Source organism: Melanerpes formicivorus, unplaced genomic scaffold (genome assembly GCF_026170545.1).
Source record: "Melanerpes formicivorus ecotype bairdi unplaced genomic scaffold, bMelFor1.0.p_v2 SCAF_1, whole genome shotgun sequence".
NCBI lineage: Eukaryota > Metazoa > Chordata > Aves > Piciformes > Picidae > Melanerpes > Melanerpes formicivorus.
In genome coordinates this window covers 33,014,010-33,141,509 of record NW_027142353.1, presented here as the reverse complement: position 1 = coordinate 33,141,509, position 127,500 = coordinate 33,014,010, and the positions used below count along the sequence as shown (strand labels likewise).

The 127,500-nt window shown below is 48.4% G+C and overlaps 2 protein-coding genes across 5 annotated transcripts; both read left to right on the top strand.

Annotated features, from left to right (window-relative positions):
• Positions 1-39,362: 39,362 nt before the first annotated feature.
• Positions 39,363-89,319, top strand: WNT11 (Wnt family member 11). 3 transcript variants are annotated; one of them, XM_068139353.1, is made up of 6 exons: positions 39,363-39,417; positions 43,084-43,337; positions 61,554-61,789; positions 62,453-62,730; positions 64,079-64,371; positions 86,113-89,319. In XM_068139353.1, exons 2-6 carry the CDS (start codon positions 43,255-43,257, stop codon positions 86,285-86,287), a joined length of 1,065 nt encoding a protein of 354 aa, XP_067995454.1. In that variant the 5' UTR covers positions 39,363-39,417; positions 43,084-43,254; the 3' UTR covers positions 86,288-89,319. The 3 variants fall into 3 exon arrangements, with proteins under 3 accessions (XP_067995454.1, XP_067995437.1, XP_067995444.1); XM_068139336.1 differs by lacking the exon at positions 39,363-39,417 and adding an exon at positions 39,929-40,642; XM_068139343.1 differs by lacking the exon at positions 39,363-39,417 and having other exon boundaries at positions 43,161-43,337; positions 62,453-62,566; positions 62,651-62,730.
• Positions 89,320-102,937: 13,618 nt separating this feature from the next.
• On the top strand, positions 102,938-109,026 carry LOC137441070 (moesin-like). Of its 2 annotated transcripts, XM_068137988.1 has the most exons (6): positions 102,938-103,480; positions 104,063-104,191; positions 104,587-104,806; positions 105,350-105,427; positions 108,123-108,355; positions 108,865-109,026. In XM_068137988.1, the coding sequence occupies exons 3-6, from the start codon at positions 104,780-104,782 to the stop codon at positions 108,872-108,874; spliced, it is 348 nt and encodes a 115-aa protein (XP_067994089.1). In that variant the 5' UTR covers positions 102,938-103,480; positions 104,063-104,191; positions 104,587-104,779; the 3' UTR covers positions 108,875-109,026. The 2 variants fall into 2 exon arrangements, 1 of the variants encoding a protein (XP_067994089.1); XR_010987331.1 differs by lacking the exon at positions 108,123-108,355.
• Positions 109,027-127,500: the final 18,474 nt, after the last annotated feature.

Genomic DNA, 127,500 nt, shown 5'->3' with positions numbered 1-127,500 from the left:
GAGGCAATCTAGGCAAACACACCAGTGTGTGTGGTTACTGAAATATAACAAAATCATGGAATTAACAGTGTAATTTGAGTCAAGTAGGACCATAAAGTTCATCTAGTCCAACCTACCTGCAGTCAGCAGGGTCATCTTCAATTAGGGCAGGTTGCTCAGAGCACCATGCAACCTGACCTGGAATGGTTTCAAGGGTCATCTACAACCTCTCTGGGCAACTTGGGACAGTGTTTCACCAACCTCACTGTAAAAAATATCTTCCTTTGATCTAGTCTGAATCTGTCTCTTTTAGCTTAAAACCATCATCCCTTGTCCTGTCACAACAGGCCCTGCTAAGAAGTCCCTCCCCATCTTTCTTGTAAATGCCCTTTAAGTGCTGAGAGGCCACCAGAAGGTCTCCCTGGAGCCTTTGCTTCTCTAACCTGAACAGCCCTAGCTCTCTCAGCCTGGCCTCACAGCAGAGGGCTTCCAGGCTTTGATGATTGAAGGAATGAGGTTGTATCCAGGTGGGGGTTGGTCTCTTCTCCCAGGCAACCAGCACCAGAACAAGAGGACACAGTCTCAAGCTGTGCCAGGGGAAGTTTAGGCTCAAGGTGAGGAGGAAGCTCTTCACAGAAAGATATATTGGCCATTGGGATGTGCTGCCCAGGGAGGTGGTGGAGTCACTGTCCCTGGAGGTGTTCAAAAAAGGATTGGATGTGGCACTTGGAGCCATGGTTTAGTTGTCATGAGGTGTTAGGTAATAGGTTGTACTTGATGATCTCTGAGGTCTTTTGCAACCTGGTTGATTATGATTCTATGATTGTTGTGGCCTCCTCTGGCCTAACAACAGGTCCATGTTTCTCCTGTGCTGAGGATTCCAGAGCTAGACCCTACACTGCAGGTGGGGTCTTAGTAGAGCACAACAGAGGGGCAGACTCCCTTCCCTCCACCTGCTGCCCAGCCTTCTGGGGATCAGCCCTGGACATGGCTGGCTTCTGGGCTGAGTTAACATTGCTGGCTCATGTTAGCCCTTTCACCCACCAGCACCCCCAAGTCTTCTCTGCAGGTCTGTTCTCCATCCTTTCATTCCCAGCCAGTACGGACACTGGGCGCTGACTCCAAATTGCTGGGCTGTGAAGGCTCAGAAGTGTGAAGAAAGAGAGGAAACATTGCAGGGAGCAGAGCAAAACCTTCTTGCTTCAGATAAATGAATTGTGTACCTTCTGCCTGGGTAAACAGTACCATGTCAATATTGATGCAGTCTCCTAACTGTGGGGATGCCTGTGGCCCTGCACCACAGGCAATGACTTGTTTGATGCAACCAGCATGGTGTGGTTTGAGGATGGTAGAGAATTCAGCCACATGAAAAAGAAGCTAAAAACAGCTTTGGGATTGAGGCTGGAGACTCAAAAAAAAAGTGCAACTTAATGGCAGAAAAATTAAACCTCTAGCTCAAAAGCAGTATTTTTGAACTCAAATACACTTCAAAGTCTTCTGGGCTTGAGGTCTCAGTGCAGCTCCCAGCTCTTGGTCCTTTTCCCAAACACAGCTGAGCCTTTGTTTGATGTTTAGAGGGGAGAAAAAGAAAAAGACAGCCCATGCTGTAGGGAGAGGAGCTCTGGGATGCGCTGTACTCATGCTTGTGGGGATGCCTTCTGAACAGTACAAACTCCCCTGGGGCACATGGGTGACAAGACAAAAACACAATCAGTTGCCACACTGATTTTAGTAATTACCTTTTTATTAGCAGTTTTCTAAGGCTGTTAGCTCTGGAGAGTGGAGGTATTCCCTTAAGTGCATCAGAGGACCAGGGAAGAGGCATTTCCACCATCAGCAGTCACTGCCTTTGAGGAGGATTCATCTCATGTTTCTTGATTTCATAGTATCATAGTATCAGCCAGGGTTGGAAGGGACCACAAGGATCATCTAGTTTTAACCCCCCTGCCATGGGCAGGGACACCCCACACGAGATCAGGCTGGCCAGAGCCTCATCCAGCCTGGGCTTAAACACCTCCAGGGAAGGGACCTCAACCACCTCCCTGGACAACCCATTCCAGGGCTTCACCACTCTCATGGGGAAGAACTTCCTCCTCACCTCCAGCCTGAATCTCCCCACCTCCAGCTTCATTCCATTCCCCCTAGTCCTATCACTACCTGAGATCCTGAGAAGTCCTTCCCCAGCCTTCTTGTAGGCCCCGTTCAGATACTGAAAGGCCACAATGAGGTCACCTGGGAGCCTTCTCTTCTCCAGACTGAACAGCCCCAACTCCTTCAGTCTGTCCCTTTCAGCCTCTTCCCTTGCTCTGTATCTGTAGAATCATGGAAACATTTCAGTTGGAAAAGATCTTTGAGGACATCAAGTCAAACTGTTGACCCAACACTGCCAGGTCACCACTAAAATGTGTCTCACGGCACCACATCTCCAAGGATTTTCAATAACCCCAGGGATGGGGACTCCACGATTTCCCAGGGCAGCCCGTTCCAGGCCATGATAAGCCTCTCAGGGAGGAAATTTTTCCTAGTGTCCAGTCTACTTGAAGCCATTTCCTCTTTTCCTATTGCTTTATACTTTGGAGAACAGACTGATCCCCACCTCCATACAACCTCCATACAAATTTAACACATCCAAATGCCGGGTTCTGCACATTGGCCACAACAACCCCATGCAGTGCTACAGGCTGGGGTCAGAGTGGCTAGAGAGCAGCCAGGCAGAGAGGGACCTGGGGGTGCTGGTTGATGGTAGGCTTAACATGAGCCTGCAGTGTGCCCAGGCAGCCAAGAGGGCCAATGGCATCCTGGCCTGCATCAAGAACAGTGTGGCCAGCAGGAGCAGGGAGGTCATTCTGCCCCTGTACACTGCACTGGTTAGGCCACACCTCGAGTACTGTGTCCAGTTCTGGGCCCCTCAGTTTAGGAAGGATGTTGACTTGCTGGAACGAGTCCAGAGAAGAGCAACAAAGTTGGTGAGGGGTTTGGAACACAAGCCCTATGAGGAGAGGCTGAGGGAGCTGGGGCTGCTTAGCCTGGAGAAGAGGAGACTTAGGGGTGACCTTATCACTCTCTACAACTACCTGAAGGGAGGTTGTAGACAGGCTGATGATGGTCTCTTCTCCCAGGCACCCAGTACCAGAACAAGAGGACACAGTCTCAAGCTGCGCCAGGGGAGGTTCAGGTTGGATGTTAGGAAGAAGTTCTATACAGAAAGAGTGATTGCACTATGGAATGGGTTGCCCGGGGAGGTGGTGGAGTCGCCGTCATTGAAGGTGTTCAGAAGGAGACTTGATGGGGTGCTTGGTGCCATGGGTTAGCTGTTTGGGTGGGTTGGATTGGTTGATGGGTTGGACACGATGATCTTGAAGGTCTCTTCCAACCTGGTTTGGTTTATTCTAATAAAGTTTATTCTAATAAAGTTATTCTAACCTCCTTTCAGGTAGCTGTAGAGACAGAGATTCACAGAATCATGGAATCATAGAATGGGTTGGGTTGAGAGGGACCTTAAAGGTCATCTAGTTCCAAACCTCCCACAAGCAGGGAAACCTTCCACTAGACCAGGTTGCTCAAAGCCCTGTTCACCCTGACCTCAGACACTTCCAGGGACTGGGCATCCACAACTCCTTATAGTTTCATAGTTTCATTCAGGGTTGGAAGGGACCACAAGGATCATCTAGTTCCAACCCCCCTGCCACGGGCAGGGACACCCCACACTAGATCAGGCTGGCCAGAGCCTCATCCAGCCTGCTCTTAAACACCCCCAGGGACGGGGCCTCGACCACCTCCCTGGACAACACATGCCAGGGTTTCACCACTCTCATGGGGAAGAACCTCCTCCTCACATCTAGCCTGAATCTCCCCACCTCCAGCTTCATTCCATTCCCCCTAGTCCTATCACTACCTGAGATCTTAGGAAGTCCTTCCCCAGCCTTCCTGTAGGCCCCCTTCAGATACTGGAAGGCCACAATTAGGTCACCTGGGAGCCTTCTCTTCTGCAGACTGAACAGTCCCAACTCCTTCAGTCTGTCCTCATAGGACTGACAATGTGTTCTGGTGTCTGACCCCCTTCACAGCGGGGAGTTTCATCCAAATATCTAATCTAAAATCCACCTTCTTTCAGTTTAAATCCATTATCCCTTGTCTTACCACTTCATGCCCTGTGAAAAATCCCTTTTCAGCTTTCTTGCAGGAAAGGTCTAAGATCTACCCTGAGCCTCCTTTTCTCCAGACTGAACAACCCCAGTTCCCTCAATTGTTCTTCACAAGACTTGTTCTCCAGACCCTTCAACAGCCTTGTTGCCCTTTTTTTGAACATGTTCCAGCACCTCAATGCCCTTCTCATAATCAGAAGGTTTCCCAGCAAAAACCAACTACTCCAGCATCCAGTCACATTTTGGGGGGAACACAGGAGATTGAGTTAAAATAGCAATGTTGGGCTTTGGTCCCCATTAAAAATCTCACTGGGCAAATGCTTTTCTCTCCTTGGCTGATAGGTTTGCTCTCTGCAAGCTCAGGTAGATACATACCTGGCAGCAAAGCAGGGTTAGACCTTCCTTTACATAAACTTACAATCATAGAATCATAGAATGGCTTGGGTTGGAAGGGACCTTAAAAGATCATCTAGTTCAAATCCACCTGCCATGGCCAGGGAATCCTTCCACCAGACCCTGTCTAACCTGACCTTGAACACCTCCAGGGAGGGGGCACCCATATCCTCCCTAAGCAACCTGATCCAATGTCTCATCACCCTCGCTGGAAAGAATTTCTTCCTGATCTTCAGTCTAAATCTGCTCACCTCGAACTTAAATCCATTCACTCTCATCCTGTCTCAACAAACCCTTTTAAAAGTCCCTCCAACATTAACTTTCCCCTGAGGTGGAGGCTTTTCCAGCTTTTTCAATCACACCAGCCTTGTTTTGTCTCTCCTGCCTTTATCCTTTCTTCAGCAAATCATCCATCTGTCCATCTCCTCCATGCTGCTGTTCACTGTCATGGGTATCCAGCGAGCCATGGGAAATAACCACCCCTGGGCAACCCCTCCAAATGCAATCATGGGGTATAATTCCCTAGTATCAGGTGAGAGGATTGAGAGGAAATGATCTGAAATTGGTCCAGGGGGGTTTAGGTTGGGTATTAGGAAACATTTAATGACTGAAAGAGTGGTCAGGCATTGAAATAGGTTGCCCAGAGAGGTGGTGGAGTCACCATCCATGGAGGTGTTCAAGAAACCTGTGGACATGGCACTTTGAGATATGGTTTAGTGGCCATGGTGGTGTTAGGTTGATGGCTGAACTAGACAAGGTCTTTTCCAACCAAAACAATTCCGATTCTATGCTTCTTCAGAGCCTGGAGGCTTGTTGTGGTAGAGCTTTGATTCTTCTGCCACCAAGCACTTTGCAGCCATTTGTTGATGGGGACCACAGCATTGTGAGACCTTCCATGAACCCAAGGATAGAGTTACTTAGGTGTCGAGTAGGCAGAGCATCCTGTAACAGGACAAAAGAAAACATCCTCAAATTGTGTCAATGACATTTAGGTTGGACATTATGAAAGGTTTCTTCTCTGAAGGGGTTGTTGAGCCCTGCAACAGGCTGCGCAGGGCAGTGGTGGAGTCCTGATCACTGGAGGGGTTTAAGACATGTGTAGATGTGGTGATGAGGGTCAAGAGTGTTCGAGCAACGTGTGGATGCAGCCCTTTGGGAAGTGATTTAATGGCCATGGTGATCTTAGGTTGATAGTTCAGCTCAATAATCTCAGAGGTCTTTTCCAACTGAACCAGTTCTGTGACCATAGGTCCTCCTTCCCCAGCTCTCCCCCAGCACACCACGTTTTGTGATGTGGATTTCTGTCGACGGAGCGAGACGCCCAGCCCTCTCCTCCTGATGAACACGTCCCGCGAGGACAATGATGGAGTTCCTGCGAAATTTTTACTGCTGACCTTTTTCTCCGCCGTGGAGCAGGAATGCGTCTCCCAGCGATGGCTGGGGACAGTAGAGAGCATGTTAGAATGCTGGAAAATGTGACTCTGTCTTTGTGGAATGCCATTCCGCGGCCCGCCCCCCCCCCCCCCCCCCCAAACTTTCATTCCCTTTTCTTCTCCCCTCCCCTTCAGAAAAATGCAGCACTGAAAACCTGAAAATTTAAGGTAAAAAATTGCTGTCTGCTTCCCCCCCCTTTTTCCCCCCCTCTCCCCAGCTCTGTCTGAACAAGCAGCCAAGCTGTTAAATGCTTTTACCTGCTGTGTCCAAGTCAAAAGTTAAATAATGTGTGAACGAATGTGGAAGGAAAACAAGAGGCAGGGAGGGAGCGCGGGAGAGAGCCCGTCTTGCAGCATGATAATTGTTACATTATGAGAAACAAATAAGGCACTGCTCCTCCCCACCTCTGCCTCCCTGACATCTTGACAGGTACATCTGAAGTTAATTAGGTGCCTCTCGTTGTGTTTCACTCCACCGCTGGAGATGGATCCCACAAACACACAGCTCTGTGTGCCCTGGCAGCCAGCGCTGGTGTTTTGAAGGTCAATAGTTTTGCAGCACGGTCAGTTTGATTTCTGTGCTCCATCAGAGCTAGAAGAGAAGGACATTGGACTGCTAGAATGGATCCAGAGGAGAGTCACAAAGATAATCAGAGGGCTGATCAGAACCTTCCCTATGGGAACAGGCTTCAAGAGTTGGGGTTGTTCAGCCTGGAGAAAAGAAGGCTCTGGGGAGACCTTAGAGCAGCCTTCCAGTACCTGAAGGGGACCTACAAGAAAGCTTGGGGAGGGCCTTTTGACAAGGGCTTGTAGTGACAGGACAAGAGGGAATGGATTGAAGCTTGAGGAGGGGAGATTTGGACTGGAGATTAGGAAGAAAATCTTTACAGTGAGGGTGGGGAGACATAGGAACATGTAGTCCAGACAAGTTGTGGGTGTCCCCTTCCTGGAGATGTTCAAGGCCAGGTTGGATGGGGCCTTAAGCAATCTGGTCCAGTGGAAGGTGTCTCTGCCAATAGTGGGGGAATTGGAACTAGATGGTCTTTAAGGTCCTTTCCAACCCAAACAATTCTATGATCCTTCCATAAAAACGCCTTTGCTAAGAGGCTAGGACATCTCAACCAGATGTATGTGATGGGCTGTGTGCTGGTGTCATGGGACTGGTCTTTCACCCATGCCCTTGAAGCTCCTGGCAGCAGGAGAAAGGTAGTACTATTCTGCTAACTAAATAGTATAGTTGCCACATCTTTTCTTCTTGAGGCTTGTTTGCTGCTCCTTGTTGCTGGAAAGCTTTGCCTGTCTAAGCTGATGCATTCCTGTTTGCATAGAGATGCTGGTTTAACCTTCCACATTTCCACCACTGGTAAATGTCCTTCACCACATAGAATCACAGAATTCTATCAGTTGGAAAAGACCCCAGATTAGGATCATCAAGTCCAACAGTCAACCCAATACCACTGTGGCTATTAAACTATCTCCCAAAGTGCCATGTCTGCATGTTTTTTGAACACCTCAGGGTGTGGTGATGCTACCACCTCTCTGGGCAGCCTGTTCCAATTCCTGACCACTCTTCCAAAAAAGATATTTTTCCTAATGTCCAACCTAAGCCTCCCCTGGCACAACTTGAGGCTATTTCCTCTCTTTTTATCACCTGATACTAGGGAGAAGAGACAACACCCACCTCACTTCAACCTCCTTTCAGGGAGTTGTAGAGAGCAAGAAGTTCTCCACTCAGCCTCCTTTACTCCCCAGTTCCTTCACCTACTCCTCACCAGACTTATTCTCCAGACCCTTCACCAGCTTTGTTGCCCTCCTCTGGACAAGCTTCAGCATCTCAATGTCGTTCTTGGAGTGAGGGGCCCAAAATTGAACTCATTTTGGAGGTGTGGCTTCACCAGTGCAGGTGATCATACAGTAGCCAGGAGCACGATTACTTCCCTGCTCCTACTGGCCACACTACTGCTGACATCTTCAGTCTGGCACTTCCTCCTTCTGTAAACCCTGAACCAGATCACCCATCCCATCTTCATTGCTATGGTGAGGTGTCCTAAGTGTCTATGAATTATTTGTAAGTGCTAGTAGTTGGATCAGTATGGTAATCTAAAGGGCTCTTAATCACTTCTTGTTTCAGCAATCAGATGTCTTTGGTTGCCCTGAGCTGCCTCTGTAGAGAGCAGTCTTCTCCCATGGATGCATTAGAAGATGTGTGTCAAAAATGTCCCTTGCATTGTGTTGACTGTAAGGGAAGTTGGACATGACTGCCTCAGATGAAGGGGACATTCAATCAGGTGTCTCTTGCCCCATGCACAGGGATGTATGGTGCAGTATTAAAGTTGATAATTTATTCTTCCCTTTGTTTTGTTGCTTTAAGACATGAGGAATTTGATGAGTATAGATGTGATGTGGGTTTCCCTTCAAACTTTTTCCCCAGACCTGCATTTGTCATGCTGGGTCTGAGTTTCTTTAAGGGTAGGAGCAAAGACAGGAGTAGGCTGTACATGCATGATACGAAAGGGACAACGTCTCTTTCCCCGCCTACATTAGGTGGGATGGAGCCAGGGCCATGAAGGCTGACCTAAAAAAATGAGTTTGTGCTGCTGACCAGGAGGACATCAGAAGACAAGCTTGAAGCCATTCCACACTGCTCCTGCCCCATGCCCAGCCTAGAGTAAGCTTACTCAAGTGTCCTCATGGGCAGGGAGTGTGTGTGACCCTGCTTTGGCCCCTTTTGTCCCACGCATGGACCTATAGCACCATCCCAGCAGGCTTCACACCCTCAAGCACTGATTTCATGCTAGAAAACACCACTCTGGTGGTCTTCAGCCCAGCCCACATATTATTTCAGACAGTTTAACTTGGCCAAAACACACAAAACAGTTATTATGTCTTGGAGCCAGAGGGGCAACATGTGAGCTGAGGGAAGGCCAGTGTTGTGTGCACTTTAGGGGGATGTGCTCCAGGAAAGGACACCACAGAGTGGGGTGGACACCCACTGGTCCATACCCCTTGGCCTCTGGGCCAGGGATGCTTGCTAGGCCTCTGTTGTTTGGCAGTATAGACATGACTTATGAAACTCCCTGCTGGGAGCTTCTGCATGATCTTCATCCATACACCAGCATTAACCACAGCTCCTTGGGTGAAGATGTCTAGCTATGTCCACACCACTAGGCTATGCAGAGTGAATAAGTGCTGAAGACTTGACATCCACACTTCAAAAAGGTGGGTTTTTTTTAATGGACCAGCAACAGCCTGGTAACATGGACCCCTCTCTTGCTTGGCATGTGGAAGGTGCTCTCCTGAAGTGGGTCTTTGGTTTAGGCTTATTGTGAGCTAAAACATCAATACAAATCCTCCCCTAGAAGAGATGCAATGGTGAGGAAGACCATGAAAAGCTTTTACTCCACAAGCCCATAGTCTTTGAATTTTTGCTTCAAGTTTGAAGTTCAAATAAAACCAGAAACTTGAAAGAAAACCTCATTCCACAGCTTCCCAGAGGCAACTTCCCCCTTGCAGCCATAGCAAGGCCACAAGGTATTTGCTCAGGGTGGCCCTACCTTGCCTTGCTCTTTCAATGGTGGTCAGCAGAGCCCCACCTCCATTTCAAACCCCAAGCCCAGATAATGTTTTTCTGCCCAGAGTTTTGCTTTTTATTTGCACCCCACTAATAATGCCATTCATCAAGAAGATGACCAGGGAATGAGAGACCCCAGAGAACAGAAGGCTCTGGGAAAGTCTTATAATGGTCTTTTAGTACCTGAAGGGAACCTACAAGAAAGCTGGGGAAGGCCTTTTTTACAAGGGCTTGTAATGACAGGACAAAGGTAAGGGAGACCCCACCTGGAGTACTGCATCCAGTTCTGGAGCCCCTATTACAGGAAGGATCTGGAGGTGCTGGAAGGTGTCCAGAGAAGGGCCACGAGGATGAGCAGAGGGCTGGAGCACCTCTCCTGTGGTGAGAGACTGAGAGAGTTGGGGTTGTTCAGTCTGGAGAAGAGAAGGCTCCAAGGAGACCTTATTGTGGCATCTGAAGAGGGCTACAGGAAAGCTGGGGAGGGGCTTTTTAGGGTGTCAGGGAATGATAGGACTAGGGGGAAATGGAACAAAACTAGAAATACATAGATTCAGATTGGGTATTAGGAAGAAGTTCTTCCCCATGAGGGTGGTGAGACACTGGCACAGGTTGCCCAGGCATGTGGTGGAAGCCTCATCCCTGAAGGTTTTTAAGGCCAGGCTGGATGTGGTTCTGAGCAACCTGGTGTAGTGTGAGGTGTCCCTGCCCATGGCAGGGTGATTGGAACTGGATGAATCTTGAGGTCCCTTCCAACCCTGACACTTCTATGATTCTATGATTATGAATTTAAACTGGAAGAGGAGAGATTTTAGAAGGGAATTTTTTCCAGTGAGGGTGGTAAGACCCTGGAACAGGTTGTCCAGAGAAGCTGTGGATGTCTCCTCCCTGGAGGCATTCAAGACCAGGCTGGACAAGGCCTTGAGCAACCTGGCCCAGGGAAAGCTGGGTAGGGGCTTTTTACAATGGCTTGTAGTGATAGGACAAGGGTAAAGGGATTGAAGCTGGAAGAGGGGATATTTAAATGGGATATTAGGAAGAAATTCTTTCGAGTGAGGGTGGTGAGACACTGGAGCAGGTTGCCCAGGGAGGTTGTGGAGGCTTACTCCTTGGAGGCATTCAACCTGATCCAGTGGAGGTGTCCCTGCCCATGGCATAGGGGTTGAAACTAGAGGATCCTTAAGGTCCCTTTCAACCCAACCCATTTTACGATCAATACAAATGAATATCTCCTGTGTCTGCCTCTTGAGGATGAATTTTGAACAGTCCCTTCAGCTATAACTTTAAGTTTCATTATTTATTAACTACGATCAGTGCTTTCTGACTTTCTAACTTGGTTGAAAAACTCCCACAAAGAAAATCAATCGTGACTAAATAAGCATTGCCACACTCTCCACAACAAATTTATGATCTGGATACCCTCAGACTTCTAAGCAAATACCAAATGTTTGGGGTTTTGTTCAAACATTTTATTTGGCAGGTGTTCCTGGAAGACCAGGGCTGAGCGGTGGGGTTGGGAGCTGAGTGAATGAGACCTGGAGCCATGTTTATGAGATTGCAAGTATTTTTAAAGCTCTTGGAGAAAACACCAAACAAAATGGTTTGCAATCAGGCTGAAGATACTCTCTCAAGACTATTTTTTTTTGTAACCCAGAGGCAGAATATATCACACAAGCCTCTTGTCTTTCTATCACTCACAGATCTCATTTGATCTTCGCTTCTCTCAGCAGACCTGCCTCTGGCCTACCATGTATGTTTAATATTAGTCCTAAAGCCATTCCAGGTATAGTTCTAGATGCTGGATGGATTTCAGAAATGCTTTTGTGCTGCATGCCAAGCTGCTAAAAGCAGGGCTAGATTGTGTCATCAGTTTTCAATCAAGCCTCTCTGTGCCTCTTTTTGTAAGCTGCTAAAAACTTAAAATGGTGAGCAAAGACTTTCCACAGAGCTTAAAAAAACGAGGCTTCTCATCACAACTGCTGTAGGTGGACTGCTGGGGTGTTCTACTGAAGGACCTGGTCCTGTCTGAGGTCATGTGGCAGTGGTGAGAAGAGGGGAATACTTTTCCTTGGCTTAGTTTCCACATTTGCTCTGTTTTGCACCAAATTTGATCATCGTGTTTTACAATTCCACCCCAAGCAGGAAATCTAGAGTATGGATCAGTGGCTGCCCTAATTTTTATTGGCAAATCATGATCTTTATTGGTGAAATTATGAGCTAGCTGGACTTTACAGTCTTTGTGTAATGGAGCCAATATACTACTACCAGCATGATGTTTTAAATTTAATGTAGCAAAGAACAAAGGTAGCTTTCTTCTTGCTTTCCTTCTCCTTCTTTCCTTTTCTCTCTCTCATTCTTTCCTCTTTTCTTTGGTTCTTCTCTTTTCCTTCCTCCCTTCCTTCTTTTCCTTCCTCCCTTCCTTCTTTTCCTTCCTCCCTTCCTTCCTTCCAGGTTGAAAAAAACTCCACCAAGTCCCACCATTAATCCAACACTGCCAAGTCCACCATCAAACCACATCTCCTCTGTGTAGAGAGTATATCAGTCACTCCAACATGGACACAGTTTGATAGAAAAGCTGGTATCAGAAGAAGGAAAGAACCAATACTAGCAAGATGAAGTGTCTTTGCTGGTACAGCTGTGGTGAGAACTGCATCTCTGCCCAGCTTGGTCCCACTGCTATGTGAGATGGAGCCCTAAATGCAGATGACAGATACAAAAGTCATTCTGGTCTTTTGTTTTGTTTTGTTTTGATTTCCCCCCCCCCCCCCAAAACACATTTCCAAATGAACATGAGCCAGCAGTGTGCCCACGTAGCCAAGAAGGCCAATGGCATCCTGGCCTGGATCAGGAATAGAGTGGCCAGCAGGACTAGGGAAGTCATTCTGCTCCTGTGCTCAGCACTGGTTAGGCCACACCTTGAGTACTGTGTCCAGTTCTGGACTCCTTAATTTAAGAAGGAGACACATTAAGACACTTGAACATGTCCAGAGAAGGGTGAAAAGGCTGGTGAGAGGTCTGGAGCACAGCCCTGTGAGGGGAGGCTGAGGGAGCTGGGGTTGTTTAGCCTGGAGAAGAGAAGGCTCAGGGGAGACCTTATTGCCATCTACAACTACCTGAAAGGAGGTTGTATCCAGGTGGGGGTTGGTCTCTTCTCCCAGGCAACCAGCACCAGGACAAGAGGACACAGTCTCAAGCTGTGCCAGGGGAAGTTTAGGTTTGAGGTGAGGAGAAAATTCTTCCCAGAAAGAGTGATTGGCCATTGAGATGTGCTGCCCAGGGAGGTGGTGGAGTCACTGTCCCTGGAGGTGTTCAAGAAAGGATTTGACATGGCAATTGGAGCCATGGTTTAGTTGTCAGATGGTGTTAGGTGATAGATTGGATTTGATGATCTCTGAGTTCTTTTCCAATCTGGTTGATTCTGTGATTCTACGAAAAGCATCTTGCAGCACTGTTAGTTGTGCTGGCCTGAAATGGGAAAGGTTTACTCACTGCCTGAGGAGCAGTATTTGGTAGAGACAGCACCACCTGTCATCTTTGGAGGAACCAGAACCTGCTGGGTTAGATACCCACCTTCAGGAGGGCTGAAGAAGGCTGAGATGACTCAAAACTCTTGTAGATAAGGTTTTGTGGTTATGGTTGGGTGGTACTAGCCATCACCTGAATCACAGCAGCTCCCAAAGAAAATGCCAGCTCTGACCTCACCTGCAGGGCTCCCGAATGCCCTTTTGAGCATTCTCTCTCCCTCTAGTGACAATGGAAGATGCAAAGGATCTCAGACAGCTACCATAAGTGCTTAAAATTATCTGGTGTGAAAACCTCCTTCCCTTCATCTCCCCCCAGGCTCTGCCTCAAAGAGAGGGAATCAGGATGGGAAGGTCAAGAAAAGGAGCAGGGATATGGGATGAAGTCATGGGCTTGGCAACACTCCCCAATCACTGCTGAAGCAGGGAATGTAGTCCTCTGGTTTTTAAACCAGGATGAAACCCACCAAATTGTTCAGCAGTGATAAATTCCAGCAGGACTGTGTTTCACTTCCAAAAAAAAGTTTAAAAAAACCCAAACCTAAACTCCTAAACCAAACACCTAAACGAAACACCTAAACCAAGCACCTGCCCTTTTTGGGTTGGGTTGGGTTTGGTTTGGTTTGGTTTGGTTTGGTTTGGTTTGGTTGGGGGGCTTTTATTCAGGATGGGAGTGATCACAGTGGTGATGTGACGGATGAGAAGGATCAGGCCTTTGGTGCTGCAAAAGGTGGTGCTGGAGCAGGGGAACACATCTGGCTTCTCAGATCCTGGGATGAATTGGCAGCAGGAGTGACAAGAGTTAAATAAACCACGCAGAGTTACAAAGGTGTCACCACAGCACAATAAACATCAACTCCCACCGTACCAGTTTTACAGTTTCCATCCCCACCAAAGTCTTGCTTTCATATTGCTTGCACATCATCTTCAGTTTGAAACATTTACCTAATTCCTTATTGTTAAAAACCCCAGAGGAAGAACAGGCTGCTCCTAACCTCTCCTGGACTGCAGTTCTGAGCTATTAATCTGTCATGTCAGTGTATTTTATTAATGCTGTTTTCCTGCGGACGAGAGGTGGAATACATCATAAGTCACTTACCATCTGCTATGGAAGTGCCTTGTAAAGTATCTTTCTTCCATAGATTATTGCTTTGATAGATTAGGGGTTTGTACAGCCGTGATACCTCATCCCATCAATTTTCAGCTCCCAGAAGAGCCTCCATGGCTGAAGCGTGTGATCAGTGCAAAAGTCTTTATGGGCATCTCGCTGTGCCTCTGCAGACTGGGAAAGTGCTATTACAGCAGCTTTCCAGATGAGGACACAATGTCCTGGTTTTCATGGAATCACAGAATCCTAGCCTCACAGAATTAGGGAATGGTTTGAAGTTACTGAATCCTTCCTTCAGTACACACTCCTGCTCTTCAGTAATTTCCAGAATATTGGAATCATAGAAGGAATCATAGAATGGTTTGGATCGTCACTTAAGGATCATCTGGTTCCAATCTCTTTGACGTGGGCAGGGACACCTTCCATTAAATCAAGTTGCTTAAAGCCCTGTCCAACCGGAGCTTGAATGTTTCCATTGTGCTTCTTTGGAACACTTACAGAGATTGGGAATCCATGGGCAGCTGACAGTGGTTCCCATTTCTGGTGCAATGTGCCCTGCTGGTGGCTTTGTTTTTTTTTTTCTTCCAGTAAATCCTTGTCCATGATGTAGTTGTGTCTATGCTATGCTCATCTTTATTGAGTACTCATCTTGGTTTCATTTTGAGGAGACAACTGAAAAGCTTTCTGAGCTGGTGGTACATCTGAGCCGGTGGTACATCTGAGCCAGTGAATTTTGCCTCAGGAACAGGTGGAAAAATGTCTTCTCTGAAAGAGTTGTCAAGCACTGCACAGGCTGCCCAGGGAAGTAGAGGAGTCACTGTCTTTGGAAGGATTTCAAAGATGTATAGATGAGGTGTGGAAGGAGATGGTCTAGTGGTAATCTGGCTGTGCTGGGTTAGCAGTTGGACTTACTGATCTTTAAGGTCTTCTCCAGCCTAAATGATTCTGTGGTTCTATAATTCTATGGTTGAATGCATGAAGAAATTCGGCATGAAGAGCTAAGGAACAGTTCAAACTGAGACACCCATGAGGATAGGGAATAAAGAAGTCACTCAAAGGACTAAGGCATATCAGTCTGTAGAACAAGAGATGCTGAGGAGATCAGGACAGTTGCCCATCTGGACTGCTTGTGCTCAGCTTGAGCACTGTGTTCAGTTTCAGGTGCTGAAGTATGAGGGGCATTGAGGTGCTGGAGGGGGTCCAGAAAAGGGCAAAAAAGCTGTTGAAGGGTCTGGAGAATAAGTTGTGAGGAGCAGCTGAATGAGCTGGGATTGTTTAGTCTGGAGAAGAGCAGGCTGTGGGGAAACTTCATTGCTCTCTACCAATTCCCTGAAAGGAGGTTGTAATGAGGTCTCTTGCCCCAAGTAACAAGCAGTAGGTCAAGAAGAAACAGCCTTATGTTGTGCCACTGGGCATTTAGGTTGGACACTAGGAAAAATTTCTTTACTGAAAGGGTGGTCATGCATTGGAACAGGGTGCCTAGGGAGGTGGTAGAGTCACCATTCCTGGAAGTGTTAAACATGTAGACAGGGCACTTTGGGACATAGTTTAGTGGTCATGTTAGTGTTGGGTTGACAGTTGGACTTGATGATCCTAGAGGTCTTTTTTCCAATCTGAATGATTCTGTGATTCTCTAATTATCCCTGCATCTTTGTCCCCAGCTACTCCAAACCACTCCTTCCTGCCCCTAAGGACTTGTCTCCCATGCTTTGGCTTGCTTAGCACCCCAAAGCCCTCTTGTGCCTGAAAGTAGTTCAGCATTCTCAGGGTTAAATCAGATTTGGTATCTAACCAAGACCTGGCAGCTGAATTTCAGCCCAGCATGAGTTTTTACGATCGAGTTATAGACCCCAGAATAGGTAAAAAAAAAAGCCCAAAAAATCCAGTCTGAGGTTTATAATGGAAATCATGACAGAGCCATGATTGTAGTAGCAGGAATAGCATCACTGTAATATGGTCATAAACTGGGACTGTCCTGTGGGGTATTATAAAAGGGGGAAAAAAGCATCTACAGTGCACTTGGTACCCTAAAAGGTCTGAGGAGGTGGGTGCCGTGGCAGGATGCAAAAAGGGCTCCTTGCCAAGATGAATTTTAAAGAATTAAATGCCCCCCTGGTGCAAAACAGCATCAGCAGTGTCTCCACAGGCCTGTGCTGAGGGAGGTGAGGTACTGAACTGGGCCCTCGGTAAGGCCTCTTTGCACCCCTGAGATGAGGAAAACGAAGCATCTCCATTTCCAGGGTGGACGGCTGTCTGAGCGTGGGTCAGCTCCAATTTGATTGAGCAAAGCAGTGCTATTTTTCACAACATGGTTCTGACAAGGTGAAGGTGCAGCCTTTTCCAGTGTTTAAGTAAGAAAAAGCCATGTAATAAAGCTTCTGGACCTCATCTTTATTATTATCTGGCCATAAAGGGAGGCAAAGCATTTGTGAGCTGCTTGCAAATCCCAGCTTCTGAACTCCTGCTCTAGGTTCTGGGTTTGCAATGAGTTTGGTCCATCGTCTCCAGGAGCTCTTAAAAAGACAGAACAGAAATGATGTTTGGCTCCAGCAGAGATTGAAAGCCAAGAATGATACCATAAAGAAACACTGGTCACGTTTTATTGCTTTACTCACCCATGGTTTCTTGTGTATGACTTATGGAAGCTTTGATTTACGCTGGTGCGAGCTTTATCTGCTGCTGTCTTGGCCAGCTCATTCTTAATACCGAGACCTATGGGCCTCTGCTGACTTTTCTTGGTTAAATAAATTAAAGCAAATATAAACGTTAATGGGAGCCACTTTATATATGGCTAGATTGGAGCACTGTCTCTTACACCATGGGTCCAATCCAAGACCCATTAATCCAAAGCCTACTGACATCCCTGCATCAAGCCCTATCTTTTGGGCTTGTCCTTCTCACTATGAGAAGGGCAGTTTGGGTGAAAAAAATGATAGTTTGAAGGAGATTACATTTCTGCACAAAACTTCCAACCCTTGGCACCTCCAAGGAGGCAGAGCGTTTGGGATGTTTTAGTGGCTGTTGTTTGAAGTTTAAAGATACTCCTCCTGCAGTGATGTCTCCCCCTCACTTCTTCTCTCCATGCCAACCATCCCACCCTCTAAATATCTTCCCCTGAAGCGTTTTGCAATGCATCACACACTGTTTGTGGCCAAACACATTTTTTGGCTCTTGTATGTGACACAGAACCTACTCCCAACTCTCTAGACACTTTCTCAGATTGTTCCTTGCCAAGTCTTTGTTTTTTTGGATGGGAGAGAGCTTTCTTGTCTTTTTATTTTTATTGTTATTGTTATTTTACTATTTTTGTTTATCCAGAGATGCTTTCTGCCTCATGTACTTGGATAGCTCCTGGCTTGCCATTCCAGTGTCTGCCTTAATGCATTCTGGTTTGCTCCTTGTCCTTGCCCTTATAGGTCACATTCTCCAGTTCAAAAAATATCCCAAGCCAAGATAAAAGCAAGAAAACAAAACAACACCCCAACAACCAAAGAACAGTTGTATACTCTTTTTTTTCTTTTGTGCTGAACAGTATCATAGAACTGTTGAGGTTGGAAGAGGCCTCTAAGATCATCAAATCCAGCCACTCACCTAGCGCTCACAATCCCACCACTACTGCTAAGTTGCTACCACTAAACCATGTCCCTCAGCACTACATCCACACATCTTTTAGATGCCTTCAGGGATGGTGACTCTACCACCTCCCTGGGCAGCCTGTTCCAATGCCTGAGAACCCTTTCTGTGAAGTTTTCCTAATATCCAACCTGAATGTTCCCTGATGCAATTTCAGGTCATTTCCTCTTGTCCTGTCACTTGCTTATATGTGAGAAGAGACCCCCACCTCACTTCAACCTCCTTTCATGGAGTTATAGAGAGTGAGAAGGTTTCCCCTGAGCCTCTTTTTCTCCAGAACAAAGAACCCTAAGTTCCCTCAGCCATTCCTCCTGTGTTCAAGGCCCTTCACCTGCTTAGTTGCTCTTCTTTGGACATGCTCCAGCACCCCAATATCCTTCTTGAAGTGAGGACCCCAACCTGAACACAGAAGACTAGGAAGCAACACAATGGCCCAACAACCAAAGAACAGTTGCATGCTCTTTTTGTGCTGAAAAGAAGGCGGCCAGAAGAAAGGAATGGCACAAAATGTCCAAGAAATGGAAAAATGCAGAAATTATCCCACAGGCTATTAGGGTGAGTCAGGAATTGAAGCTGTTGTGTTTTCAGATTCAAGTAGCAAGTTCTTGGTTATTCTCTTAGCATGAAGTCTCACTGTTTTCATGGCTGTGGGAGGGATAAAAAGAGCAGAAGAAGGAGGATCAGCTCCTCAGGGAATATGAATTAATTATAGTTTAGTAAGGCTGCAGCTTTTCCACCATGTCAGGTGGAGACTGGATTCAGAAGCTTAAAGGCAGGAAGAAAGCATTCAGTTAGCCCTCCAGTGTGTAGGGAAATGGGGAATCTTCTCAAAATGGTTACAGCATCAACCCCCCAACCTCTGTGTGAGCACAAGTGCATCCTTTGGGATGGCATACAGACTTGTTTGGTTTATAGATAGGATGCTGTGCAACCTGCTCTAGGTGAACCTACTTCCTACACACCCCTACTTCCAACCTTCTCTAGGTGAACCTGCTCTAACGGAAGGGTTGGACTAGATGATCTTTAGAGGTCCCATCACACCCCTGCTTCAAACCTGCTCTAGGTGAACCTGCTCTAACAGAAGGGTTGGACTAGATGATCTTCAGAGGTTCCTTCATACCCCTACCATTCTGTCATTCTGGGGTCCTTCCCAACTGTGACTCTTAAAGCACCTGCACATCTAAAAGTGGCATCCATGGTTCTACAGGATTAGGAAGCTGCCAGTCTAGTAGATGAGGAATAATTCAAGGAAGCCTCATGTCCCTATATGTGTCTTTAAAAATAAAGAATAACATTTGTGTTGCAGACTTGGTGTTTGGAAACCTTGGCTCACTTTGTACCAGGCATCTTGTGTGCATGGAACAACAAGGACTTTGTGCCCATGACAGTCTATTGTCCCCAGGAAAAGGACGTGAGAGGAGACAAGAGCAAGGAAACTACACACAAACAAGTGAAGAATTGGGTAAACTACAGATTAACTCATCCATTTCTCACCAACATCTGTCATCTCAACCATTTCTGAGACAACATGCCAATGCTAACTCTCAGTACCACCTCCTCACCAATACATTCTTCCAGCAGCTGATCTGGTGGTGGCTTGGTGAACCTCATGGGGTGTCAAAGGAGCTTTCTACCAAGTTAGTGAACCACAGACCTGTAACCTGTAGCCAGATTTGGGTACCACTTGCAGTTCAGTTGCTCTATTTCTTACTGAATTTAGGATAAGTACCCTCCAGGGAAAATGACATGTCAGCAGGTGGAGTGGGATGTCTCCTGTAGGCCACAGGCTCCCAAGCCTCTGTGAGCTGATGAACATGTCCAGAGACGGGCAACAAAGCTGGTGAGGGGTCTGGAGCACAAACCCTATGAGGAGAGGCTGAGGGAGCTGGGGTTGTTAAGTCTGGAGAATAGGAGGCTCAGGGGAAATATTATTGCTCTCTACAACTACCTGAAGGGAGTTTGTAGCCAGCTGGGGGTTGGTCTCTTCTCCCAGGCAGCCAGTGACAGAACAAGAGGACACAGTCTCAAGATGTGCCAGGGAAGGTTTAGGCTGGGTGTTAGGAAGAAATTCTTCCCAGAAAGAGAGATTGGCCATTGGAATGAACTGCCCAGGGAGGTGGTGGAGTCACCATCACTGGAGGTGTTTAAGAAGAGACTGGATAAGGAACTTGGTGCCATGGTTTAGTTGATGAGGTGGTGTTGGGTGATAGGTTGGACTTGATGATCTTGAAGGTCTTTTCCCCCCTGGTTAATTCTGTATTCTGCATAATCCCAGCTAGATCATGCCAGCTTGGCCACCCTCTGCCAGGCACGTTCTCTAGAGACATCCAGAATTCTTAAACCTATCTCAGAGGACTTCATGGGACCAGGGATGGGATGAGAAGAGGGAATTTTGCATGCTATCTTCAGACTTTTGTGTCTGCTCCACATGCAACTCGGTATAGGACAGTTGTGCTGGTATTCTGCCTTCTTTTTTCTTGCACATCATCACTGGTGGGCCTTAGGAATGTGCCCAGGAGAAGGTGACTCAAACAAGACCCCATTTCTCTTCCCTATTACTTCACCTTAACAAACTGCCTATAGTCACTCTGCCAAGCCTTCAACTTTAGGAGCAAAGTGACAAATGGCTTTCAAACCTGCCTTGCCTGTTGCTGAGGAGAGGACAAGCTTTGTGAATATTTACCCTGCAGATTTCCTCAATTAAAACAGCTCTGTGTGAATAGTTGTTCTGTAGGTTCCATGCAATCAAGTGAACAAGTGATAGGTAACAACCCATGTTCTCCAAGAGCAGGATGGTGTCCAAACGATAGCACAGCAATGTAACAAGAAGGCAAAAGGAACAAATTCTTGCCTGTTCTGGAATAAAATTCAAGTAACTTGGTGCTAAATTAAGCCCTGAATTCATACAGAATCACAAAACCAAATAACCACAGAATGATAGGGGGTGGGAGGGATCTCTACAGACCATCGCATCCTAACCAGAGCAGGTTCACCATAGCATGTTGCACAGATGGGTTTGGAATGATTCCAGAAATGGAGACTCCACCACTTCTCTGGGCAGCCTGCTCCAATGCTCCACCACCATCAAAGAAGTTCCTCCTCGTATTTAGATGGAACTTCCCTTGCTCAAGTTTGTGCCTTTTACCTCCTATCCCAGTACTGGGCACCACAGAAAAAAAGCTTGGTCCCATTTGCCTGACACCCACCCTCTAAGTATTGATAAGATCTCCCCTCTGTCTTTCCTTCCTCAGGCTAGAAAGCCCCAAGTCCCTCAGCCTTTCTTCATAAGACAGATGTTCTAGTCCCTAATCATCTTTCTAGCCCTTTTCTGCACATTCTCAAGCAGTTCCCTATCCTTGAAATGGGGAGCTCAGAACTGAACACACTATTCCAGATGAGGCCTCACCAGGGCCAACCATTAACCCAGGACTGTCAGGTCACCACTAAAACATATCCCTAAGGACCACATCTACATGGCTTTTAAATCCCTCCAGGGATGGTGACTCCCAACACTTCCCTAGGCAGCCTAATTCAGGGCTTGACAGACTTTTTTTTTTTTTCCTTTGAGGAAACTTTTCCTAATAATCAACCTAAACCTCCTGACACCATTTGAGACCATTTCTTTTTGTCCTACTGCTAGAAAGCCATGTCTGAATCTTCAGGAATGTTCAACCTCTTTGGTCACGGTTGGGTTTGCAGAGGTGTTCGGCACCCATTTAGGAAATAGAAATCCTATCCCAGGCACAGATCTAGGCTGGGTGCAGTGTGGGATGAGAGTAGCTCTGAAGAAAGAGGCTTGGGTGTATTGATTGATGAGAAGCTCACCATGAGCCAGAGGTGCCCTCATGCAGCTCAGAAGGCATCTGTGTGCTGGGCTGCAGCAAAAGGAGTGTGGCCAGCAGGGCAAGAGAGTGGATTCTGCTCCTTTACTCTGCTGTGCTGAGACCCCACCTCAAATATTGCATCTAGTTCTGGTATCCCCATCATAAGAAGGACACAGAGCTGTTGGAGTGTGTCCACAAAGATGATCCAATGCTGGAGCACCTCTCCTGTGAGGATAGGCTGAGGAACCTGGGGTTGTTCAGTCTGGAGAAGAGAAGATTCCAGGGGGATCTGAGAGCTGCCTTCCAATGCCTGAAGGGATCCTACAGGAAGGCTGCAGAGGGACTTTTCATAAGGGTGTCTAGAGGGAGGTTGAGGGGGAATGGTTTGAAGCTATGGGAGAGCACGGTTAGACTGTATCTTAGGAAGAAGTTCTTCAGTTCAAAGGTGGACTCTGGAATAAGCTGCCCAGGGAGGTTGTGGATGCCTCCTCCCTGGGGGTGTTCAAGGCTAGGTTGGATGAGGCCTTAAGCAGCTGTGTCTAGTTTAGAGGCATCCCTGCCCATGGCAGGGGGGTTGAAGTAGGTGATTTCTAAGGTCCCCTCCAACCTAAGCTATCCTATAGTTCTATGATTCTGTTTTTGAAGGATGGTCACACAAACAGTGTTGGAATATCTGCCCAGGAGGTGTGTCAATAAGGATGGCTGCCTTAAGCCCCACCAAAAAAAAGTCCATTTTCCTTTCTGCAAGCCAATTTTGTCCCAAAACCTCTCTAAAAGCCCTCTGGATAAACTGGCCCTAGTGCTGCTTTGCGTGAGGTGGGCCCAAGATCCACTGAGTCAGAGCAAAAGCTGGCACAGCTGTCTTCTGGTCCCCATTTCCCATCACTGAATCAGAATGAATGTTGGGATCAGGGAGTGGATTAACACTGGGCAGAAATAGGGGTGGCTAACAAATGTCTTGCTCACAGATGAGGTGTTTTCACTCTCAGCCAGCATTTGCAAATCCAAGACCATAGTGGCAGACATTCCCCTGAATTTTTTACATTATTCCTCCTACTCCAAAAAGCCTACTCAGCCATTTTATCATTTCCAGTTGGTCTCCCTCTCTCTGCTCTTGTAAATTGCTGTTATTAATTATGCACCCACTGCTAAGCCTCCCTGTCAGGAGGATTGCAGCTCTGGCCCCACAACCAAGGAGGGGTTACTGGACTTCTTCGTAAGGAAGAGAAAGTGCTACCCCACCCTGAAGGGATTGTTCAGCTTTGGAGAGAAGAGCAGGCAGCTGGTTTTTATTAGGATGGGGGCCTTCAGAAGGCAGTGTTGGGGTAGGGCTGGGACCTTTGGTCTGGAGGAGAAGCATGTTCTGCTCAGCCCCTGGGTTGGAGAAGGTCAGGCTTGCATAGTCTCTGGCCAAATGGCACAAGGGCAAAGAAGCTCTGCTTTGATTTTTCTCTGGCTGGTGATGGGAGCTGGGCGGGTACAATGAGACAAGAGTTGGCCACTTCTGTGGCTTGAACTGGGCACAGGCTGGGCACTCCTACAGCATAGGTGAGGAGTGATGATATTAAAGACAAGGGGAGGAAGACAAACACCGCTGAAATATTGGGAAAATGAGCTGTTACTCCAGATCTGAATCCTGCCCTTTTGCAGCCAAGTAAGCAGGATATTAGTGCCCAAAAATCTGTGCTTTAAGGGCAAAGTAGAGGAAGAAAAGAGGCAGAATAGCACTGAGCTGAGAGGCTTAAGGCTTGCATTTCACCTCTAACCTTGTACAAGATGTCTGATGGTAGAGAAATCTCAAGTTCCTGCAGTCTTCCTGCTTGACAGGGTTGTCCTCATGCTAGAGGAAGGACAACCAGCTACTTCATTCCCTTTTAAACCCATCCATGTACAGGTCCAAGAGAGCCTGTGTGTGCATTGTCCTCTTCCTCTTCCATTTCTTCTTCCTCTTCTTCTTCATTTTTCTTCTTCTGTTATGTCATCATTTTTGAAGGAGGGACCTTGACCAACTGGACAGATGGGCAGAGTCCAACATGATGTCATTCAACAAGTCCAAGTGCCGGGTGCTGCACTTTGGCCATAACAATGCCATGCAGTGCTACAGGCTGGGGTCAGAGTGTCTGGTAGTGGATGATAGTTGGCTGAACATGAGCCAGCAGTGTGTCCAGGTGGCCAAGAAGACCAATGGCATCCTGGCCTGTATCAGGAATAGTGTGGCCAGCAGGAGCAGGGAAGTCATTGTGCCCTATACTCAGCAGTGGTTAGGCCACACCTTGATTCCTGTGTCCAGTTCAGGGCCCCTCAATTTAAGAAGGACACTGAGACTCTTGAATGTGTCCAGAGAAGGGCAACGAGGCTGGGGAGAGGCCTCCAGCACAAGCCCTGTGAGGAGCGGCTGAGGGAGCTGGGGTTGCTTAGCCTGGAGAAGAGGAGGCTCAGGGGAGACCTCATTGCTCTCTACAACTACCTGAGGGGAGGTTATATCCAGGAGGGGGTTTGTTTCTTCTCCCAGGCAACCAGCACCAGAACAAGGGGACACAGTCTTAAGCTGTGCCAGGGGAAGTTTAGGTTTGAGGTGAGGAGAAAGTTCTTCACTGAGAGAGTCGTTCGCCATTGGAATGTGCTGCCCAGGGAGGTGGTGGAGTCACCATCCCTGGAGGCGTTCAAGAGGGGATTGGATGTGGCACTTGGTGCCATGGTCTAGTCATGGGGTCTGTGTTTATAGGTTGGACTCGATGATCCTCGAGGTCTCTTCCAACCTTAGTTATACTGTGATACTGTGATAAAGCAGCACAAATCCAAAGGAAAAGGTACCCGCCAAAATCAAAGTGTCTGTAGTCACAGCTGCCACGAGGCAAGATTCACGGAGCAGCACTGTCAGAGCAGTGCAAATGAAGCCATACTGCCAGCCCATTCCTGTGAGCAGCCACAGTTTTAGGGCAGGCAAGGGTCACTCCAGCAGCAGGCAGGGAGCAGGAACCCAGTGGGGTAGGCAGGTCCAGAGAGAAGCCAGGTCTGAGTGCTGATCTCTCCAATCTCACTGCGAATCCAGAACAAGAGCAGAGCGAGTCCAAAATGAGTGTCAAAACTCTTCCAAACATGAGAGCCAAAATGAGAGCCCAGACCGCTTTCTGCTCACTCTGTTTAAGATTTTCTTAGACAGTGTGTTCAGTGCCAATATATACCGGGTGCAAAGAACCCAGCCCATCGCAGCTCCTAATCCCAGCACGGGCTTCCCCCCCATGAGTGAATACACGTGAGGGGCTCCAGCTCCTGGCAGGAAGAATGAAGCCTTTTTACCTCTCCCCCATGGGGAGGGGAAGGGAAGGCAATTTGGCAACTTTGTTTTCCCCCATCAAACCTCCGCTGTGGGGGAGAGGGGGTTTTGGAACACCTTGTAACACACCTTTACAAAGATAACTTGGTACGTGCCGCTGCAGCTGCTAGGAAGTAAGGTCACACCTATGGAGTCCTTTGCTGAGTTAGCTTGCAATCATGATGGTGCAAGAAGAATTGAAAACAGATAACAGACCTGCCTGCACAACACATAGTAATAGGCAATCATTTTACAGGACAAGCATTCCCTAAGCCATCATAGCACAGGCAACAGTCACATGTGCTTCTGCTGCACTGGCACCCCTGCCTTTTAAAAACAAAAGGGGAATTCTCCAGAGACGTCACACAGGGGGATCCAGCCTAGGAAGAGCCAGTAGATTTGTTAGTGTAGGGAAGGGATATGTTTGTTTCTTGTCACCCACAGGTTGTCAGTGATACAGAAGGAAAAGTCAAGACATATTAAGAGCTGGAGAGACCAGATCCTTAACCTGGTACCACAAGTATCTCTGGTGATGATGCAGAAATAGACCTCCAAACTGTGTGAGAAAAGGATGGGAGTGCTGCATCTTTGAAATGGATGGGAAGGTAACTGGGGAGAAAGGCATCTGTTAAAATTATGATAAATCAGTGAGCTTTACAGCTGCAGGAAAGTGGAACTGTAACATTCACATACATTTCAATCAATAGACCCCAGCTCTGCCAGACTGTGCCACTTTGCCCACCCTGTGACCAGTTTTCACCTCCTCTCAGTCTGTATCTTAGCTCATTGTGGTGGAACCGACTGGACCGGGAACACTATCTCTCAGAATGTGGTGGTAACACCACATTTTGTCATCAATAACCATGGGGAATTTATGGAAGCCCCTAAAGCAAAGCCTTTTGTCTCTCTGAACCAGTAATAGATACAACCATGTACCAAACAGGTCAAAGGATAAACCCCTATCCCATATAGAGGTGGGCCAACATGTGCAGTTTAAGCTGACATCCACTGGCATTGTGGCCATGAAACTGGTGAAACCCAGAGGCTTATACACCTATGAGGCTTTGGTTGTGAATGGGAAGACACATCACATCAGTGCACAGTGGATAGTCCCTGATTATTAACTGCCCAGCCTGTTTTTTTTCACATTGTGACCAGTTTTGTCTCCTTACAGGATCAAGACTGTATTAAAGACATGGCTCCAGTGAAGGAACTTGCACCCAGAAGAATGAACACACACTAATGGGGTGGCGATAGATCCTGGACATAATTCTCCATATGTACCCAAAATAGGTCACTTCAGGAAAAAGATGCTCTCAACTCAGAGCAACTGATGCTCTATTACCAGACTCAGTTTAGACCAACTGATGTTCTGTGCCTGAAAAGGACTCCAAGCAATTGATGCTCTATTTGTGGAAAGGACTCAGAGCAAGTGATGCTCTATACGGAAAAGGACTCCAAGCAATTGATGCTCTATACTGAAAAGGACTCAGAGCAATTGATGCTCTATAGCAAAAAGGTCTCAGAGCAATTGATGCTCTACTTCTGAAAAGGACTCCAAGCAATTGATGCTCTGCTTCTGAAAAGGACTCCAAGCAATTGATGCTCTATACCGAAAAGGACTCCAAGCAATTGATGCTCTGCTTCTGAAAAGGACTCCAAGCAATTGATGCTCTGGTTCTGAAAAGGACTCCAAGCAATTGATGCTCTATACCAAAAAGGATTCCAAGCAATTGATGCTCTGCTTCTGAAAAGGACTCCAAGCAATTGATGCTCTGGTTCTGAAAAGGACTCCAAGCAATTGATGCTCTATACGGAAAAGGATTCCAAGCAATTGATGCTCTATACCGAAAAGGATTCCAACCAATTGATGCTCTATACCAAAAAGGACTCCAAGCAATTGATGCTCTGCTTCTGAAAAGGACTCCAAGCAACTGATGCTCTATACTGAAAAGGACTCCAAGCAGTTGATACTCTGGTTCTGAAAAGGACTCCAAGCAATTGATGCTCTATACTGAAAAGGACTCCAAGCAATTGATGCTCTATACTGAAAAGGACTCCAAGCAATTGATGCTCTGCTTCTGAAAAGGACTCCAAGCAACTGATGCTCTATACTGAAAATGACTCCTAGCAGTTGATGCTCTGCTTCTGAAAAGGACTCCAAGCAATTGATGCTCTATACTGAAAAGGATTCCAGGCAATTGATGCTCTGCTTCTGAAAAGGACTCCAAGCAATTGATGCTCTATACTGAAAAGGACTCCAAGCAATTGATGCTCTGCTTCTGAAAAGGACTCCAAGCAACTGATGCTCTATACTGAAAATGACTCCTAGCAGTTGATGCTCTATACCAAAAAGGACTCCAAGCAGTTGATGCTCTATACCGAAAAGGACTCCAAGCAGTTGATGCTCTATACCGAAAAGGACTCCAAGCAGTTGATTCTATACTTCTGAAAAGGACTCCAAGCAATTGATGCTCTATACCAAAAAGGACTCCAAGCAATTGATGCTCTATACCAAAAAGGACTCCAAGCAATTGATGCTCTGCTTCTGAAAAGGACTCCAAGCAATTGGTGCTTTATACTGAAAAGGACTCCAAGCAGTTGATTCTATACTTCTGAAAAGGACTCCAAGCAATTGATGCTCTATACCAAAAAGGACTCCAAGCAGTTGATGCTCTATACCAAAAAGGACTCCAAGCAATTGATGCTCTATACTGAAAAGAACTCCAAGCAATTGATGCTCTGCTTCTGAAAAGGACTCCAAGCAATTGGTGCTTTATACTGAAAAGGACTCCAAGCAGTTGATGCTCTACTTCTGAAAAGGACTCCAAGCAGTTGATGCTCTATACCAAAAAGGACTCCAAGCAATTGATGCTCTATACTGAAAAGAACTCCAAGCAATTGATGCTCTGCTTCTGAAAAGGACTCCAAGCAATTGGTGCTTTATACTGAAAAGGACTCCAAGCAGTTGATGCTCTACTTCTGAAAAGGACTCCAAGCAATTGATGCTCTATACCAAAAAGGACTCCAAGCAATTGATGCTCTATACTGAAAAGAACTCCAAGCAATTGATGCTCTGGTTCTGAAAAGGACTCCAAGCAATTGGTGCTTTATACTGAAAAGGACTCCAAGCAGTTGATGCTCTACTTCTGAAAAGGACTCCAAGCAGTTGATGCTCTGTACTGAAAAGGACTCCAAGCAATTGGTGCTCTGTGCTGAAAAGGACTCCAAGCAGTTGATGCTCTATACCGAAAAGGATTCCAATCAGTTGATGCTCTACTTCTGAAAAGGACTCCAAGCAATTGATGCTCTGCTTCTGAAAAGGACTCAGAGCAACTGATGCTCTATACCAAAAAGGACTCAGAGCAATTGATGCTCTATACTGAAAAGGACTCCAAGCAGTTGATTCTCTACTTCTGAAAAGGATTCCAAGCAATTGATGCTCTATTACTGAGAAGGACTCCTGGAATGTTTTCAGGGATGGGCATCTATCATCTCTCTGAGAAACCTGGGCCAGTGACTCACCACCCCCATTATAAATCATTTCTTCCTTCTCTCTAGTCTAAATATTCTATTTTTTTTTTTCTCTGAAGCCATCACTCCTTGTCCTGCTAAAAGTCTTTCCCCATCTTTCTTTAGGCCCCTGTAAGTACAGAAAGGCTATAATAAGGTGTCCCTGGAACAGAAGGGTTCCCGGCCCCCCATCACTGTTGTGCCCTCTTTTGACTCTACTCCAACAGGTATCACAGTATCACAGTATCGCTAAGGTTGGAAGAGACCTCAAAGATCCAAGTCCAACCTGTCACCACAGATCTCATGACTAGACCATGGCACCAAGTGCCATGTCCAATCCCCTGTTGAACACCTCCAGGGATGATGACTCCACCACCTCCCTGGGCAGCACATTCCAATGGCTAACAACTCTTTCTGTGAGGAAGGGTCGTGTTCCTGCGTGCCTGCTCCAGAGGGACGTCAGCCGCAGCAAATTTCAATGAGGCAGACCTGAGCCGCGCGATGCCACTTGGCTGCTCAACTGCAGCTAGTGGCACGTGCCGTGGCAGTGCTTTCACCAGAGGGAAGGAGGTGCTGAGTCTCCTGGGCTCGTTCCTGAATTGTTCTCCAGTTGGTCAGTGGCCAGGGCTAGGGATGGTGGCAACTCGCCACAAAGCTGTTTTCAAAAGATCTGTGTCTACCCAGGCTGAGGTTGAACTTAAGCAGGCAGGTGTCCAGGAAACTGGCATCTGAAATGGAGGGTAGTGGAGATAACACCTGCATTAGGTGTGAGCTGCTCGATTATCTGCTTAATCCAGTGCCTGAACTGAAGGAAGAAGTTGACTAGACTTAGGACTGTAAGGGAACGTGAAAGGGAGTTGGATTTGAGGAACCAGGCTCTGCAGGCTCCCCTAGCAGAGGAAGGTGACCCAAGAAGCAGCGAAATGGATACAGGTCCCTGTTAGGAGACACAAAGTAAAACCCCCACGGCTCCCCTCACCTTCCCAGCTGCCCTTGCAAAACAGGTATGGAGCACTGGAAGCTGAGTGTGAGGTGAATGAGAAGACAGAAGAGACACCATCTGAGGTGTTGCCTAAAGCCAGACAGCCTGGCCCCCACATCAGGACTTGTTCCCTCAAAAAACCCCAGGAGGGTTATTGTTATTGATGATTCCCTCCTGAGGGGAACAGAGGGCCCCATATGCCAGCCAGATCCTTCCCACAGGGAAGTCTGCTGCCTCCCTGGGGCCTGGGTGAGAGATGTCACCAGAAGGCTGCCTAGTCTGGTACAGTCCTCTGATTACTGTCCCTTGGTAGTTATGCAGGTAGGGAGCGATGAGGTTGAAACCAGAGGTCCCAAGGCAATCAAAAAGGACTTCAAGGCTCTGGGAAAACTGGTTGAGGGGTCAGGGGCACAGGTGATTTTTCCATCAATCCCCTTAGTTGCAGGAAGCAATACTGAAAGGAACAGGACAGCAGCAGTAATTAACAAGTGGCTCAGAGGCTGGTGCCACCAACAGAATTGTGGAGACCTTGGGGGAACTTTCTATGGCACCAGGTCAGCTAGCAACAGATGGAGTACATCCTGCTCAGCCACTTGGATCCCCACAAGTCCATGGGACCAGATGGGATCCACCCTAGGGTGCTGAGAGAGCTGGCAGATGAGCTGGCCAAGCCACTCTCCGTCATTTTTCAACACTCCTGGCTCACTGGAGAGGTCCCAGATGACTGGAAGCTGGCCAACGTGGTGCCCATCCACAAGAATGGTTGGATGAGCCAGGGAATTCCAGACCTGTCAGCCTGACCTCAGTGGCAGGCAAGGTTATGGAACAGGTCATCTTGAGTGCAATCACACAGCATTTACAGGATGGCCAAGGCATCAGGCCCAGCCAGCATGGATCTAGGAAGGGCAGGTCCTGCCTGATCAACCTGATCTCCTTCTATGATCAGGTGATCCGTCTGGTGGATGTGGGGCAGGCTGTTGATGTAGTCTACCTGGACTTCAGCAAGGCCTTTGACACCATCCCCCACAGCAAACTCCTGGCCAAGCTGTCAGCCCGTGGCTTGGACAGCAGCACTCTGCAATGGGTTAGGAACTGACTGGAGGGCCAGGCCCAGAGAGTGGTGGTGAATGGTGTCACATCCAGCTGGCAGCCAGGCACTAGTGGTGTCCCCCAGGGATCAGTGCTGGGCCCCATCCTATTCAATATCTTTATTGATGATCTGGACAAGGGGATTGAGTCCATCATCAGTAAATTTGCAGATGACACCAAGCTGGGGGCAGATGTTAAACTGTTACAGCATAGGAGAGCTCTGCAGAGGGACCTTGACAGGCTAGACAGATGGGCAGAGTCCAACATGATGGCATTCAACAAGTCCAAGTGCCAGGTTCTACACACTGGCCACAGCAACCCCATGCAGTGCTACAGGCTGGGAACAGAGTGTCTGGAGAGCAGCCTTGCAGAAAGGGACCTGGGGTAGTGGTCGATAGTAGGCTGAACATGAGCCAGCAGTGAGGCCAGGTGGCCAAGAAGGCCAATGGCATCCTGGCCTGCATCAGGAACAGTGTGGCCAGCAGGAGCAGGAAAGTCATTGTGCCCTGTGCTCAGCACTGGATAGGCCACACCTTGAGTCCTGTGTCCAGTTCTGGGCCCCTCAGTTTGGGAAAGATGTTGAGTTGCTGGAACATGTCCAGAGAAGGGCAACAAAATTGGTGAGGGGTTTAGAGCACAGCCCTGTGAGGAGAGGCTGAGGGAGCTGGGGTTGCTTAGCCTGGAGAAGAGGAGGCTCAGAGGAGACCTTATTGCTGTCCACAGCTTCCTGAAGGGAGGTTGTAGCCAGGAGGGAGTTCGTCTCTTCTCCCATGCAACCAGCAACAGAACAAGAGAACAGAGTATCAAGTTGTGCCAGGAGAGGTTTAGTCTGGATGTTAGGAAGAAGTTCTTTGCAGAAAGAGAGCTTGGCCATTGGAATGGGCTGCCCAGGGAGGTGGTGGAGTCACCATCACTGGAAGTGTTTAAGGAGAGCCTGGATGAGGCACTTGGTGCCATGGTTTAGTTGATTAGATGGTGTTGGCTGATAGGTTGGACTTGATCTCGATGGTCTTTTCCAGACTGGTCTATTCTATTCTATTCTATTCTATTCTATTCTATTCTATTCTATTCTATTCTATTCTATTCTATTCTATTCTATTCTATTCTATTCTATAGTCCAACTGTTAACCGAACACTGCCTGATCTAAACCGTATCACTCAGCACCAGATCTATGCATCTCTCAAATATCTCCAGGGATGGTGACTCCATCACCTTCCTGGGCAGCCTGTCCCAATGCCTGACCACTCATTCAGGGAAGATTTTTTGCCTAAATCTCCCCAGGTTGCAAACTGAGGCCATTTCCTGTGCTTGGGAGAAGAAGCCAACCCCCACCTGGCTCCAACCTCCTTTCAGGTAGATGTAGAAAGGCAGAAGGTCTCCCCTCAGACTTCTTTTCTTCAGGATAAAGAACCTCACTTCCTTCAGCCACTCCACACAAGACTTCTGCTCTAGACCTTTCAACAACTTCATTGCCTTACTCTGGACCTGTTCCAGCACCTCAGTGTCCTTCTTGGAGTGAGTAGCCCAAAACTATGAATACAACCTTTCTCACTAGCCTTCTGTTTTCATATTCTTTATCCTACATTTTGAGTTCTGTCTCACATATCCTTCTGCTCTGATGAGCATTGTGGACAAGCTGCAAGGTGTGCTCCCAGTGCCATCTTTTAATGATTCCCCAGCATGTTGTAAGAAACCTCAACAAAGTGTTGGGGCTCAAGACAACCACACAGACTAAGATTGTCTCCTCCTTTCCATATTTCTCATCCAAACCATCATATTTTTTGGCTATTCAACTCTTGTCACTCTTACTTAGACAGTGAAGGTCTGGTGGTAGGACCGGCCTTGCTGTGAGGTGTTTGCACAGCTCCAAGCACAGCAGGTCCCTACTGCAAGACCCCAAATATTACAGTTACTGCTACTTACTACTTCTGCTCACATTGATTAATAACAACCACATTTTCCCAATAGCCCTCTAAAAATTAAGGTAATTTTTTGGGGAAAAAAACCCAACAAAACTATTCAGACAGAAATCAGAACATTTGCACATCAAGCTGGACTGCAATAGATATTCTAGGCAATTTCCCCATGTAAATAAGTCCTCCTTGGAGAACCCTGATGGAACCTCCTCCTTGGAGGTACACATTTCTGAGGGGTGGGAAATGAGAGTCTTGAGCAGTTTGAGAGCATATGGGCAACTGCCCTGCAAAGAAAAATGGACCTACTGTGCAAAGCTGGTGGCAAAACTGGGTCTTAACCAAATAATGAGGTGGCTTTGGGAATTTGGGGGCTGTGTCTTTCAGGGGTCTTTGCAGTTCACATCAGAAAGGCCATTAGTGACCTGCATACACAAACGAAATCTTTCCGGCACAGGGATACAGCCATAAAAATATGATCCTGTATAAATAGCTGTGCCTGAAATAGACCTCTAGGAAATGTATTCTGAGGCTCTGTGGTCCTTGAGGCTAAAGCAGTTGTACTCTTCTTCCCTTTCACCTGAAACCCACAGTTAAACTCAGTGATCAAAGTGACACCAGTACTTTTGGGACCAGCTGCCACTTGGTCACAGGCCACAGGGGACTTGTGAGGCTTCAGGCTGTTGAGGTTGGAGGTTGAGAAGCTGGTGGTGCTTTTCTTGCTTAAGGGCTTTTTCCTTTTTCTCTTTTATTTTCTTTTCTCTTTTCTTTTCTTTTCTTTTCTTTTCTTTTCTTTTCTTTTCTTTTCTTTTCTTTTCTTTTCTTTTCTTTTCTTTTCTTTTCTTTTCTTTTCTTTTCTTTTTTCTTTTCTTTTCTTTTCTTTTCTTTTCTTTTCTTTTCTTTTCTTTTCTTTTCTTTTCTTTTCTTTTCTTTTCTTTTCTTTTCTTTTCTTTTCTTTTCTTTTCTTTTTTTCTTTTATTTTCTTTTCTTCTTTTCCCTTCTTTTCCCTTATTTTCTTTTCCCTTCTTTTATTTTCTTTTCTTTTATTTTACCTTTCCTTTCCTTTCCTTTCCTTTCCTTTCCTTTCCTTTCCTTTCCTTTCCTTTCCTTTCCTTTCCTTTCCTTTCCTTTCCTTTCCTTTCCTTTCCTTTCCTTTCCTTTCCTTTCCTTTCCTTTCCTTTCCTTTCCTTTCCTTTCCTTTCCTTTCCTTTCCTTTCCTTTCCTTTCCTTTCCTTTCCTTTCCTTTCCTTTCCTTTCCTTTCCTTTCCTTTCCTTTCCTTTCCTTTCCCTTCCTTTCCTTTCCTTTCCTTCCCTTCCCAGATCTTCTCTTCCCAAACCTTCCCAAACCCTCCCTTCCCTTCCCTTCCCTTCCCTTCCCTTCCCTTCCCTTCCCTTCCCTTCCCTTCCCTTCCCTTCCCTTCCCTTCCCTTCCCTTCCCTTCCCTTCCCTTCCCTTCCCTTCCCTTCCCTTCTGTGGCCGGTTGACGTTGCCCCCCTTAAGAAAGGGAATATGGTGGACGGAAGTTGGTAAACGGAAGGAATAGTCTAAACAATTTCATTGGCTGTTCACACTGTCCATCCAATCCAAAACGATTTTTACAGTTCGTGAGTAAAGTTCATAGTCCATTCCGGCTATGCTCAGATGTAGATGATTCAAAAGTCCAAGAAAATCAGAAAATGAGAAAAATGGAAAACAGTTCATTTCTTCACCGACGAAGCGAAGAAAAGGGAAACAGGGAATCTCAGGGTCTCTTAGTTGACTCAGGGCTCTCAGGGATCTCAGGGTTCATGCACCGTAGATTTCCTCGTTGATTCTTCCTCTGGACACGATGTAGCTGTACAACAGTTCGAAATTAACCTCTTTCAGCTAAAGTTAGATTTCTTTGTGGAATACACTGAATTTCACCATTCTCTTGCATTACCCAATAAGTGTGACCCGGACCTTCAGCTGAAACCACCCCTCGGACAGGTTTAGCCTCTCCTGAGGGTGAAAATACCCAAACAGTTTTACCTAACAGGTTCTTTTCTCTAACAACAGGAACTCTATCACCTTCTACTTTCCGTAGCAAATCTGATTGTGCAGGTCCGGCTCGGTTCACTGAACCTCTACTATTTACCAGCCAGGTTGCTTGCGCTAAATGTTTTTCCCAGTTTTTCAAAGATCCACCTCCCATGGCTTTGAGAGTGGTCTTCAACAAACCGTTGTAGCGTTCAATCTTCCCTGAAGCTGGTGCATAGTAGGGAATATGGAATATCCACTCAATACCGTGCTCTTTTGCCCAGCTCTTTACAAGGTTGTTCTTGAAATGAGTTCCGTTGTCTGACTCAATCCTCTCTGGAGTTCCGTGTCTCCACAGGATCTGTCTCTCCAGACCGAGAATGGTGTTGCGTGCAGTTGCATGTGGAACTGGATAAGTTTCCAACCATCCAGTGTTTGCCTCTACCATAGTAAGCACGTATTGCTTACCAGAACGAGAACGTGGTAGAGTGATGTAGTCAATCTGCCAAGCTTCACCATACTTGTACTTGGACCATCTGTCACCATACCACAAGGGCTTAAGTCATTTTGCCTGCTTAATAGCAGCACAAATGTCACAGTCATGGATGACTTGTGTGATAGCATCCATGGAAATGTCTATGGATCTGTCACGAGCCCATTGGTATGTTGCATCTCTGCCTTGATGTCCTGACGAATCGTGAGCCCACCGAGCTAAGAATATCTCACCTCGGTGTTTCCAGTCGAGATCAAGATTAGAGTCCATGTCTACTTGAGAAACTCTTGCAGCTAGATCTGCCTGATGGTTGTGTTGCTGTTCCTCAGTAGCTTTGCTCTTAGGAATGTGAGCATCGATGTGTCTCACTTTCACTGGAATTCTCTCGATTCGGTCAGCAATGTCCTGCCATAGGTTGGCTGCCCAAATGGGTTTTCCTTTCCTCTGCCAACCACTCTTTTTCCAGTTCTTTAGCCAACCCCATAGAGCATTGGCTACCATCCATGAGTCGGTGTAGAGATAAAGCTTTGGCCATCTCTCACGTTCAGCTACGTCGAGAGCTAGCTGGACAGCTTTTACCTCTGCAAACTGACTGGATTCTCCTTCTCCATCTTTCGCCTCTGCAACTCGGCGTGTTGGACTCCACACTGCAGACTTCCACCTTCGCTTGTTTCCAACAAGACGACAGGAACCGTCTGTGAACAGAGCATATTTCTTTTCATCATCAGAAAGGTCATTGTAAGGAGGAGCTTCCTCAGCACGAGTTACTTTCTCCTCTGGAGGTTTAGCACAGTTGATACCTTCAGGCCAACTTGAGATCACCTCCACTAGACCAGGTCTTTCAAGATTTCCCATTCGAGCTCTCTGTGTTATCAGAGCCATCCACTTGGACCAGGTTGAGTCTGTGGCATGATGTGGTGTGGAGCCTTTGCCTTTGAACATCCAATTCAAAACTGGTAATCTGGGAGCTAAGAGAAGTTGTGATTCAGTTCCAATCACTTCAGAAGATGTTTTTACTCCTTCATAGGCAGCTAAAATTTCTTTCTCTGTTGGAGTATAATTAGCCTCTGAACCTCTGTAACCTCGACTCCAGAAACCAAGAGGTCGTCCACGTGTCTCACCTGGAGCTTTTTGCCACAAGCACCAGGTTGGACCATTGTCACTCGCAGCCGTGTACAAAATGTTCTTAATGTCTGGACCATCTCGGACAGGTCCCAGACCCATTGCTTGAATTACTTCTTGCTTTATCTGGTCAAAGGCTGCTTGTTGTTCAGGTCCCCAGTGGAAATGGTTTCTCTTTCGAGTCACATCATACAGAGGTTTCACAATCTGACTGTATCCAGGAATGTGTAGTCTCCAAAATCCCACTATCCCCAAGAAACGTAGGGTCTCTTGCTTGTTTGTGGGACTTGCCATGGTAGAGACTCTATTTACCACATCCACTGGAATGTGTCGGCGTCCATCTTGCCACCGCACTCCCAGAAACTGAATCTCTGTGGTAGGTCCTTTCACCTTGTCTCGCTTGATGGCAAAACCTGCATCCAGAAGAATGTCAATGATTTTGTTACCTTTCTCGAAGACTTCCTCAGCAGTTTTGCCCCAGACGATGATGTCATCGATGAACTGGATGTGTTCTGGAGCACCGCCTTTCTCCAGAGCATCGTGGATCACTGCATGACAGATGCTTGAGCTGTGGATCCAGCCCATTGGCAGCCTGTTGAAAGTGTACTGGATTCCTCTCCAGGTGAAAGCAAACTGAGGCCTGCATTCCTCTGCTATGGGAATAGAGAAAAATGCATTAGCAATGTCTATGGTAGCATACCATTTGGCCTCTTTGGATTCCAGCTCATACTGTAGCTCCATCATGTCTGGTACTGCTGCACTCATAGATGGTGTCACTTCATTCAGGGCTCGGTAGTCTACCGTCAGACGCCAGTCTCCATTCTGCTTCCGCACAGGCCACACTGGACTGTTGAAAGGTGAATGAGTTTTGCTGACGACTTTCTGACTCTCCAACTGACGAATCAGATTCTGAATGGGCAACAAAGAGTCACGGTTGGTTCTGTATTGTCTGTGATGCACAGTCTGAGAAGCAACCGGCAATTTAATGTCCTGTATCTTATGTTGTCCCACAACTGCAGATTCATCAGAAAGTTCAGGTCTGGCAGACAGCTTCAATTTTTGTCCATCAATTTCTATTGAAGCTACTCCAAAAGCCCATTTGTAACCTCTAGGGTCTTTGAAACGCCCTTCTCTCAGAAAATCAATTCCCAAAATACAAGGTGCGTCAGGTCCAGTCACAACTGTATGCTTCCTCCATTGTTTACCAGTTAAACTTATATTAACCTCTACCTTACTTAACTCTTGAGATCCACCAGTGACTCCCAGAATAGTTATAGACTCTGATCCCTGATAATTTGATGGTATTATGGTGCACTGAGCTCCTGTGTCAACCAAGGCCCTGTACTTCCGAAATTGTGAAGTGCCAGGCCACTGGATGTACACATCCCAATAGATTCTATTATCTCTGTTATCCCTCTCCTCCCCCTGGCGGGAGGCAGGGCACCCCTAGTTATGGGGAACATCTCAGGGTCGTGGGTTCGAGCCCCACGTTGGGCGCCAATAAAAAAAAATGTCGTGGGTGGAAGGGTAAGGCCGAGAAGCCTCCTCCCTTCCCCCTTGTAAAGTAAAAGGGAAAAAAAAATTGAAGGGAAAGGAAAAAAAAACTCTCAAGCTGAATTAGCAAAGCAGTGGAGCTATATTTACAAAGCAATGTAGGGAATGCAGGGGAATATTTACAAATTTACAATATCTACAATATATACAAAGATATACAACAGAGCAACACAGAAATGAGAGTGGCCCCCCTCGGCAGAGGGGTCCCCCACCTCCGCTCTCCCCTCTCTCCCCCCCCTTTCCCCAGAGTGGGATAGAAAGAGAAAGAAAAGAGAGGAAAAAAAAGTTAGAAGCAGTTCGTGTTAATTGGAAGGGAGTTAATATACCGGCCTTTATCTATCTTCAAGGCCGAGGCCTTGGCAGAAAGCCCAGCACAGAGACAGAGAGCGGCCGCACCGTGGAAAGGCGGAAGCAAGACTGAAAATAAAATGCCGGAGTGCCCAGGATATCTTTCCTACACTCCCAGTTCAGAGGGTGCTTCCTCCCACTTTACCAATGAAATTGTTTAGACTATTCCTTCCATTTACCAACTTCCGTCCACCATATTCCCTTTCTTAAGGGGGCAACGTCAACCGGCCACAGAATCATAGAATCAATAAGGTTGGAAAAGACCTCAAAGATCATCAAGTCCAACCTGTCACCCAAGATCTCATGACCACTAAACCATGGCACCAAGTGCCACATCCAACCCCTTCTTGAACACTTCCAGGGACAGTGACTCAACCACCTCCCTGGGCAGCACATTTCAACGGCTATCAACTCTCTTTGTGAGGAACTTCCTTCTCACTTCGAGCCTTTATTCTTTCTCCTTCTCCTTTTTCCTTTTTCTTTCTCCTTCCCCCCTTTCCTTGTCTTTTTTTTTTTTTTTTTTCCTTTCTCCTTTCTCATTTTTCCTTTTATTTTTAATTTCCCTCTTACTTTTTCTCCCCTCCCTTTTTGTCTTCCCTTTTTCTTTTTCTTTCCCATTGCTTTCCCCTTTCCCCCCCCTTTCCCCTTTTCTCCTTTTCCTTTTCCCCTTAATTTACTGTTTCTTATCCCTTTTCTTTCCCCCTCCCTCTCCTTCCTCCCCTTCGTTTCCCTTTTTCCTTTCTCTCACAAGCCATCACCAAGCCTCCATTCCTGATTCTGGCAGGAAAACCAAGTTCAGATCTCAGTACCCGCACTTCCCACCGAATCAAGGCAGCTCGAATTCAGAAGGAGGCTGTGGATCCCGGAGTCTGTGAAACTGAGAGGCTGTGGAACCCGGGCGCTATGGAACCCGGAGCCTGACAGCAGGATTCCCCGCGGCAGAGCTTGCTCGTTTACGAGCTCCGGGCAGTGACTTCTCAGCCTCGCAAGAGTTAAGCAAATCCACCTGACAGCCCGGGGCATGAAAAGTATCTTTGTCCTTTAACTGGGCAGCCCAGTAAGCGCTAATCACCCTCGGGAGAGCCAACCTTTAAAAGTTTCCGGCGCAAACCCGAACGAGCTCATTTTTGTTGCTACTCATTAACCCCTCATTGAGAACAACGCCCTTTACAGTCGCGGCACCAGGTCCCCAAAGAGGGGGGGACGATACCGAGTACCCCCCACCCAGCCCCTTCCCCGGGTCCCCTGCGAGGGGCATGCTCTTGTCCCAGCCCCGGCTGCCAATGGGGGGTGTGCCGGGGGAAGGGGGATGCTGCCTGGGAGAGGGGTGTCTCTTCGTGCCCCGCGGAAGGATCCGCGGGGCGCGGAACCTTTTGTTATGCTAATGGAGGCTGACATCACGCCGCATATCAAAGTCGCGGGGGCCGCATATAAGGCGGCTCCGCGGGGCCGCCCCAGCAGAGCAGCCCCGGTCCCGGGCGGAGGTAAGTGGGGACCAGCACCGGGATTGCGATCGGGACGGGGAAAGGAGGAGGGACTATGATCTGGGAGCTGAGGGGCAGAGCCCCGAAGGGAATCTCCCGAAATAGCAAAAAGTGGCCAAGAGCAGGGATCTGGGGGCAGAATGGGGATGAGGGGAGGAGAGAAGGAAAAGGCTTGGAGGCTGCAAGGGAGAGACCCGAGGGCGTAGATGGGGAGAGGTGCCCTCGGGGGATGCAGAAAGAAAGGAGAGCTGGGGAAGATGCAGAGAGATACAAGGGGATGGAGGGAGAGTTGAGATCCTGGGGGATGGAGGAAGAGGAGAGACCCCCCTCGGGAGACCTAAGAGGAATACGGAGAGAAGACCCGGAGAGATGCAGAAAGAGACCCAAGGGGGTAGAAGGAGAGAGGACACCCGAGGGGGTGTAGTTGAAAGAGACACATAGGAAGCTGCAGTGGAGAGAGGAGACCTGGAGTGTGGGTAGGGGATGGCGGGGCGGGGTGCGTGGAGAGGGTAGACGCGAGGGGACAGCAGAGAGAGAGGAAACTTGGAGGCTGCAGAAGACTGGAGAGGATGCAGGGAGACTTAAGATCTGGTGGGGTGCAGGAGAGAGGGTAGACTTGGGACCTGCAAGCGAGAGGGGAGACTCAAAAGGTGCAAGGAGGAAGGAGACACGGAAGACGGTAGAGACCTGACACCCAGGGGCTACAGGGGAGAGTGGAGACCAAGAGCTTCAACGGGGACTGGATACCCTGGGACTGAAATGAGAGGTGAAACCCTGGGGTTAAAAGGGAGGAGAGACATGCAGAAGGATATAAGGGCAACTTCGGTCCGGGGGCTGCAAGTGAGAGGGGAGACTCGAGGCTGCAAGCGTGAAGGGAGATGCAGGGGACTGCAATGGAGAGAGGAACCTATGGGGCTGTGGAGTAGGGGGGACACCCAGGGGTTGCAACGGAGAAGGGAGATGCAGATGCCTGGAAGAAACTGCGGGGGGAGACCTGGGAGTTGCAAGTGAGAGGAGACACTGCATGGAGAGGGGAGATGTGGGGGCTGGATTCAGCCCTACCACCCTCTGTTCTATCTCCTTGCTCCCCATCCTCGCTGAAGGTCATCTGGGGATGTGCTACCCCTAAACCAGGTGACTGTGCTCCCAGTGAGAGCTGCAGGCTGGCAGCAGGGTCAGGTGGATATCTCTCCTTGGGTGGGAAAGTTGGAAAAATCTGCAACGGGTAATCTCACATTTATATATAGTTCATATTTCCCATTCCCACCCTCAGGACTGGCCTGGAGGTGTCAGATGGGAGTGTTCTCTGCATGCAGGAGTGGGGCTGGCTGCAAACAAGCCTTGGGGTGAAGAAGAGAGAAAAAAGAAAGAAAGAAAAAAAAGTTTTGAGTTAAAAATGGCTCCATTTTTTAGGAGTCCTCAGGCCACTTGTTGCTGGTTTGATCAGTGACCCAGAGCTCTCCAGACCTGTAAACATCACGTCTGCCCCAAAGAGCCTCCTGCCCCTTCCCTCCCCTCCCCTTGCAAATTCCTCTTGCAAACATAACCTGTGCTGGACTGAGTGGAAAAAGGCATTATTACCTCCCCAAATAACAAGGGTGCAATTGCAGACCAAGCTTGCAGCAATTGGGGTGGGGAATTTTGGGGGAGGTTGGGGGTTAGTTTGTTTCTGTTCCTCCCTGGAGTTGAGGGGAAAACCCCAAACTGTGACTTTTTCAAGGCAGGGGGCAAAGCAGAGGATTGCGTCGGCTGGTCTGGGGTGAGCAAAAGGGTTTAAAACCATCTGAGACATTTTATACCCGACTCTTGTGTTGTTCAGGAGTTCACAGGAGAGAGATAAGGGGTCTGAAATATCTAAATGGACACTAAAAGGCACAGGCAGGATTAAGGGCTGAAGGTTTCCAGCATGCTCACAGAGAAGGAGGAAGTAAAAAGCTTCCAAAGATGAAAAGATAGAGAAATACCCCCAAACAAGACTTAGGCCTGGATGCTCATGGGAGCACTGCCTTCAGGGGATGCCTCAAACCCAAATCTGAGTGGGCATTAAAGGAGAACAACTCGTGGAGATGAAATTCTGCCTCCCTTGTCAGGCTGAGGGTTTTTTCTCATATTTCAAGGGAGCCAGGAACTTGCCCCTAGAGGTTATTAAAATCCTTTGAAACAACAGCACTTCTCTGGTAACTCTTTACACCAGGCACTGGGATAGCCAAAAGGCAACCTGAATGGAAAAATACCCTGCAGATGGCAGAGGAAACACCCAGAAATATTCCTTCCCCACAGATCCCGTTGCTTCCCAAATGGGGTTAGCGAGGCAGAAAGCTGCAGCTGGGACACATTCAGAGCTGGGGGGCAGTTGGGATGTGTTTTATGCAGGGTAAGAGCTTCCTCAAAGCGAAGCTGCCTGCACCAGCCATTCCCAGTCCTATCCCAAACTCCTTTCAGGGGGTGACAGGCGGGGGGTGTGGGGGGTGTGTGTGTGCAGGGATGTGCTGTCACGGCTTGGGAATGACAGCATGCCATGCAATGGGCAGTGAGGCTCCAGAAACACGGAGCCCTTCAAAGCAGTGCAATGTGGTGGGCAGGTTTGGTGTTTTGGGTTTGGGTTTTTTTTTTCTTTTCTGTTTATTTTATTCTTGGCTTTCTCATGGGGTGGGAAACCACTGCAAAGACCACAAAAAGCAGCCCAAAGCTGTGTCTGAAGTGAATAAGTGAAGGGAAACCCATTCACTGCTATTAATACTGCTGCTAAAATAAGCAAGCCATGCCCTGGAGACAGAGAGGACCCCTCTAAGAATTTAGGTCCTGCACCTGGTTTGTTTATTTGTTGGGACTGGGGAAAAAAAAGGAGGAAAAAAAATAAAAGAAGCAACATCAAAAAAAAGGAAAAAGAAAAAAAGGAAAGGAAAGAAAAGGAGGAGATCCTCCAGAGCTTTTATTTTTTTTGTCTTCTGCTGGCTTCTCCCCAGAGACAGAAATGTGATTTTTATGTTTACGAAGTCACAGTCCTTTCCATAAGCTCCAGGTGCCTGAGGACTTGGAAGAAGTGAGAGGCAGAGTTAATGAAGTGAGAAGGAAAGCAGAAGGGAAAGACCAAAACACATTTGTTGTAACAGATCAGAGAGAAACATCTGCAGGGCACGGGCACCTGCGTGGCGTGGGGAAATGTGGGCTTGATAATTTGTCTTCTCTGCGCAGAAAGAGGAGGAAAGGAAAAAAGTCTGGAGAGAAGGAAGGGAGAGATGAATAGCTGAAGATTTGGGATTGTCAAAGATTTATCTTCTTTTTTTTTTTTTTCTCCTCCTTCTTCCCAAGCAGTCACACAAAAGTTTGAGAGAAGGGGAAGGGGAGAAAGGGGGGGAGGTGGGGTAAAAAAGAAGTGAAGCAGCGAATGAAGTCTTGCCATGTGCAGGATTAAATGGAAACACACAATCAGACCATAACTCAGGCTGTAATTCAAGCCATACGGTTTGTCTGTCTGTTGACTCGAAAGGTTGTATCAAGGCTGGGTGAAGGAGGGAGGGGACTGGGTGGGAGGGGGGGGATAATCCCAACTTTTTTTCCTTTCCCTGATACATAAACCACTCCTTTGCAATTTGGATAATAGATCTCTCTCTGCTTAAACCTCAGAGTTCACTGGAGCTTGTGCTCCTTTCTCTCTCCTTTCAGGTTGTTCATCTCCAAGCAGGAGCAGCACCCAAATTACAGGGAAATACCTGGTGCAGAAAAATTAGGAACAAAAAAAAACCCACACCTCCTTTTATTTTTTTTTATCATTTTCCCCCCCTTCTTCTCTGGAGAAGTTAATTTCCATCAGCAAGTGGAGGACAGCGGAGAAAAATGAAGCCGAGTCCGCAGTTTTTCTTTGCTGCTTTTCTCTCTCTGATTCTGCAGATGGGGCTTTGCTCTGGGATAAAATGGATGTAAGTACCTGATTACCTCTCTCCGAATTTCTGAAAGTCTTGGCTGGTCTCTTCCTGGGTTTGTTTGCTGTTTGTAAAGCCATTGAAAGAGCAGCGAGTGCTGCGTTTCGCCAGGCATTCACCGATTTCAAGTGTGTGTACTGGAGGCTTGTGCTAACAATATGTCTCCATCTTCTTCCCAAAATATGCATGATTTAGGCTCTCTCTTTTTTTTTCCCCCCTTTCCCCTCATTGATACCAAAGGAAAGGCACACACTTGAATGCTCACAGGAGCCACTTAATGAAGTTTCTAGCCTTAGCTCCTACCACACTGGGAAACTCTCCCACTGGGACTGCTGGTTGTGCTGAGCAGGAGCTGAGAACAGTAGGGACAGCAGCTGAGATAATGCCACCAAATCTTCAACCACAGGGGATGCTTGACAGATAACATGGAGGGGGTTTTTGGAGACCTTTTAACCTTTGGATTTCATGAAGGGTGTCAAAAATGAAGGAGGGGGTGGGAGAGGAGGAGGGTGAAGAAATCCCAGGGAGTGTGGTCAAGTCTGGATTGAGTTTCCTCAGAGGTAATGTCGCTGCAAACAAAGTGAAAACATCACTATCTCATTTCCTTGCTTAAGCAAGCAACCAATTAGTTGCTTACTGCAAAATAAACAAACAAGTCCCTCTGGCACCCATCTGGTTCCATGCCCTTGATGACTGATCTGTCGTTCCTACTCGGATTTGAAGCTGTGCACAACACAAAAAGGGCATGTGGGCTAGACTCGGAAGAGGATCTTCCTTGAAAGAAAAGGCACAATAGAATGTGGTGCCAGAAAGGAACTGTTCTGTAGAGTGTAGTGTGTTGAGTTGAGGATCTTAGGATTAGGTAGAGAAATTGAGGAAAGAAGTTCCTGGTTTCTTCCTCCTTCTGTTTATGTCTAATTCCCATTCTGCTGTTTCAGCCGTTGTCATTCGAGGCTTTTCCCTTGTCAGTCATTCGTGGCTCTTCCCTTGTCTCTCAAGGCTCTTCCCTTGTCTCTCGAGGCTCTTCCCTTGTCACTCAAAGCTCTTCCCATGCCATTTTATAAAATGGCTTTCTTAAATTTAGGCATCTTCAAGACTAATATCTTGTTGGAGCTGGTGTTCTTACTGCCCTGCATGCTGTCATGGAGAAGAGGACCTTCCAGGTGGGGTTTAACCCTCTTCTAAAGAGAGACATTGAGCCCAAAGCTAAGAATCATAGGACATTTTGAGTTGGAAGGGACTTTTGAAAGCCAAGAGATGTCATCTGGAGATGCCATGCCAGCAGGGAGCTGCTTGAGACCACACATCCACCTTTTGTATGTGTGAAAACAAACAGGGTGAGTCCCTCCATAGGGTGTTTAAATGCACACATTCAGGAGGGAGGAATAGTCACCTGCTTCAGGGAATCTTTATTCTGTTGTCTTCATGCTCTAAGGACAACCTTGGAAGCAGAGGAGAGTCAGGATCTGACTTGCTCTTCACCATCTTGGCTGTGCACCTTGTAGCAGTCACCACAGCTATTACTTTCTGCCAACTCCCATGAGTATTTAGGCTCTCAGCTCTCCAGCACCTTGCACAGCATGGGCATCTCTTCTGCAGGACCTCTAGGAACACGGCCATGGGCTGGCACAGCCTGGCCTCATTTGCAGCCTTTATTTCCATGGAGCACAGAAATGAAGCTGTTTGTAGCACCCTGATTACATAGAGACCCATAACTGACCACAGGGGCTTGCTTGTGTGACAGACATTAGGCTCCTGCTTAAGCAAGCAGCTAAATCCTGAGTGAAGGGCTTGAGTTCCTCCAAAGACAAGTGAGATGACTGTCAGAGGGAACCTGATACTGTGATGACAAGCCATAGACATGAAAAAAGGGCTGGAAGGCAGGGAAAGGTCCCTAAAAGCTTTGTTGGCTAAAGCAGCTTTTTGGCTGGTAAGTGGTTAAGCTGTGAGGGCTGATTTTGGGGCTGGGGTGCGGGGAAAGAAACAGTTAGAAGAGCCTGAGGTTGCCACTCCTCTCCTTCCCAGCAGACATATCCCTTCTATCAAAAAAAAAAACAAACCACCAAATGGGTGGGGAAGATGAAAGCTGGGATTAAAGTGGCATTTGAAGCATCAACTGCATCCAGATGCATTGCCAGGGCTGCCCTCACACCTGTTTAAAACCTGACAGAGACCTGAGCTCCCTGTCCCAGGGCACTTCCCAACTGGGATGCTGCCAGTTTGGCTTTCACAAAATCATGCTTGGGGCTTTTTTGGTGTGTGTGTGTTTCATTTTCATTTGTTGTTTCTCCTCCCTTCCCTACCCTTGTTTTACTGGGGAAAGAAAATTTCCCCCTTCACTCTTCACCTTGCTGCAGTGGTGTCATCCTTGGGGCTTAGTGGATCATCCCTGGAAATCACTTGATGAATAACGGTTTATGTCACTGAATGCTGCCCAGGGAAGTGGTGGAGCCACCATCCCTGGATATCTTTCAAAGATGTTTGGATGAGGTGCTTAGGGATGTAGTCTAACAGTCATGTACAGGGAGATGTTAGGTTATGGATAGACTCAAGGATCCAAAGGTCTTTTCCTACCAGGTGATTCTATGAACACTGAGTAATACCTTTGAGTTGCAATCCCAGCCCTGGTCTCACATGCTGGGTACTGTACAACCAAATCTTGCCCCTTAGCTCTTGTGCTTGTGGGGTGAGAAAGAGGAGGAGGAAAAGGCTGAGATGAAGAGGGAGAAAAGTACTAGGAGACATTTTTGGTTGTGGGCTTGTCTCAGCAGCCTGCCCGCTGCGCCGTTGTTGTAGGCACAGTGCCAAAGGCAAGCTTCAAAGAGGATTTGGGAGGGGAGAGGGAAGATAAGGAGGTGGGTTTTACCAGCCTGGGGAAGAGGGAGTGACAGATGTGAAAGGTGATAGGAAATTCAATTTTGATTCAGCGTGTGATGTAATTGCAGGGGGAGGGGGAGAAGAAAACCACATTTTTCAGCCATTTAGAAATTCCCTGGAACACAAATATCCCCTGCAAGTCAGTAAAAGCATGGAGGAGGTAAAAAGGAGCTATTTAGTTTGTTTTATTTGGCTTATGTTTGTGAATTCTGTAGCCCAGATCCCCAGCTGTTGTAAATCGGTGCTGTGCCCTTCCCTGCTCCGGAGCTGTGCACCACTGAGCATCCCATGCTGTGCATGGATGGGCAGCATCTCCCAAACCTGCTCTTGCTGCTGAAGAAAATTCCTATTTGAGCCTCTTTCACCTGAGCTCCAGGCCATAAAGTCAGAGTATGGACAGAGCTTTGCAGGGTCAGGGCTGTCATGGAGAATCAACCTTTCTACTCTATGCATGAGTCCCTGAGACTTATTTTTTCACCTTGCTCATTGCAAACATTTTCCATCTTTACAGCAAGAGGAATTTGCATCACTCACAGGTTGCCCAAGGGAGGTGGTAATAGACCAGACCCTGGAAGTTTTTAAGGCCAGGCTGGATGTGGCTCCGGACAACTTGATGTAGTGAGCGGTGTCCCTGCCCATGGCAGGGGGATTGGAACTGGATGATCCTTGAGGTCCCTTCCAACCCTGACAATTCTGTGATCACTTTGTGGTCCTCAGAGCTGTTCTTTGCATCATAGCATCTTGAGGTGAGGCAGACATTGCTTCCACTGTGAGATGTCTCAGGGCCAATGCACCTATGAACTCTATCTCCTTACCCATCTGCTTTTGCATCCTCTTTAGTTTTCCTAAGGAGGGCATGGGTTTGACCAAGCAGGTCTCTAAAGCAGCTTGTTTGGTTAGAGCTGCAAAAGAGATGAGCACTAGAGGGAGCTGCGGCCAGATGTGACCGCGGCAGAGCTCTGCAGATGTTGGGATGTCCAGGCACAGAGTGGCTTTTTAAGCACTTCTATTTTTCCTGGAGTTTGCATCCCCTCTGCCCACGTACCAGGACACAGGTTGGACTGTCCCTCGGTATTACACAATCACAGAATGGTGGGGGGTGGAAGGGGCCTCCAGGGATCACAGAATCATAGAATATTAGGGGCTGGAAGGGACCTCAAGAGGTCGTTCAGTCCAACCTCCCAGCCAGAGCAGCATCACCTAGAGCAGATCACACAGGAATATATCCAGGTGGGTTTTGAATATCTTCACAGAGGGAGACTCCACAACACCCCTGGGCAGCCTGTTCCAGGCTTCCATCACCCTTACAGTGGAAAAGTTTTTCCTCCTGTTCCCAAGGAACTTCCTATGCCTCAACTTCCACCCAGTGCCTCTTGTGCTGTCACTGGGCATCACCCAGCAGAGCCTGGCTCCATCCTCTGGCACTCACCCTGCACATCTTTATCAAAATGAATGAGGTCACCTCTCAGGCTCCTCTTCTCCAAGCTACAGAGCCCTCAGCTCCCTCAGGCTCTTCTCATAAGGAAGAAGTTCCACTGCCTTCATCATTTTTGTGGCTCTGTGCTGGACTCTTTCAAGCAGTTCCCTGAGGTCTTTCTTGAACTGAGGGGCCCAAAAATGGACACAATATTCCAGATGCGACCTCACCAGGGTGGAGTAGAGGGGGAGGAGAACCTCATCTAGTCCAACTCATCTTGCTAAAGCAGGACCACCTAAAGCAGGTTGCACAGGATTACAATGTCCAGGCTGGTTTGGAATCTCTCCAAAGAAGACTCCACAATTTCTCTGGGTAGCCTGATCCAGGGTTCTAAGGAAAGATGTTCCTTATATTTAGGTAGAATTCCTGTGTTCCATTTTGTGCCTATTCCCTGTAGTCTTATCACCACTGGAAAGAGTCTGGCCCCATCCTCTTGATTCCCACCCTTTAGATATTGACAAGCATTGAAAAGATCCCTCCCTCAGTCTTCTCCAGATTAAACAGACCCAGAGCTCTCAGCCTTTCCTCCTCAGAGATGCTCCAGTCCCTTCAGCATCTTTGTAACCTCTGATGGACTCTCTCCAGTATTTCTTTGTCTCTTTTGAACTGGGGAGTCCAGAACTGGATGTGGACTCACTACAACAAAGTAGAGGGGGAGGAGAACCATCCTTGAGCTGGTGGCCATGCTCTTCTTAATGCTCTTAGCATACTGGTGGTCTTCTGGGCCAGACGTGCACACTGCTGGTTCACTGCTGATATCGAGTGTCAGTTTTGGCTTGTAAAGAAGCCAAATGCAGCAAGTGTTTGCTGGTTTCTTTCTCATGCCTGGCAGGATCAGCTTGTGACAGCAGGTATTGGCATTAGGAATCCCATCCTGTTTAGATGGAGCTTGGTCTCAGAATCACAAAAACATTCAGATTGGACAAGACCCTCAGGATCGCCAAAGCCAACCCAGAACCCTACTCTACAAGGCTCACCCCTAAACCAGAGCCCCAAGCACCACATCCAAACCACCTTTAAGCACATCCAGGCTTGGGGACTCAACCACCTCCCTGACCAGCACATTCCAGTACCTGAACACTCTTGCTGGGAATATGTTTTTTCCTAATGTCCAGTCTAAACCTACCAAGGTGTAGCTTGAGGCCATTCCCTCTTCTTCTATCACTAATTACCTGTGAGAAGAGACCAGCACCAACCTCTCCACAATGTTCTTTCAGGTAGTTGTAGACAGCAATGAGGTCTCCCCTCAGCCTCTTCTTTTACAAACTAACCATCCCCAGCTCCTTCAGTTGCTCTTCATCAGATTTATTCTCCAGGCCCTTCACAGCCTTCCTGCCCTGGTCACTTAGGGAAGTCCTTCTCTGTCCCTGTTGTGGTGGCTTGGACATGCCTCATGCCCTCTGGAGCCATCCCTAGCTTAGCACCATTCCCAGTTTAGCTTTACTCCATGATTCCCTTGGTTAAATCCCATCCCTCCAGGAGCAGAAGCAGAAGCTGGCTTAGCCATGCATTTTGACGCAGCTGTGATGTCCCTCAGCTCACCAACCTCCAGCAGCCAGCAGAAAGCAAGGGGAAAATGGAAATACTCGGTGCTTTCCAACAGTGCTTGTTTCTCTCCTTCAGCCTGGAGAGGGGGCACCAGGGACACTGGGGCACGGGCGCCTGCGAGGAGACTGTCTGCCTGGCAAGGGCTCTGCTAGATGAGCTGCTGTGAAAGGACGGCAGAATGGGGACAGCAGGCGAGAAGTGGGCTTGGGCTGAGGAATGGGGGGGGGGGGGGTGGTGGAGGGGACAAGGGCTTTGAAGTTTTGCTCTTCACTCTGTAGGCAACTCGGGAAAACTTGACAAAGCTCCACGGCCTTCCTCAGCGCTGGGGGAGCCAACTTGCCACTGGCATCAACTTCAGTCGGGCTTGGCCTGGAAGTCAATGGCCTGGTGCCCACTACTGCCAGAGCTGCACTTGGCACCGCCTCTGAAAGCAGCTCTTACTTTAAGCTTTTACTTTAGGGTTGTTTTATTTTCCTCATTCCTCTCCCTCTTCCTCCTCCTTTCTTTCTCCTCCTTTCTTTCTCCTCCTTTCTTCCTCCTCCTTTCTTCCTCCTCCTTTCTTCCTCCTCCTTTCTTCCTCCTCCTTTCTTCCTCCTCCTTTCTTCCTCCTCCTTTCTTCCTCCTCCTTTCTTCCTCCTCCTTTCTTCCTCCTCCTTTCTTCCTCCTCCTTTCTTCCTCCTCCTTTCTTCCTCCTCCTTTCTTCCTCCTCCTTTCTTCCTCCTCCTTTCTTCCTCCTCCTTTCTTCCTCCTCCTTTCTTCCTCCTCCTTTCTTCCTCCTCCTTTCTTCCTCCTCCTTTCTTCCTCCTCCTTTCTTCCTCCTCCTTTCTTCCTCCTCCTTTCTTCCTCCTCCTTTCTTCCTCCTCCTTTCTTCCTCCTCCTTTCTTCCCCCTCCTTTCTTCCCCCTCCTTTCTTCCCCCTCCTTTCTTTCCCCTCCTTTCTTTCCCCTCCTTTCTTTCCCCTCCTTTCTTTCCCCTCCTTTCTTTCCCCTCCTTTCTTTCCCCTCCTTTCTTTCCCCTCCTTTCTTTCCCCTCCTTTCTTTCCCCTCCTTTCTTTCCCCTCCTTTCTTTCCCCTCCCTCCCTTTCTTCCTTTTGTTATAAATCCTGCTTCTCTCTGAAAGGGCTTTGCAGAACCAGTGGAAGCATTTACCAAGGAGATGGTGTTTTTCCTGGTGCAGAGCAGGGTGGCAGGGACATGAGCTGCCGCTGAATACCAGGAGCTTAAACATGGTTATTGTAACAGACCTGCAAGACTTTTCCAGGTGAAAAGCTGAGAAAATGAGGCTCCTGGAAATTAAAAACTTTCAATGAGGTTGAATGAAAAGAAAAGAAAAAGAAAAAAAGAAAGCCAAATTTCTGCCTCTTTATTGAAGCTAACCACACACTTCACTCTCCACAGCCATCTCATTTTCTTTAAATCATTTTGTTTCACCCAAATCCCTGTGAGATTAAGGGGGTTAAGAACAGGCATCAAAAAGAGAGTGCCTTCCCAGAAAGCAAGGTGGACAATTTGAAGCAGAAGTTCATAGTTTCATCAACATTCCTTCTGTGAGATCTCCTTAGGTTACAACACACTTGGGAGGATGGGGAGGTGTCCTCCAGAGAGAGCTCATATCAGAAAGAGGGAAGACCTCTCCAGAATCAGTGGTAGAGGTTGGAAGAGACCTCTGGAGATCATCTAGTCCAACACCCCTGCTGAATCAGGGTTACCTAAATCAGGCTGCCCAGGATCACATCCAAGTATGTCTGGAATCTCTCCAAAGGAGACACCACAACCTCTCTGGGCAGCTTCCACCCTTACAGCAAAGAAGTTTTATGTTTAGGTGGAAGTTCAGGGTCCCAATTTGGAGAATAAATCTGATGATGAGCAACTGAAGGAGCTGGAGATAGTTAGTTTAAAAAAGAGGAGGCTGAGGGGAGACCTCATTGCTCTCTACAGCTACCTGAAAGGATGTTGTGGAGAGGCTGCTGCTGGTCTCTTCTCACAGGTAATTAGTGGTAGAACCAAGAGGGAATGGCCTCAAGCTGCTACTGGGTAGGTTTAGACTGGACATGAGGAAACATTTTTTCACAGCAAGAGTGGTCAGGCAGGGAGGTAGTTGAGTCACAAACCCTGGATATGTTTCAAGATGGTTTGGATGTGGTGCTTGGGGCTAATGGTCTAGGAGTGACCCTTGCAGGGTAGGGTTCTGGGTTGGCCTTGGTGATCCTGAGGGTCTTTTCCAACCTGAATGTTTCTGTGGTTCTGTGATTTGTGCCTAGGATTCTTATTCTGGGCTATCAGCAGTTCCTTCATATCTACTGCTCTGCTTTTTCTTAGCAGCACCGGAATGTAGGTTGACTTGGAATGATTAGTGGAGGAGCATATACCAAAGGTGGCTTTAGGTTGGTGATTAAGACATTGGCCTATTTTTGTCAATGAAGTATAGATTCTGTCCATGAACTAAGGGTAATGGAGCAAAACTAGAAGTGGGGAGATTCAGATTGGATGTTAGGAAGAAGTTCTTCCCCATGAGGGTGGTAAGACACTGGAACAGGTTGCCCAGGGAGGTGGTGGAAGCCTCATGCCTGGAGGTTTTTAAGGCCAGACTGGATGTGGCTGTGAGCAACCTGATGTAGTGTGAGGTGTCTCTGGCCATGGCAGGGGGGTTGGAACTGGATGATCCTTGAGGTCCCTTCCAATCCTGACAATTCTATGATTCTAATAATAGCAGATCCAAACCTTCCTTCTGTTCCAAGAACCCATGTGATGTTTCCAGTGATTTGTCATGCTGTCTTCTCTGATTCCTTTCTCTCCTGCATTTAATCTCCTGAAATCTGACTTCACATGGTCTTATTTCATGGTAATGAAGAAGTGGTAGATCTTCATGCCCTAGATAAAGCCCAGCCCCAAAATAGCCCCCAGATTTCCTGGATGTAAAGCAGAAGAGCCCAAACCCAGCGTTTCTCCCCTTTGAGGGTGTTTTAAAGGGCACCAATGCTTCACTGCTCTGTTTGAGCAGTTTTTCTCCCTTTGGCTTGACCAGGAGCAGTGTACTACTCATAGTGGTCCTTGTAAACCAAAGAATGTGTGGCTTTCAGTGATATCTGCTCAGACCTGATGATACTCTTCCAAAGCTGCTGCTCCTATGAATAGTCTTCTCATGGAGTCCAGATCTGCAGGAGGGAGCTCACAGGAGCTCATAGCCCTCAAAGGACCTAACACTGTAGAGCATTCATGTTTTCACATGAATTTATTAACTGCCTGAGATAATTAAAAGAGTAAACAAATGTCATGATCTATCCATGCATCGTATTTCCTCTGTAATTACCTTTATGGTTTTCTGTCAGTATCCATAACTTCAATTGAAAGCCCTGCTATGCTATATATAAAGCTGGAGGTGTTTGGTTTGGGGCCTGTTTATTTAAAGGGATGGGTCAAATATGAACATATTTTAAAGGGGAAAAAAACCCAAATAAACCCACAACCACCCCTCAGCTCTCCTCAGCTTTTTGGAGAATGAAGGATGGAGCAGGAGAGTCAAGGGTGGAGAGTGTGATGTTAGCACAGTGAAGGGCAACATTTAGAGAGTGAGAGCACGTACATTCAGAGGACTACAGGATGGTGAGGGTTGGACAGGACCTCAGGGGACCATCTAGTCCAAGCCTCCTGCTAAAGCAGGGTGCCCTAGAGGAGGTGGTCCAGGATCCTGTGGAGGTGGGTTTGGAATGTCTCCAGAGAAGGAGACTCTACAAGCTCTCTGAACAACCTAGTGCAGTGCTCTGGTACCCTCACAAGAAAGAAGTTCTTTAAGATCAGATGAAACCTCCTGTGTCCCAGTTTGTGCTCATTGCCCCTTCTCCTGTCACTGGGCAATACTGAAAAAAGCCTGGCACCTTCATCTCCCCAGGGATCAGTGCTGGGCCCCATCCTCTTTAACATCTTCATTGATGATCTGGATGAGGGGATTGAGTCAGTCATCAGCAAGTTTGCAGATGACACCAAGTTAGGGGCAGATGTTGGTCAGAGGGTGGAAGGGCTCTGCAGAGGGACCTCGACTGACTGGACAGATGGGCAGAGTCCAATGGGATGGCATTCAACAAGTCCAAGTGCCAGGTGCTGCACTTTTGCCATGGCAACCCCATGCAGAGCTATAGGCTGGGGTCAGAGTGGCTGGAGAGCTGCCAAACAGAGAGGGACCTGGGGGTGCTGATTGACAGCTGCCTGAATATGAGCCAGCAGTGTGCCCAGGTGGCCAAGAGGGCCAATGGTATCCTGGCCTGCATTAGGAATAGTGTGGCCAGCAGGAGCAGGGAAGTCATTGTGCCCCTGTACTCTGCACTGGTTAGGCCACACCTTGAGTCCTGTGTGCAGTTCTGGGCCCCTCAGTTTAAGAAGGACATTGAAACACTTGAACGTGTCCAGAGAAGGGCAACAAGGCTGGGGAGAGGCCTTGAGCACAGCCCTATGAGGAGAGGCTGAGGGAGCTGGGGTTGTTTAGCCTGGAGAAGAGGAGGCTCAGGGGTGACCTCATTGCCCTCTATAACTACCTGAAAGGTGGTTGTAGCCAGGAAGAGGTTGGTCTCTTCTCCCAGGCAACCAGCACCAGAACAAGGGGACACAGTCTCAAGCTGTGCCAGGGGAGGTTTAGACTCAAGGTGAGGAGAAAGTTCTTCACTGAGGGAGTCATTCGTCATTGGAATGTGCTGCCCGGGGAAGTGGTGGAGTCACCATCCCTGGAGGCATTCAAGAGGGGATTGGATGTGGCACTTGGTGCCATGGTCTAGTCATGAGGTCTGTGGTGACAGGTTGGACTTGATGACCCTCGAGGTCTCTTCCAACCTTGGCGATACTGTGATACTGTGATCTTGACCCCCACCCTTGACACACTCTCTTTAGATATTGAGAGCAATGATCAGATCCCCTCTCAGGGTACTCTTCTCCAGACTAACCAGTCCTAGGTCTCTCAGCCTTTCCTCCTTACAGTCCTTTCATCATCTTTGTAGCCTCCACTGGACTCCCTCCAGTAGTTCCTTATCTCTCTTGAACTGAGGGGCATAGAACTGAATACACCACTTCAGATTTGTCCTCAGCAGGGCAAAGTAGGGAGGGAGGAGAACCTCCCTCAGTCATACTCTTCTTCATGTAAGCCAGGAGACCACTGGACTTCTTGACCACAAGAGCACACTGCTGGCTGGGATCTTCATGTGCTACTTCTCAGATGAGTCCCAAGAAAGATGTTTATAAAGGACTTTTTTCCCCCAGATTGAGGACTAAAGGTTGTTCTGCTAACAGCCTTGGAGGCTGCTTTAGTCATGTTTCCTCTGCCTCGTTGGCTCCAATTTCCTTCCCATTGCTGACAATCAATAAAGACTGAGTGGAGATGGGATAGGCACCCACCACCAACTCCCACCATGGGCAAGACCCTTCTGGGGGGGGGAAATATAATTTCTTATCATTGCCCCATGAATGTACTTTGTTCTCCAGCAATACCCTTTGGAAGGTGGTGTGAATTCCTGCCTGGTGCTGCCAGAATTTAGGGAGCAGGGAAGAGGAGGTTTGGAAGCAGGTGGAGATGGAGAAGACATTTCTGAATGCAGGACAGAGACTGAGCAAACCTGGACTGCCAGGGCATAGACTAGATGACCTAATAGGGCCTCTCACATTCCTGATCTGTGATTTATAAATGCACTTTTTGGTCTCGACAAGTGCCTCCAGGAACTGTGAGTTTTCTTTTCCATCTCCATTACCTTTTACTTTTCCCCTCCAATGCTTGGAGATGTTTCCAATTATAGTTTCTCACCAGCCAAGGCATGATGTTTAGGCCTGGGAGATGTTCAGAAAACACCTCCCTGTCCCTTGCACTTTTATTCGTGGCGGGCTCCCTGGAGCTCAGCTCATTGGACAAGAAACAGCCCTTGCTGCAGTTTCACAGACTCACAGAATGTTAGGGGTTGGAAGGGATCTCAAAAGATCATCCAGTCCAAGCCCCCAGACAGAGCAGCATCACCTAGACCAGACCACACAGGAATACACCCAGGTGGGTTTGGAATATGTCCAGAGGGGGAGACTCCACAACCCCCCTGGGCAGCCTGTTCCAGGGCTCTGTCACCCTCACACTGAAACAATTTTCCCTCATGTTTCTGTGGAACTTCTTGTGCCTCAACTTCCACCCAGTGCCCCTTGTCCTGTCATTGGGCATCACCCAGTAGAGCCTGGCTCCATCCCTTGGCACTCACCCTGTACATCCTTATCAACATGAATGCGGTCACCTCTCAGGCTCCTCCCCTCCAAGCTACAGACCCCTCAGCTCCCTCAGGCTCTCTTCATAAGGAAGGTGTTCCACTTCCTTCATCATTTTTTGGCTCTGTGCTGGACTCTTTCAAGCAGTTCCCTGAAGCCCTTCTTGAACTGAGGGTCCCAGAACTGGACACCATATTGCAGATGTGGCCTCAACAGGACAGAGTAGAGGGGGAGGAGAGCCTCTCTCAACCTACTAACCATTCCCCTTCTAATGCACCCCAGAATGGCATTGGCCTTCTTGGCCACAAGAGCGCATTGCTGGCTCATGGTCAACCTATTTTAACTGAGTTCTCCACAATGGGGCCATAGTCCTTCCTCTCTTGACCGTCTGGTAGATGTTTTTCCTTCTTCCATGATGCATATTTCTTTCTTGTGTCATTATAAATCAGCTTTTCTAATGTGATCATTTCAGGCCATCTATAATAAGAAGATCTCCTTGTATCACTTCCTCTTTTTTTTTCATGATGGGGATGAGTTTCAGTCTGAACTCAGCTCTCATCTCAACTTGTAGGTGGTTATTTCTGCTTGTCTCTAATGGTGAGCTGCAGGTGCTTCAATGTAGGCTTCCAGGTCCTTTAAAGATGCTGGATACTTTCAAAACCTGCTTGGACACGTTCCTGTGCAACCTGATGTAGGCATACCTGTGTTAGCCAGGGGTTTGGACTAGATCATAGAATTGTAGAATTGCCAGGGTTGGAAGGGATCCCAAGGATCATCCAGTTCCGAACCCCCTGCCATAGGCAGGGACACCTCACACTACATCAGGTTGCTCAGAGCCACATCCAGCCTGGCCTTAAAAACATCCATGGATGAGGCTTCCACTACCTCCCTGGGCAGCCTGTTCCAGTGTCTCACCACCCTCATGGTGAAGAACTTTGATGGTGATCTCCAGGGGTCCCTTCCAGCCCCCACCATTCTATAATTCTATGAAGACTTCTATGCAGGGTCAGGAAAGGTGGTGCAGGACCTAGGAGATACATGCAACCTTCTGGAGGGCCAGGTGAAACATCTCAAGGCTTCTAAAGTGTCACTTGGCACCTCTGATTAGAAAACTGATCTGCTGACCCTTGGAGAGACCTGGAGCATTCCTCATCTGCCTGAAGCTGAGGCTGTGTAGCTGCCTCACCCTGCCTGCTCATTTTGCTGCTGGGCCATACTCAGCTGGACCATTTATCATTTTTCCTCTGTTAGTGACGAGCTGCTTTGGCCTCTTGCCTGATTTGCATTTCAACTCAGTCCTAAGAGTTGCTGATAGGCTTTCTGGAATAGGTTTTCACAAGTTTCTGGTGCCAAGTGCTAGGGGTTGGACTCATCTCACCCAGCTCTGTGCTCATACAGTCCAGATCTCTGCGTCGGAGCTTGGTGCCTGGGTTACTTTCACAGGCACTGCAGAATCACAGAGTGGTAGGGGTTGGAAGGAACCTCTGGAGATCATTGAGTCCAATCCCCAATAATGAACACTTCTGGGGCATGCTGTTACCCTACTGCAGATCTCAAAAGTACATTGGGCTAATTACTCCCTAGATGAGGCTTTTTCTTCCCATGGGCCAAAGAGGGACCATGAAGGACTACCATTAAGTCCACCCTGTAAAGGTTTGCAGTCAGGTGACTTTCATACTGTCCAAAGAGCAAGGCCTCTACCTGGAATGACATTACATATCTGAGATGCCTGAGCACCCAGAATACCACCAAGAGGTTTTGTCTCCACCAAATGTGATTCACACTGAAGGCAGGGTGAAAAGACTTCTGAAGGTGCCCCTCTCCAGACAGGGAGCATTGCATTGACAACAGTGTGTAAGGAATCAAGATAGGGCATTGGACTAGATGATCTCCAGAGGTTTCTTCCAACCTTGAGCATTTTGTGATTCTGGAGATGAACTACAGGGCAGAATTTCTGACAGCTTAATGCTCCACTTTTTCCTATCCCTTGAAATTCCCTGCCCAAAACTTCTCTTTGCTGTATATTTAATGGACCTCTTTAAATACATGTATGATGTCTATATTTACATAGCTAGCAGAGTGCTGCTTTCCATTCCAAGTTTGCCACTGACCGTCTGCTGCCAGGAATGCCAAACTCCAGCAATTTGTCAGTGCAGAAGCTACTCAGCCCTAGCAAGGATCATAGCTTTTCCCTTCTGGAAGAATAGTTGGGGGTTAGCAGTTCTGCACAGCCCAGAGACAGCTCTAGCACACACAGAAACTGGTTCAAGCCAACTTTGGTGGAACACAGATGGGTTTCCCTGAAAAACAGACATCAGAGCTAAATACCCCTGATCTTGGTTAAGGCTCAGTTTTAACACTGTTTCCATCTCATTTAGCTTCTGAAGGACGTGAATGTTATAGGAATGATGCGAAATGCACCCAGGAATGTGTCTGCTAATAAGCCAAGCTGACCAGGATGGCTTAGGAAGAAACTGAAAGGCACCATATTTAACAAGGAGAGAAGGAAATGTGTTAAGGCAGTTGTGTTGCCAGGATCAGATGCCAGTTATGGAGGCAGCCAGCTAGAAAGTTGTTTTATGGGAATGAATAACATTTATGACTACCCTAAGCAGGTCATAAAAATACAAAGAGAGTTACACAGCAGGCTGCTGCTGATGGCTGGGGGTGCCTGGGGGGGATGAGCACAGCCCAGGAAGGTTTAGATTTTTTAAGGAAAAATTTCTTTACTGATAGAGTGGCCAGGTATTAGAACAGGCTGCCCAGGGAGATGGTAGAGTCACTATCCCTGGTGGTGTTTAGAAAACATCTAGACATGGCACTTTGGGACGTGGTTTAATGGCCACGGTGGTCTTAGGTCAATGGTTGGACTTGATGATCTTAGAGGTCTTTTCCAACTGGAAGGATTCCATGATTCTGTTCACAGCAGCATTTGCTGTTTTCTTTTTGACCTGGAAATGTTTGCAATTGCACACCAGAAGAACCACTGGGGTCTTTGGGGTGTTGCTGGTTTCTTCCATGGTAACAATGAGACCCTCCCATACTACTGGAAAAGTCATAAAGATGATTAGGGAACTGGAATGAAGAAAGGGTGAAAGATCTGGGGCTGTTTAGCCTGGAAAAGAGGACACATATAAAGGACTAGTGTCAAGAGGATGGGGCCAGACTGTCCTCAGTGTTGTCCAGTGACAGGACAAGAGGCAATGAACACAAACTGGAACACAGGAGGTTCCACCTAAACATATGGAAAAAATTCTTCCCTTTGAGGGTGGCAGAGCAGTGGAACAGGCTGCCCAGAGATGTTTTGGTGTCTCCATCTCTGAAGGCATTCAAAACCTGCCTGGATGTGTTTCTGGGTAATATGATCTAGGTGATCCTTCTCTGCCTAGAGATTAGACTAAATGGTCTTCAGAGGTCTCTTCCAGCCCCACCATTCTGTGATTATATATGAACACACAGGCTGGTGGTAGTGGGCCCCTCTTATTTTAATGTTGGATTAATGGTTGAATTTGATGCTCTTAAAGGCCTCTTCCAACCAAAATGATTCTATGATTCTATGGTACTCTACCTGTGCATGCTCTCATCATTCTTCTGCTCTGTTCTTGGAGACTAGAGAAACAGAGTTATCTACATGCAACAGTGATGGAATTGATGGAGGCCCTTGGTGTCAACTCCAAGGGAAAGCACGTGTCTTGCAAATTTCACACAGAATCAAATGCAGAAACACTCAGTTTGGAAAAGGTCCTCAGGATCGCCAAAGCCAACCCAGAACCCTACTCTGCAAGGTTCACCCCTAAACCATAGCCCTAAGCACCACATATAAACCACCTTGAAACACATCCAGGCTTGGGGACTCAACCACCTCCCTGCCCAGCACATTCCAGTGCCTGACCACTCTTGCTGGGAAAAAATGTTTCCTGCTGCCCAGTCTAAACCTAACCTCAAGCAGCTTGAGGCCATTCCCTCTTGATTCTATCACTAATTACCTGTGAGAAGAGACCGGCAGCAGCCACTCCACAATGTCCTTTCAGGTAGTGGTGGACATCTCAAAATAAACCATCCCCAGCTCCTTCAGTTGCTCTTCATCACATTTATTCTCAAGGCCCATCACAGCTTCCTTGCCCTCCTCTGCACTGGCTCCAGCACCTCCACATCTCTCCTGTACTGAGGTGCCCAAAACTGGACACAATACTGAAGGTGTGGCCTCAGCAGAGCTGACTACAGCTTGGTGGCTTTTCTCAAGGCCTTGCAGGGGATTTGTCTCCATAATTAATTGCATGGCATTTAGCATAATCCTTAGAGAGTGTGAGAGACAGATGTTGAATGCAAACTACTGATAACACACACTGCACTTTTTTTTTCCTCTTCTAAATACCATAGTTTTGCATGATCCAGCTTTCTGTTATCATGGAACTGAGGGGATCATTTTTCACTCAGTTGTGAGGTCCATCCTCTCCATTCTTCAGCAAAAAATCCTTTCCCATAAGGATTTACACATTCAATCAACTTGGCATACGCCTCAGGAGCTTTGTCCAGGCTGCCCTACATGACGGAGAGAAATGTGCACTTCTAGAGGGTGTTTCTTCTCATCTGCCTTAAACATCTACTTTGGATATCACTCTTCATAGCTGCCCATCTTGCTCCACAGTTTAAGCACTTAGATACAGGGAGCTAATATACACTGAGTCATAGAATCACAGCATCACAAGGGTTGGAAGTGACCTCTGGAGATCTTTGATTCCAACCCCCCCTGCCAGAGCAGGACCATAGAATCCAGTGTAGGTCACTCAGAAACACATCCAGATGGGTCTTGACAGTCTCCAGAGAAGGAGACTCCACAACCTCACTGGGCAGCCTGTTCTAGTGCTCTGTGACCCTTACATAAAGAAGTTCTTCTTGTGCTGTAGTTTACATCCATTGCCCCTTGTCCCATCACAGGGCACAAGAGAGCAGAGTCTGTCCCTTCCTTCCTGACACCCACCCCTCAGATATTTGTATGCATTTATGTTATGGGTTAGGACTGGATCCCCCAGTAATTTGGAAATTCACCCCCAGAAGCAATTTTGCCACACTCAGAATTTGGGAATAAAACGAAATTATATTTACAAGAAGCAAACTAAATATAAAAGTATAAAAGTCAATAAACATGTACAAAATATGTATTTATATGAATTTGCAGTTCAGCAACACCACAATAGCCTCTTGTACACTAAATCAGCTCTCTCCCCCTCTCTGGACACAAAGGGTCCAGAGGGCTGTATATAGCCAGGCAGCTATCTCTACCCCACTGTACCTTAGCCCAAATCATAGAATACCTTGGGTTGGAAGGGACTCTTGAAGGTCATCCATAGGGTTGTTCAGTCTGGAGAAGAGAAGACTGAGAAGAGAATTTGTGAATGTTTATAAATAGCTGATGGGTGGGTGTCAAGATGAGGCCAGGCTCTTTTCCGTGGTGTCCTGTGATAGGACAAGGAGCAATGGATACAAAGTGGAACCCAGGAAGTTCCATCTCAACATGAGGAAGAAATTCTTTACTGTGAAGATGATGGAGCACTGGAACAGGTTGCTCAGAGAGGCTGTGGAGTCTCCTTCTCTAGAGGCTTTCAAAACCTGTCTGGATATGTTCCTGTGTGACCTGCCCTAGGTGACCCTGCTTTGGCAGTGGGGTTGGACTCAATGATCTTCAGAGGTCATTTGCAACCGCTACCATTCCATGATTCTAGGATTCTATGATCTTGTCTACCCCCAGTGCAGTGAGCATGGACATCTTTAACTCAATCAGGTTGCTCAGGGCCCTGTTAAGTTTGACCTTGAATGTCTCAGGGATGGGGCCTCCACATCCTCTCTGGGCAACCTGTTCCAGTATTTCACTACCATTATCATAAAGCATTTCCTCCTAATGTTCAACCTAAATCTACCCTGCTGTAGATTAAAACTATTGTCCCTTGTCCTGTCACTGCATGCCACAGCAAGTCAGATGAACACAGGATAACACATTGACTGAGCAGGAGGTAGCACAGACAACATTGACCTGAAAAAATAATATTTCATGTGGATTTTAATGCCTTTCTACATCTGCTTGTCTCCTCAGAGCTCTGTCCAAGACACCTTCAGCTTTGGCCCTGAATCAAACCCAGCACTGCAAGCAGCTCGAGGGCTTGGTGGTGTCCCAGGTGCAGCTGTGCCGCAGCAACCTGGAGCTGATGCAGACCATCATCCAGGCAGCACGGGAGGTGATCAAGACCTGCCGTAAAACCTTCTCAGACATGAGGTGGAACTGCTCCTCCATTGAGCTGGCTCCTAACTACCTGCTGGACTTAGAGAGAGGTAAAGAGCACTGCGGGGGACATGAGTGAGTAGAGTCAGGCAGGGGGTGTGTATGTGGAGTACCTGCAGAACTGTGTCCAGTTCTGGAGGTGCTGGAAGGTGTCCAGAGAAGGGCCACGAGGATGAGCAGAGGGCTGGAGCTCCTCTCCTAAGAGGACAGACTGAGAATTCCATGGGTTCACGTGCCTCCTTGCCCTGCTAGGATGTTACTTTGTGTTCAAGACCTCACTTAGGAATCATAGAATCACAGACTTGTCAGGGTTGGAAGGGATCCCAAGGATCACCTAGTTGCAACCCCCCTGCCATGGCCAGGGACACCTCACACTACATCAGATTGCTCAGAGCCACATCCAGCCTGGCCTTAAAAACCTCCAGGCATGAGGCTTCCACCACCTCCCTGGGCAACCTGTTCCAGTGTCTCACCACCCTCACGGGGAAGAACTTCTTCCTAACATCCAATCTGAATCTCCCCACTTCTAGTTTTGTTCCTTTCCCCCTAGTCCTGTCATTACCTGACACCCTATAAAGGAGACGTTCTCCAAGCTGGTAATGCCATGGGAGGGCTCATCTGCATTAAGTTGATGTGTTTGGTGTTCTGCGAGTCTCTTTAAGGGAATGTTTAGCTGTCCCAGGAGGCTGAGCTGGAGTTCTTGTCTCTTCTAGGCACAAGAGAGTCAGCATTTGTGTATGCCCTTTCTGCTGCTGCTATCAGCCACACCATCGCCAGAGCCTGCACCACCGGGGACCTCCCTGGCTGTTCCTGTGGTCCCATCCCAGGTGAGACACCTGGACCTGGGTATCGATGGGGAGGATGTGCAGACAACCTCAACTATGGTCTTATCATGGGGTCCAAATTTTCAGATGCTCCCATGAAGATGAAAAAATCAGGATCACAAGCCAATAAACTGATGCATCTGCACAACAGTGAAGTAGGGAGACAGGTAACAAATCCACAAGAGTTGTTGTCATTGTACAAGTGGTTGGTTGCTCTGCGAGGTTCAGTGTCTCCAGCAGCTAGTGAAAGGAGCAGGTTTCTCCTAGACTGCTCCCAGCTCCTTTGGCTTGCTGAAGGCTGTGGCTATATAACTTGTGCTAGGCCTCAGGAGGTCCAGAATGGTATTGTCACTGTATGCCACCAGGGGTGGGATGTCTTACTGCCAGCCTTTCCCCAGACAAGGATGGCTCTGGCTTGCTTAGCCCAAGAGGTGTGGTGGGGATGGGTCCGTGGTGCTCTGCCAAGGGCGTTGCACAAGCTGTGGAAGCATGGAGGATTATCATCTGCCAGATGTGTCCAGCAGCAGCTGCCTCCCAGCCATCCCTGCAGCCAGGAGGGCTGAGTTTTCCCTCTCAAACTGTTTCCCTAGTGATTATTCCCATATCTGGCAGGAGCTGCTTCTAACAGCTTGCATCCAGTGAAGGGATAATGCTCACCACGTGCAAAGCTTGGTGTGCACCAAGGTGCAAATCCCTCCACACAGCCAGAGAAATGGGTGGAGGACTGTAAAGCTGAGCCCTACACCCATCTCTGGGACTGCAGTGGCTCCCTGGTCTGGTCCTACCACACAGCTTGGTCTTTCCAAGGCTGCCTGTGGAGTAGACAAACCTTGGAATGTGTGAGCTCCTTGGCAGCTTACTGTGTATCTCCAGGCTGAGCTCACCTTTGCAGAGTACAACCATGCTGAGCTTGCCTCCCCTGGGTGTGTTTCTCTACCATTCCCACTCTGGTGGTTCCTTTAATTTTCAAAATGTCCTGAGTTTTGATTTGAATTCCAATGGGCAATTTTTTTGTTCTGCTTGGGACCTATTGAAGCCATGGCTGAATCATTCATCCCTTCCTGGCAACATCCTTCTGTGTCCCACAGAAATGAGACTAGTGCAGAACCAACCTAAAAGGCTCTTTCGGCCTCGTGTGAGGAAGTAAGGCAAGGTGAGGATGCCTTGAGTTCCTCAGAGCCTTAACATCTTTATTACCCAAAGCTGCTGGAGGCAGAAACAGATGATAATCATTCCTTTATGGATTGCCCTTGATTTTCAGCTCCTTAGAGGGTGGAAGCACAACCCTACATAGATATCTGAGCAAAGTTCAATATGTTCTTTTCCCTGCTGACTTCAAAGGTGCCTTGGTGAAAGTAATCCTGGGCTGATAGTGGTCACCAAGGAGCTGTGGGATCTCATTCCCAGTAGCTGCTCTAGAAAGTGCTAAGGAAGTGCCTTCTTTAGCAAGCTTGTGTGATGTTCTGAAGTGAGACAAGGAAGGGCATTTCCTAACTCCTGCATTCCTTTTTGCAGGTCTTGAAAGCCTCTCTTGAAATGAAATGTAAGTGCCATGGAGTTTCTGGTTCATGCTCTATCAAGACCTGTTGGAAAGGCCTTCAAGAGCTAAGAGACATTGCATTGGACCTCAAAAACAAGTATCTGTCAGCCACCAAGGTGGTTCATCGGCCCATGGGCACACGGAAATACCTGGTGCCAAAGGATATTGATATCAGGCCAGTTAAGGAGACAGAGCTGATTTACCTGCAGAGCTCGCCTGATTTCTGCATGAAGAACGAAAAAGTGGGGTCACACGGCACCCAGGACAGGTGAGGGAGACTGCAGTGGCTGCTGACTGCACTCTGAGCCCCAAAGAGAGAAGGGGAAGAGGGGAACATGTGTGAGTAAGAGTCAGATAACTGGGGAAGTAGCACACACGTGCAAGTTCAGAGCAGGTTGAGAGTAGCTCTAAAGAAAGACTAGGGAGTGTTGGTTGATGAGAAGCTCACCATGAGCTGGAAGTGTCCTTATGCAACCCAGAAGACACCCATGTGCTGGGCTGCAGCAAGAGGAGTGTGGCCAGCAGGGCAAGAGAGGGGATTCTGCCCCTTGACTCTGCTCTGCTGAGACCCCATCTTGAATATTTCATCCAATTCTGGTGTCCCCAGGCAGAAGAAGGACACAGAGCTGTTGGAATGAGCCCAGAGGAGGGACACCAAGATGGACCACCTCTACTATGAGGATAGGCTGAGGGAGCTGGGGTCGTTCAGCCTGGAGAAGAGTGGAGTTCAGTAGGATCTTATAGCTGCCTGAAGGAAGGCTGCAGAAGGACCTTACCTAAGGGTTTCTAGAGACAAGACAAAGGAGAATGATTTGAAGCTGAGGGAGAGCAGGGTTAGAGTGGATCTTAGGAAGAAGTTGCTCAGTACAAGGATGGTGAGACACTGGAATAGGCTGCCCAGGAAGGCTGTGGGTGCCTCCTCCTTGGAGGTATTCAAGACCAGGTCGGATGAGGCTCTGAGCAGCTGAGTCTAGTTGAGAGGTGTCCCTGCCCATGGCAGGGAGGTTGGAGTGGATGATGTCTGAGGTCCCTTCCAACCTAAGCCATTCTATGATTCTATGATCTCTAACACACAGTATGGCCTACAGGTGCCTGAGTCTATTAGTGGAGGCTGTGGCCAAAACAGGTTGCAGATTCCTTCTAGGTTATATGAGCAGGTACAAGATACCTTCTGAAATCCCCAAGGCAGCTCATCTCTGCAGGAGCTTCAAATGATCAAACATTGACTTACTGATGTGTTGAGCCTCTCGAATTCAATTCTTGCAGTCACTGCCGATGTGATGAGTTGTGACTCTACTTTAAGGCTCCTGTAAACAAGCCAAGTGTTAACCCAGTTGGGACCAGTGCTCCCAGGCAGCCTTAAGAAAGCCCTGACAACTACAAAGTGGGAATTTTTAGGATTTTTTGTCTTCCACTGCACTTTAAAACTCCAAATGTGTTTGTATTGCTCGTGTCTCTGCAGAGGAATTTCTACTTCTCATGATCAATTAGTGATTTATGATCATCACACCCAACCTTCACCCAACCAGAATCCATTCCAACCTGACCTTAAATGCTTCCAGAGATATCCTTTGGCAACAGCCATTTAATCTGGAACCACAACTCTGTACTCAATATATCAGCATTTACCTGGTGGAGGTGATCATGAAATGATGACATCTGAGTGAAACAAGTGTGTCCTTTTCATCTTCTTCAACAAGCAACTGAATATGAGGCAGCAGGGTGCCCAGGTGGCCAAGAAAGCCAATGGCCTCCTGGCTGGGAATAGAAATGCTGTGTCCAGCAGGAGCAGGGAGGGGATTGTCCCCTGGGACTCAGCTCTGGTCAGGCCACACCTTGAGTGTTGTGTCCAGTTTTGGGCACCTCCATACATGAGAGATGTGGAGGTGCTGGAGCCAGTGCAGAGGAAGTCAAGTAAGCTGTGAAGGGCCTTGAGAATAAATGTGATGAAGAGCAACTGAAGGAGCTGGGGATGGTTAGCTGACTCCAGCTACCCAAAAGGATGTTGTGGAGAGGCTACTGCTGGTCTCTTCTCACAGGTTATTAGTGACAGAACAAGAGGAAATGGCCTCAAGCTGCTACTGGGTAAGTTTAGACTGGACACTGGGAAACATTTTTTCACAGCAAGAGTGGTCAGGCAGGGAGGCAGTTGAGTCCCCAGCCCTGGATGTGTTTCAAGGTGGTTTGGATGTGGTGCTTAGGGCTCTGGTTTAGGGGTGAGCCTTGTAATGTAGGGTTCTGGGTTGGCCTTGGTGATCCTGAGGGTCTTTTCCAACCTGAATGTTTCTGTGGTTCTGTGATTCTTATGCTTTGTGGTAGTTAACAGTTTTGTAACCTCCAAACCCAATGGCTAGACTGCTCTGCAACAGCTTTGTGGTGGGCACAGCAGGCTGACAACCATTATCAGCCTGGCCATGCACCAGTAATTAACATGTGAAGATGTTTATGAGTCAGTCAGGATTGTGGGGAAAAAGCATGTTTTGAGGTTGGTTTCTGAAGGAAAATGTCATTTGAGTGGAAGTGATGGGTTTGGTTTTTTGTGGATTTGTATAGTTTTGCACAAATTTGTGTGTTGGTTGAGTCACCAACCTTGGATGTGTTTAAAGGTCACTTGGATATGGTGCTTGGGGATATATTTTAGGGGTGAACCCTGTAGAGTAGGATTCTGGGTTGGACCAGGGCAAGGAAGCTGTGAAGGGCCTGGACAATAAATTTTATGAGGAGCAACTGAGGGAGCTGGGGCTGGTTAGTTTGGAGAAGAGGAGGCTGGGCAGGGAGGTGGTGTTTTGAGGCTGGTGTTTTGAGGTTGGTTTCTGAGGGAAAAATGTAACTTGAGTGGAAGTGATGGGTTTGGGTTTTTGTTTGCTTTTGGGGGGGTTTTTTGGTTGGTTGGTTTGGGTTTTGGTTTGGGGTTTTTTGTTTGGTTTTTGGTTTGGGTTTTTTTTGGTGGGTTTCTATAGATTTGGACAAATTTGTGTCTTGAAAAAGACCTTTTTGTTGTTCCACTCTGTTTTCATGGAATCATAGAACTGTTGAGGTTGGAAGAGACCTTACAAGTCCAACTGCTCGCCTAAAGCTTTCAATCCCACCAATGACAAAAAAATAATAAATCAAAATAAAACTGGGGAGGTTGTTTGGAAATTAGATTGTTTTTAAGGAACTGGGTGACATCAACAGGTTGCGTCAAACCCCAAGCTGAATCCATGACAGATTTGACATGCAAAACATTTCCCATGAGCTGAAATCCTTTAGAAGAGGAGAGAGGCAGGACTTCTTCTTCAGCTAATTTTGCTTTGCAGCAGATTTTTACCTTTGTTTTAATCCCTATTAGGGATGAAAAATATGTCAAGGTCTCAAAAGGTTTTATTTTGTTTTGTTCTGCTTTGTTATTCCATCTAAGGGTAGGGAAATATCTCTTGCAGGCGTCCCTTTATCCCCCAGCCGGGTGACGGCAGTGATTGTGAGCCTGCCAGGCGAGGGTCCACAGGAAGTGAGGTTGAGTGAGGATTTAGAGGACTGAGATATTAAGGCAGGAGAGGATGACTGTCAAAAGGAACCTGTCAAGAAATACTCCTTATGTGCAAGATAGTGACAGACTTGTGGGAGGGGAAGAGGGTGAGATAGGCCTGCAACTCAGCATGGGACTGTCTCAGGCTAAGTTCTGTGAAGAAATTTCTCTGAAGAAATTGTTCCCAGAAAGAGCAATTGGTCATTGGAATGTGCTGCCCAGGGAGGTGGTGGAGTTACCATCACTGGAATTGGTTAGAAAGAGCCTGGATGAGGCATTTGGTGCCATGGTTTAGTTGATGAGATGGTGTTGGGTGATAGGTTGGACTGGATGATCTTGAAAGTCTTTTCCAACCTGGTTAATTCTGTATTCTGTATTAAGGCCAGTTTCATCACAATCCATCTATCAGCTCTTCACAGGATGCCTGGTGTCTCAAAATTAGCACAAATAACACAAGCCCCAGCCCTTCAGCACTGGTTAGGCCACACCTTGAGTACTGTGTCCAGTTCTGGGCCCCTCAATTTAATAAAGATGTTGAGATGCTGGAACACGTCCAGAGAATTGCAACAAAGCTGGTGAGGGGTCTGGAGCACAGTCCTGTGAGGATAGGGCTGAGGGAGCTGAGGGTGTTTAGCTCAAAGAAGAAGAGGCTCAGGGGAGACCTTATTGCCGTCTACAACTACCTGAAGGGAGGTTGTAGCCAGGTGGGGGTTGGTGTCTTCTCCCAGGCAACCAGCAACAGAATGAGAGGACACAGTCTCAAGCTGTGCAAGGGGAAGTTTAGGCTCAATCTTAGAAAGAAGTTCTTCTCAGAAAGAGAGATTGGCCATTGGAATTGGCTGCCCAGGGAGGTGGTGTGGTTAGTGTCCTTGGAGGTGTTTAAGAGAAGCCTGGATGATGCACTTAGTGCCATGGTCTGGTTGATTGGATAGGGTTGGGTGATCAGTTGGACTTGATGATCTTGGAAGTCTCTTCCAACCTGGTTGATTCTGTGATTCTGTAACAGAGCAGAAGAAACAAGTGTGAAATGCACACAGTCTGTTTCCAGATCAGCTCTGTCTTCCCAAAGGGAGCAAGGAAAATGAGGGGAGATTCCCTCACCTCTTCCTCCTCCCAGGGATGCCTTTTTCCCTTAGCAATTTTTCTCTTGTGGAGAGAGACATCTAAATGTCTTTTAAACATGGAGGCTCTGTTCCAGCTGGCTGTTGGGGCAGCAGAGATAGTGCCTAATGACAGGGATGAGGGAGAAGGAGCAGAAAAGGGATGCTCATAGAGAGGGTGGAGAAAAATCTGCTCAGTGCTTACTCTGCAGAGATGTAAAAACACTCACCTGGAAATAACCCAAATAGTTTTTTCTTTTATAAGTCAAACCCCAGAGGGATCTTAACATTTTATCCTTGTGAACATCATTTTCTCCAAAGATATCCCACTTTTCCCTCCTAGGCTCATTTTAAGGTCTTTCATGGCAAATGTAATCAAAAAGGGACTTTTAGTGGTGGTCCCCCAGTTTTCCTCGCTTCTCCCACCACTTGCCTGGTCCCTTTTTGTTTTCCTGGCCATGAACATGGGTGCAGGGAGCAACCCATGGGATGTTACAGTGCAGACCCTTCCCACTATGCCCCAGAAAGCCTTGACCTATGTAACTTCATCACACTCTATAGAACAAATCTTATGAGGATCAGCTGACAGATATGGGATGGTTTGGTCTAGAGTAGGCTGAGGGGAGACTTTACTGCTCTGTACAACTCCCTGAAAGGAGGTTGTAGTGAAGTGGGTGTTGGTCTCTTCTTCCAAGTAGCTAGTGGTGGAGGATGAGAAGAAATGGCCTCAAGATGCATCAGGAAAGGTTTAGGTTGGATATTAGGGAACATTTCTTTCCTAAAAGAGTTGTCAGGGATTGGAACAGGCTGCCCAGGGAGGTGGTGGGGTCACCATCCCTGCAGGTGTTCTAGAAATGGGTGGACACAGCACTTGGGGACATGGTTTAGTGGGCATGGTGGTGTTTGATTGACAGTTGGACTCAATGATCTTAGAGGCTTTTCCCAAACTTAAGGATCCTAGGATTCTATCTTTCCAGCCTCACTTTCTGTCTCCAAAGGGACACAGAATGGAAGGGACCCCATTAAGAACCCCATTTCAATATGCAGTTTTCAATATGCAGGGAGATTGGGAGGAGCACCAACAGAACCTCCACCTTGGACTTCCGAAGGGCGAACTTCAGCCTATTTAAAAAATTTGTCTGCAAAGTCCCCTGGGTACCAGCCCTCATGAACCAAGGGGTTCAGGAGGGTTGGACCTACTTCAAACAGGAGCTCTTGAAGGCACAGGAATTGGCGGTTCCCATGTGCCGGAAGGCAAGCCGGCGGGGAAGGCGACCGGCCTGGATGAGCAAGCAGCTCCTGGAGGATTTAAGGGGGAAGAGGAGGCTGTATCACCTTTGGAAGGAGGGGAAGGCTTCTCGAGGTATGTTCAAGGAAGCTGTTAGATTATGTAGGAATAAAAGTAGGGAGGCTAAGGCCCAGCTGGAACTGAAGCTGGCCACCTCAGTCAAAGATAATAAAAAGCATTTTTATAAATATATTAACAATAAGAAGAAGGGCAGGAAGAACCTGAACTCCCTAGTGGACCTGGAGGGGAACACAGTTACTGAGGATGAGGATAAAGCTGAGGTCCTGAACACCTTCTTTGCCTCAATTTTTAACAGCAAGGCAGGAGTTCAGGACGAGTGGTCTCCGGAGCTGGGCGTTGGGGTCGGGGAGCAGAGTAATACCCTGGAAATCCATGAAGAGTTAGTTCGGGACCTGCTGAGCCACTTGGATATCCACAAGTCCATGGGACCAGATGGGATCCATCCTAGGGTGCTGAGAGAGCTGGCGGATGTGCTAGCTAGGCCACTCTCCATCATTTTCCTCCAGTCCTGGCTCACTGGTGAGGTCCCAGATGACTGGAAACTGGCCAACGTGGTCCCCATCCACAAGAAGGGTCGGATGGAGGAACCTGGAAACTACAGGCCGGTCAGCCTGACCTCAGTGCCAGGGAAAGTGATGGAGCAGATTATCCTGGCAGCAATAACTGCGCACCTGAAGCATGGCCAAGGGCTCAGGTCCAGCCAACATGGATTCAGGAAGGGCAGATCCTGCCTCTCCAACCTGATCTCTTTCTATGATCAGGTGACCCGCCTGGTGGATGTGGGGAGGCCTGTGGATGTGGTCTACCTAGACTTCAGCAAGGCCTTTGACACCGTCCCCCACAGCAAACTGCTGACTAAGCTGTCAGCCTGTGGATTGGACCACTACACTCTGTGCTGGGTTAGGAACTGGCTGGAGGGCCGGGCCCAGAGAGTGGTCGTGAACGGTGCCACATCCAGCTGGAGGCCAGTCACCAGTGGTGTCCCCCAGGGATCAGTGCTGGGCCCTGTCCTCTTCAACATATTCGTTGATGATCTGGATGAAGGGGTAGAGTCAGTCATCAGCAAGTTTGCAGATGACACAAAGTTAGGGGCAGATGTTAGTCAATTAGAGGGTAGAAAGGCTCTGCAGAGGGACCTCGACCGACTGGAAAGATGGGCAGAGTCCAATGGGATGGCTTTCAACAAGTCCAAGTGCCGAGTGCTGCACTTTGGCCATGGCAATCCCATGCAGAGCTATAGGCTGGGGTCGGAGTGGCTGGAGAGCTCCCAGACAGAGAGGGACCTGGGTGTGCTGATCGACAGCCACCTGAATATGAGCCAGCAGTGTGCTCAGGTGGCCAGGAGGGCCAATAGCATTCTGGCCTGCATTAGGAATAGTGTGGCCAGCAGGAGCAGGGAGGTCATAGTGCCCCTGTACTCTGCTTTGGTTAGGCTGCACCTTGAGTACTGTGTCCAGTTCTGGGCTCCTCAGTTTAAGAAGGACATTGAGACACTTGAGCGTGTCCAGAGAAGGGCAACAAGGCTGGTGAGAGGCCTTGAACACAAGCCCTATGAGGAGAGGCTGAGGGAGCTGGGATTGTTTAGCCTGGAGAAGAGGAGGCTCAGGGGTGACCTTATTGCCCTCTACAACTACCTGAAGGGTGGTTGTAGCCAGGAGGGAGTTGGCCTCTTCTCCCAGGCAACCAGCACCAGAACAAGAGGACACAGTCTCAAGCTGCGCCAGGGGAGGTTCAGACTCAAGGTGAGGAGGAAGTTCTTCACCGAGCGAGTCATTCGGCATTGGAATGGGTTGCCCAGGGAGGTGGTTGAGTCATCGACCCTGGAGGCGTTCAAGGGGAGATTGGACGTGGCACTTGGTGCCATGGTCTAGTCATGGGGTCTGTGGTGTCAGGTTGGACTCGATGATCCTCGAGGTCCTTTCCAACCTAAGTGATACTGTGATACTGTGATACTGTGTGATTTCCTGTTACTAGATTTTTAAACTATCATTTTCCTTACAAAAAAATTGAGTAGTTTTGCATCATATGGAGAAAAAGTCCTTTCCCCACTCCCTTTCCCCAAGGTCTGACACTTGCTCAGAGCACTCTGGAAGCTGGACAGAGGATGATGGCTAAATTGCAACACCTTGGATGTATTGGGTTTCAGTGTATGCTGTAGGGAACAATCTGCACCAGCAGGTGGGTGGAAGGGATAAGCTAATGGGTGGCTTCCATCTCTTCCTCTGATTATGTGGAATTATTATTTCATGAAGGAAAGGGAATCGAATTACCTTGTAGTGGAAATGTGTGAAAATGCACTCAGAAAACATGCACTCAGTTACTCAAATGCCTTTTCAGAGCTCTTTGCTGAAAGGATTTCAAAGCTTTATTTGGAACAAACCTGAAATGTTTTCTAAGACAGCTTGGCCTTTCACAGTTTGTTGGAATTAGGAATGGCTTGGAAATCTGCAGGTTTCCAAGCACTTGGGGTGTATCCAGGTATCAAAGTCAGGCAGCTGAACCTGAGATGTGAAGCCTCTTTGAAGTGCTCAAAATCTGATTATGGAACTGAGTTTTGTAACCACTGTGCCAAGGCTGCTGCAAACATAGCCCTCATCAATTCCAGCCAAGCTTCATGTGATAAAATGCCACCATCCACACTTTCAGAGCCAAGAAAAAGTGGTTTGGGGGGGGTGGGGGTGTGGAAATCTAAAGAGGCTGCTCTGTGGAGAAATGACTTGTATAACTTTCATTACAACAATTTAACCACTGGGGACACAAAAAAAATAAATGTCTGTGTTCCCATTTCAGAGCTTTCTTGGACTAAAGCACCCTATAGATCATCTTTTAATAAGGTAGTTAAATTTCTCCTGCTTGAAAAGTTCACTATCAGCTCCCAGTCAATGATAAATAGTAGCAGATTATAAAATTGAGATCACTTTTGTGAGAAAAGCAGCAAAAGTATTAACCTTCTTTATCAGTAGGATGCAAATGTATCATATTTCAAAGGCTGTTGAAGGTCCCTTAAGGAATCCAAGGAACAGGGAATTCTGCCATGCATGCAAAAGCCTCCAGCCCCTGAAGCCTTCAGAGATAACTGTTTATTACTGATCTTTCCCAGAGCAGCTTTGGAGCCAAGTGAATGCTGCTCCCTCCTTGCTGAAGATGGGGAGAAGGAGCTCGCTTGTGCTGCAGAAACTGGGCTGCAATGCTGCCCTGCAGATGAGCTGGGCTGGTCACTCACCACTCCTTAGCTGCCTCAATTTGGCAATGGATGTGGCCATTCTGTGATGGTTGCTCCTTGTTCACGTATTCATAGAATCACAGATGGCTTGGGGTGGAAGAGAGCTTTAAGCCATCTAGTCCAACCTCCCTGCAGTCAGCAGGGACACCTTCAACTACATCAGGTTGTTCAGAGCTCCAGACAACCTGATCTGGGATGTTTCCATGGATGGAGCATCTACCACCTCCCTGGGCAAACTGGAACGGGGTCTCACCATCCTCAGTGTTAAATATTTCTTCTTTCTACTTAGTCTGAATCTCTCCATCACCCCTTGTCCTGTCACAACAGGCTCTGCTAAGAGGATTGTTCCCATCTTTCTTTTAAGTTCTGAAAGGGGCCTGAAAGGTCTCCCTGGAGCCTTCTCTTCTCCAGGATGAACAATCCCAACTCTCAGCCTGGCCTCACAGCAGAGGGGTTCCACCCCTCTCACCATTGTCATGGCCGCCTCTGGACCTGCTCCAGCAGATCCATGTCTCTCCTGTGCTGAGGACTCCAGAGCTGGACGCAGCACTGCAGCTGGAGTGTCAGCAGTGTGGAGAAAAGAGTAAAAATCTCCTCCTTCTACCTGCTGTCCAGGCTGCTGGGGATGAAGCCCAGGACATGTTTGGCTTCTAGGCTGTGAGTGCCCATTTCTGGGTCACCTTCAGCTTTTTAGTTACAAAGAAATAGAAATAGAAATAATAGAAATAGAAATAGAAATAGAAATAGAAATAGAAATAGAAATAGAAATAGAAATAGAAATAGAAATAGAAATAGAAATAGAAATAGAAATAGAAATAGAAATAGAAATAGAAATAGAAATAGAAATAAATAGAAATAGAATAAACCAGGTTGGAAGAGACCTTCAAGATCACCGTGTCCAACCTATCATCTAACACCACCTAATCAACTAACCCATGCAACCAAGCACCCTAGCAAGTCTCCTCCTGAACACCTCCAATGATGGTGACTCCACCACCTTCCTGAGAAGCCCATTCCAATGGGCAATCACTCTCTCTGTGTAGAATTTCTTCCTAACCTCCAGCCTAAACCTCACCTGGCACAGCATGAGACTGTGTCCTCTTGTTCTGGTGCTGGTTGCCTGGGGGAAGAGACCAACCTCTGCCTGTCTACAACCTCCCTTCAGGTAGTTGTAGAGAGCAATATTTCTGCACTATGAAATATCAGTCTCAAGTGTCTCCCAAAGTGGCTCAGACTGCTGTGCTGTGCTTAGACTGCTGTGCTTTCCTCGATAGGAACATGCACGAAGCTGAATCTGCTTCTAAGCAGTGACTGCAAAGAGTTAGTGGTTGGTGGTTACCTCTCTGGCATCTTGATGATCCCAACAGTGAGGGCACAGGAAGCTTTGGCATTGAGTAGGTTATGAAGTATAAGATGATGCACCATTTTTTTGGAACCATTATCATTTGTAACACCCTTTTTTTTCACCCTTTTTTTTTTTTCTCATGGGATCCAACAAATGATGAATTACAAATAGCAAATAATTGTTCTGTGAGTGTCCCAGAAGTTTAAGCTGAAGGAAAAGTAGGAAAATCATAGAATCACTGAATTGTCAAGGCTGGAATGGACCTCAAGAACCATCCAGTTCCAACCCCCATGCCATGGGCAGGGACACCTCACACTATGTCAGGCTGCTCAGAGCCACCTCCAGCCTGGCCTTAAAAACCTCCAGGCATGAGGCTTCCATCACCTTCCTGGGCAACCTCTTCCAGTGTCTCACCACCCTCAAGGGGAAAAACTTCTTCCTGATACCCAATCTGAATCTATCCATTTCTAGTTTTGTTCCATTTCTCTCTAGTCCTATCACTCCCTGACACCCTAAAAAGTCCCTCCCCAGCTTTCTTGTAGCCCCTTTCAGATAATGAAAGGCCACAGCAAGGTCTCCTTGGAGCTTTCTCTTCTCCAGACTGAACAGCCCCAACTCTCTCAGCACCTTTCTGTTCCTCCAACCTGCAATACTGCTTTTACTTGCCCAAAGCAACGTGCTTGTAGCTGGTGCCCATTTTGGCAGCTGGGCCACCTGTGCTTTTTTGTGGGTTTAGTTTTTTGGTTTTTTTTCCCCCTCAGTTTATTCCCTGGGAAATTTGAATCCTTTACCCTTTGAGAGATGTGGATTTGACCACAAAGTTTCCTGAACAGATTTGTGAATAATATTTGGCCTCAGTTGTTCCAGGGGAGTCTGATGTTGGCTGTTATGAAAGATTTCTTTTTCCCTGAGAGGGTTGTCAAGCCCTGGAACAGGCTTCATGAGGAGGTGGTGGAGTCACCATTCCTGAAGCTATTTAAAAGTTGTGTAGCTGTGGTGCTGAGGGACGTGGTTTAGTGGTGGACTTGTCTGTGTTGGGATAACAGCTGGGCTTGATGATCTTAAAGGTCTCTTCCAATCAAAACAATTCTATTATTCTGTTCCATGATTCCAATATATTTATTGTAAGTTCACACAGTGAAAATTGCAGTGAATAGTGAATTCAGGAGACAAAGCTTGCACCCAGCTCTCCCAAACATCAAGACTGCATAGGAGTGACCTACTCTAGGTGATCCTGCTCCAGCAGGGGGGTTGGACTCGATGCTTTTTCAAGGTCCCTTCCAACCCCTAACATTTTGTGGTTCTGTGAATAACAGCACTGAGAATGATTTTCCATGGAGCTGGATCTTTTTGGGAGCAAGACTGAACTGAGACCACCAAGGCTGTTACTGAGGTTGTTTGTGTACTCTGGTCTTAACAACAGTTTCCCTGAACAACCCCTTCCAGGGTTTTATTAGCCTCACAGATATATTTTTTCCTTAATCTGAGTTCAAACTAATCATAATTTGAGATCAAACCACCAATTTGCTCTTTCTTCAGCATCTAAAGAACATTCTTCCTTCTCCTTTTTGCAATTACCTTTTATAGATAGGAAGAAAACTCTTGCAAACTTCTCAAAATAATTTCCTCTGTCCTTTGCTACCTTTCTGGACTGCTCCTCTGGCTCTCTGGGAACATTCACTTGCTTACCTCAGAATGACAGAACAGTGGAGGCTGGAAGAAACCTCTGGAGAGGTTCCAGTCCAACCACCCTGCTAAAGCAGGGTCACCTAAAGCAGGTTGTATAGGATACACATCCAGGTAGCTTTTGAAAGTCTCTCGAGAAAGAGACTCCATAACCTCTCCAGGCAGTCTGCTTCAACGTTCTGGCACTCTGGCAAGAAAGAAGATTTTCCTCATGTTCAAATGAAACTTTCTGTGTTCCAGTTTGTCTCCATTGCCCTGGTCCTGTTGCTGGACACCACTGGAAAGAGTCTGGCCCCATCCTCTTGACCCCCACTCTTTAGCTCTTGCTGAGCATTGATCAGATCCCCTCCCAGGCTGCTCTTCTCCAGGCTCAACAGCCCCAGGGCTCTCAGCCTTTCCTTCTCACAGAGGTGCTCCTCAATATCTTTGTAGCTTCTTCTGCTCTCTCTCCAGAAGCTCATCACCTCTCCTGAACTGGGGAGCCCAGAACTGGACACAGTACTCCAGCTGTGTCCTCACTAGAGCAGAGGTGGGGGAGAACCTCCCTCCACCTGCTGGTCACATTCTTCTTAATGTACCCCAGATGACCTTTGGCCTTCTTGGCCCCAAGAGCTCATTGCTGGCTCCTGGTGAACTTGTGCTCCAACAGTCACCAGTACTCCCACATCCTTCTATGCTGAGCTGCTTTCCAGCAGGTCACCTCTCACCTGCACTGCTGCATGGGGGTTATTCCTCCCCAGGTGCAGGACTCTCCACTTGTCCCTGTTGAACTTCATGAGGTTCCTCTCTGCTCAAGTTTCCAGCCTGTCCAGGCCATCCATTATCTGGATGTTTCTCCAAGTCTGTTGCTTGCTTTGCATTTCAATCTGCTCCCACAAGTTTTTCTCAGCATTATCTACAATTATTTTTGTTATGCTCACTCTCTACTCCTCATTAATGGAAATACAGGCTGGTTCCAGCATCTCCCTTGACATCTCCTTGCTGACATGTACTATTGATAACTCTCTTTCCTACAGTTGTTCAGTGTCAGTCTCTGGTCGTTCCTTGTGGATGAGAAAACAATTTAAAAGTCATTAAGACTCTGCCCTCAAACTCTTACATGAAGCTGTCCACTTTGATGTATTTTTAGCCATGTCCCTTGTGTTTCATACCTCTAGGGGGGACTTGAATTATTTTTGCTCTTTCTTTCTTTTATATACTGCTGTAGAACTTGACATGACTGGAGCAAGGGGCACTGAAGAAATTAATCAGTCTCTGATTTAAAAGAGAAAAAATAACTTACTTCTTCACACAGCAGTACTGTCTTCTGGGACTTACAGCTGGTGGAGTTCATGAAGGCAGATGGTTTTCCTCAAGTCAGGAAAGGATGAGACAACTGCACAACCAAGATGCCCTCAGGGGGATACTAAGATGTCCAGGCAAGAGCATACCTTCAGCATTAGGAAAAAAAAATTCACAGCAAGAGTGGTCAGGCACTGGAATGTGCTGGGCAGGGGAGGTAGTTGAGTCCCCAACCCTGGATGTGTCTAAAGGCCGTTTGGATGTGGTGCTTGGGGATGTGGTTTAGGGGTGAATCTTGTAGAGTAGGGATCTGGGTTGGATTTGGTGATCCCAAGGGTCTTTTCCAACCTGAATGTTTCTGTGATTCTGTGAAAACAAGAGCCTGGAAAACTGCATCCAGTTTTGGGCTCCCCGGTTCAAGAAAAAGAGAGAACTGCTAGAGAATATCCAACAGAGAGCCACTTAGGGGACTTGAGCATCTCCCCTGTGAAGAGAGACTGAGAGGCCTGGGGCTGATTAGTGTGGAGAAGAGAAGGCTGGGAGGGGATCTGATCAGTGTCGATCAGTCTCTGAGGGGTGGGTGTCAAGTGGAGGGGGCCAAGCTCTCTTTGGTGGTGCACAGTAGTAAAAGAAGGAGCAACAGGTTTAAGCTTGAACATAGAAGGTTTCAGCTCTACAGGAGAAGAAACGTCTTTGGTGTGAGGGTGCCAGAGCCCTGGAGCAGGCTGCCCAGAGAGGTTGTGGAGTCTCCTTCTCTGGAGACTTTCCAAACCCACCTGGATGCATTCCTGTGCAGACTACCCAGGGCGATCATGCTTTGGCAGGGGGGGTGGACCTGATGATCTCTGGAGGTCCTTTCCAACCTCTTATCTACTGTGATACTTTGAAGAGCCCAGGTGCTGGTGACATGCAAGAAAAAGGACTTCAGAAAGTGCCTGGATTTGTGTTCTTCTCCCTGAGCAGTGTCTGCCACAGACATTGGGAGATGTACTGCACCAGGCTGTGACTCAGAATGACTTTTCTCATGGGGAACTCCTCTTTGAATGGGACACCTTTTTTAGCAGGACCTGTTGTGACAGCACAAGAGGTGATGGGTTTAAACTAAAAGAGAGAGATCCAGTCTAGAGAGAAGGAAGACATTTTCCTTGAGGGTGGTGAGACCCTGGCACAAGTTGCCCAGACAGGTGGTAGATGTCCCATACCCAGAAGTATTCAAGGTCAGGTTGGACAGGATTCTGAGCACCCTGATGTAGTGCAAGATGCCCCTGCTCCCTGCAGGGGGGGTGGACCAGATGACCTTCAAAGGTCCTTTCTAACATGAAGTATTCTATGATTCTTACCTACTAATAAGCAGCTTCCATTGTCCTGTGGTCATCTTAAAGGCACCTGGGCCTCAAACCCACCACATTCATTTATTAATAGGACTGAAAGATTGATGTCCCATTGGACATTTGACTCATCAATATCATCATATATCATTACTGTGAGTACAGAGATTACTGTGAGTACAGAGCTGGCTGTGGTGCCAGTGGGACAACCAAAAACTTTATCTTTCCATCTACTTATGGAAGAGAAGTGAACTGGAATCCACAATGAAATTGTGACATCTCCCCATAGCTTTTAAAGTGGAATTCCCCCAGGAGGTAACTGTGAGATGGCTTAGCCGCTCCCTCTGTGGGGCAGACTCCGAGAATTGCTGAGATGTCCTTCACCATCTCTGCTGATAAGCTACCCTGACGATAACGCTGCATGATGTACTGTGGTGTTTCTGAATGTGAGGGCTGGAAAGGGGAGATTTTGGAAAGGAATATCAAGTGGGATTTGTCCAGTCAGCAGGGCTGACCTCCTCCCTTCTTGCATAAAGAGGGAGAAAGCACAGTGACAATGTGAGAGGTTGTTCCTGAGCCAGGACCTTGGCTGGGATTACGGCTGAAGCATCATTTTTCACCAATCTTCCAAGTGCTTCTAGAGGTTAGGGTGTTGTGTTAAGATGCAATCTCCTTGCCTTCATATTTTCTCTCTGAGGCTCAGGAGGAGGGCATTGCTCTGAGTTGCTGGAATCATGCTGGATCAGGCCCAAAATAAATGAGATTGAACTTAACCCATCAGCAGGGAGCCTGGTGAGATCGCAGCCATGGGCTCTGAAAGCAGACGCTCAGGGGCAGCTTCTGTGGGTAAACTCTGGGCTCCTTTTGTCTTCCCCTTCTTGCCTGCTTGGTGTACAGATACAGCTGAGGAATTACCTCTGTTTCACCTTATTTAAAACAAAACAAAGATGAATTCATGCAGGCCTATGCTTTAAAAGAGAAAGAAAAATCTCTGGAAGGGGGCATTGTCAGGAAAGTTTCCTAGATGCACATGCAGGTTCAGGATGGGCTCAAAAGTTTTGTTTTGAGTATTTAACCCATCCAGCCAGAATCTCCTTCTTCCTCTACCCAAAGCCGAGAGAAGCCTGGGGGACTTTTTAGTAAGATTTCAGGGTTTGCCTTTATTTCAGGCTGGGTAGGATGAAGACAGCTATGGAGAGCCAAGTTCAGAAGTGGGTGCAAGGAAAGGGAGATTGCCACATCCCAGAACTGCAGGTAGAAGAGTTTGGGTGTAAGGTAAATTTGTACTTGGGTGCTTTGTACTTTTGGGGATTGGATGTTCTCAATGGTGAACTGGAGTCCAGCAGATATAGGGAGGATTTTCTCCTCCTCTACTCTGCCCTGCTGAGACCACAGCACAAATCCTGTGTCCAGTTCTGTGCTCCCCAGTTCAAGAGAGACAGAGACCTGATGGAGACAGTCCAAGGGAGAGCCAGGAGGATGCTTAGGGGACTTGAGCATCTGCCCTGTGAAGAGAGACTGAGAACCCTGGGCTGTTTAGTCTTGAGAAGAGAAGGCTGAGAGGGGATCTGATCAAGGTCTCTCAATCTCTGAGGGGTGGGTGTCAAGTGGAGGGGGCCAAGCTCTTTTGGGTGCTGCACAGCAATAAGCCAAGGAGCAGTGGATACAAACTTGAACGCAGAAAATTTCACCTCAACATGAAGAGAAACTTCTTTGGTGTGAGGGTGCCAGAACCCTGGAGCAGGCTGCCCAAAGAAGTTGTGAAGTGTCCTTCTCTGGAGACATTCAAAACCCACCTGGATGTGTTCTTGTGTGACCTGCTCTAGGTGATGCTGCTCTGGCAGGGAGGTTGGACTGGATGATCTCTGGAGCTCCCTTCCAACCTCTAATGTTCTGTGTTTCTGTTAGTCTGTGAGTCAGAGTGGACCCTCACTATTCTGTCCCAGTGAGGCCTCAACTGGAATACTGTGTTCAGTTCTGGGCTCCTTACTTCAAGAGAGACAGGGAAGTACTAGAGAGAGTCCAACAGAGAGCTATGAGGTTGGTTAAGAGAATGGAACATCTGTCCTGTGAGGAAAGGCTGAGAGAACTTGAGGCTGTTTAGCCTGGAGAAGAAGCAGGCTGAGAGGTGATCTTCTCAATGTTTATAAATACTTTAAGGTTGGGTGTTAAGAAGAAAGGGCCAGGCTCTTTTCAATGGTGCCCAGTGGTAGAACAAAGGGCAATGGATGCAAACCAGACCAACCACAGGAACTTGCATCTCAACAGAAGGAAAGACTTTCTTCTTGTAAGGGTGACACAACACTGGAACAGGCTGCCCAGACAGATCGTGGAGTCTCCTTTTCTGGAGACTTTCAAAGCCCACCTATATGCATTCCTATGTGGCCTACCCTAGTTGAAGCTGCTTTGGCAGGGGTTTGGACTAATTGATCTCCAGAAGTTCCTTCTAAGCCTTTCCAAACCATTCAGTGTTTTCATGTCTGCACGATTCTGGAATGGACTGCCCGGGGAGGTGGTGGAGTCGCCATCACTGGAGGTGTTCAGGAGGAGGCTTGACAGGGTGCTTGGTTGCATGGGTTAGTTGATTAGGTGGTGTTGGATGATAGGTTGGACACGATGATCTTGAAGGTCTTTTCCAACCTGGTTTATTCTATTATTCTATTACTCTGTTATCATCCTGGATGTTTTAATGAGCGTGAGGTGGAATGGATGCATTTCACTAAGGGTTCTCAAGCATTGGAAGGGGCTGCCCAGGGCGGTGGTGGAGTCACCATCCCTGGAGGTATTTAAAAGATTCATGGATGTAGTACTGAGGGATGTGGTTTAGTAACTTAGCAATAGTTGTGGGATTGTGAGCTCTAAGCGAGCAGCTACTTGATGATCTAAAAGTTCCCTTCCAACCTCAACAGTTCCATGATTCTATGATCCATCACTATGCTTCTATGGCACCAAGTTGGGGTAGGAGAGCTCTGCAGAGGGACCTTGACAGACCAGGCAGATGGGCAGAGTCCAAGGGCATGAGATTGAACACATCCAAGTGCCAAGTTCTGCACATTGGCCACAGCAACCCCATGCAGTGCTACAGGCTGGGGTCAGAGTGGCTGGAGAGCAGCCAGGCAGAGAGGGACCTGGGGGTAGTGGTTGATAGTAGCTGAATAGGAGCCAGCAGTGTGCCTAGGTGGCCAAGAAGGCCAATGGCATCCTGGCCTGCATCAGGAATAGTGTGGCCAGCAGGAACAGGGAAGTTATTGTGCCCCTGTACTCAGCCCTGGTTAGGCCACACTTGAGTGCTGTGTCCAGTTCTGGATCCCTCAGTTTCAGAAAGATGTTGAGATGCTGGAATGTGTCCAGAGAAAGGCAACCAAACTGGGGAAGGGTCTGGAGCACAGCCCTGTGAGGAGAGGCTGAGGGAGCTGAGGGTGTTTAGCTCAGAGAAGAAGAGGCTCAGGAGAGACCTTATTGCCATCTACAACTACCTGAAGGGAGGTTGTAGTCAGCTGGAGGTTGGTCTTTTCTCCCAGACAACCACCAACAGAACAAGAGGACACAGTCTCAAGCTGTGCCAGGGAAGGTTTAGGCTGGAGGTTAGGAAGAAATTCTTCCCAGAAAGAGAGATTGGCCATGGGAATGTGCTGCCCAGGGAGGTGGTGGAGTCACCATCCCTGGAAGTGTTTAAAAAGAGCCTGGATGAGGCACTTGGTGCCATGGATTAGTTGATGAGATGGTGTTGGGTGATAGGTTGGACTGAATGATCTCAAAGGTCTTTTCCAACCTGGTTAATTTGGCATTCTGTATTCCTCACACTCCCTATCCTCCTTAGGTCAGCCTCCGGCCAACAACCTTTCCATCCGCCAGTAGAGCTGAGTAAGGTTGTCACATCCCCTCCCCTCTTCTACTGTCAACACACCTATATTTGAACCTTTGCTCTCAATATTTAATACATTTATGAGGAGTCATTTGGAGGTTTCCTGGTGGAGGGGCCCTAGCTCACAGGGGCAATAACAAGGCCTTTGGTTCAGCGTTAGGCAAACAGGCTGAGTGTGGCTGCAGACTTCAGCTTGGGGAGAGGCTTTGAAAGGTTTGTAAATATTTACACACACTCCTGAATGAGGGGGAGCAGGGAGGAGAAGTGGAAGGGGGGTTCTTTTGAACACTGGATCTGGAGAGGAATGCAAGTTAGGAATAATAAACAGGAGGCCTGCCCAAGTCAGAAAAAAACTAAAGGAAGAACAAGAAAAAAATCTCAACACCTCATTAATCCTCTAACTTCTCCTACAGCATTACCTCATGAGGAATTCCAATAAATCTCATGGATTTGTTTTCATCTGTTAATGGAGTGCTCAGCATAAGAGTCCCACTCATGCTCCGCTCTCCTTTCCCTGCCCCAAACCAGCCTTCTGTCCAAAACAGCCATGAAGAATAAGATTTAAGAGAGATGTCAGCAATTTCTCCACTCTCCCAACTGCCTTTCTTACAGTATTTTCAAGACTTTCTCAAGTTCACAGCCTCATGGTCATGGTGTTGAGTGTATAATGAGGTATGTTACCCTCCAGTGCTAGTGTCAAGCCAGGAATCTGACTAAACATGAACACTTCCACCCTGGGCTGTCTTTAGCCTGTGGACAAATGGCATCTCTAGGACACAGTTCACAGATTCACAGAACCAAAGAACTGTTTTGGCTGGAAGAGGGACCTTTAGGATAATCAAGGCCACCCATTTACCCTACATTGCCATGCCTACCACTAAACTATGCCCCAGTGTGCCACATCTACATCTCTTCCAAACATCTCCTCCAAACATCTCCAGGTATGGTGACTCCACAACTTCCCTGGGCAGTCTGTTCCAGGGCTTGACAACTCCTTCAGGGAAGTTTTTCCTAATGTCCAACCTAAACCTTCTCTGGTGCAACTTGAGGTTGTTTCCCCTTGTCCTATCACTTGACCAACACCCACCTCACTACAACCTCCTTTCAGGGAGTTGTAGAGAGTGAGAAAGTCTCCCCTCAGTCTTCTTTTCTCCAGGCTAAATCCTAGCTCCCTCAGCTCCTTCTCAAAAGTCTTGTGCTCTAGACCCTCCATCAGCTTCATTGTCCTTCTTTGGACACGCTCCAGCACCTCAATGTCCTTGTAGTGAGGGGCCCAAAACTGAACCTGGTACTCGAGGTGCGGCCTCCCCATTGCTTAGTACAATTAAAGAGTTTATCTCATGGATGAGTTCATCTCATCTGAAAATCAGTGCCTGTAGTGCTCTCATGGCCAGTGACCCACCCTGGAGTATTTTAGGAGAAGGAGACAGATGGTTCTTGAGAGGGGCTGTGGATCTGTGATCAATGGATCAATGAAAGAGATTCCTCAGTTCATGAGTTACTGCTGAAAGCCTCAAGCAGGCCACTTGAAGCAGACAAAGCAAGGGAACACAATAGCTGACTTATCCCGACAAGTCTGGCTTTAATTAAAGCAGGAATAAAACAAGCAGTGGAAGTCCATATGCTGTTTGGTGACTTGTCATCCTACACTCTGCTCCTGCTGTGCTGCCTGCTCCTGGAGGTCAGGAATTGGGGTGGTTTAGGTCCAAATCCCTGGCTGCTCAGGGAGGGGGAAAGTGCAGAGTCCAACCCTGCTGGTATTGGTTGTGATATCCCTGACAGGGTCAGGGCTGGAGAGCGGCTGTAACAGCCTGCTCTGGAGCTTTCCCAGCCCAAGATCATTGGCATGGAGCCTGTGCCAATATTCTGTGGTTGCAGGGTTCCTCCTTCATCTATTGCACCTTGGGTAGTGTTGGACAAACACGATGTTTGTTCTTTAGGGTATCATCATCTTCCAGCTTCTTTCAGACAGCTTTGGAGCCTGCCTGGGAATACAGGCTGGTAAGGACATAGAGGTTTTGTTTTGGTGGAGGTATCACAATAACTTTATTGTGCCTGCTAACAGGCAGGCACTGGCTGCCCTGGCTAACAGGCAGCTTGACATGTCACTGATCTCAAACTGAGAGTCAGAGTAGGAGTTTAATGCTGTTTTGGGTATCAGAGCAAGTAATGTAAGCACAATCTTGATCACAGAATCACAGAACCACAGAATGGTGGCAGTTGGAAGAGACCTCTGGAGATCATCTAGTCTGACCAACCCCTCTTCTGAAGCAGGGTCACCCAGAGCAGGTTGCCCAGGATTGTGTCCAGGTGGGTTTGGAATCTCTCCAGAGAAGCAGACAGAATCACAGAACCAATCATGTTGGAAAAGACCTTCGAGATCATCGGGTCCAACCTATCACCTACACCATCTAGTCAACTAAACCATGGCACTAAGACTCCATAGCCTCTCTGGGCAGCCAGTGCTCTGTCATCTTCACAAGAAAAGTCATTGTGTTCAGATAGAACCTCCTGGGTTCCAGTTTGTGCCCACTGACCTTTGTCTTATAACTGGACTTGAGTGAAAAGAGATTGAGCCCATCCTCTTGATCCCTACCCTTTAGATATTGATGAGCATTCTTAATATCCCCTCTTAGTCTTCTCTTTTCCAGGCTAAAAAACCCCAGGTCTTTCAGCCTTTCCTCTTTACAGGGATGCTGCAGTCTCCTCATCATCTTTGTAGTCTCTGATGGATTTTCTCGAACAGTTCCCTGTCTCTCCTGAACTGAGGACCCCAAACTGGACACAGTACTCTAGATGTGGCCTCATTATGAAAGAGTAGAGCGGGAGAAGAACATTTTTCTTAGTGTACCTAATCCATGAGCATGTGATGGGAGTGCAGCCTTGGGACTCTTCTTGCCTCCCTTGCAGATGTAGAGGGCTGCTTGGCTGGATGCTCATCCCTGTCATGTGCCTACAGCAGCTGAGGTGGGGAATGGTCTCTTCTCCCAGCCAACCAGTGACAGAACAAGATGACACAGTCTCAAGCTGTGCAGGGGAAAGTTTAGGCTCAATCTTAGAAAGAAGTCCTTCACAGAAAGAGAGATTGCCCATTGGAATGGGCTGTTGAGGGAGGTGGTGTGGTCAATGTCCCTGGAGGTGTTTCATGGTGCCATGGACTAGTTGATTAGTTTGGGTTGGGTGATCAGTTGGGCTTGACGATCTTGGAGATTTCTTCCAACCTGTTTGATTCTGTGATTCTGTCACCGTGCTGGGTTCACCCAGCACCTTAATGAACTGTCAGGCCCCAGTACCACCACAGGACAGCTGTTTGGAAAGCCCTGCAGGGATTTGCACTTAGTCACTGCATTTTTATTTCTTCTAGACAATGCAACAAGACCTCCAATGGGAGTGACAGCTGCGACTTGATGTGCTGCGGCAGAGGCTACAACCCCTACATGGACAAAGTGGTGGAGAGATGCCACTGCAAGTACCATTGGTGCTGCTATGTGACCTGCAAAAAGTGTGAGAGGACTGTCGAGAGATATGTGTGCAAATGAGAACCTTCCTCTCTCTCCACCCGGGAGCTGAGACACCGGCAGCACCCCAGCACTATCCAGAGAAGAGAAAACATTGCCCCGACCAGATGGTGTTTCTCATGTAGAGACATGGACTTCAAGAAAGGTGGTAGGAGGGAAAAGAGACTAATCACACCAGTAAAAACATAAGACACTTACAAAAACCCCAAAACAACAACCAGCAAACCCACAAATTGTTTCCCACCACCACCAATAAAATGCTCTCTGAGAGGACAAAAACTCCTTTGGGCATTTGGGATATCTTCTTCCGAAATACTTCCTATGGTTGTCAGTGACATCTGGTCAGCAAGTGCCTTGATATTTTGAGGAACAAAAGTAACAAACATTCCCTGGGGAAGAAAAAGCAGCTCTTGGTTGACAGTAACTAAGGCTTCCACCAGGCCAAAAGTACTGAATCTGCATCAGGACCATCCCGGAAGGGCAAACACTACAACTTTTCAGCAACAACCCTCTTTGTTGCCAAAGACTTCATTTTTAACAGGGAAACATTGACTCTGGATGATAAAGATGGAAAGATTTCAAGTCAACCCCCTGAAAAAAACAACTCACATTAACCTTTCTTTCATGCAGGTCTGTGACTGCTGCTGGAAAAGCTGCCCTTTGGTTTGTCCAGGCTGGATGGAGCTTCAAATTCAGTCATGCAACAAATCCCCTGGGATTCTGGAGGTAGCCAGAGTAGGACTGAGAAGGACTTCCTGAGGTCTTTGAGATAGAAGTGGAGCTGTTAGGATAAAATGAAAAAGTGAAATCAAAATCACATGGGAAAGTTAAAAACAAAACAAAACAAAAAACCCCTAACAAAACCCCAACAAAAAACAACACAACAACAAAAAAAACTAAAATACAAACCCAAACAACAGGTCCTGCTTTCTTTCTCTCTTGCCCTTTGGGTGTGATGCCCTTAGCCACCAACATTGTACCACCTTGGGCCGTCAACTCCTTAGGGAAACACGCTGCTGCCTCTTTCCCCCCTGACAAAACTATTGTGGCAGTCCCAAGAAAACTGCAGAGCATGGAGAAGGTCTGGTGCCAGCTGTAGGGAGTGCAAGCAGCAGAAAGGAATGAGAATGTGTCAGCCCTTCACGTAGCCCTTGCCCTGACACAGCAGAGAACCACTATCTGTGGCTGTAGATATTTTCTCTCGTATGCGGCCATACAGAAATATTTATAAGATATATATCTCTTGTGCTTTCCTTCTACTTTAATTCCCACATAAATATATCTTATCTGTTATAAATGAGCATTAACAATAGTATGAAATAAATGCTGAAGTTAACTGGTGCAACAACAAAATGTTAGATTACTCTGTTTCACTCTCCTACTTGGAAAGCAACCCTGATTTTCCTCCCAAGGATGGGGAGAACAGCATGGCTTGAGGCACTTGCTGGCGTGGGATCCAGAAGTTCCTTTATTCCCTGTCTCCCCAGCCTCTTCATTTTGAGCAGTTAGCCAAGATACAGCCAAGACAACGAAATGAGCACTAGGAGTAAGGAAGAGTCACTGCTCTTGGTTTGCTCTTTTATATCAGCAATCAGTCTCATCAGTAAAATATCCTGCTGGCCCCAAGGAGCTTAATAACAATCATGACTAATACCTCTCATGGGTGGTTTGTTCCTTGCTCTTGTTTGTGGAGAGGAGTTGCTGTGCTTGGAGAGGTTTTAGCTTAGGTTAGCTTCCTTTTCTAGCTCTTTTTGTTTTTTGGCAGTGGACTTTCAGCAATGTATCCCTGTTAGGAAAGGTGATGTTGAAGAGCAGAAGGCAGCAAAGCCTGTGGGTACCATATTCCACAAGTGAAGTACTGTAGCAGCCAGAAAATCACAAATGTAGGGGGACCGTGGCACCTTCCTAGGGGACTGAAGGAGCTGGGGATTGTTAGTTTGAAAAAGAGGAGGCTGAGGGGAGACCTCATTGCTCTCTACAACTACTTGAAAGGACATTGTAGAGGTGCTGGGCTCTTCTCATGGGCAAATAGTGATAAAACAAGAGGGAATGGCCTCAAGCTACGGCTGGATAGGTTTAGACGGGGCAGTAGGAAGAATTTTTTCCCAGCAAGAGTGGTCAGGCATTGAAATGTGTTGGGCAGGGAGGTTGTTGAGTCCCCAACCCTGGATGTGTTTCAAGGTGGTTTGGATGTGGTGCTTGGGGCTATGGTTTAGGGGTGAACATTGTAGAGTAGGGTTCTGGGTTGACCTTGGTGATCTTGAGGATCTTTTCCAACCTGAATGTTCTGTGAGTCTGTGCAAAAATATCCATACCACCAGAGCCTTCCTCCAAACCTTTATTTCCTTCCCACCCCCAATCTGCTCTCTAGGAGTCAATTGCCTCTGACATATTTCTGAGGAACTCTGGGAGCCAGAGGAGAAAAGCATCTCAGGCCATGGAGCAAAATGAGAGATATTTTGTTCTCCTCACCTACTTTGCTTTGCTGTGATGGGTTTTGTCTCCTCACCTCCTTCCCTTCCCCCAGCCATGAGCAGGCAGGAAAAAGAAAAAAAGAGGCCTTTGGTAGTTTGTCAGTGGTTTGTGTTATTGTCACCCCATAAAAGCTGGTGGACTAAAATGTCTCGGCAGCGTGGTGTGATGAGCGGTGGGTGTCTTTAGGCTGACATGCAGACAGGCTGGTGGCACAAATCCCATTGCTCTCCAAAGCCAGCATTTGGAGCTGTTGGCTGCATAAAGAAACAGCCTCCTTTCATTCTTTTCAGGAACTTTTAAAATTTTTATTTCCAATTGCTAAGGAAGCCAACAAAGGGCAGAGATGTTCTGACCAAAGAAAAATCTGAGCATTTCAATGCTATTCTGTAATGACTTTTTTTCTTTTCTTGCTCCCTTGTTGATGTCTGAGTCTTGCTGCTTTGTGAAAAAAGTAGTGAGATGGAAGACATCACAAAACCATGGAAACATTCAGATTGGAAAAGACCCTCAGGATCACCAAGGCCAACCCAGAACCCTACTCTACAAGGCTCACCCCTAAACCATAGCCCCAAGCACCACATCCAAACCACCCTGAAACACATCCAGGGCTGGGGACTCAACCACCTCCCTGCCCAGCACATTCCAGTGCCTGACCACTCTTTCTGTAAAAAAACTTTCCTAATGTCCAGTCTAAGCCTACCCAGTCACAGCTTGAGGCCATTCCTTCTTATTCTATTACTAATTACTTGTGAAAAGAGACCAGCAGCAGCCTTTCCACAACATCCTTTCAGGCAGTCGTAGACAGCAATGAGGTCTCCCCTCAGCCTCCTCTTCTTCAAACTAACCACCCCCAGCTCCTTCAGTTGCTCTCCATCACATTTATTCTCCAGGCCCTTCCGAGCTTCCTTGCCCTCCTCTGCACTGGCTCCAGCACCTCCACATCTCTCTTGTATTGAGGTGCCCAAAACTGGACACAATATACGTGGTGTGGCCTGATCAGAGCTGAGTCCTAGAGGGCAATCGCCTCCCTGCTTCAGCTGGACACAGCATTTCTAATGCCAGCAAGGAGGCCTTTGGCTTCTTGGCCACCTGAGCACACTGCTGGCTCATATTCAGCTGCCTGCTGATTAGAATCCCCAGGTCCCTCTCTGCCAGACTGTTTTCCAGCCACACTGCCCCATGCTCCATATGAACATTGTTTTAATCTGCATTGCATTCCTTCAGTTTCAGACCTGTGGCATTCAGCTGGTTTTCTTATGTCAGGAAAAAAAAACAATAACTTTGAAGAGTGTGAAAATAAGTAAGTAAGCCTACCAGGCATCAGGTAGGGAACGACCCCTCAGTAGACCTTTAGCCATGGTGGTACCTCACACTTTGTGTCCACTTCTGCCCACAGCTGTCTTTTATTGAAGATGCTGAACTGAAATGGCTGCAGTATTTGGATGTTTGCAGTTAAAGGCATTCAGGACCAAGATCTCTGTTGTCTCCTCTAGATAATACATCATGAGCTTCATCTGAATTTTGATTTTCTGTGATGAGGTCCCAGCCCATGTCATAGAATCACAGAGTGGTTTGGGTCAGAAAAGACCTTTAAAGAACATCTAATCCAAGTTGCCTGCAATCAGCAAGGACATCTTCAACTAGCTCAGGTTCTTCAGAGCTCCATTCAACCTGACCTGCAATGTTTCCAGAGATGGGGCATCTGTCAGCTCTCTGGTCAACCTAGGCCTATGCTTCACTACCCTCAGTGTAAAAAAATTATTCCTTCTATCTAATCTGAATCTCCCTATTTTAGTTTAAAGCCATCTCCCCTATTCTAGCACAACAAGCCCTATTGAAAGCTCTATCCCCATCATTCTCATAGCCCCCATAAAGTACTGAAAGGCCACAAGAAGGTCTCCCTGGAGCCATCTATTCTTCAGACTGAACAACCCTAACTCTCCCAGCCTTTCCTCATAGCAGAGGTACATCAGCCCTCTAATCATTACTGTGGCTTCCTCTGGCCCTGCTCCAACAGCTCCATGTCTCTCCCATGCAGAGGACTCCAGAATTGGACCCTGAACTGCAGGTGGGGTCTCAGCAGAGCAGAGCAGAGGAGCAGAATCACCTTCCTTGATCTTTGTTCTAGGCTGTTGGTCTATGAATAAACACCACTTTTTCCATAAGTCCTAAGTTTCATGGTCCTTCTCTGAAGTGGCTGCACCCTGCACTAGCAATGTGTCCAGGCTGATGTGACTTACCAAGATGAGAGTCACACATGGGGCAACGTCTGACAAACTGTAGCTTCCCTTGTTACACAGCCCTGCTTCATCCATCAAATTAGTATCACAGTGTCATAGTATCACTAAGGTTGGAAGAGACCTCAAGGATTGAGTCCAACCTGTCACTACAGACCTCATGATTAGACCACGGCACCAAGTGCCACGAAATTAGGGTCATGTCCCTCCTGATGGTCTGGCACTACTTTATTTGTCAGAAAATGGCATTCTGTGAGAGAGAGGCAGTTTTCCTTTTAATACAAGGTAGGAACAAAAAGATGGGACCATACTGGTGGAATGATTCATGCTGCATCTTGGGCCTTGAAACCTGTCTCTGATACTTTCCTCCTGGCATCAGCAGCAAACCACAGAGAAGACAAAAGAGACAAGAGGAAAGCTCAGTCCTGGGATGATGCCTGGGAAAGAACAACCCTACGGAGAAGTAGAGGTTGGGGACTGACCTGCTGGAGAGTAGTGAAAGGCAAAAGGACCTGGGGGTCCTAGTGGATGGAAGGTTGACCATGAACCAGCAATGTGCCAAGGCCATTTTGGGATGGTTCTCCTCCCTCTCTACTCTGCCCTGGTGAGGTCACATCTCGAATATGGTGTCCAATTCTGGGCCCTTCAGTTCAAGAAGAACTTCAGGGAACTGTTTGAAAGAGTCCAGCTCAGAGCCACATAGATGATTGTGGTGGGTTGAAAATTTCCACCCCTCCCCCCACAACATTAAAGGGAGTGGAACATCTCCCTTATGAGGAAAGCCTGCGGGAGCTGAGCGCTCTGTAGCTTGGAGAGGAGGAGCCTGAGGGGTGAACTCATTCATGTTGATAAAGATGTAAAGGGCTGAAAGCCAAGAGGACAGAGCCAAACTCTGCTGGCTGATGCCCAAAGACAGGACAAGGGGCAATGGGTGGAAGTTGAGGCATAGGAAGTTCTATGGAAACAAGAGGAAAAAACTTTTTCACTGTAAGGGTGACAGAAGACTGGAACAGGCTGCCCAGGGGGGTTGTGGAGTCTCCTTTTCTGGAGATATTCAAAACCCACCTGGATGCATTCCTGTGTGATCTCTTCTAGGTGATCCTCCTCCAGCAGGGGGGTTGTACTGGATGATCTTTCAAGGTCCCTTCCAACCCTTACCACTCTGTGATTCTGTCCTTGTTCTCAATTGTAATGCTCCATGCAATAGAGTAAAAATGTAGCTGCCAAATTATTTTCATGTCTGATCTGAAAGATATTCAGGAAAATATTTCACAGGGGTTGGAAGAAACACACAGGGGTTGGAAGGAACCTCTGGAGATCTAATCCAACTCCTTGCTAAATCAGAGTCACCCAGAGCAAGCTGCCCAGGATGACTTCCAGGACGGCTTTGAATCGCTCCAATGAAGGAGATTCCACAGCCTCCCCAGGCAGCCTGCTCCAGCCTGTCACCCTCTATCACCTCATTAGTAGCAAACCACTTTTTCAAGGAAAATATATCCCTAATGGCAAGGCAAGACCTTCGTGTACCAGCCTCCTTCCCTCCTCCAGCCCCAAAACAACTAGTTTTCAAAACTTTGCTTTGAAACTTGTGAGGGTGCCAGAACCCTGGAGCAGGCTGCCCAAAGAAGTTGTGAAGTGTCCTTCTCTGGAGACATTCAAAACCCACCTGGATGTGTTCTTGTGTGACCTGCTCTAGGTGATGCTGCTCTGGCAGGGAGGTTGGACTGGATGATCTCTGGAGCTCCCTTCCAACCTCTAATGTTCTGTGTTTCTGTTAGTCTGTGAGTCAGAGTGGACCCTCACTATTCTGTCCCAGTGAGGCCTCAACTGGAATACTGTGTTCAGTTCTGGGCTCCTTACTTCAAGAGAGACAGGGAAGTACTAGAGAGAGTCCAACAGAGAGCTATGAGGTTGGTTAAGAGAATGGAACATCTGTCCTGTGAGGAAAGGCTGAGAGAACTTGAGGCTGTTTAGCCTGGAGAAGAAGCAGGCTGAGAGGTGATCTTCTCAATGTTTATAAATACTTTAAGGTTGGGTGTCAAGAAGAAAGGGCCAGGCTCTTTTCAATGGTGCCCAGTGGTAGAACAAAGGGCAATGGATGCAAACCAGACCAACCACAGGAACTTGCATCTCAACTTCCTAACTTTCTTGCCTCACTAACATTGTGAGGCAATGTTGAGAATGAAGCAATGAGAAATCTTTCAGATTCTGTAGGAAATTAAATGGCTTTCTGAACCTGCTTTAGCAGGGATGTTGGACTATGATAGAATCATAGAATCAACCAGGTTGGAAAAGACCTTTGAGATCATCAAGTCCAACCTTTTACCTAACACCTCCTGACAACTAAGCCATGGCTCCCAGTGCCATGTCCAATCCTGTTTTGAACACCTCCAGGGACAGTGACTCCACCACCTCCCTGGGCAGCATATCCCAATGGCCAATTACTGTCTCTGTGAAGAACTTTCTCCTCACCTCGAGCCTAGACCTCCCCTTTACACAGCTTGAGACTGTGTCCTCTTGTTCTGGTGCTGGTTGCCTGGGAGAAGAGACCAACCCCCACCTGGATACAACCTCCTTTCAGGTAGTTGTAGATGGCAATAAGGTCTCCCTTGAGCCTCCTCTTCTCCGGGCTTAACAACCCCAGCTCCCTCAGCCTCTCCTCATAGGGCTGTGCTCCAAGCCCCTCACCAGCTTTGTTGCCCTTCTCTGTACACGTTCCAGCAACTCAACATCTTTCCCAAACTGAGGGGCCCAGAACTGAACACAGGACTCAAGGTGTGGCCTAACCAGTGCTGAGTACAGGGGCACAATGACTTCCCTGCTCCTGCTGGCCACACTATTCCTGATACAGGCCAGGATGCCATTGGCCTTCTTGGCTGCCTGGGCACACTGCTGGCTCATGTTCAGCCAACTATCATCCACTACCCCCAGGTCCCTTTCTGCCTGGCTGCTCTCCAGCTACTCTGACCCCAGCCTGTAGCACTGCATGGGGTTGCTGTGGCCAATGTGTAGAACCCAGCACTTGGATGTGTTAAATCTCATGCCCTTGGACTCTGCCCATCTGTCCAGCCTGGCAAGGTCCCTCTGCAGAGCTCTCCCACCCTCTAACAGATCAACACCTGACCCCAGTTTGGTGTCATCAGCAAACTTACTGATGATGGACTCATTCCTCTCATCCAGATCGTCAGTAAAGATATTGAATAGGATGAGGCCCAGCACTGATCCCTGGGGGACACCACTACTGACTGGCTGCCAGCTGGATGTGGCACCATTCACCACCAGTCTCTGGGCTCGGCCCTCCAGCCAGGTCCTAACCCATCACACAGTGCTGCTGTCCAAACCATGGGCTGACAGCTTGGCCAGGAGTTTGTTGTGGGGATGGTGTCAAAGGCCTCGCTGAAGTCCAGGTAGACTACATCCACACCCTGCCCCACATCTACCAGGCAGTCGCCTGATCATAGAAGGAGATCAGGTTGGTCAGGCAGGAACTGCCCTAAGTCCACACGGGCTGGGCCTGATGCCTTGGCCATCCTGTAAATGCTGTGTGATTGCACTCAAGATGACCTGTTCCATAACTTTGCCTGCCACTGAGGTCAGGCTGACAGGCCTGTAGTTTGCATGTTCCTCCATCCACTGGAACAGGCTGCCCAGAGAGGCAGTGGAGAGGCTTTCAAAATCCACCTGGACACTGAGATCCTGTGCAACCTGTTCTGGGTGAACCTGATTTAGCAGAAAGGTTGGAATAGATGAGCTTCAGAGGTGCTCTTCCAACACCCATACCTCTGTGATTCTGAGATGGCTTGCCTTTAACAACACCCTCACAGAATTTGTCTTCCCTTCATTGGGCAAAGGGTTATGAAATTTTGCTACCACATGCAGGACTTTGCCCATGTCCTGTGCCCATGGGAGACAGTGCAGAAAACAAGATTTGGGAGAGAGGGAGAAAGATCAGGAGACTTAAAATCCACCTGAGGTTAATGACTTTAACATGTACAAGATGTTTTGTTTTGATTTGTTTTCCCCTTGGGACCAGTTCCACTGGTCAGGGAGAGTTTGATTAAATATATCAGCAGAACCATGGTTTATTGTTTTCTAGTTGTAAGAGCAAAAATAACAATAAAAAATAATTATGAGGGTATTCATTGTGGATCACGTTTATTGCATGTTGTTGAGAGAAAGTGCACCGCATTTTATCTGTATGGCAAAGGTGAAAGGAGTTATTTTAAAGATCCTTTCTGGCCTGTGTGGAGTTGAGAGGTTTTTGCTCTTTTAAGTGGAATTTTTCAAGGCATTCACCAGAACCACAAGGTCTCCAAATCTCTCTTATGAAAACAAGAAGGCAGGAAAAGGAATAGGCTACACAGGGAGGTGGTTGAATCCCCATCCCAGGAGGTGTATGAAAGTCACAGAGATGTGGTGCTGAGGGACATGGTTTGTCACCACACTTGGTAGAGTTAGGGAATGGTTGGACTTGCTGAACTTTTACAACTGAAATGAATCTCTGATTCTATGGTTCTGCCTTTCACAGACAAACTCCAGAAACCAATCAAAGGAGCTGTTCAAAACCATCTGCTACCTACAACCTCAAAAATATCCCTTCCACCTGAAAAATGCAATTTATTGCTTAATGCAATGTCCAAATTTGGGGAACGGGACAGGGGAAGCCTGGGCTGAGGGTGGAGCTACCCTGCCTCTGGGGCAGGCCGCAGCTGCCCTCACGCTGTCTTCGCTGCAGGGGGAAGACAGGACATCTCAAACAGCAGATTTGCCCCCAGCAGGACTGTATTCCCTAAGAAAAGGTAGAAAAGGGGTCAAAAAAAGGCCATGAATTCCCAAGCCTAGTGGTTCAGCCACCTCTGCCAGGCACAGCCCTTGGACGCTCAACCACCTTTAAGCCCATGAGACGTCGTACATCAGGCGACATCCAGGAGGTCACCCCCACAATGTTCAGGCCTTTGAAGCCACCAGCAGTCTCCAAAGCCTTGATAACAAAACACCCAAACCAACCAGATTTGGCATCAAGGAACGCATCCGAGCTAGTGGCAATGGTCGAGGCTCTGCTTTCCTCTTCTGCAGCTGAGGAAACCCAGTTTGCACAAACCCGGTCACAGCAGTTCACCATTTCCTCTCATAACCCCCAGCAAATGCTCCCTGGCCTCCCTTCCCCTTGACCTCCCTCCACCAGTGACACAACCTCCTTTAAAGCCAAGCCTGTCCTGGGCTACAGCCCTGGATTCTGCCCTTCTGCTCTGCTCTGCTCCGCTCTGCTGAGACCCCAGCTGCAGTGCTGGCTCCTGCTCTGGGGGTCTTGGCACAGGAGCTGCTGGAGTAGGGCTGGAGTAGGCCATGAAGGTGATCAGAGGCTGTTCAATGGCAGCATTAGCCTCAGAAATCTCTTTGCCTTCCTGCAGCGCTTCCTACGTGCAGGGCAGTGGCTGCCCTGCAGCTCCAAGGGGAGACCTCCAGCTCCTTCCTTAGCAGCACCAGTGCCAAGAGCTGCAAAGTGCTCTCCATCAGGCCTGGATCTCCTCGGCTGTGACACCCCTGAGCTGGGATTAGTCAGTAACTGCTGCCACTTGTACAGGGACCTGTGGAGGCTGCTCCAGAGGAGAAGACAGGAATGAGTTGAGGACTACTGTGTGGGCAGGCTGAGAGAGTTGGGTTGTTCAGGCTGGTGAAAGCTATGGGAAAAGGCTCCTGAGGAGCCCACCCCAAAATGGCAGAACACCGACGGTGCAGGGCGTGCCGGAAGGGATGCTGAGGTGTGGGGGGATGCTCTGAGAGGCATAGGCAGGGCTCCAGGGACAGCGCAAAGGGCAGAGGAAGGAGCTGGGTTGAGCCACTGGCCTCTGCTGCTGGCCTCAGCCAGGGTCCTGCTGATGTCAGCAGCTGGGTTCCTGAATTGTGGCACCTTGGCAGCTGTCTGTGTACTCGGTACCTGGCGGTGCTGAGTGTGCTAGGCGAGTGCGTCGGTGGTGTGCTTTGGTGGTTTGGTTCTTCTGGTGTGGTTCTGGGACTGTGGTTTTGGTTGTTTGGGTTCGGTGGAGTGGTTCTGGTTCTTTGGGTTCGGTGGAGTGGTTTTGGGTCTTTGGGTTTGGTGGAGTGGTTCTGGTCTTTGGGTTCGGTGGAGTGGTTCTGGTTCTTTGGGTTTGGTGGAGTGGTTTTGGGTCTTTGGGTTTGGTGGAGTGGTTCTGGTCTTTGGGTTTGGTGGAGTGGTTCTGGTTCTTTGGGTTCGGTGGAGTGGTTTTGGTGGTGTGGGTTTGGTCTTTGGTGGTGTGGGTTTGGTGGTTTTGGTGGTTTTGGTGGTGTGGGTTTGGTGGCTTTGGTACTGTAGGTGTGGTGGTGAGTTGGTGATGGTGTGTTTTTGGTGGAGTGGTTCAGGTGTTTGGGTTTGGTTGTGTGGTTCTGGAGGTGTGGTTTGGTGGAGAGGTCCTAGTGGTGTGGTTTGGTGGAGTGGTTGTGGTTTGGTGGTGGTGGTGAGGTTTGTTCTGCGTGGGTCTGGTGGTGTGGGAGTGGGAGGAGTGGCAGTGGTGGCTGTGGTGGTGGCAGAGCCCGCAGCAAGCTGCCCGTGTGCTGCTGCCGATCACCACGCAGAGGGTCCTGAGGTTCCTGCGGCGCAGGACGGCCCGGGTGAGCCCCATGCCCTGTGGGAGCGGCAGAGATGAGCTGCAGCCTGAGGGCCAGGAGCATGCCAGCAGCAGCCAGCAGAAGCAGCGCAGGTAGTAGGGCTGGGGCAGAGGCAGGCAGGCGCTGGGTGGGAGCCTCCTGGGCTCTCGTCCTGCCCCGCGGCTTGTGGCTCCTCCGGAGCTCTGGGCCGGGCAGGTGAGAAGGGTCTGTGAGCAGGGCCGTGGTCGGGCCTACACGGGGCTGTGTTTTCTCTCTTGACAGCTCCAGAGCACGGGCTGTGGAGCCCCGGGAGCAGGGGAAGAGGGCAGAGGTTGCTCCGAGCTGGGCTCTGTGTGCAGCGGGAGCTGCTGGAGAGACGAAGGCTGCCCCTGCTGTGAGCGCAGCAGGCAGCGCTGTGCAGCCGGAAGGAGGCCGTGGGGACGAGGCTGTCAGATGCCCTCTCGGTAGGTTGCTGTGGAGCTGAGAGACCGGGAAGGGTGGTGTGGGGGTGCTGATGATGCTGGGCAAAGATGCTCTGCTAGGCACGGTCCAAGGAGAGCAGGATTCTGTAGACACTGCTTCCTTTGGGGCTGGTTCCTGAGCACCTGGCGACATCTCCCTGGCACGTGGGACAGGTCTGTGTGCTCCAGGAAACCACATTCCCAAGCTGGAAACCATCTGCGTGTTGGTAGGGGGCTGGCTGGTGTGAGAAACTGGTTATAATATTTGGTTTTCACAAGGGGAATTACTGGGGACTGTGGGGCTCGATAGTTGGCCTGGATCGTTGGGCTGGAATGTTGGGCTGATGGTCTGTATTGTTTGGGGTATCGGGGGGGAAAAAAAAGGTGAGGTGCCAACATGTCTGAAGACTGGCCAGGTCAAGAGTGCAGGTTTTGTCTCAGTCTTGATGGAGAGGGGTAGGAGTGTGTTGGGGACTATATGAATATGTATATTTTAATATATTAATATGTATGTTTGCTGTCTATTTAAGTTCACCTCGTGTTGTTAGGGTGCACCTCTAGCAAACTCGCTCTGCGCCCAGCGCTGTGTTGCCTTTATTTTATAATAAACTGGTTATAAATTTTCAGCAGTGCCGATTTCGGCGGCCCAGACGGAGGACCCTGGAAGCCTCTCAGAACACGGGTAGATGATCCAGCTGACATTATAAGATAAAGGCAAGGGAAGGAGCTCCCGGAACTAGCCTGTAATTCTAGTGCACAAAGACCCGGGCAAGAAAAGGACTGTAAGTATTGTCCGGTTGGGCGGGTATTGAGGTCAGTGAGTGTGCGTGTATTCATGAGACGTGGACTGGACAGTCCGGATTCACGAAGTGATAGTGGAGTTCTTATAACTGCGTTTCCAAGCACCCGCGAGGGACTTGGCCAGTGAAGGGACGAAGCAGTTGGTGATGGAATGCGTGGACCTCGGGAAATGGGGCAAGGGTCAGGTGTAGACCAGTCCCGGGAAACATGGGAGCAACAAGGGTACCCAGGGATATACCCCCGGACAGTCCTCTGGGGTTGCGTGTTGGAGGCACAATACGCAGGATAAGGATAAGGCAAAAAGGAAAAGTAGATTGTGGGAGAGATCTTAAGGGTTTGGTTTTTTTTTAAGCTTAGTTAGATCGGCTCCGGGCGGGCCTGGAGCCGGGGCCATTAGGGTAGGGGGCTGCACGTAGAGCAGCCGGAGCTGCAAGTCAGTGTTTGCACCAGCACCTGCGGTAGTGCGGCGGGCAGAGCAGGAGCTGCTGCGGGGAGAGCTGTAGTGGCTGAGCTGTGCCCACCAGGGACTGGTAAAGGGTCAGGCCCAGGAGGTGGCTAGGCTCAGGTTGGAAGAGGGTTACCAAGGTTCCTAGAGGGGGTGTGGAGAGCGAGTTTTAGGGAAAAAGGGGAAAGGTTTAAAGTCCCGGTAGCTAAGGATGTTAAATTGGATGAAATGGAGAAATAATTCGTGTCAATCAGGGTGCATAGGATCCAGGCCGGCCGTTCGGTGAGTTTTACCTGGGTAGGGGTCCTGGCTACGGGGTGCCGGAATTTCACTGTGGATGAGGATTCTGGCTGGTAGTCAGGTGGTCTTCACAGCCCTGGAGGATTCGGGCTGTGAAGGGGCAGCGTTGTTTCTACGGTCTGGGGGCTGTGGAGACTGGTCGTCCGTAGGGATCGGGCGACGAGCGCTGCGTCCCGGTGTCCGGCGTCCCGGTGGTGTGGGGCCCGGTCTCGGGGTTTTGGTATCCTGCGGCCCGGTTTCTGGAGGGGCCGGGGCCGTGGGGGCCCGCGCCGCGGTGGCGGTGGCGGGTTTGACGTCCTGGTTTCCGGGGTTCCGGCGGTGGGGGACCCGGGTTCAGGAGTTATCCTGCGGTCGGTTCCTTAGTGGGACTTGAACTGTGGGGGCCCGTGGCGCGGTCACGCTCGCGGGTCTGACGTCCCGGTTTTTAGGGGGGACCTCGGTTTGAGGGACCTGCTTCGGGAAGGTTTTTTTTCCGTGGTTTCAGGTCTCCGCAGGAGGGCAGGGACCTGGGCTGCGGCGGGTGAGGGTTTTTTTGCGGTTGGACTTTGCAGGGGATCGGCACAGTGAGGGGGGGTCGGTCGTTCGCAGGGAGCCGGCTAGTGGCTCGGAGCTGGCGTTTCAACTGCCGCCGCTCGGTTTTGACCCCCGGGCAGAGATTAGTGATCAGGAGAATGGGACAAAAGCAAGTCATCAGAACTCCCTCCCATTCCCATCTCAGAGAGCGCCTTAGGGATCATATTATAGTATTGGGATGATGAGTTGAGAAAAGGGAGCCAAGCGTTGAAAAATGTTTTAGTAGGGAAGAAGCTGAATATGCTGCTGTTTGGATTAGGGCTTCACACCCTACCCCTGCTCCCGTATTTAAGGACAAAGACAAGGAAAAGGCAAGACAGGCTGGCATGAGAATATGGGAGAGGTAAAATCAGAGTGGGGGGGCCACCAAGAAATCAGAAGTGGCCTAATCAAGATCCTCAGTGGGACCATCAACAGCTTCAGGGGAGACAAAACATGGGACAAGGAATTGAAGAAGCTGTGCCCAGAAATTTTGATAAAGCCTATAGTGAGTATCAGAAGAAGCCACCTATGGAGTGGATGGTAAGATTAAAGAGAAGTTTGCAGCTCTAATCTGGAATAGATCCCAGTTCTGCAGCTGGGGTGATACTTCTCAGGATGCAGTTTGTGGCAAAACCATAGGTAGATATTAGAAATTGGATTGGCAAGACAGAGGTTTAGAGGAATCACTACATGAAGCTCAGAAGGTGTTTGTAAGGAGGGATGAAGAGAAACAAGGCAAAAGCTAGAATGTTGGTAACTGCTGTAAGGGTACTGGTGATTATGGATAGAGAGGAAAAAAGAGGTAAAAGTCTTATATGATAAATTAGCCCTCAATAGTAATATTAAATGGAGTCCAGAAGATGATGAGTGATTGGATAAATAAAAAGAATGTTGATTGATGCTCTGTTTTAAATTTTCCTGACATGGGCAAATCATTTGATCTTTTTGTACATCTATATGGGGTGTTGACCCAGGACTGGACTGGAAGTAAAAATCCTGTAGGGCATTGTTCCAAGTTACTAGATTCTGTAAGTAGGTGAGGGCCAATTTGCTTATCAGCGACCTTTATTAGTAGAGGAGGCCCAGAAAGCAACTTTTTGTTTTGTTCTAGTCTCAGATCCCACCTTTAGGATTCCTGATGTATATGGGATTGAAGCTGGGGGTAAAGTGTTAATAACAACTTGGAAAGAAGAGTCACTAATTCCCCCTGGGAGGGATCTTTTCTTGGTTTTGTTAGCAACAGATACAGCTGTCCGTACTGCACAACAAGGGTGGACACATGCTTCGTGAGTAAAAGGACCACTTCAGGAATACCTCGGTTTGAAGGCTCTGGAACTAGCGAGACAAACCCACCTTTTGAAACATCTGAATCTGCATTGCAAGAAAATACCAAGGATTTCATTCTGTGTATAAAAGATCCTGGGACTTGATGTCATTGGGGATGGGTAAAGTGTAATAGTAATGGTAAACTGGTTATTTAGAAGAGCGATGGTAAATTTTTCTGCTGCACTATAATGATGTGCTGTGAGTGTGTGTGGTTATAAATGTATGCTGTTGTAGTTATAATTTGAAGTGATTAGGACAGAGGATTCATCTGTGTTCTTTGTGTTAAAGTACCAGCGGGGTCATGGCTCAGTTGGTAGCGCATCAGACCCTTAATGGGAAGGTTGTGAGTTCAAGCCTGCAGTGGGCAGTAGTCCCTGAGGAGGTCATGAGGTTTGTGGTGACAGGTTGGACTTGATGATCTTTGAGGTCCCTTCCAACCTTAGGAATACTGAATTACTGAATTAAACTGTCTTCAGCTAGTGGGACCACAGAGACTGCAATACAGACAGCCAACATGCAACCAGAGTTAAAGGACTGGTGGATCCATCCACTGAATGGACTGTGGTACCCCAAATGGAGGATATGAGGATCAGAATAGGAGTGGTAATGGTCCTTGCCTGAAAACATCACAAACTAGAAACAGGTCAGGGTTCGAAATTGGTACAACCTCCCTGGGCAAGGGAAGGAAACACTGTCCGAGCAGAGCATTGGTGGGATTGAAGGAGGCGAGGCCGGGTAGACCTCTGCAATTGCCACAAAGAAGATATAGAACCATGGCTGTGGGCAGCAACCCCATAGGCCATGTGAGTGGAGTTGCAAGTCAAACCGGACTCCTAATTCCCAGGATTAACCGCTCAGAGGGAGAAACGTGTCACCCAGATAGTACCTATTAAAGTAAAAGAGGAAGTATTTTCAGGCAAGGAACACCAGTTGTTACCGCATTCCCTTTACCAGGAAGTCGAAATTGGGAATCCTTTTGCTGGTTGTAGAGGTTATTATGGCTCAAGCCAAATGTAGTAAAAAAAGAAGGGGAGGGATTGTGAGAAACTGGTTATAATATTTGGCTTTCGCAAGGGGAATTACTGGGGACTGTGGGGCTTGATAGTTGGCCTGGATCGTTGGGCTGGAATGTTGGGCTGATGGTCTGTATTTTTTGGGGTATCTGGAAAAAAAAGGTGAGGTGCCAACATGTCTGAAGACTGGCCAGGTCAAGAGTGCAGATTTTGTCTCAGTCTTGATGGAGAGGGGTGAGAGTGTGTTGGGGACTATATGAATATGTATATTTTAATATATTAATATGTATGTTTGCTGTCAGTTCACCTCGTGTTGTTAGGGTGCACCTCTAGCAAACTCGCTCTGCGCCCAGCGCTGTGTTGCCTTTATTTTATAATGAACTGGTTATAAATTTTCAGCAGTGAGTTCATTTCTCACACTGGGATCTCAAGGCTTTGCAGTGTGTGTGTCTGCTAAGGGTGTCTCTGGAAGCCAGGTGATTGGGAAGGCACTGGAGGCATCATGGGGCTGTCCAAGCTCACTCTGATTCCCAAACTACATGGTTTTCCTGTAGAGGAGTGGGCCACAGAGTTCCACCCGCACCGTGCCCAGCTGGATGTCTGACCAGGCTGCCAAGTTGCAGGCCCACGTGGAGAAGTTGCCTCAGATCGGAGAGAAGTTGAGTGAGGGCATCATGGACAGGAATGCAGTCAGCAAGGCCCTGCTTGAACTCCCTGAGGAGAATGTAAACGTAAATGTGAGCAGGCTGGAAGGTGAGGTGAGCCAACCGCACAAAGCCCTCCAGGAAAAGACAGAGGCTTTGGGGAAGGCAGAAAGAGCACTGAAGAGGACGGCGAAGGAGCTGGAAGCTCAGCAAAAGAAGCAAGAGGAAGAGCAAGCTGATAGCATGAAGAAGGCAGCAGTGCTGCAGCAACAAGTGGCTCAGCTGCAAGAGGAGAACCTCTCCCTCTGCCAGCAGCTGAGCCACTTGCAGCAGGGTGGCCAAGAAGGCCAGGTGAGCGACGCCTTTCCGTGTGAGGCCGAGAGAGTAGATGAAGAGGAGAGGGGCGCACTGCCCAGATTTGTTGTGGGGGTGGTGGTGCTGCAGAAGGTTTGGGCAAGCCTTGAGACACACTGCTGCCTCTGGACATGTGTGTCTGTGTATCTCCTGTCAGCACCCTGGGCTCATGCAGAGCATTTGACACTGTCCCACACAGCATCCTTGTCTGTAGAGTGAAGAGACCTGGCTTTCTAGGGGTGGCCCAGTGGGTGGGGAAGGAATTGTCTAGACAGTCAGACTGCAGAGCTGCGGTCAGTGGTTGGTGTCTGGGAGGCGCTGGTTATGCGCACTTGCAGCGCAGAAAGCCAGTGGCATCCTGGAGTGCACCAGAAGCAGTGTGGGCAGCAGCAGCGGGTGAAGGGAAAGGATTCTGCCAGCACAGATCAGATATGGAGCTGCTCAAGCAGCTCCAGGGGAGGACCACAAAGATGATTGGGGCTGCAGCTGTACCCCTGGGAGGACAGGCTGAGACAGTTCTTGATGTGCCTGGATTGAGACACCTTCATTAATAAGCGATGACATTTCTTGTTTCCCTAGAGAAGAGGGGGACAGCTGCCAGGACACCCTGAGCCTGCCCTCAGCCGCCTGCAGCTAACAGAAACCTCCAGTGCTTCTGCCTGTGCCTGCAGTGACCTGAAAGAAGAGCTGAAGGAAGTTAGGGACAAGGTATGCAAAGTCTCTGAGGGGCAAAGCAGTAGCCTGAGGGCAGCATCTGGATGGGCAGGAGTGAGGCAGCTATGCTCTTTGGAGCCTCACTTCTGCTCCACCACTGTCCAGCGGCCGTGGCCAGGATGCCATATTGCACCCCAGGCACTCCCAGACGTCTCTGGGCTTGGCTGTTCCCTCGCAAGGTTTTTCTTCTCTGGGTGCCTGCGCTCAGGTGGTGCCGAGTTGCCCGGCAGCGGCCTTTGGGGGAAGGAAAGTCCTCTTTTGCTTGCCTGTGTCTCATCAGCCATTTGCTATAAGAGCTATCAGGCTTTTGAATGGCCAAGAAGGACAGGTGAGTGACAGTAGGCATCAGACCCCTGTGCCTAAGGCAGGCTGCTTTTTCCCCACATCAGATAGGCAAATTGACCATGGAGCTGCAGTTGGAGTCCCAGGCACGCCAGCAGCTCGCAGCCAGGAATCAGGAGCTGCAGTTGGAGTCCCGGGCACGCCAGCAGCTCGCAGCCAGGAATCAGGAGCTGCAAAGGCTGCTTGTGACTCTTTGAAAGGAAGCAGTGTGAGCAGAAGGCACAGGCACGGAGAAGAGAGATGGAGCTTATGAAGAGGATTGAGCAGGTGAGTTATGTTCCTGTGGGATGTGTGTGGCTGTGGCCCCGTCTGTGAGGTGTTCTCTTGGGCATCTGCTTTCTTGGGCAGCCTGGTGGCTTTGGTGCCATGGAGGGAAGCTGTAAAAGGCTACCTCTTCTCTTTTAGTTGGAGGCATCTGCAGGCAATGCCCTGAAACTGCTTGAAGCCTCCAGCTCCTTAAAGCTCCGAGCCAAGGCGCCCGCGGAGAGCCGGAGGGCGTCGGGACCGACCCATGTAGGGCTGTGAGCTCCGGGACGGGCTCCTGACGCTGCCGAGGAGGAAAGCAGGCAGTGTCTGTACGCTCGGTGTCATGTACTTCCTAATCCTCCCAGATTCCTCCATCGGGCTGGAGCGGGAGCAGAGGGGGGAGCTGGAGGCCAGCCAGCCGCCTCCCGGACCTCGCAGCCGCCCCGAGCGAGCCACCGACGGCCGCTAGGTTGCTCCTCTCTGTCGTGCCGTCGTGTCACCACCCACCACCCCGCCCCCCAAAAACTCATCTTGTCCTTCTGTCCCCCTTTCCTTCCCGGGTAGGACACGAGGAAACACATCATCATGACGCTGCTGGACACCCAGCAGTCCTACGTGGAGTCCTTGCGCACCTTGATGCAGGTAAGGTGGCAGGGCCGGGGGTGGTGACGCCCTCCCCTCCCCCTTGCCTCCTCTCCCCCCGCCCCAAATGCCTCGTGGTGTGTAGCCCTCCCTTGCTTGACCCCGTCCCCCCCCACCCCCAGGTCGCAGCCCTCAAGCTGTGGGTCCCCTGCCAGCAGCAAGGTGGCACAGGAGTAGGTTGGGAAGGGGTGGCAGCGCGGGCTGGTGGGGGGTGGTGGGCATCAGGGTGGCAGTGGTGGCAGCAGTGGGGTATAGGGGTCACATCTGTCCCCCCAAATGAAGCCTGCAACATTCCTGGTGGGTTGTCATCTGGCAGGTGGTGTGTCCACAAGCCCCTTCCAGTGCTTGACGCCAGCCCCCAAAGCTCTCTTCAGCAACCTCATGTCCTGGTTGCTGATGACCCTGCCATGGTGGGAGACCCTTTACACCCCCAGTACCCATATGCCGTCCCCCCCCCCCCATTTTCTGCTCAACTTTACCATCTTCAGCCATGGGCTGAGGCTTCTTCTCCAGTCCTGGGTTGTACTTTGTTTTGATTAAGCTGGTTCCAAAGCTCCCCCTGGAGCAACCTGGCCCCAGGGCCCACCCCACGTTTGAGATGTTAATGAAGGTGTTTCAGGTTGATGGTGGTCAACGCCCTGGAGAATTAGGTCAGGCGTGGCTTAGGTGTGGGTTGTCCAACCACATGTCTGCAAGTGGAAACACCAAGAGAAGCAGAGCTCTGCTCTGCTCCATAGAAAGTAGTGTCTGCAGGACATCTGCTGGGCATGGCCCTTAGAATCTCAATCCCAACACCCAGCCAGGCTTTTCCCATGGTGGACCCAGAGATCATAGTATCATAGTATCATAGTATCAGTCAGGGTTGGAAGAGACCACAAGGGTCATCTAGTTCCAACCCCCCTGCCATGGGCAGGGACACCTCACACTGGATCAGCCTGGCCAGAGCCTCATCCAGCCTGGGCTTAAACACCTCCAGGGATGGGGCCTCGACCACCTCCCTGGACAACACATTCCAGGGTTTCACCACTCTCATGGGGAAGAACCTCCTCCTCACATCCAGCCTGAATCTCCCCACCTCCAGCTTCATTCCATTCCCCCTAGTCCTATCACTACCTGAGATCCTGAGAAGTCCTTCCCCAGCCTTCCTGTAGGCCCCCTTCAGATACTGGAAGGCCACAATTAGGTCACCTCTGGGCCTTCTCTTCTGCAGACTGAACAGCCCCAACTCCTTCAGTCTGTCCTCACAGGAGAGGTGCTCCAGCCCTCTGATCATCCTCATGGCCCTTCTCTGCACACCTTCCAGCACCTCCACATCCCTCTTGTAACAGGGGCTCCAGAACTGGAGGCAGTACTCCAGGTGGGGTCTCACCAGGGCTGAGTAGAGGGGGAGGATCACCTCCCTTGACCTGCTGGCCACACTTCTCCTGATGCAGCCCAGGATCTGATTGGCTTTGTGGGCTGCAAGCGCACACTGAGAGCTCATGTTGAGCTTTTTGTCCACCAGCACCCCCAAGTCTCTCTCCTCAGGGCTGCTTTCCAGCCAGTCCCTGCCCAGCCTGTATTTGTGCCTGGGATTGCCTCGACCCAGGTGCAGGACCCTGCACTTGCTCTTATTGAACTTCATGAGGTTGGCTTGTGCCCACCTCTCCAGCCTGTCTAGGTCCCTCTGGATGGCCTCCCTTCCCTCCAGCGTGTCTGCTGCACCACACAGGTTGGTGTCATCAGCAAACTTGCTGAGGGTGCACTCAATGCCACTGTCCATGGCACCCACAAAGATGTTGAACAAGACAGGTCCCAGGACTGATCCCTGAGGGACTCCGCTTGTCACTGGCCTCCACTGGGACATGGAGCCATTGACAGCCACTCTTTGGGTGCGGCCATCAAGCCAGTTCCTTATCCATCTAGTGGTCCACCCATCAAACCCATGTGTCACCAGCCTGGAGACCAGGATGTGGTGCAGGACAGTGTCGAAGGCTTTGCTCAGGTCCAGGTAAACGACATCAGTTGCTCGCCCCTCATCTATTAATTTTGTCACCTGCTCATAGAAGGCAGCCAGGTTGGTCAGGCAGGATTTGCCCTTGGCAAAGCCATGCTGACTGTTCCCAATCACCTCTTCACTATTCTTTTGAGAGAGTAGTGACTCCAGGAGGATCTGCTCCATGATCTTTCCAGGCACAGAGGTGAGACTGACTGGCCTGTAGTTCCCTGGTTCCTCCTTCTTACCCTTTTTGAAGATGGGGGCAATGTTTCCCCTTTTCCAGTCTGTGGGGACTTCACCAGATTGCCATGACTTTTGAAATATAATGGAGAGGGGCTTAGCAACCTCATCTGCCAGTTCTCTCAGTACCCGTGGGTGTATCCCGTCGGGTCCCATGGACTTGAACACTTTCAGGTTCTTCAGGTGATCATGAACCTGATCTGCACTTAAAATGGGCAGTTCTTCCTCCCCGTCCCTGGCTTTGTCTTCCATAACATCAGGAGATGCTTTACCAGATGTTGTTGCAAGAGGGAAGGACCCTTTGAGGCTGCTCCTAGTGCAGATGTTGGCTTGGGGGTGCAAGGGGACCCCAGCTCTGGGGCTTATCCAGGCAGGGTTTAGGGTCTGGTGGTGCCCCTGATGATCTTGGCATGGATAGAGGCTGTCCCTTGGGCTGTGCCTTCATCTGAGGTGGGACAGGAGGCACGTCTCTTTTAGTTGGAGGCATCTGCAGGCAATGCCCTGAAACTGCTTGAAGCCTCCAGCTCCTTAAAGATTATAAAGCTGGAGCAGAAGAGTCAAGCTCTGGAGCAGGAGCTGGAGAGGGCCCGGAGAAGGCAGAAGGAGACCGAGCAGCAACTGGCCTTTGAGAAGACAGCTAAAGAGTCCTTTATGGAGCTTTGTCAGATGAGCGAGAAAACCATCAGGAGCCTGCAAGTGGATTTAGAACTGTAAGGGCAAATGTTTTCTCTTTGTGCCCACACAAGACACTGGGAACAGTTCTCTTGACAACCCCTGAGGTACCAGAGCTCCTCAGGCCCATCTGGGGGATGCTGTAGCCAGTTTCTTGTCAGCATTTGCTGTAGGCCTTTTGTCTTCCCGCACGTAGGGTGGGAAAGAGGAGCTCCCTTTCTGCTGCTGCTGTCCTCCCTCTTGGGACAGACAGGCTGGAAAAGGCAGAGGGGACAGAAGAGGAGCCTGTGAGGCAAAACATCCTCTCTCAGCTGCTGTGCTGACGGTGCATGGCCAGGCTGAGTATGCACTGGGAGGAGAGCAGGAGCCAGGGTACTCTCCACCTTCTAGCAAAGGTCCCCCAAAGCCAGAGCACAGGTCACTCGGATGCCTAAGCAGCAAGACATGGCGGGGGGGGGGTCTCAGAAGTCTCTGTTCATAAGTTTAAGAGCAAAATCTGGGTCTGCTGCCGTAGAACTAACTCTGGATTTTGCTTTTTCTCTCCCAGCCACTCATGAAAACACAACCAGATCTGCTTGGGCTTCTGCCTGGACATCTCCTGCTCTTTCACCACTTGGAACTGATGTTTATTTTTCATTTATTGGCACTGATGTCATTTTGATTTGAGCTGACTACAGGTTGTCAACCACAATAAACTATTTTACCCTGAGAGGAGGTGGCTGTGTGTTTCCATCTACATCCCAGGAGACTAAACCAGTCCTGCTGCTGGAGACACCTGGGTATCCCCGTCAGGAAATCCAGCAACTATTCCCCTGCTCTAGAATGAGACTGAAGCTCTCCTTCTTCTGGTGTGGTTTGGTGCTGTTGTTTTGGTGGTGTGGTTTATTTTTTTGGCTTTAGTGGTGTGGTTTGGCATTGTGGCTCGTGGAGTGGGTCCGGTGGAGTGGTTCGGTGGTGAGTTTTTTGTGTTGTGGTTCTTGTGGTGAGATTCTGGTGGTGTGGTTCTGGTCTAATGGTGTAGATCTGGTGGTGTGTGATTGGGAGAAGTGGTAGTGGTGGCTGTGGTGGTGGCAGAGCCAGCAGCAAGCTGCCCGTGTGCTGCAGCCGATCACCATGCAGAGGGTCTGGCGGTTCATCATGGGAAACTAAACCAGTTGTGCTACTGGAGACACCTGGGTATCCCTGGCGTTCTGGGGACGACGGAGGTGGGAATCAATACGGCTGATCAATGTGATCTAGTATTGTTCCTTTATTGCTCCATCATTGTTCCGTTATAAAGCAAGCATAGTGCAAAGCAGACAGTAGAGCTGACAGGCTAGTAAGAAGTGCGCAGAAGAAGTGCGTATTAAGAAAAACTTTACAACTTATATAAGCTCGGGGGGCATTGCTGGCATGGCTTCATTGGCCCCTCACGAGTGACCACACACTGTACTACTGTGGATTATTGGTTAACATGTGGGATTGTTGATATACGTGTGTGTCCTGTTATTCCCAGATAACTCTCTATGTTTATGGCTACCAGGGCCCTGCTTTGGTTACACAGTGCAGGCACAGCACTGTTCTGCTACACTGCTAGCCACTTCCGCAGTCATGCTGGGCACGGCCTACCACCATGTCAGGCTCTAGGCCTACACTGCCAGATTGCTCATACTGCTTGTTACAACCATTACCACATGGCAGGAAATCCAGGCTCTCACATCACACTATGGTCCCCCCTTGCTTGCCCTCCCTCACTCTCTGCACAGTTTCCTGATATGATTTCATGGTGGGACCCTTGTCCTAGGGACATTTTTGCCTGATGAAAAATTCCAGGTAGGAAAGGGGAGGAAAACACCCTTAGATTCATCAAAATGCTGTTAGCTGTTGGTGATCCTGCCTGTGTCCTGATGGCCAAGCTGGCCAACAGCATTCTGTCTTGCACCAAGCATTAGTGTGGCCAGCAGGACCAGGGCAGGGATTGTTCCCCCTGTAATCAGCAGTGGTGAGGCAGATCCTTGATTGCTGGGTTCATTTTTGCCCACCCCTCCCCCCTCCTACAAGAAGAACATTGAGGTGCTGGAGTATGTCCAGAGAAGGGCAGTGAGGCTAATGAAAGGTCTTGTGAGGAGCATCTGAGGGAACTGGGGTTGTTCCGCTTGGAGAAAAGGAGGCTGAGGGGAGACCTGGCTTTTTACAACTTCCTGAAAGGAGGTTGGAGTCATGTTGGGGCTGGTCTCTTCTCTCCAGTAACAAGTTTTGGTGAAGGCACATTATGATGATACTGAATCTTGTCCCAGCTTGTGGACAAGTTCCCCCTCCTTCAGGAGGAAGACAAAAGCCAAGGCATTAGCAAGGCCAGCATGCACCCAGCGCATGCAGTGCTTGGGCTGACACCAAGTATGGGCATAATTCTAGCTTCATGCTTTCTATAGGCTGAAGCCAGTTGTTTATGAGAGTGCCCATTGGTCAAGCCCAGCCTTGAGGAATCTATAAGTATCACCCTAGTTGGTAAAGAAGTTGCCCCCTCTTTCACTTTGTCTCTGTGCTTGCTTGAGAGAGCAACTCTTGAGCTGCAGCCTCTGCCATTGAGCTTATTGTTTTTAGCTTCTGTTATACATGCACGCATACTGAAAGCCTCTGCATCGTGAGAAGCACAGAGGGAGGACTTCACTGCGCCTGAGGAGCCCAGCATTGCTACAGCCAGTCGTACCGACCGGGAGAGCCCACCGTGCCACTGGCGGACTGGACCAACCCCTGAGGGTAAGATCTGCCCAGTTGCCGGGGAGAAGGGACTTGATTGATACCGAGTCCACGTATGCCGAGCCCCACCGTAGCGGGAGAGGAGCCGCCGTGTGCCGCTCTGAGCCCTGTGAATCTCAGGGAAGACTAAAGCATTGTTCGTGCCTATGCTGCACCGAACCCGGGACCACTCTGACCGTCCTGCTATTCCTTTAAGCTCAGTAAACGAGAATCCGCCGCCTAACGCAGCTGCATTCTCTCCCCGAGGGTGTTTGCATCAGCCCCAAGAATCGCCGTGGTTGGGCCGACCCCGTAGCTTTGCTTGCTGCCGTGTCTTCTGAGCCCACCTACCAGCAACCGTCGTCCCGCCCTGCCGTGCGAGCCAACTCCAAGAGCCGACCCCACGGGCCGACTCCGACCAGGACTGATCCCTGTTGTCTGGAGGCAATCGACCGAGTCCTGAAGGGAACCTGCTTCTGTGCTATGTCCAGGTTTCATTATTCCCTCTTCCCTGCTGTGAAGAGAGGAAACAGTAACCCAACGCCACCGTCCAACTTGACTAAGAACCAGTCCAGCGGCAGCCGTCTGCTGGCCCCCCACCTTGCTACAAACAACAGCTACTGAGTACCTTCCACGTGTTTTCCATCCATTAGCACTCAGTTCAAAGTATCCGCGTCTAGCAGGGTAATCGCTGATGCATAGAAAGATTGTAATATTGCTGTGTATAGCCAGAAGCCGCCCGCGTCCCTCCATCTAGTGGCCAAGCGGCGGAACTGCACCCTTTGTTATATAAATATAGAAAGGGTCTATAGATAGTTCAATTAAGTCCTAATCATAACATTAAGCCACTTGTGGAATGTATTTCACGAACGTGCACTAGAACATGTATATAAGTTGGTGATTCATTGGTTATTAATAGTTTGATACTTAATAAAAATAATATTTTTATTATTAATATTTCATATTAATAAATTTAATAACCTCTTCACCACACACGTTATAGGACGAGGGGATTGGATGTGGCACTTGGTGCCATGGTCTAGTAGTCATGGGGTCTTGGGTGACAGGTTGGACTTGATCTTTGAGGTCTTTTCCAACCTTGTTGATTCTATGATTCTATGAGAGGAAATGGCCTCAAGTTGCAGCAAGGGAGGTTTAGACTGGAGATGAGGAAAACATTTCTTCACTGAAAGGGTTCTCAACCACTGGCACGGGCTGGCCAGGGAGATGGTTGAATCCCCATCCCTGGAGGTGTTTAAAAGGCACAGTGCTGTGGTGCTGAGGGCCATGGTTTAGCACCAGACTGGGTAGAATTAGAGCATGGTTGGACTCTATGATCTTAAAGGTCTTTTCCAACCAAAACAATTCTGTGTGATTGCACAGCCCCAGGACCTGCCACTTGACAGGACATGCAAGAGCTGCAGGGGTTGTGAGAAAGCTATCAGGTCTGCAGTGCTGCTCCTGCTGCTTCCACGTGGTTGATGCCATTTTGGTTGTGTTTAAATCCTCACGTGTGCCACGAGGTATGGGGATCAGTGAGTCATTATGAAATCTGATTTTTATAAGCACCTATTGCAGGTCTGTTGCCCTAGGGAATTCTGGAGTCCCCCCCCTGCCCCTTGTGGGCTATCTCCAGCTTCATTGCCTGTGTTCCTTTTTTTTTTTTCCTTACAGTTTAAAGTGCTGTTTGTTGTTTCTAGATTTTTCTGTACACAGTGTTTAAATTGTTACTTGTTCCTGCTGGTGAGAGATCTGGCCCACGACCGAATATCTCGAACCTGTAAATAGGTTTTATTTAATATTTATTGTGGGATTTTTATGACTAACAAAGTTAATGTTTGTATCAATCGTTGCGCCTATAGGATATCAAATAGCCTTTTCACCGATCATAACACACAAGAGCCACCTTTCTTTCAGATTTCCTACTCCTGGGCCCCAAATCCCCTCAGTCTGGGGTGTGGGCTGCAGGGCTGCTCAGTGGTGGTGAGTGATGGACACAAGCTGGAGTGAAGGGGAGACTGTAAAATAAGAATGGGTGAAGCTGAGTGATCACAAGCCTGTGTCTGGCTGAAGCTGTAGAGCTGTGTGACAGCTCAGCTTCAGCATTCTGGGCCCCTCAGTTTAGGAAGGACATCGAGACACTTGAACGTGTTCAGACAAGGGCAATGAGGCTGGGGAGAGGCCTTGAGCACAGCCCTGTGAGGAGAGGCTGAGGGAGCTGGGGTTGCTTAGCCTGGAGAAGAGGAGGCTCAGGGGTGACCTCATTGCTCCCTACAACTACCTGAAAGGTGGTTGTAGCCAGGAAAGGGTTGGTCTCTTCTCCCAGGCAACCAGCACCAGAACAAGGGGACACAGTCTCAAACTGCGCTAGCCTAAGCTCGAGGTGAGGAGAAAGTTCTTCACTGAGAGAGTCGATCGCCATTGGAATGTGCTGCCCAGGAAGGTGGTGGAGTCACTATCCCTGGAGGTGTTCAAGAGGGGATTGGACATGGCACTTGGTGCCATGGTCTAGTCATGAGGTCTGTGGTGGCAGGTTGGACTCAATGATCCTTGAGGTCTCTTCCAACCTTGGTGATACTGTGACACTTAGCATCTTCAAGACTTGGCTGCTTTCTTCAAATTCAAAGTGAATTTCAGGGTCAAGAGAGATTTTTTTCCAGTCCATTATTCTAGGGGGCATCCTTCCTTTGTTGTTTCTTATCCCAAAATTCATGAAAACCAGAGGGCTGGAACCCCTCTACTATGAGGGCAGGCTGAGAGAGTTGGAGTTGTTCAGCCAACAGAAGGCTCCAGGGAGAACTTAGAGCAGCCTTTCAACACTCAAAGTGACCTATAAGGAAGATGGGGACAGACTTTTTAGCAGGGCCTGCTGCGACCAGGCAAGGGCTGATGGTTTTACACTGAAGGAGAGGAGATCTAGACTGGATATAATTAAACATTTTGCATTGAGGGTGGTAAAACACTGGTCCAGGCTGCACAGAGAGGTGGTACATGTCCCACCCTTGAACATATTCCAGTTAAGGCTGGATGAGACTCCGAGCAACCTGATCTAGTAGAAGATTACAGAATCACAGTACCAGGTTGGAAGGGACCTCCAGAGATCATCAGGTCCAACCCCGCTGCCAAAGCAGGATCACCTAGGGTAGTCTGCACAGGAAGGCATCCAGGTGGGTTTGGAAAGTCTCCAGAGAAGGACACTCCACAACCTCTCTGGGCAGCCTGCTCCAGGGCTCTGGCACCCTCACACCAAAGAAGTTTCTCCTCCTGTTGAGCTGAAACCTTCTGTGTTCAAGTTTGTATCCTTGGTCCTTGGCTTATTACTGTGCACCACCCAAAAGAGCTTGGCCCCCTCCACTTGACACCCACCCCTCAGAGACTGAGAGACCTTGATCAGATCCCCTCTTAGCCTTCTCTTCTCCACACTAAACAGCCAGACTAAACAGCTCTTCACAGGGCAGATGCTCAAGTCTCCTAAGCATCCTCAAGGCTTTCCATTGGACTGTCTCCATCAGGTCTCTGTCTCTCTTAAACTGGGGAGCCCAAAACTGGACACAGGATTGCAGCTGTGGTCTCAGCAGGGCAGTTTTGTATCATCAGGAACTTGCTGAAGGTACTCTCAATCTCCTCATCCAGGTCATTGATAAAGATATTGAACAAAGCTGGGCCCAGTACTGATCCCTGGGGAACACCACTGGCCACAAGCCTCCAAGTTGACTCTGTGTCACTGATGACAACCCTCTGAAATCTGTTATTGAGCCAGTTTGCAATGCACCAATCATCTGTGCCATATTTCTTGAGCTTTTCTTTGAGGATATTATGACAGACATGAGGATATTATGACAGTATCAAAACCTTTACCAAAGTCAAGGTGTATGACATCTACCCATGTGGTCACTGTTTCATAGTAGATATCCCTGCTCAGTGTGACGAAGGAGGAGTAGCTGACCCTTAAATGTCCCCTCCAATGCAAAGCATAGTAAGATTCTGGGTCAAGGCCATCCCAGGCACTGATACAGGCTGGGCAGGGACTGGCTTGAGAGCAGCCCTGAAGAAAAGGCCTTGGGGGGTGCTGGTGGATGAGAAGCTCAGCAGGAGCCAGCAGTGAGCACTTGCAGCCCAGAAAGCCAAGCAGAGCCTGGGCTGCATCAAGAGAAGCACAGCCAGCAGGTCGAGGGAGGTGATTCTCCCCCTCTACTCCACTCTGGTGAGACCCCACCTGGAGCACTGCATCCAGTTCTGGAGCCTCTATTACAGGAAGAATCTGGAGGTTCTGGAAGGTGTCCAGAGAAGGGGATGATCAGAGGGCTGGAGCTCTTCTGCTATGAGGACAGACTGAGGGAGCTGGGGCTGTTCAGTCTGGAGATGAGAAGGCTCTGAGGAGACCTTATTGTGGCCTTCCAGTATCTGAAGGGGGCTATAGGAAAGCTGGGGAGGGACTTTTCAGGGTGTCAGGGAGTGATAGGACTGGGGGGAATGGAACAAAAATAGAAATGGGTAGATTCAGATTGGATGTTATGAAGAAGTTCTTCCTCATGAGGGTGGTGACACACTAAGCCTCATCCCTAGAGGTTTTTAAGGCCAGGCTGGATGTGGCTGTGAGCAGCCTGATGTAGTGTGAAGTGTCCCTGCTCATGGCAGGGGAGTTGTAACTGGCTGATTCTTGAGGTCCCTTCCAACCCTAACAATTCAATGATTCTATGATATTTAGGATTATTCCAGACTATAGCATCTCACCCTACATTTCAAGGTATTGAGGATGATCCTAAATAATGATGGACTTAAAATCTCTCTTTTCTCTGATATTTAATATGAATTTTGAGAAAGCAGCAGTTGAGAAGGTTGAAATTGAGCTGTCACAACCCTCTAGAGCTTCAGACAAATAGGATTATCCTAACTATCTTGACATTTAGAGTGAGAGGCTACAGTCTGAGCCGTTGTAAAAGTCACTTCATCACCCAACTTCATCGCCCAAAAGACCAACTTAGGCATATCTCAAGTCAAATGCCTTCTAAATTCGGGAGATTGGCAATACAAAGGAAGATTCAGACCTGCTTCCAGACACTGAACACATCCACCACCTGCAGTTCCTTTCCACTCCACTGCCTGCTCAATATGCAACTTGTGCTGCACATGTTGACCAGGGTCATGCCCAGGCAGGAAAACTGTTTTCTTTTCTAAACTTCTGCTCTGTCCAGGGCTTCTCTCCTCATCTGGCTTGGAGAGATTAAAATTCCACCTCGGTGCTCACCTCTGCAGGTGCTTCCTTCCTTGCTGCAGGGGCCTGCAAGCTGAAGGGGGGTGTGAGCTGGAAGTATCTTTGCATTTGGGGTTGGACTACCTGACCTTTAATGGTCCCTTCCAACCCAGTGCACTTTATGATTGTATGAAATGATGGCTACCAACTCTCTGTAAATCCATGCCTGAGGAGCAGGCCCAAGGTCCTGCCCTTGGGTCACAACAACCCCAAACAAGAGTCCAGGCTTGTGGCAGCGTGACTGAAAAGCTGCCTGGCAGAAAGAGACCTGGGGGTGCTAATGGACAAGCAGCTGAATAGGAGCCAACAGTGTGCCCAGGTGGCCAAGAAAGCCAAAGGCCTCCTGGCTGGGATCAGCAATGCTGTGTTCAGCAGGAGCAGGGAGGGGATTGTCCCCTGGGACTCAGGTCTGGTCAGGCTAGACCTTGAGTATTCTGTCTAGCTCTGGGCACCTCAGTACAAGAGATATGTGGAGGTGCTGGAGCCAGTGCATAGGAGGAAAGGAAGCTGTGAAGGGCCTGGAGAATAAATCTGGTGAAGAGCTACTGAAGGAGCTGGGGATGGTTAGTTTGGAGACAAGGAGGCTGAGGGGAGACCTTGTTGATGTCCACAACTACCTGAAAGGACATTGTGGGGAGGCTGCTGCTGGTCTCTTCTCACAGGTAATTTAGTGATAGAACCAGGAGGGACAGGCCTCAAGCTGCAGCAAGGTAGGTTTAGACTGGACAGTAGGAAACATTTTTTCATGGCAAGAGTGGTCAGGCACTGGAATGTGCTGGGCAGGGAGGTGGTTGAGTCCCCGAGCCTGGATGTGTTTCAGGGTGGTTCAGATGTGGTGCTTCGGGATACTGTTTAGGGGTGAACCTTGCAGGGTATCAGTTGGGCTTGATCCTGAGGGTCTTTTCCAACCTGAATGTTTCTGTAATTATATGATAAAAACATCAAACTGACAGTTGCAAAGAATTGGCTTATTTAAGGCGAATTCTACTCCCCAGAGCACTTTCACCCTTACACATAACTCTTCCCCCCTCACTGCACACTGAATCAAAGCATCTGGTGTCTTCTGAAGCTTTGTAAAAGACTCCAGAATGACCTTGGCCCCCACAGGAGTCCTCTGCCCACGAGGGGACACACAAGGGCATTTCTGGAGGCTCCTTTCAACCCCTAACACCCCGTGATCCTGTGACATTTAAGCAGTTAATTGCACCCCTGCATCTGATGGTGTAAGGGCTCAGCACAGAAATACATGGACCTGTTGGTGTGAGGCCAGAGGAGGACACAAAAATAATCCAAGAGCAGGATGCCCTCTGCTGTGAGGCGAGGCTGAGAGAGTTGTGGTTGCTCCACCTTCAGAAGAGAAGGCTCTGGGGGGACCCTCTGCTGGCTTGTCAGTACTTAAAGGGGGCCTGCAGGAAAACTGGGAGAGGCTTTTAACAGAGCCTGTAATGACAGGAGAAGGGGTCATGATTTTAAACTAAAAGAGAGGAGGTTCAGACTAGACAGAGGAAGACTTTTTTTTTTTTTACAGTGAGGGTGGTGAGACCTTGGCCCAGGTTGCCCAGAGAGGTGGCACATGTCCCATCCCTGGAACCATTCCAGGTCAGGTTGGATGAGGCTCTGAGCAACCTGATCTAGCTGAAGGTGTACCTGCTCACTGCATAGAGGCTGGATTAGATGACCTCTAAAGGTCCTTTCCAACCCAAAGCATTCTTTATGATTGTGTAGTTCTGTGATTCTAAGGACATTTATTAGAATAAACCTTTATTAGAATAAACCTTTATTAGAATAAACCAAACCAGGTTGGAAGAGACCTTCAAGATCATCGTGTCCAACCCATCAACCAATCCAACCCACCTAAACAACTAACCCATGGCACCAAGCACCCCATCAAGTCTCCTCCTAAACACCTTCAATGACGGCGACTCCACCACCTCCCCAGGCAGTCCATTCCAATGGGCAATCACTCTCTCTGTGTAGAACTTCTTCCTAACATCCAGCCTAAACCTCCCCTGGTGCAGCCTGAGACTGTGTCCTCTTGTTCTGGTACTGGGTGCCTGGGAGAAGAGACCAACCTCTGCCTGTCTACAACCTCCCTTCAGGTAGTTGTAGAGAGCAATAAGGTCACCCCTGAGTCTCCTCTTCTCCAGGCTGAGCAACCCCAGCTCCCTCAGTCTTTCCTCATAGGGCTGTGTTCCAAAGCCCTCACCAACTTTGTTGCATTTTCTTCCTTCCACAGCACTGGTCCCTATAAAAAAAAAAAAAAGACATTATAAAATGAGTTCTGCAAAGCCCCTGGGCTGAGCCTGTATCTTAATTGCCACTGACCCACATATATGCCTGGTCAGACCTCCAGATCTGGTCGATGGTAGGCTGAACATGAGCCTGCAGTGTGCCCAGGCAGCCAAGAGGGCCAGTGGCATCCTGGCCTGCATCAGGAACAGTGTGGCCAGCAGGAGCAGGGAGGTCATTGTGCCCCTGTACACTGCACTGGTTAGGCCACACCTTGAGTCCTGTGTCCAGTTCTGGGGCCCTCAGTTTAGGAAGAAGGTTGACTTGCTGGAACGAGTCCAGAGAAGGGCAACTAAGTTGGCAAGGGGTTTGGAACACAGCCCTGAGGAGAGACTGAGGGAGCTGGGATTGCTTAACCTGGAGAGGAGGAGACTCAGGGGAGACCTTATTGTTCTCTCTACAACTACCTGAAGGGAGGTTGTAGACAGGTAGAGGTTGGTCTCTTCTCCCAGGCAACCAGCACCAGAACAAGAGGACACAGTCTCAGGCTGTGCCAGGGGAGGTTTAGGCTGGATGTTAGGAAGAAGTTCTACACAGAGAGAGTGATTGCCCATTGGAATGGGCTGCCTGGGGAGGTGGTGGAGTCACCATCACTGGAGGTGCTTACGAGGAGACTTGACAGGGTGCTTGGTGCCATGGTTTAGCTGATTATGTGGTGTTGGATGATAGGTTGGACACGATGATTTTGAAGGTCTCTTCCAACCTGGTCTATTCTATTCTATTCTATTCTATTCTATTCTATTCTATTCTATTCTATTCTATTCTATTCTATTCTATTCCATTCCATTCCATTCCATTCCATTCCATTCCATTCCATTCCATTCTTTAAACCCAAAATCACCAAGAGAGGCTTCTGAGTTAAACAGGACATCAATGAAAAGTCCCAAGCAGTTGGCTGAGTTCTCCCAGGAGTAATTCACCTCCTCTGACACTGCACAGGTCATGGAGCAAGCTGTCCTCAGCTGCCTGTGCTGTCAAGAAAATTATTTCTAGAGTGCTAGAAACCTGGCATGCCTCCAAAGAGGGGATCAGGATAAGATGAATTGTGTCCATTGGGAACTAGCATGAACCTTAGAGCAGATGTCAGCAGTCAGATGAGATTTATCCTTAGCCTGATGCTTGGCATAGAGGTTCTTCTCTATTGATGTTTGGTCTTGTTATAAACCAAGCTCATTAGCTGTTAATCTTAATTGGGGTATTAGCATCAGAGCATGGTCCTATCTAACACCTATGCCCAAGATGATTACAGAATCACAGAGTCAGAATCACAGAAAACATCCACTTGGAAGAGATCTCAAAGCTCACCCAGTTCAACCTTTGACCCAGCACTGGAGGGTCAACACTAAACCATGTCCCTAAGCACCAGCTCCAGAGGCTGCTTAAACACCTCCAGGGACAGTGACTCCACCACTGCTCTGGGCAGCCTATTCCAATATTCAAGGACCCTCTCTGTGAAGAAATATTTCCTAATATCCACCCTGAACCTCCCATGGTGCAGCTTGAAACCATTTCCTCTGGTCCCATTGCTTGACACCAAGGAGAAGAGGCGGCCCCCTCCTCCGTCCAGCCTCCCTTCAGGGAGCTGTAGAGAGCAAAGAGGTCTCCCCTCAGCCTCCTCTTCTCCAGGCTGAATACCCCCAGCTCCCTCAGCTGCTCCTCACAGGCCAGGTGCTCCAGGCCCTTCTGCAGCCTCGTTGCCCTTCTCTGGACATGCTCCAGCACCTCAAAGTCCTTCCTGTAGTGAATGGCCCAGAACTGAACACAGTACTTGAGGTGTGGTCTCACCAGTGCTGAGTACAGGAGGATGATCACCAGCCTGTTGCTGCTGGTTAGGATGCCATTGTCTTTCTTGGCCACCTCGGCACACTGCTGCCTCATGTCTGTCATGGACTGTCAACCAGAACCTCCAGATCCCTCTCAGAGTCACACTTGTCCAACCACACATCCCCAAGTCTGTAGCTTTCCATGGGGTTGTTGTGACCCTGGTGGAGGACCTGGCACCTGGCCATGTTAAACATCACACAATTAGCCTTGGCCCATTGGTCTAACCTCTCCAGGTCCCACCGCAAACCCTCCCTACCTTCTAGCAGATGAACACAGCCACCCAGCTTGGGGTCATCTGCAAACCTACTGAGGGTGCACTCAATCCTCTCCTCCAGGGGATTACACTTGATATCTATTATTTACCTAAATTGCTTTAAGACACTTCCAAATAAAACCCAAGAAGCAAAAGGGCTGAAAGTGAGAATTTAAAATACATAAATGTGGCTGGTTAGAATTATTATTTTTTTCCCCTTGTCTCTTTTCCATTAGAGGGAACATTTTCATCTTGGGATTTGCACATCATTCACAGAAATCACAGAAGCATTCAGGTTGGGAAAGAACCTCAGGATTACCAAGTCCAACCTACAGCCCTACTCGAAGGCAACTAAACAACTTCCTTTCACAGAAAGCAAAGCAAACCTTCCAAGCACACTGTCTGCTCTGTGGTTGCAATCAAAAGTCAGCCCAAAAGCCCCTGAATTGGACTCATATTGTTAATAGCTGTGGCACAAAGACACTTCCCCTCCCCACCACCACCCCACCCCAGGCATTAAAGAGGTTATTCCAGATAATAAAAAGTAAACAATGAAACTTCAAAGAACAAAATGAGCACCGTGCAGCAACTCTCATTTATTTGGATTGCTGGTAGAGGATTTCTCCTTACAAAAGAGTTTCCATTACCACATGTAGTCTGGTTAATAGCCTAAGCGCCCTGGCTTACCTTTAGGAGACTTAGATAAGCTGAGAGATCTTTCTGAATAGAAATACTCTGATCATCCTTTCAACATCTTCCTTTTTCTCTTCAAAATTATCTTGGCCAGTCTAAGGAGATTGACTTTTTTTCTGGTTGCTGATTTCCTGGTGGCACTTTTGAACACCTCTCTCCATGGCTGTGCTGGTTAAAATCTGTAGGAATAAAGGAATCATGGAAGTTGGAAAAGACTTTTAAGATCATCAAGTCCCACAGGCAATCCAACCATGCCCACTAAACTATGGCCCAAAGTGCTATGTCTACACATTTTTTGAGCCCCTCCAGGGATGGTGAATCCACCACCTCCCTGGTCAGCCTGCTTGACAACTCTTTCAGTAAAGACATTTTTCCTAATATCCAATCAAAAAATCACATCCTGAGCTGCATCAAATGGCCAACAGGTTGAGAGAGGTGATTCTGCCACTCCCTCAGCTCCCTCAGTCTCCTCTTGTAAGTGAGATGTTCCACTCCCTTAATAATTTTTTGTGGCTCTGAGCAACTCCTCTGTTATTCTACCTTTTAGCTTGATCTGAGGTAGGAACATATGATTTGTGTTCTACCTAGTTTGCCTCTGAGATCTGGCCAACCTTACCTAATTTTGGGTTGTAATTGACTACAGGCCTGGTTCTGCTGGTTTTCATGCTCAGGGACTTTTCCCTGCTCTAGCTATGTTGGAGACCCAGAGGAGCCAGGGCTGTCACAGAATCACAGAATATTAGAGGTTGGAAGTGACCTCCAGAGATCACCAGGTCCAACCCCCTGCCAAAGCAGGGTGACTCAGGGCAGTTTGCACAGGAATGCATCCAAGTAGGTTTGGAAAGTCTCCAGAGAAGGACACTCCACAACCTCTCTGGGCAGCCTGCTCCAGGGCTCTGGCACCCTCACACCAAAGAAGTTTCTCCTCATGTTTATTAGAATAAACCTTTATTAGAATAAACAAAACCAGGTTGGAAGAGACCTTCAAGATCATCGTGTCCAACCCATCAACCAATCCAACCCACCCAAACAGCTAACCCATGGCACCAAGCACCCCATCAAGTCTCCTTCTGAACACCTTCAATGACGGCGACTCCACCACCTCCCCGGGCAACCCATTCCACAGCGCAATCACTCTTTCTGTATAGAACTTCTTCCTAACATCCAACCTGAACCTCCCCTGGCGCAGCCTGAGACTGTGTCCTCTTGTTCTGGTACTGGCTGCCTGGGAGAAGAGACCATCATCAGCCTGTCTACAACCTCCCTTCAGGTAGTTGTAGAGAGTGATAAGGTCACCCCTGAGTCTCCTCTTCTCCAGGCTAAGCAACCCCAGCTCCCTCAGCCTCTCCTCATAGGGCTTGTGTTCCAAACCCCTCACCAACTTTGTTGCTCTTCTCTGGACTCGTTCCAGCAAGTCAACCTTCTTCCTAAACTGAGGGGCCCAGAACTGGACACAGTACTCGAGGTGTGGCCTAACCAGTGCAGTGTACAGGGGCAGAATGACCTCCCTGCTCCTCCTGGCCACACTTCTTGATGCAGGCCAGGATGCCATTGGCCCTCTTGGCTGCCTGGGCACACTGCAGGCTCATGTTCAGCCTACCATCAACCAGCACCCCCAGGTCCCTCTCTGCCTGGCTGCTCTCTAGCCACTCTGACCCCAGCCTGTAGCACTGCATGGGGTTGTTGTGGCCAATGTGCAGAACCCGGCACTTCGATGTGTTAAATCTCATGCCGTTGGATTCTGCCCATCTGTCCAGCCTGTCGAGGTCTCTCTGCAGAGCCTCTCTACCCTCCAGCAGATCAACTCATGGAACATAGGGAAACTGTGCAGCTCCCTGGCTCCTTCTGCTAGCTCTGCAGGCCAGCTGTCAGGAAGACGTTCTGCCCTTCTAGTAAAAATTGAGGCAAAGAAGGTGTTAAGTATCTCTGCCTTTTCCTTATCCTTGGTTACAATGTTCCCCTCCGTATCTACCAAGGAGTGGAGGTTTTCCTTCCCCTTCCTCTTACTTTTAATGTATTTATAGAAGGACTTTTTGTTGTCCTTCACAGTAGAGGCCAGTCTAAGCTCCAAGTGTGCTTTTGCCTCCCTAATTCTCTTCCTACAAGACCTAGCAACATCCTTAAACATTCTGTGGGTTGCCTCCTCTTGCTTCCAAAGGTGATACACCCTCTTTTTTTCCCTCAGTTCCATTGTTGAGCTGAAATCTTCTATGTTCAAGTTTGTATCCACTGCTCCTTGGCTTATTGCTGTGCAGCACCCTCACTTGGCCCCCTCCACTTGACAGCCACCCCTCAGAGATTGATAGACATTGATCAGATCCCCTCTCAGCCTTCTCTTCTCTACACTAAACAGCCCCAGGGCTCTCAGTCTCTCTTCACAGGGCAGATGCTCAAGTCCCCTAAGCATCCTCCTGGCTCTCCCTTGGACTGTCTCCATCAGGTCTCTGTCTCTCTTGAACTGGGGAGCCCTGAACTGGACACAGGATTGCAGCTGTGGTCTCCCAGGGCAGAGCAGAGGGACAGAAGAACCTCCCTAGCCCTTCTGGCCACACTTCTCTTGCTGCACCCCAGGATCCCATTGGCTCTCTTGGCCACAAGAGCACATTGCTGTCCCATGCAGAACTTGTTGTCCACCAGCACTCCAAGGTCTTTCCTCCGTGGAGTTGCTTTCCAACAGGTCAGCCTCTACCCTGTACTGGTGTATATTTGCCACCACCCTGTAACTAGGACTGACACAAAAAAGATTAAAGCAATAAAACCCAAACCAGAGCATCTTCTTGCAGGGTTGGTTTTTGCTTTTGGTTCGTTTGTTTTTTTTCCCTAATGGTCCAAAGTTTCCAACCAGGATTTCCTTGACAGTGTAGAGTACATTTTCAGACTTTGCTCCTTAATGGGCTACATCTGCTTAATGTAGTTGTGCATCTGAACTGAGTGTCTTGTCAGGCACAAGCACAGCCAGAACTGCACTCAGCACTGCTCACTTTCCCTGGAATCAGATAAACTCAGCCCAATAAATTAGTTTTACTGCTCTCGGTATCAGCCTGTTATCAGTGTGAGTGATTTAGTCTGGGCTTCCCAAACTGCCCCCATACCTTCTTTTCTTTCTTTATTTAGTTAGGCTTTCTCTCTCTCTTTTTCTTTCCTTCTTTCTTTCTTTTCTTTCTTTCTTTCTTTCTTTCTTTCTTTCTTTCTTTCTTTCTTTCTTTCTTTCTTTCTTTCTTTCTTTCTTTCTTTCTTTCTTTCTTTCTTTCTTTCTTTCTTTCTTTCTTTCTTTCTTTCTTTCTTTCTTTCTTTCTTTCTTTCTTTCTCTCCTTCTCTCTCTCTTTCTTTCTCTCTTTCTTTCTTTCTCTCTCTCTTTCTCTCTTTCTTTCTCTCTCTCTTTCTTTCTCTCTCTTTCTTTCTCTCTTTCTCTGTTTCCATCTTTTCCATTCACAGTCACACTTTTCAGAAGCACAGACTTTTCAGAAGCACAGACTTTTGCACAAAGGGAGATTATTTAATTAGGCAGTTGTGCCCTGGTTCTCAGCTGGTGTAAATCAGCAGCCATGATTTATCCCAGCTGAGCACATGAATCCTGGTGTTTGGTAGCAGGTTTTAGAGGCCCTGCCTTGTAAAATGCACTGGACTGTGTATTAAAGTGGCTACAAGAACGATTTGTAAGAATAAAATTGCATTTTACACCACCATCTTTTTTTCATATCCTTTATATTCCCACGTTGGTTGCATGATTAAACAAGAGGAAAGATGGACTTGGCGTTGTGGAACCGAGCAGGAGCTGGGTGATAATGGTCTAAGGTCTCTCTTACATCATGGGCAAGCCACTGGAAGCTGAGGTGCTGAGTATCCTATATGAGGTATTGACAGCTTGCAAGCGCTGCTGGAGCCCATGGTGCTTTATAGGGATCTAAGAATCCTTCAGAGGCATCTGGAGCTGTGAGGAATGCAGCCCACAGGTTGGATACTCATCAGAAAAGGAGGTGGGAATGGGTGCCCACCCCACCACATTGATGGATGGGAAAGAGAGTGCAGTAGGAGGGAAAATAAGAAGCAGCAGTTGAGGTTTATTGCCAACGAGTTTCATTTCTCAGGAAGATTAACAGCTGTTCCTGGGGCAAATGAGTTCAAGGACTGTCAGTCAATGTCTGGAGCTCTGATCAGGGCACCTGAGAACACAGTGAACATCTCTTGCTTCTCTCACAGGCCTGGTAGAGGGTTAAGAAAGGAATGGTCACTTTGGGGTGGCAATATCCTCAGTCTCCTAGCAAATGTGGCCAGAGTTTGTCTATCAAAGCTTCAGCTCTGTTACCTCTTCTAGAGCTGTTAGAAGAGGTAGCAGTTGTGGTAAGCTGTAGGGACTGCAGTCTGGACCCTGATTTGCTAAGTATATAAACCTTATGTAGCATACTTCTGCCTTCATGAATGTCTTTATGTCCATCCTCTGTCCTTTCATAGAATCATGGATTTAAAGAATGCTTTGGGTTGGAAGGGACTATTACATTTCATCTACTCCAACCCCCCTGCAGTCAGCTGGGACATCTTCAAACAGATCAGGTTGCCCAGAGTCCCATCCAACCTGACCTGAAATGCTTCCACCACCTCTCTGGGCAATCTGGGCTAGTGTCTCACCACCCTCACTGGAAAAAATAATTATTCCACAAACCTGGTCTAAATCTGCCTCTTTTAGTTTCAAACCATCACCTCTTGTCCTGTCACAATGAGCCCTACTAAAAAGATTGTCCCAGTCTTTCTTACAGGCTCCTTGAAGTACCGAAAGGAGGTCTCCTATCTTTCAGATGCCTTCTCCTTTCAGTGCCTAGATCCAGCAAACTTTGGGAGGGGATTGAAATTTTAAGAGCTTTAAAGGTGGCCAAATCACATCTGCCTAGATACGGTAGCTCTGGTTTTGAGCTAATTGATCCTGCACTTTCTCAACAAGCAGTAATTGAAAGTTGGCATTAGGGACATTTCATCCTTGCATAAAACAGTCCAGAAGCCCTCTGATCAGAGTAGCACACGGCTAGGGCAGTTCAGCATTCACCTACTAAGTGATCAGTTATATCTGGGATACTTTGAAGGCAAAACCAAAGCAACTATACTCATAGAGCAGAGGTAGATTAATTAATTTAGTGAGAATAATCCCAATCTCTTGGAGCTGAGTTCCTGTCTCTGTTTGGGCTGAACTGCCTTTGAAATGTGACAAATCTATGGGCATGGTAAATCCAAGGAAGGCATTACTTTAAAAAACACCAATTAATTTTCCTGCTCTCCTTTGTGCTCCTTTCTAACTGGGGTCTCCCATGAGTGTGCCTGAGAGTGGAAAATGGTAGTAGCCTTTAAATATGGTGTCCCAGCTACAGCTGAACTTTCTGCTTGGACTTTGACCAAGCAGCTGGGCTTAAATCCCAACTCTGGAGCTACCAGATGGACCACATTATTCTCACTTGCAGAAACCTCATCAGACAAACTGCTCTGACCAGAATAGGTCAGCTGCTTGTGAAAGGTGTGAGGTACTAATTGTGTTCCTGCCAGAGGTGCCAGGCCTCATCCCTCTTAAATAAAATTCCTTGGTTCAAAGGGATGGGGAGAGGTCTAATGGACACCAAGCCCTGCTAGCAGATGAGGCAAGGCCAAATAGACATGTTTAAATGAGTGCCACTGGCATCTCAGCATCCCAGCAGCCTGAAGTGCTTTGCAGGGGAATGCCTCAGCCCAGCCAACAGGCACTGCCAAAGAGAGAGACGTGTTGGAAATCACACTTCTCTCTTGGACTCAAGTGCCTGGGCACAGCTCTCAGATACCTGCATCTTTGGCTGTGTTTGACTAGCAAATAAACCAGGCTGGAGCTTGTTTGCTGGCTGCCCATGGCCAGTGGCACAGCAGAACTTGCAACCAGATGGTTTCCATCACCCAAAGAGATGACTTCACCCCCACTGAATTTTGTCAATAATCCTTGCCCTTTGCTAGGATGACCATGCCTGGGTGTTGTCTGGATTCACCAGCTGGTGTGGGCTTCAGACATGATGGGCAGTGAGCTAGATTTAAGCATCTGGATGATCATGGAACAGAGATGGAGCCATTGACCTGGCTTTGGCTGCCTCTTTAATACAGACATAGCCTTGGAGGCTTAAAACATTCCTTAACCCTTTGCTTCC

What these genes read in the sequence shown, in the direction of transcription:
- WNT11 (XM_068139353.1), top strand. Translation starts at nt 43,255, where the DNA reads ATGAAGCCGAGTCCGCAGTTTTTCTTTGCTGCTTTTCTCTCTCTGATT. An exon ending in ACAGTGAAGTAGGGAGACAG is followed by an intron (nt 62,731 to 64,078) that starts GTAACAAATCCA and finishes TCCTTTTTGCAG; the next exon opens with GTCTTGAAAGCCTCTCTTGA. An exon ending in TCACACGGCACCCAGGACAG is followed by an intron (nt 64,372 to 86,112) that starts GTGAGGGAGACT and finishes TATTTCTTCTAG; the next exon opens with ACAATGCAACAAGACCTCCA.
- LOC137441070 (XM_068137988.1), top strand. Translation starts at nt 104,780, where the DNA reads ATGGAGCTTATGAAGAGGATTGAGCAG. An exon ending in TTATGAAGAGGATTGAGCAG is followed by an intron (nt 104,807 to 105,349) that starts GTGAGTTATGTT and finishes CTTCCCGGGTAG; the next exon opens with GACACGAGGAAACACATCAT. An exon ending in CCTTGCGCACCTTGATGCAG is followed by an intron (nt 105,428 to 108,122) that starts GTAAGGTGGCAG and finishes CGTCTCTTTTAG; the next exon opens with TTGGAGGCATCTGCAGGCAA.